The 144,179-nt window shown below is 34.8% G+C and overlaps 2 protein-coding genes across 2 annotated transcripts; both read right to left on the bottom strand.

Annotated features, from left to right (window-relative positions):
* Nucleotides 1–27,257: 27,257 nt before the first annotated feature.
* Nucleotides 27,258–128,403, bottom strand: LOC149787040 (uncharacterized). The gene is made up of 16 exons (XM_089976024.1): nt 127,794–128,403; nt 125,714–125,974; nt 111,686–112,276; nt 110,244–110,392; nt 107,738–107,948; nt 105,796–106,055; nt 102,001–102,277; nt 97,182–97,255; nt 91,879–91,986; nt 73,764–74,024; nt 62,645–62,766; nt 58,357–58,556; nt 54,477–54,598; nt 36,193–36,699; nt 30,880–31,494; nt 27,258–28,872 (listed from the first exon to the last, which is right to left on the bottom strand). The coding sequence occupies exons 1-15, from the start codon at nt 128,251–128,253 to the stop codon at nt 30,913–30,915; spliced, it is 4,185 nt and encodes a 1,394-aa protein (XP_089832150.1). The 5' UTR covers nt 128,254–128,403; the 3' UTR covers nt 27,258–28,872; nt 30,880–30,912.
* LOC149787041 (uncharacterized) lies at nt 81,279–91,261 on the bottom strand. Its single transcript, XM_089977586.1, has 2 exons — nt 86,475–91,261; nt 81,279–86,085 (listed from the first exon to the last, which is right to left on the bottom strand). Exon 2 carries the CDS (start codon nt 85,606–85,608, stop codon nt 84,934–84,936), a length of 675 nt encoding a protein of 224 aa, XP_089833712.1. The 5' UTR covers nt 85,609–86,085; nt 86,475–91,261; the 3' UTR covers nt 81,279–84,933.
* Nucleotides 128,404–144,179: the final 15,776 nt, after the last annotated feature.

Here is a 144,179-nt window from a genome sequence, read left to right as displayed (position 1 = left end):
ATTTTCAGAATATTTCTTAGATTTTCCCTGTCATATCTCACAAACATTCATTTTATATTCTTAGATATTCCCTGTCATATCTAAGAAATATTTTTATATTTTCCCTGTCATATCTAACAAATATTTATTATATTCTTATATTATTTTATATTCTTAGATTTTCCGTCATATGTTACGAATATTATTTTTTATATTTACCCTGTCATATCAAACAAATATTTTATTTATATTTCTCAAGTTCTGATACCTCATAAGATGTCAGTAACACATCAAGGATCGTATTCGAACAGAAAATTCACAGACTTTTCTACTCTTTGATTCTCATAAAGTGCTCAGATAGTGTCGAATAAGACGTTCATATTTAATAATTTAGCTCTGACATTTCTCCCTATTGTGTCCTGCATTTTGTTACAGTAGATTATATGAACGTCCTTTGTAAAAGATGTCTCAAACACATTTCTTTTTTGTGAAAAGACTGTTAGATTTTGACGCTGTTATCGACCGTCATACAGTGACTCAACCAGCAAATCAGAAGTTTGCAAATTACAACACTGATAGCATGTAAAACGGTTTGCTAGAAATCTAAATACTACAGCGCATCAGAACTCAGTATACTCTAATAACAGTCAGCATGTGAAACATCAGGATTGGAAGAACCAGAGTGCAAAGCACTTCGAGTGCGATCTAGAAACATATTTCTTTCCTATCGTTGAGGATAAGGTACAGATGAATCAGGTATAGTGCAAGAAGATCAACACAATTATATAGCAGGAAAATCCCGGTATAATGTAAAATATCACCTCGTTATAAAGATAAAAGAGTTTTTTTTAAGTTTACGGTCACTGAATCAGATATTCTTGGAGTTCTTGAGCGCTTTTATGGACCGTGTACAGTTAGAAGTTTATGACCGTTGAAAAAATATAAAACTAGATTTTATGTTTCTTAAGATTTTAACTTGATGGGAGGGTGAGCACTAACAACAACACGAAGACAATATTTCATATCGTTGTGCATGCTAGTGAAATGTAAGTTTGTCATTTTGAAATGAGATAAGATTTAAAATGACAGATTGGATCGTTGGATCGATAGCAATCTGATTAATGATTTTTGATTTCACTAGTTATTATCCAACTATTAAAACGGCCAAGATAATCTCTCCATTTAACCAAACATTATTTTTACAATTTCTTGTTATCACTCGTTTGATGACGAATATATCCCGCTCCGTCTTTTGCAGTTTCTTTTCGTAGAAACTTCCAATAATTTCTTCTACTGATGAATCTTTCAGCTTATACGTCACAGGTATTGTCGTTAATATTGTATCCACAGCTAATACTTCCTCGGACCATTTTAAAGTTAATTTATTTTCAAACGTTTCCTTCGCTAATGTAATTCTAACTCAATCACCCACGCTAAACTTGTGTCTACGGTACATATTCTCGTTTGCTAACACATGGTTATTTACAGCTTCATATAGTGACATTCCAAGTGTTTTGTGTCTTGTGTTTTTGTAATATGATATAATCCTTGGCAGAGTTACCTGTTAGTGGTTTTGGCTCTAAGATTTTTGTACATCTTTTCTTTCAGCATACGATTAAGTCTCTCAACGAGGAAATATTTCCCTTCATTTCCGGTGATGTATTTGGTGATGTTATTTTGTTCCACAAGCAGATCAAATTGCTCATAAATAAGTCTGCTCCATTATCTGTCCATACCTTATTCGGTTTTCCAACTGTATTGACAAAAATATCTTTCAACGAGTCGGTTATGGTTGTATCTGTTTTATCTGTAATAGGCACATTAAGCTCGTATTTGCTAAAAATATCATCTACATTCATCAGGTACCTTTAATTCTCATTAAGCTTTCCAATGCCTGACATATCACCTAAATATATTGTCCATATATCATCAGCTCTGCGTTCCAACGCTCTGCGGTCCATCATCATAAATTAAGTTTGTGTCAAGCCCTAGTTTATATGTCGCTACAGTTATACCTTGGACTTGCTTACGATCAAGTCGCTCCCTTATTATATTCGGTCACATATCGCTTTGCTCATTATGCATATTAATGTCGCAACGAGATTTATCGTCTTCCTTGTCAAGGTAAGATATTTCATGGCGCGTTGCAATTTCATCGACTCGAGGGCTCCTCCCTAACGATGGGATTGTCATTTTCATCAAACTGCTTATCGAGCGGATTCAAAGGCACTGTATACCTGTGAAAAGGCAGGGCCCATCTATGTTTGTGTTTCGGTATTTTTCCAATTAACTTGTGAATATCTAAGCCATATCCGATTAGAGTTTATTAATTATGACTCTGGCAATAAGTAACTGTTTTATTCTGCTAAATACAGACATCGTAGTCAGCTTTTTATGTACACACTTTGCTTGGTAACTGACCTTGCATTTTTGCATACATTCTCTGATCTCCATGTGATAGTGAGTCACGTTTGAGACACATACTCTTTTTCCGACCACAGGTAAAACATAATTTTCAGCATTAGTCGGTTGTTTTTAGTAATCACCGTGGCTTAATTTGTATTTTCAGCTTTACTTCTTCATTGCATTCAATATGTAGTCATTTTTATATTTGCTTGTTAAATAAAATTGCAATTTTATTTTTTACAGACTTGGTTTAGGTGTGAATTGTACAAATATTTTAGAAAATCAACTGCATAATGCTTTACACTCGTGGACATATGTTTGATAAACATGACGCAGTAATATCCAAAAGCTGCAGTTCCTAATGGCTATAGTTGAATTTGACGAATAATCGATATTTTGTACTTTTAGGACGATTGCACGTACTGTTTGATAATATAATTTGGTGGTGGCCCAAACGAATCAAAATATTTGTTTTTATAAAGAGCTGCTCAATGCGTCCCAGATCCGTCGTTAAAATTTTGGATATTAATAACACAACTTCTCCCTCAAGATTGAAGTTATTGGACCGCTTGCGGTAGGATTCTTTGAAATCCGAGCTAATATGTAGAAAATACTCCTTGAAATCCGCTGGCATCTTTCAGCTTATCAAAGATCTCAAAGCTGCTCACCGTATGGATCGCAGAGCGATCTACCTCCTGCTACCAGGTAGTATTAGTCCCATCCAACGTTCTATACCCAAAAGCTTTGGAAGTAGACTTCCCACTATTCCTGCTAGCAACGGCCCAATGAATCCACCTTTGACTGCTTTCCTGTTCGTATTCTTTTTTAATTTGCTTTACGTTTCTTTGCCGTTTTACGTTTCTAAACATTGCTTGTTTTGGTCACTCTTTTATAATCATTAGACAAAAATGAAACGCTTTGCATTTTACACTAATTGTATGATACCGTCACCCGACACAGCCTTTTTTGTGGTCCCGGATATGGCATCCGAAGCAAAAGCTATCTCCAACGTTCCTAGCACTGGTAGTAATTTGTGTAGTACTGTTTTTTTGCTGCCAGTGCAAGTCCCATAAATCCTCCACGGATCGATTGCGATCTGGACATTGCAGTAACTTGCGCTGCTGATATGTTTAAACAAAAATGTTTTTGCAGTGGTATTTTTTTAATTGATGCTGTGTTAGCAGCAGTTTTACTAGCAAAACGCAAACACTCGAGGTTCCGAAATCTATTTTAAGGGAAACAGATTGTCTTTTAACAATAGCTTGTCCTAATTATTTAACTTTTCAAGGCCATAAATTCACATCATGCAAAATGTATTTCATTGTGTATTTATTTTCCTTCTGCTGGATAAATTTTTATTGCAATCAAACCGCCGCTTGTTACGGGATCAATATATTCCGTACGCTTGCTTGCTAAAATTGTAAAGTCTAAAGCATTTTAAGTGCAGAACACATGGTAGTTAGTCTAGCCAGAAAATCAATACTCTCCACCATATGCTTCTTTGATAAAGTTATAACCCAAGTGCAAAGTGCAAAACACTTAATATTTAGACTTGGATTGTCATTCTGCCCTTTCTAGAACTTATTTATAAGAATCTGTCAGATACAATTAGCGCGTAAGCATAATACATATTATCTTGAGTAGCTTGAGCCTATCTAAGTGACCACGTGACTTCGGTGTCAGAATTTGACCCGATAGCTTGCTCGCTATCCTTACTGACATCAAAGTGAAAGATCGGATAAAGTGTTCTAAACTCTTCGATTGAAATTTGAGATCCGCTATCAGTATCTTTATATTTTTGCATAGCTTTTATGATACACATGTAAGCTCGAGATAGTCTTTGTCAGCTAATTCTGCAACATCATCTGCGAAATTACACTAGATCGCTCGTTCTGGGTACTGTTTAGAATCTATTCTGACAAATATTCATCTAATATCAGGACTGTCATACACATAACTGTTTTGAAGCTGACTTGCACGTCTATTATGTCCATGAAACATAGTAAAATCATGCCTTGGTAACTGCTCACTTTGTGATGTTCTTATGCACCATGTGTTATTGATCGAATTCGGTATTGCGCTCTGATAAACTTTATGCTGCATAAAATGCGTCTTTCTGTGAATGCTGATAATATTGTCCCACTCTCTATTAATTTGTCGAATGATGGAACTACCCGTGGCATCCACAGCGCTAGTCGTGAAATTACAAATTGTGCATCATCACTTCCAGCTTGGTCAAGTATAAGTATATGTTTTATCCTACACAGTACCTTATTGTAGTCTCTGCGAAATCCGAATAGTGTGCTCTGCTGTGAATTATCTGCAAACGCTCTTCGTTGAAGATAGCCATCGTTGTAATATCAAGCCCTTTTTATTATTCCGTTTACAATTAACATCGATGCGGTTCCATTATCTGGGGCTCCAGGTGAAGTAATTTCAATGATATTACATACAGTAGTCAATAAAGTCCTTGTAGCACCTTCATCTATAGCTGCAGCAGGTGCAATAATTCCAACCTCGTCAGAGTTATCAATAAGAAAAGTTCTAACAAGAGTTAAATTAGCACTAACATTAGCTGTCTAATCTTTTACCGTAATAAATGAACAGCATCATCCACCTCTAGTACCTTAAAACAGCATAATATTTGATGCAACAGATCTCCAGTAGTCGAAGCTGAATGAAACTATGCTAAAAATAGTACCTGCGATTAGTAAGTGCATGGTATTCATTTCTACAGTTTGATTAGCTAGTTGATATCGCTTCTAAGCAAACTCCAACCGTTATTAACAAGTGTCACTTGTGTACCAGCATGTACTACTTCACAAGCTGCTTTTCTTATATTAACTCGTGCTTCAAGTACGGGCTTATGCGGAAACAGAAACACGTTCTCGTCTCTTGTATTAAATGTTTGAATACCAGTTTTGTTAGGTTTGTTTGAATTTTTAAGAAAATATTCCACATGTTCAAATTATGTTGTTGAGTTATCTGTTTGAATGTCCTCGGTCAGGTCAATGTCATATTTGATAGACATTCTTTATCTGGTATTGTTAGACAAAAATTAGATCGCCGAAATACCTGGTGGAATGCTAGCATTCCCATGTCTAGTTTAGCTACTAATTTTCTAATAATTTCTTCGTCTGTCGGAGATAGCAGTATTTTGTCGTTTTTATCAGCAAATTAGTAGTTTTTGATGATGATATTTCAGAGATTGCTTGTTTTATATCACTGTCACCCACGATATGTTAAATTTGTTGTCCACCCTTGATTGTATCAGCAGTCATCTGTCCAATAGCTGAACCTGGTGCAGAAGAGGCTCTTGTTGATTCGTTTAACGCGATAGGAACTATTGTTTGGAATTCCAGATACATTTTCAATTATTTCAGAGAATATATTTCCAAAGAAACCTCCTACGATATCTCTGAGATAAATTCTTAAGTTATTTCATTTTGTTATGCAAAACTGTCTAATAAAGATGATTGTAGTCCGCGCAGCTGTGTTGAGCAAGCTCACTGCCGGCCAGATTGATCAGTCTGTGTCATCGTGATAAAATATATTTGATTTTCAACACTAACAGGATAGTATATTATTTGTCTTGGATATATTTGCATGAAATAACCAAATGGTACGTCGGAAGATAAAGAATAAATAGTTTGAACTTGACTATCACGTGATATACTGCCCGCTGGCAACAGAACAGTTTATTAAAATCGAATTTACTTCTGTTATGTTCATGGGTGACTCGCCAGTTTATAAAACTGAGGCAATTTGCGATTTGTGTTGTTTTCGAGCAAATCCTAATAAGGACCAGATGCTATTGGTGGTACTGATATCAACACTAATATTGTTTCTCAAAGTTATTCTGGGGGCCCCGAGTGGCCGAGTGGTCTAAAGCGCTCTTCTTACGGATCACTGCCATCTCACCTCTGTCTGCGGCGGTTCGAGTCTAAGATTCAGCCAATGTGGGCATGTGAGAAAGCTTGCCAGTAGCTTCTCGTGGGTCGGTGGTTCTTTCCGGGGTTTTCCGGGTTCTTCCTCCACCATTAATACTGGCCGCCATGTATAGCCTATCGTGCTGAAAAATGGCGTTAAACCCCACAACAAAGTTATTCTGGCACGCATTGTGTTGTAGTTTGAAATGAGCTGAAAATTATCTAATGCAGAAGAAACTTTGGTTGTAATTATTAACTTTATAGTTGTATTAGATTCTAATACGTTATATGCGCACTGCGGCATCTTGGCAGAAATCCAAGCCGGCCAGCTAGCTGGATCGAGTGAAATGTGGAATCGTCATCAACATTAGTTCTTATATTTGCCATTGAGTGCCAAGCAATAGCTGAAACTATAACTATTTCATATTGCGTCGGAGATGTTTGCGTCCCTGGGCCAAGTTCGATTGCTGAATTATAAATGACAGAGCAGTTTGCGCTGTCCGCCATAGTCTGTGATGAATCAAGCAGTAACGTTGTTGATAAGATTCTTAGTTTCTCTGATAGAAAAAAAACTGAACTACTATCAGTTTGTGCTTCGCTGTAAGCAAATCAGATCGCGACGATATGGTCATTGTTTAAAATATAAAATTCGTCTGACGTTAGATAATTGTTGTATCTCAGATTGCCTAAAACATTTAACAATTTTGAGGTAAATTTATGTGCTCGTATTTTCATCATTCTTTGGTGATATTAATATAAGCAGTCTATCAATTACATATGTGATTGAATTTTTAACGCCTCTACCTTCCTTTCCACGTTTCTCCTCTAGAGAACATTTTTTACGCCTTTTATCAGGATCTTTAAAGAGCTGATAAAATGATTTTTTAAATGAAAATTATTTTAGTTCTATACTTGTCATCATTTTTCGACATAACACGAATGATAAATCTAGGTCGTATTTATGATGCAAATCTAAGAAGTCCGCTTCACCTTCTGCTTAGCGATTATTTTCTTTAGCTTTCAATCCATCATCGGGAATATCTTTCAGAATTTCAATAAAATCGTTGTATTTATCTTCCGGCAAGTTGTGAATCTGATAAACGTTACGTTGTTCTCTAGGAATATGATCTATCAAAAAATGCTGCAATCTTCTAGTGATATTGTTTCTCTCGCATTTTTCTATAAAACCTAATTTGATCATCTTTTGACAGTTTTGTGACCTTGATATCAGAAAGAGCTTTTGGGTTGTTTGATAATATTTGCTGATGCTGAATTTATTCAGTAATTAAATTTTTACCTATTCCTGTAGCGCTAAAGATTCTCCTACTCATTCAAAAACTTTCTTCCGTCTCTCTTCAAGTATACCAAGTGGTCCTTTTTCCAACAATCTTTTAAGATCTTCATGAGATACCGTTAAAATATATCTCCGTTTGCCAAGTACGGCCACGGTTACTGACTTAAAAAGTCTAGGAGTTTTTTTACCGTCCGGTATATATATATATATATATATATATATATATATATATATATATATATATATGTGTGTGTGTGTGTGTGTGTGTGTGTGTGTGTGTTTATATATAATCCCCAAGATAGTTCATTAACTCATATTTTTCTATATCATCAACAGTGGATAAAGTAGTTTCAACGGTATCTATGAAAATAATATTCTAAACAAGTATTTTATCTCCTCCCAAAACGTGTCTAAACGATTATTTCTTTTCAAAACGTTTAACTTTATGTTACAATGAAAGGGATCCCCTCTCGTTTTTATGCTGAAGGTACACTGTCCATCTCGAGAAAAAAGATTCAAAAACTTTGTGTTCCCTGTTTCTTAAAAGCGAAGCTAGAAACAATGGCCATCTCACTGACGTATATATTAGATCAATAAAGGTCTTTGTTCTGACCAAAGCTTATCCTAAAACGTTCATGGTATTTAAGCTGACAAGAACGGTATGGTCAAGTAATACTGGTTTTTGTTCTCACCCAATGGGTATGGTAAAGCAATAATGATGTTTATTCTCACCAACCGGGTAAGGTAAATCAGTAATGTTTTTAATGATCCAAAGAAACAATATATACATATAATGATAGAATGATATATACATGTATAGATGTGTGTGTATATATATATATATATATATATATATATATATATATATAACGTTCATGACGAAACGATGCGAATATAAAACACATATAAAACGTTCATGACGAAACGATGCGACCATAAAGCACATATAAAACAACAACTCCTCTCTCTCTCTCTCTCTCTCTCTCTGGTAACATGGTCTGTACATTATAAGTATAATATCAATAAAAGCGATACTGCCAAAGGGTAACCAGATCGTAAATGAATGTAACAAGGTCAGTATACTGGGGACAAATGTTTATAGAGAACAGCCTTATATATTGTCCGGGTGGTTCTGTTATGTCTTTGAATAAAATGAACTGCAGATAAAATGTGTTGCACAATTTCAGTCCTCTTTGCAAATAAAGCAATATTGTTTATGTTGTTAGCATTAATCATTTAATCACAAAAAGTGGTCTAAAATCGGAACTGCTCTGCCAAAGAATGTAGAGAGCTTAACTTGTGTGTCCATTAGCCTTGGAGTCCTACCAAATCCAGATTTGAATTATGTTATTTAATGTAGCTTCGTTAGTTAAGACTACATAGTCTTTTACAAATGAGTATATTCATGATTTGGTGCATCAGATTGTAACCTGTAATCTGATGACCTGGGTCGTATAATACCCTGTACTCTGATTTTATGACAAAATATCATTCCGTGTACTTTAATGTCCTAAGATATATTATATCCTGTACTCTGATTTATTGGTAATATATCATATTCTATTATGTTCTCTGATTTCCTGGAAGTGTCAGTAATGTACGAAAATCCTATATCAGAGTACTTCCGTAACTTTTCAAGTTTCACATTTTCTGTGTTAAAGTAATTTCGTAAAATGTTCCTTATTTCATATATGGTTTCAGTTGAATGTTGTTTATTTCGTAATCATATACCTTTACAAAGAGAATGTGATTTTCTTACGTGTTCTACAAATATGGCGGCAACTATTGTAAGACAACGTTGTCATTTCTAATCATTCTTCTAAACCAGTTTACAGAAGCGATACTTAGCAACAATATACACTATTTTGTTCATAAACTGTCTTGCAAATTTGACATGTATATATCTAGACGACTAATTTACTTATAGATTTATGCACTAATCATAATAATGAATAATCGAACGTCATGTTCAGACGTGTGTGCTTTAAAGGGGTCATCAAATAATATTTCAAAATAAATCGGATTCGCGAGTTTTACAGAACGTTTCAACATAAAAATAAAAAAGTAGAAGAAATGGGTTTCCTCGCGTATCGAAAGTTTGACCTCTCGTTTGGTAGACTGTAGTCATAAAGGAAAGTAGATACAAAATTAGAAAAGTAAAAGAAAAACATAAAAAATGCAATGCCCTATTTTTTAACAAAAAGTAAACAAATAAAAAATAAAATATAAGATAATGACATGACGCGTCTTTCGAACTCGATATCTCTTGTTGGGAAGTCGGAGTCATCAAAGAACATTTCAACATAGGAAGTTAAAACTAGCTTATAAAATGATTTTAAAAATGGGATGACGCGAGTTTCGAACTCGCCACCACTTCTTTGGCATACGGGTATCATAAAGAAAGTTTGAGGATACAAATAAAAAGTGTAAAAAAAAAAAAAAAAAGTTGGGACGGCGAGTTCAAAATAATTTAATGAATTATGATGCGTGATCACAAGAATGTTTGGCAAGCATAAGGCACAAAAAGACATATATATATATATATATATATATATATATATATATATATATATATATATATATATATAGTGTTACGTGTTTATGCTCGAATAAACAGTAACACAGAAAGGGTGAAAACAACAAGCCTTTTAAAATTTAACAAATAATTTATTTCCCTGGAAAAATTTCTGTAGAAATGAAAAAAAAATAAGAAATTACGGTTTCTATAATCAAATCCAAAATTAATCCAAGAATATTCCACGAATTAAATTGCAAAAGTCCTAATAAAAACAATGTTCTACTGAATTCAAGTTCGAGTTCCGACGAGAAATCCAAGATGGATGGCGATGACGTAAGCCGTACCCTATACAATGTTGTCGTTTACAGTTCCTTGTAAATAACACTACCGTGTTGGAAATCAGAATAACATTTGTAGGAAATGTCTGCCCAAAATATTATATATGAGCACACTTCAAAATATTTCAAGAGAAAAAAAGAATTAACCCTTTTAAGATCCAAATTATCTGAAGATAATTAACTTAAAAATTTGGCTACAACAAAGAAAATAACTTGATATAAAATGTAAAAGCCCAAAATCTGAGAAATCTCTCTCTACACATCACTATTAAAACTGAAAAATGCGTAGTTATGGAAATAACATAATTGCGAAATCAAAGAGGTGGTCACGCGATCGTGTTTATGTCACATACACCAAACATGACCCTGACGAAAACTAATGATTTTCTCTAAGAAATAAAATGTTGTTTACATCTTAAACCCAAAGCCCCATCATGAAGTTGACAACAACCAATCATTTTAAAACAAAGATATAACTTTGTTACCTAATTCTGAATCAAGGTCAGCATCCAGGCCAACACCTGGTGTTTATGAAAGAATGATTCAGTTCAACCAATTTCTGGAAAAAATATCATCTCCAGTGAATAAATTTACATTGCAATAACATGTAAGAAAAACGAAAAACTGACAAGCTAACAATTAAATATATATATATATATATATATATATATATATATATATATATATATATATATATATATATATATATATATATATTCTCTGAGGATAATTGGATGCCCATGAAATGGTCATAAAAATGTAATTTAATCACCAGAATCACTTAAAAAAATGCACCAAGTAACATAGTCATCGAATGTTTTAAAAATATTTCTTATCATGCACAGACTCCACATTTGTATGTAATATTTTGCAAAGTACACCTCTTGCTCCATTTACAATCATAAGGAACATGCCATAATCTGTTTCAAATTAAAGTTTTACACCTAATATATCCATAACCTTGCATCATCTAATAATAAGGAAAACTTTGAATAACCTAACTGTATGAATACATGCATATTAGTATAGAAATTACATGTAACCATATGCAATCAACTTCATTAGGAAAAATGCTATGTTTAATTAGTATTAAAAAATTTACTTATCTTACAAATTTCCGGATAAACCGAAATAATAATTAAAATAAAGTTCAATACCTTGACATATGATGAAATAAGAGGATGTGACACTTAATTAGGATAACTGTTACTAATTTAAGCTTAGATTTACATTCCATTATGCGTCATTATCCTCCAATCAAAGTACATGAGTTGGTCCTGATCTTAGATTAAAGGCTTGTAATTGGTTATCTTGGATTCATCACCTCTAATTTGTAATCTAATTAAATTAAATCAAACAATTTTGACAAGAGGTAACACATCGGACCTGGATCCAGTTGTTTTCACATTACTATTACTAATATTATTAATACTTTGTCTTTAGAGGGTGACACATTTAGATGAAACTAATTTTCCCTTAAGGTCCTCTAAAAAGTATAACCATATACATCATACAAAAACTTAACAGTAATGTCTCCAGAATAATAAATTCGATTACAAAATCACCTCTTTTTAAATGCTTACATTTTCTGCAGCTTTTACAGACAATGAAAGCTTTTTCCACAGACCTATACCAGAGTATTGGAAACTTTTTTTAAAATTGCTAAATTCTTGATTTTGATGGATGAAGGTTTCATATGGGATGTTGATTTCAACTGGTATTAAGTGTTGAATAACAGTTTAATAAATTCCGTAGGTACTCTGGAGCAGCTCCATTTAGACATTATACACAATATATGTCTTGTGCAAATCAATCCGTACGTATATTGTAAGCCATTTCAGTACTGTAAATAAGGTTTTAGTCTAGATATATTTCGTTTTATAACTCTGTAGTTCGATATTACAAGTTCTGTAACACAGCAAGTAAAGGGTTAGAATCAATGCCAGTGGTTTATAATGTTTTCCTCTTCTTGACGATACAAACAATGTAAATTTATCTGAATATAAGGCAGATGAAATTTAGTTATAATGACTGTCACAGAATTAGGCAAAGTAATAACTTGGTTGTGCCTTAGAACTATTCGACTATTTCTCGTTGTACATGCGTACAACATTATCTAGGGTGAATACGTGTTTTTCCAGGTAAGCGACTGTATTAACATGTACCTCGCCAGAAATTACTTGTGACGAAGTAACATTACTAACATGATATGCACGGGTATTTTACCCTGACTATGGATTTAAGTAAGATCAATTTCTAAAACCGACACTGGTCGTTTTAGATCACGTCAAGGAGCATACGCTCTCCATCGTTCCCCAGCCATAGGGGTAAGTGTCAAATTTACATTTTCATTTGATATGCGAAGCTTACTCGGTTTGCAATGTCTTATCGCGTAATAATGCATTTCTTACAACGTAGATTTGAACTTTGAATTACAAGTCACTATTAGAGGTCAAAGCATTATCATATATCTAGAGGTTATACCGAAACTATTATCATGACCAATTTGGTTTTATTGTAGCTGATTGTGTCTGTCGCTGTGATTATGTCTGTCTGCGCTGTTAATGTGACTGTCACTGTGGTTGTGACTGTGGCTAAGACTAGAGCTGACTAGAGCTGTCTGAAGCTGTCTAAAGTTGTTTAGAGCTGTCTGGAGGTTCCAGAGTATTTAAGGCTGCGTGCTGTCGATACGTATGTATGTATGTACGTATGTCTGTGCCACGGACGTAGGCGTAGCCAATTCAAAAGGGTGCAGTATGCTGTCTGTACTTGTATAGGTGTTTAATTTTGTGGTTTAGTGAAAAATTAAATTTTCACGGATACCTAATCTTGTGAACTGGGTAAATTACATTTTCATGGATACTGAATTTTGTATAAAAGGTAAGGGATCCAATAGTTTTCACAAAATAAAAAGCCTCTAGCTGCAAATAGAGTTAAAACATGCAAATTAAAACTAAATGGTGAGTGTGAGAAGGCAGATGTGTATCTGTTATTAGTGTGTAGGACTGCTTTTACATAGCGAAATATATTATATAAGCCACAAAACATTTACCAAGTTTGGTGATACTAGCATGAACCATGCTAGAGGTAAGAGGCTCATGTGAGTCTGAGATCACTCATCCGGCTGATAAAATAATTAGGGTACAAGGTTAACTTGCGGTAACTTTGAATAATATTCAATAACTCGAGGAAGGGGTGATACAACTATAAAACAAGGTTTCAGTACAGTTTTGAGGCATGCAATGGCTAAAAAATATAGTAAATTTGGTAGCTCAATGTCTAATAGGTGTGCACTTTTGTCACAGTAATATTAAGCATAACATGGTCACTACCACTGCAACACACCTCAAAATTTTGGGGATTGTACAAATAAATGACAATTCAAAAAGATAAACAAGAGCCTTTTGAATGAATTGATGCTGTTCTGACCGAAAATAATTTTCAGGACATTAATATAAGAGCTTTGTTTCTTTTTAACCAATAACCAGTGTTCAAACCATTGCTGATATTCTTGAACAATAACAAGATTTTTACCTTAGCTGTTGTGACAGCCATATTTGGCTCAAGAGTGTTACCGTTTTCATTTTGGACCAACTAGATGTTATATTAAGTCATTTGGTGAAAGCCCCATGCCAACATAACCATCCTTTCAGCAGGAGTAGCTATAACAAGATTGCCAATAAGGACGTCATATCAGCCATATTGGATATAAGATTAACATCATTTTCATTTAGTAATATATTGTAATAAGTCTCTTAGAAAAAACCACATGTTGATATGGCCATCAATTCAAAAGGAGTGGAGATAACATTTTTAAGGTGGTCATTTTGGTAGCCATATCGGTATTATTTTCATTTAGGACCTACTAGACATCATCAGAGATCTTCTACTAAAAACTCCATGTTGATATTACTATCCATTTAAGAGAAGAAGCAATAAAATGATTTTCGAGATGGTCTCTGTCTCAAGTTTCATGTCAATCCTCCAAGTAGTTTATGAGGAGTAACGATAATAAACTTGCGCTCACAGATGGACGATGGACAACAGGCCACCCCATAAAACCTTCTGTTTCATGACCAGCAGAGCTAAATATCAGAGGCATTACAAAACCCATGGAATAAATATGCATGTACATCATCATTGTTGTTAACTAGATCAGTATAAATCCTTGGAATCAGATAGGTAAATCAGATAGATACCCACATTAGCCGAAAAGTACATACATTACTGTCATTCAACCTCCCATCTGAGTCTTAAAGTTTGTCCGAGTGCACTCTATCAACTTTACTGGAAAACACTAAATACAAACACTGCACAAAATTAATTTGCATATGAACATAGGCTCACTGTATCGCAAATATATTAAAAGTTATTTGGTCGGACTAATATTTCCTAGTAAGGCTGGACAGCATAGGTAGCATACTGAACCTTCAACAACCACAACTAAGTGTTTTCCCCTTCTTTCTTCATATAAGAGAAATAAAGAGAAAAAATCCTCATTATTTCTTTAAAAGCAAACCTCGAGGAATTTTGTTATCATTGAACAGAAATATTTAACGAAAATCTTTTTACTCAAATGAAACCTATGGATCATACTCAAAGTACTTGGAACTCACAAGATTTTATGAAGAATCAAAATTTAACTGACTAGTGCTTTCAAACTTCATAATATGGCGAGAATAAATAAAGTAAAATGTCTCTGACATTCTTTATAATATATATATATATATATATATATATATATATATATATATATATATATATATATATATATATATATATATACCATGAAGTCTCCTGCAGGTGAAAATTCTGATTTCTGCCCGTACTGAATTGCAACATGCCACACGTTTACTCCAGTGTGAAAAAAAAACATGAAAGTCCTACACTCCGTATTTTTCTGCATAAGATAATGGCCAAGTTCAGTGTTATGTTTTCCATATGAAAAACAAGAGTTCCTCACGGACTGACATTCTACTGGCCAAACATTCATCGAGGAATACAAGATAAGAACATTTCATAATAGTTTTAACTGCTGGATATTGAAACCATCTCTAATATTCTTCAGCAATAACACGATTTGCAAATTAGCTGTTGTGGTGGAATTACTATTTGTCATATTTGCACCATTTTGATTTAGGGAAACAAGGCAGGAAAAGACGTCTTCTGGTGGAAACCTTAAGCTGCACTGTCTTTCTATTCTTTTCGAATAATTATATCACGATTTTCAAGATGGCTGCCATAATGGCCACATTGTATATCAAATTGGCACCAATTCCATTTAGGACACGTTATACATCATACTAAATATTGTGGTGAACGTACAATATAGATTTGACTAGCCATCTAGAAGCAGCAACAAGATTGTCAAGATGATCATTATGATGGACATATTGGAAGATATTTCAGCCAACTTGTCATGGTAAGACATCGTCCAGTAAAATCCCAATGTCAATATGACCAGGCATTCAGGAGAAGTAGTGATAACAAGATTTTTAAGATGGTACCTTCAACAGCCATAGAGGATCTCTGAGCAGCAGCATTTTCATTTAGGTCCAAATGGATATTACAAGAAGTCATTTAGTAAACACAAACATGCTAATACGACCATCCATTCAGGAATATCTGCGATAAGATTTCAAGGTGGCCACTACAGTGGATACATTAGATGTGCAAGTTACACCATTTTAATTTAGGACCAACTAGAAGACTTCTAGAGAAAACTCCATAGTAATCCTACCTTTTTAGTCAGAAGGAGTAGCGATATAAAGATGTTCAAGATGGTTGCTGTGTTGGTCATATCGGACTTCAGCTCGGCACCATTTTCATTTAGGTCCATCTAGGCATCATAAGAAGTTTTATAGTGAAAATCCGTTTATCCATTCAGTAGGATTAGCGATAAGAGCTTTAAGATGGCCACTGTGGTAGCCATGCTTGATGTCCAAATGGCACCATTTTCATTTAGGACCAAATATCATCTGGGATGAAAGGGTGTTTCAAGTTTCATGGCAATCATGAATTAGTTTAGGATTCGTAGCGATGACTAGCTTGTTCTCATGGTTGGACTGATGACATTACACCAAATAAGCAAATGGAGAAAATGTGGAAATCCATACTGTGTATGTACATCTGCGCTACGGGCAAGTACAAAAATACAAGCTAGGACATTCACTGGAATCCAAGGTCAATTATATCTGGTAAAGACATAATTGTTTTCATATCTTTACCATATTTACATTATATGTAGCCAACATTCACAGTGATGTATCAAACACTGCAGGACTAGTGGCATGCACAAGCAACTGTCACATACATACATACATACATACACACACACACATATATATGTGTGTGTGTGTGTGTGTGTGTGTGTGTGTGTGTGTGACCATTTGCCTGAACTTGTTGTGTGTGTGTGATTTGGATTTTTAACGTAGCTTTATCAAATGTTCAGTCATATTGCTACGATGTATGCAGTGTGACAGTTTATAGTGATGTAGCATGATGTCCCACCCAATCACATTATCCTGACACCAGGCCGACCAGTCCTAACACTAACCTCTTAATGCTGAACGCCAAGCGAGGCAGCTGTTAGTACCATTTTTGTAAGTCTTTAGTATGACTCGGCCGGGATGGAACCCAAGACCTTCCGCTTCCGAGGCGGACTCTCTAATCACGAGGCCACCGGAAGGGTCACATGAAAGGTGTACCTCATATTCAGAACGAAAGATAATTAACATAACATAACGAACAAGTTAACACAGGCATCTATGTACATTCTTGTGTGAAAAATCCCGCACACATAATAAAAATAATTGTGCTATGTGCTTGGTAAACAAAATCACCTAAAATATCTCTATAGCCAAATTACTCTGCAATTTATCCATTCAGCGAGACAAGGCGGTGCGTATGATACTCCATTCGTTCTTTCTGTAGGGGATTATTTTAAATTAACCTTCAAACAATGTCTTTAAAGAATCTATTACGCAAAGAATGACAACCAAGGTTCACAGCTAACGTAAAGCAATACCACATCATTCAGTCTGTCAAGTTTCATTTTGTTCAGAACTATTATTACGTGTACTAAAATGTCGACTACTTAGAAATAAACAATGGACTAATCACAGGTTATGATCTAGCAAGATTTTTTGTCATGCAAAATGATCATTTATATTCGTTGCATGACATTCTAGTGGGGAACGTTGAGTATTTTAGGTCTTGAACCGACTCACTTCGCTAAAATAATAGTTACATTTACCTATCTTTAGGCGTGTGAGTAGGCATTCATATTTGTATGGTATGTTAAAACATGCTGATCATCTATTAAAAAAAAATCAAATACATTTTCAGTATTGTTAACAAATATTTACTTGTATGAGGTGTCTGGTACATATATATATCTATATACACATATGTATGTATGTATGTATGTATCTATGTATGTATGTATGTATGTATGTATGTATGTGTATATGTATGCAGGTACAGTAGAAATTCGATTAGCTGTAACCCGATTAACCGTCAGTCTCTGTTAACCGTCAAGGCATTGCACGTCAAAATATGAAAAATAGGTACATTTACATATGTAGATATTATGATTTTTTCATGACTCGGTCTGTTGTTTAATGCTTTTAATGTTATAAATTATATTATCGGTTTATTCTCATATTCGTCATGATCTCGGTCCTGCTCCAAGACGGATAATTGAGGTTCTACTGTATGTATGTATGTATGTATGTATGTATGTTTGTATGCAGGTAGAGTAGAAATTCGATTAGCTGTAACCCGATTAACCGTCAGTCTATGTTAACCGTCAAGGCATTGCACGTCAAAATATGAAAAACTGGTACATTTACATATGTAGATATTATGATTTTTTCATGACTCGGTCTGTTGTTTAATGCTTTTAATGTTATAAATTATATTATCGGTGTATTCTCATATTCGTCATGATCTCTGTCTTGCTCCAAGACGGATAATTGAAGTTCTACTGTATGTATGTATGTATGTATGTATGTATGTATGTATGTATGTATGTATGTGTGTATGTATGTATGTATGTGTGTATGTATGCATGTATGTATTTTATGTATGTATGTATGTATGTATGTATGGAGTTAATGTTGTTAATTGTAATATTTGTTCCTTTATCAATGTATTTGTTTTCTTATGAGATTGTTAACAAGAGAAAATAATCATTTACAAGTATGACATAATGAAACGTTTGTGACATAAGTGCAACAATAATTGCTTTACATAATGATAACATGCATGAGTATATCAACTAGCAGCCACAATGTACGCTTGTCGTGAACTGTGAGGTAGTCCGTGTGGTGCTATCTATGAACGAGGAATAATAATAATAGTGATAATAATAACGGTTCTACTACTACTATTACTGCTACTACTACTACTATACTACTACCGCTAATAATAATAATAATAGTAATAATAATAATGATAATAATAAGTTTTTATATTTACTACTGACCGTGGAGGAATCAACATTTTGGGTTTGTAAATTAATCAATGAATCGAGTGATATGGCAAGTGTCCATCTTGAACCTACATTTGTTCTATCGTCTTAAACACTTATCAATACCTGTTTCAACTTCAGCATGGACTGCATGTGTTTCTTTATTGTTTATGATTGTACTTGCACTATGTGAAACCACGGTGTAGTTGTTTTAAATTCATCTTTGTCACTTGCGTTGTAACACTAATGGGATCCCACGAATCACATTTGTTACGTTTTAGAGATTAGTTGGCTGATTTGAATGTGTGTGGGATATTTGCCACGTGATTTTCTAATTGACCACCACGCTTATGAAGTTTAAACTCATGTACCGGTGATTGATGTGCTTTATCACGCAGATACTCAGCAACTTCTGTTTCAGTAACAGATGCAAAATGTTTTGGTTCATCCATAGGAAGGTCTTATTCTTCCTAGGACACACCTAATGTCGTACGTATATCAACTTTTCCTGCTCGTATTTTATTAACATATTACGCGCAGTGCAAATTGTTTCAGTTGTTGTAATGTTGCTGCATTAGCAATCGCTGTTTTATGATCAACCACTGTTTACATAGTATCCCATGATGGATTGTCGTGGAGAGCAAGTTGATCCAGAACATCTAGTGGTCTCAATATTTCACGTATGTCAGCTTTTCGAATACTGCCTGGCATTTGTATGTTTATGCGTGTTTTTTATTTGCTGAAGTACAGTTGGCATACATGTTTATAAAAGACGAAATCCTTCTCGAATGCAGAAACCCGTAAATAGTATAATTTAGTGTTCGTATTATAACATAGTCAGAAACTGCAATCCGTACAATCCTAGGTATACTTTCATTTATTTATATATCGGTTTCGGGTGTTTGCGAAATCACAGGTGTTTGTGCAGTCACAAGCGTCTGTGAATATACATGTGCTTGGTCCAAGATACGTTTACGCGCGTGATAATATACACGAACAGATCCACATGACCCACAAGGTTCATTCCGTGATTTGACCACAATACCACATTAACCTCATGGTTAGTACATAACACCAGCAACTGTTTATTTTTTCATTATTCATATTGACATATTCTGCCGCAAAGTTCTTGCATTAAAAGACATACACCTTTGAACTGATTACGTCCTAATGCCAATGACCGTTTGATCGGGCAAACCACTACTACTTTTTATATTATTAAGTGCGTGGTTGAGCATACATTCGGTTATTATGACTACCGGTCGCCGCTATTGTATCTCCTCCACTGAGTCAGGTGATACGTTGATATTGAGGCGAGGTTGATAAAAAAAAAAACCTTTACAGACTCAATTACGCGACTTTATGATAATTCGAAATTTTAAATAATTTTTTTAATCGATACACAATGTTACAAATGTAGAAGGAAATTATTCAGCAAACCTGCATAACGTACATTCCAACTTAACCCATATACAGCCAGACGGTTCTAAATTGTATCCAATAGCATCGAATGACTTAGTGCGTTTTAAATTTCGTTGCTTTTATAACATCTTCTGAAAGTTGTGTAAGTTGCTTAGATCGCTTATTTTTAGTGGTCGACCTGCTGCAGAGCAAAAATCGATAACTGTTTTCGGTAGGATATGTGCAAAGTTATTTTAACACATTGAATGGCGCAGATGCCAGTGTAATATTTGCAATTTTAAATTGAAGTATGCAGTTTTTGTTCAGGTTATATTCGTGGCATATTTAAGGATATTAATTAAGTGGCTCTGACTTTTATGATTGATTATTAATGAGTTTCTGTCTCACAAATATGTCATGAGCAGCTGGACAGAGGTGAATATTGGGCTATGCTTATCGAACTTTCAAGGGGAAAGTCATAGAGGACCATCCATGTAGTCGTTAAAATATGTGTCATAAGTTTAACCTTTGCAGAGATCGGTATTAAAGGCAGCGGGGAATTATAATATTCCCAGATCCTAGTGGCGTATGTTAGTAATGTCCGTTACATAAACCTAAGAACTGATTGGGTACTTTAGTGTTTTGGATATGTTTTCCAGACGAAGACTCGTATTTTATAAAAGACTAGTTAGATGTAAATTTCTTCATTCCAGGGTTGTGTGATACCCCTGTAAAGATTGTCTAAGGCACTTACGGTTATGACGGTGTTAGGATACAATTTCGCAAGATCTAAAACAGAGCGAACCTGCTTCCCAATACCCAAATAACATAAGGCCTTCACATTAAAACACATTTAATAATATACAAAATACATATTAATATTTACGGACGTTACTGAACACGATACAGATCTGAACATCTTTTGGCAATTGATTACTCATTAAAACACCTCTGAAGTTTTTGATGTTTAATTTCTCAGTAATATCAAGTCAATCAAAATTGGACACGATTAAAACGCCTCCAAAATCATTTTTTAAAGATGTCGGCGGCTTTCAAAGCACTCCCGTCTGGTATTCAACGTTTCCAACATAGACAATAACTGATCCGCCAGTATGTGAACGTAAAGTACTCGCTGTGCTCCAACACTCTGTGAAGGTCCCTAACGCCACCTCATAATGTTGGGCACGAGTTTACAAGTGGTCGTTTAAACAGGTCCTAGTTTAATTTACATTGGTAGATATTTATGGAAGATATGCTCGTGGCCAGCATCAGGGTGACCAATCCAAATTTGCAACCTTTTGACGAAGTCAAGGATGACTTCTCTGATAATTGGTGCTAGATTCACTCGTCGCACATTTTGTAGATGATATCCACATAATTCATTTTCACAGGCCTTATTACGGGGAGCTGTAGGTCTAATCAGTAACCACTTGCACATATTCTTTGCTTGAATCATTGTATATTATAAATTAAAGTTTAATTAAAATATATATTTGACTTAACTATATGATATATTAATTTACAAGATCACCGGCGATTATATCTTCTCTGATTGATTTGACGAATTAGACTCTATTTAATAGTACTCGTGGCGCCAATAAAGAGTTTCGCAACGTTGGTGCGGCTTATGTGTGGTCAGCATTCACAGTCATGCAAGATGTTGATGCTACAATGAATGGCCAACGAGCTATGACAATCATTCATTATCTTGACGAAATAACCTTTATTAGAATAAAGTTTATTGCGGAAGTAGACGATACTTGGATTATACGTTACAAACGCGACCCTGTTCGAGAATCACATCACGATGCGATGTTGTAACGACAAATAAAAATTCCAAACCAGGAACGTTGACTGATATTGTTTTGGAGATTTATATGAACACAGAACTCATAAATTCAACCACACATTAGACTGTATGTACATTTTTATCCTTTTATACAAGATATTGTAGAATTCAACTGCACATCAGACTGTCTGTCAGATGGATGCAGAACATGTAGAATTCAGCATCACAGCAGACTGCCTGTTACTTGGCTGTAAAACATATATTTCAACCACACATCAGACTGCCTGTCATTCCGACATTCAGCGAATTCGACTACACATCAGACAGCCTGTTATTTATACATAACTCAAAGAATTCATTCTTATAAAATGCACTACATATGGTACATTCATGTATAGTGACAGAATGCAACCTGGTGGCTAAGATTGTGCGTATGTCATTCATCTCACTATCAGTGTTGCTAAACATCATTAAAATGAGAGTTAGATCTGAGCAATCAAAAGCATACGAAGAGATATTACAGCTGACAAATGAAGATACTAAATATAAGCCATGAAGGGAAGTTGTTCATTGTCACTATCCTTGCAGCTTTTGCTGGCTTTTAGAAAGTCACATTTATTTAGTTGCAGTCCCCCTTCTCTCTCTCAAAGGCATGGATAAAAGATTAATTATAGAAGAAACATACAAACCTAAGGCTAATGTACACACCCAGAAAGCACATTCTAAAGGGAATGGTTTACAAATTTTGTATAGAGGCTCAAAGGAATGAATCGCAGAATGATTGTAAACATGATGCAAGATACTTTCTTTGAAATTTGTTATGGTAGATAGCGATATATTTGTTAAAATCTCATAAGCTCGTTAACAGTAATAACAATGCTTTTTAGATGCTTAAGTCCTATTATTGAAATATTCAGTTCATACAAGGACAAACTTAACTTTCAGCGTATAGCTGGATCAGAATAATTTACTCACGGTCACTGAAGATTATATACATCAAACATCAGGCAACAGATAAAGATGTTGAGAGAATGGATGAAAGATGTGTTTGATCACAGCAACGTATCATACTTTCTTTAAGTAAACTTAGTACAAATGAGAGTGTTTATGTTTTAAATGAAAAATCACTGGTTGATGTAGAAATGTGTTTCCCTGCATTGAATGTTGAAGCTGAATATGAGACCAAGCCAAGGCCAATATTACGATGCTGATGTTGACTTTAATATGCATTTGATATTATATCTGAATAGGGGATTAGTCGTGGCCACATGTGATAATGTTAACTGTCATGATAATATTGAACACGTATCTACTCTCTTAGAATGTAAATGGTCTTAAAATGTTGGATCTATCATTTGTGAAAAGTATTAAAAGAACATGTAAATGATCTTAACATTAAGGCCCGAGACACATCATTTGTAAATATTTTAAAAGAAAAAAAACCCATGGAAATACTAATAACGAATTCAAAGACTTACTAGATCAACAGTTTAATTGGAAAATCTCTTTTTGAATCTAATTATATATTTGTTGAATAAAACCTGAAACTGAGAGAAACCTGAATGGAAAATGCGCATATGTTTTAATAGATTAATTACGTTGAAATGACGGTATATTGCTAATCAAGCAAAGACTGGCATACCATTTAAACAAATCTGAGGATGATTGTATTTTCAGGCAGTGTAAATAACAGGGTAGGCCCTTTAAATAACACAATGTCCAACAAGAAAAATATATTTTACTCACTGCACATGAATATTTAAACATTTGACGTTTTAAAACAGTTTAGGTTATATGCAGACACAGTTGTCAATTCTGAAAACTCTCTTGTGCTTGTAACAGGTTATACAGTGTAGGTGCATATGGAAGAAATATATTTCACATTAAGGATGGCAAACGTGTTATAGATCACATGTTACAACATCGCATTTATTTGATAGAACTCTAGGTGCTATGCTTTTGAGTAACCTCCCCTAGAGCACAATCTTAAATAACTACTAGTGCAATGTCATGCTGTACATGGATATCAGAACATGCAGAAGATTTAATAGTGAATACGTTGAATTACCTCCCCTATAACAAAACTACTATAATAACTACTAGCGCACGTTCATGATGTAAATGAATGTAACACTATCCAGATGATTTCATGGTGAATATATTTCACTGTTTGAAGAACTGATTATTTTTAGAAATAAAAATATTGAAGAAAATAGTGATATATGTCTACGGTATAATATTGACCTTAGTCACCTGTCGCTCTAGAAGAGATTAATCAAGTCAGCAACTCATTTAAATGAATATAGTACATGAACTAGACGGTATTATAATTGGACTTGATGGCATTTACTTGGACTTTGTGCTGTTGTTACTGGACTAATTGGGACTGTACTAGAACTAGATGGCAGTTTACTTGGATTAACTGGCACTGTACTTGGACTAGATGGCAGTTAACTTCGATAAGATGGTATTGTATTTGGACCAGATGGTACTATACTTGCGCTAGATGGCACTGTGCTTGGAATAGATGGTATTGTAATTGGACTAGAAAGGGTATTGTAATTCGACTAGTTGGTATTGTAATTAGACTGGATAGCATTTGACTTGGACTAGATGTTATTGTACATGGACTATATGGGATATAATAATTCGGCTAGTCGGTATTGTACTTAGACTGGATTGCATTTTACTTGAATTCGATGATGTTGTACTTGGTTTAGATGGTATTGTACCTGAGCAAGATGGTATTGATATGGGACTAGATGTAATAGTAATTTGACTAAATGGTATTGTACTTTGACTGGATGGTATCAAGATGGTAATTTTTTTGCTAGATGGTATAGTACTTGAACTAGATTGTATTGTATTTTGGACTTGATGATAGTGTAATTGAAGTTATAGGTGTGAGAAAATTATTACATGAGGATGATAAAGGATCTACACAGTTATCATGGAATAACTCATTTCAATGTTACAGGACAAGTTTCACAAGGTATATCAATGGTAAAATAAAATAATGTAGATATTATCATGGATTAAGACAAGTTGATAAAAAATATTCGTTGATAAAAATAACATGGTTTAGAAATTATCACAGATTTCCCACTCCAGTCTAACAAGACAAAAATTAAAGATTATCAATGACAGAATAACACATCGCAAATATTATCAACAATTGTTTTGGAAAGAAAGATACAGAAATGATATAGAAGTGATACAGAAATGATTATACAAACAATGCTAAAAATTGCTATACATGTGTTAAAATATGTGTCGGAGGAACAATGGTGTTGATATTGTGTTTTGTTTACGTTTTAAAAGCTTTTGATTGTATAATATAATTTATTATATTCCCTCACAAGGTGGAGCATATTACGTTATAATCGTGTTTCTCTCTCTTTTGTGTGTTACATAATTTAGTTTCTGCACAATACAGTGAGTTGCCACAATCTATATTTACAAAACTGTGCGAATGACATACACTACAATTTCCAAACTTCAATAATAACCTTTGCTTCAGCTACATTTATCAAGTCTTTTGAATGAGTAGTACTACGGTTGATAAACTGTGTGAATGACTTACACTGCAGTCACCAAAATTTGTGACTGGCTTCCACTCCACAGCAAGCTTGTGTATGGCCTGCACTACAGGTACTAACTTTTTGAATGGCTCGATTTTGGGAAGAAAAGCTCTTACTATCCAGGTGGTATATTTTCTCATGACAAGTATTTTTCGTATATATATATATATATATATATATATATATATATATATACACACACAATCTGAAATATATATATATATATTGTAGGAGCATTTTTTCATAGTAAGTTTTCTATGATGACAGTACCTCATATATATGGGGCCCCGGACAGCCGAGTGGTCTAAAGCGCTCTCCATTACGGATCACTGCCATCTCACCTCTGTTTGCGGCGGCTCGAGTCTCAGATTCAGCCAATGTGGGTATGTGAGAAAGCTTGACTGTAGCTTCTCGTGGGTCGGTGGTTCTTTCCGGGGTTTTCCCAGGTTCTTCCTCCACCATTAATACTTTCCGCTATGTATAGCCTATCGTGTGCTGAAAAATGGCGTTAAACCCCAAAACAACAACAACCACCTCATGTATGTTATGTTATATCATGTAGTGCATGGGACTCAAACTCAAATGACAATTAGGTCCACATGAGTACTTTTTGGATGACCAAGGGACAGCATCTACTTTGTACGTTTTCATGACACCTTGTGACGTCCATCACTTTGCGAGCCACAGGATACAGTTTGGCGGGTCGCGTGATTGAGACCCCTAAATATAGTGTATTCTGTCTATGAGTCTAGCTCAGCTAACCATAGTGTATGTTTTACAATCTGTATAAATTAGCTTTGTTTCTAAATTTAAGCTTTTATGTACGTTATTTGAATCCTCAATTTACTTTGATAATTATTTGCATGTGCATCATCTTTATATAATTAAATATTTATAAAATTTAGAACTATTATAAATATGATCAAATCCTTCCCAGTATCACTCTGAGTGCATCTTGTTTTGGCAATATTTAATTTATTCATAAAACCTTCGGCAATTGTCTGTATTATTTGTTCACATTATCCGAAGATCACAAGTGTTTATAACAGAGAATGCTTGTATAATAGAGTATAGGTATGTTTATAACAGAGAATGCTTGTATAATAGAGTATATATATATATATATATATATATATATATATATATATATATATATATATATATATATATACTCTATTATACAAGCATTCTCTGTTATAAACATACCTATACTCTATTATACAAGCATTCTCTGTTATAAACATACCTATACTCCATTAGACAAATATAAACAGAGCCTATTACATAAAATCTGACAAAACAAAACCATATGTGTACACCTACTTTTAATTAGGCATGTTTGAAACCAAGTAATTGTAATTTTACATTGGGCCAGTTTGAGGGGTTTAGCTCTGTCTATCATAGTATATTTCTAGGGTACAGGGTCTCAATTATATGGACTTTTAGGTTACCAAGTTTCTGAAGGATGTTATAGGGCAAATAAAATAAATATATGGATAAAAACCTAATATTAAATCAAATCAATCACATCAAAATACAAATCAGAACATCTTAAAAACAACAATTTAACCAGATATTATGAGAAAAAAGTTCCTATAATAGATCGATGCTCTACATTACAAAAGGAATTAAAAATTACATACAGGTCAGCTTATTCACTTTTAACTGCTGGATATTAACAGTATTTATCTTATTCATCTGAAAACTGATGAATCAACATTGGTAACAAAACCAATTTTGTAAGAGCTAACATCTTCAAAAGACACCTCTCTAATTGCCGCCATTTTCATTTGGGACCAAATATAAGTATTTCATTTATAACCTCATGTTACTATGACTATATATTTACCAAAAGCAGCCACTGAATGGACCAAATATATATCATAAAATGTAATGAAATTGTCCAATATGCAATACTTTATACTTTGAATGGTAGTATTTCTGCTGCCCTCAGTGAAAGCACCACTATTATTCACTATTTCTCAAAAATAGCACAAACCGTCTTAATGTGTTGTCCTAAGTGAGTGCACCACCATAAGTCAGTATTTCTAAAAAATAACATGAACAACATGAACAACCTTATGGTGTTGTCCTCAGTGAATGCACCACTATAATTCACTATTTCTCAAAAATAGCAGGAACAGTCTTATTGTGTTGTCCTCAGTGAAAGCACCACAATAATTCACTATTTCTCAAAAATACCAGGAACAGTCTTAATGTGTTGTCCTCAGTGAGTGCACCACCATAATTCACTATTTCTAAAAAACAACATGAATAGTCTTTTGTCCACAGTGAAAGCGCAACTGTAATTCAGTATTTCTCAAAAATACCAGGAAAAGTCTTAATTTGTAGTCCTCAGTGAATGCACCATAATAATTCACTATTTCTCAAAAATATCAGGAACATTCCTAATATGTTGTCTTCAGTGAGTGCACCACCAGCATTCACTATTTCCCAAAAAATACCAGGAAAAGTCTTAATTTGTAGTCCTCAGTGAATGCACCATAATAATTCACTATTTCTCAAAAATATCAGGAACATTCCTAATATGTTGTCTTCAGTGAGTGCACCACCAGCATTCACTATTTCCCAAAAAGTAACAGGAACAGTCTTAATGTGTTGTCCTCAGTGAAATCACCACCATTACTCACTATTTCTCAGAAAAATAACAGTAAGTCACATAGACAACACTATAATTGTTTTGTCTTTTTGCTCACCAATTGCCTATCCAAATGACAAATCACTTCTTACACATCCAATCAAACAGTCACTAAACAATATAACATTTCTCAGTGAACTTGATAGCTCCTCTATCAGAACGCTGGACCCTCATTATTACTACATACAGTAGTATTATTAGAGATGGAATCATGCACAATGCTGGGTCTGAATTATGGCCACATTAATAGACATGGGATTATACAACATGTTTGTTTCTAATTATGGCCACACACAGAAGTATATCTTGGCATGGAATCGTGCATGTTGCTTGGCCCTTAACCACACACAACAGTGTCACTGGATTGTGGATAATGCTGGATCCTAAATATAGCCACATACTGAAGTGACTTTTAGCATAGGAATGTGTATCCCGAGTTCATTTTGCTGGTGCCTGGGATCAAACATTCTGCTTCCACATCTGTAGTGATTCTTATAGGACAAATCTGAAAAAAAGCATACAGATCTTGTCACAGATACCTCTAAATAAAAACAATGGAATGCCTGAACTTAAGAAACAAAATAGATTGAATTTTCCACATCAACTAAACACTATACCTTTAATACAGTGTATCTTACAAGTAAGTAAGTTAAACAAAAAACTATAAATTTATATGATTTTATTAAAAATACAAGTTGTTTTTCTTCATCAATGTTCAATAAAATATGCAAACAGTATCATTATTTACACAGTCTCTTTAAACTGTTATTTTGTCCATCCCCCCAAAACACTCATCATAGACTCTTAAAATTCATTTACAGATACCTTAATACCATCTGACATAATCGACTCTTCTACAGCCATTAGAAAGTATTGTAGATGTCATTACCAGTTGACATAATATTGACTTCCACAGACATCAAACTATTGTACATGTCAGTGTACCATTTGGTAAAACACCCACTTCCACAGACATCAATATAATGTACATGTCATTGTACCATCTGTCAAAGCATACACTTCTAAACATCATAATTATATAGATAATACAAGCATATATCATCGGAAAAGCCTCAATGGCCAAGAATATCTCTTGGTAAGAGATGCTGATGTTCCCTACACAAAATAGCAAATCTTATATCAATTACTGAAAATAAAAATGGGTACAAAGATTGCATAACATTAAAAAAATGTTCTTGTAACAATAATATCATCAGATGCTCTAAGTCAGGTAAAATTAGCAAATTTAATTTAAATATTCACTCTCTAACAATAAAATTGATGAAAGCTTCTATCATACAGTAGAATAGATTAGGATTACCGCTTGATACAAATGTGATGCAATATTATGTGCATAAGATGACATTGTATTTAGATTTTTAAATATATGGGGATATTCTTCTTACTGACAACAAATAAGGTTACAAGTGTTACACCCATTATTCATATTACTATATTAAATACTCCCATTAAGTATCCATGGGTTTCACACTCAATATTTATTTTCCACTTTTATATACACCCAATAAGCATCCAGAAAAGCTTTACATTTTAAACCTCATATTAACATGACAGTTAAGTTGAAACCAACCTTTGAACCCCACTTATCATAAGTTGTATTCATACTTTGTACCTGTTGCTTCCATAACATGCACTCTGTACTTACACTTTGTATCTGTTGCTGTCATAACATGCACGCTGTACTTACACTATGTACCTGTTGCTGCCATAACATGCATGTTGTACGTATAATTTGTATCTGTTGCTGCCATAACATGCATGATGTACTGACACTTTGTACCTGTTGCTGCCATAACATGCACGCTGTACTTATACTTTGTATCTTTTGCTGCCATAACATGCATGATGTACTACCTGTTGCTGGCGTATCATGTGCGATCAGCTTATAATTTTTACCTGTCGCTGCCATAACATGCACACTGTACTTACAAGTTGTACCTGTTGCTGCCAAATCATGCACACTGTACTCTAACTCTTTACCTATTGCTGCCATAACATGCATGCTGTACTTATACTTTGTACCTGTTGCTGTAATATCATGATCACTGTACTCTTACTTTGTACCTGTTGCTGCCATAACATGCACACTGTACTTATACGTTGTATCTGTTGCTGTGAATTCATGCACACTGTGCTCTTACTTTGTACATGTTGCTGCCATAACATGCATGCTGTACTTATACTTTGTACCTGTTGCTGCCATATCATGCCCACTGTACTTTTACTTTGTACCTGTTGCTGTCATAACATGCACACTGTACTTACACTTTGTACCTGTTGTTGACTTCATATCACACACACTGTACTTAGAGTTTTTACTTACTGCCATCATATTACACACACTGTACTTATACTTTGTACCTCTTGTTGCTATCATATTAGAAACACTTTACTTATACTTTGTGCCTGCTGCTGCCATCTTATCACATACACTTATACATTGTTGCTGTTGCTGCCATCATATCATGCACACTGCACTTATACTTTGTACCTGTTGGTCTGTCTTCATGATGTTCATTTGTAGCTAACATGCTTCATAGATGGATATCACCTGACTCTTTTGCTTCTCCAACTCTTGGCTGTACACTGGCTGTCCACCAATTACAGCTTCTATGTCATGAAGCACAGCTTCAAACTTGTTCCAGTAATCCTCCAAAGCTTTATGACTCATCTTTCCATCTGGGGAATGACCACTGATATGATTTCTATATGAGCGAATTCGCTCCACACTAGCTCCTAGAGATCTGTCCCTTGGCTGATCTAGCGGGTCATTTCCCCAGCCGGTTAATGGAGCCGTGACTGAGCTGACATTTCTGATTAGAGTATATAACAAGGAAAGATCGAACTGGTCTAATGTTCCTGTCTTTTTCCCCTGGGGATCTGGAAACACCAGCTGACTTTGATCAGGGTTAAGAAGCGGTCTTCCTTGTCTCCTGGTCAGGTTGACTCTATTGGCCAGGATTGCCTGGTAGATGTCTGTGTGTGGTGCAGGAACTTGGGTACGGAGGACTTGTCTCATGGCATCTCCACAAACAGTTGCAAGAGCAATACAGAGGCGAGAATGATTCATGTGCTCTGGTGTTATGGGTGTATCAGGATCATGCCCCTAAAGAATGAGAAAGGTCAATGTTACTAAAAGATTCAATCAATGACCAAACATACACTAACAAAGACAATTCTGATGATCATAAAACTAATGTAAAATCAGTACACGAAAATGTTGGTTCTAATTTATCAAGATGGAATGAAAGAATGGGGTTTCTCTTTGACTGCATACATTGAGTGCTTGATGTTAGGAAATGTCTGCAAATCATATCAGATCTGCTTATTTTTCAGTAGTGATATACAAAAATAGCATCACAATGGGCTTTCAAGGTGTATCAGGATAGATATTTATGGGATCTCAATGCTAATATCGAAGAATATATTTGCAGCAAAGATTCATGATGCTAGGTTGACAGGAATATATATATATATATATATATATATATATATATATATATATATATATATATATATATATATATATAAACTATTGTTTACTTACAATGAGGATGGACTTTTCCAAAAGACAAACCACTCTTAAACTAGAGTCAGATGTCTTTCATGATATGTCCTCCACTTTTCACCTACCATTTGAAATATGGAGAATCAGCTTTTGTAGTGGCAAGAAATACAATGAGAAAGTGATTTTTTTAAAAAAACTTTCACTTTATATGAGATCAACCTACTAGACTCATTGTAAGAAAGGTATCCTAACACTCCCATTATTACATAGTATGAACAAACACACACACACCAAACTGAAAGGATAGTCTCTGGATTGCAAATCATGGATTTAACAATATGATTAAATGCTATGAATATGATCAAACAGAGTAGAGTCATAAATCATTACAAGTGGTAATGTGAACGCATTATTTTTCCTGCAAGAATATGAACCAAATGGAATTGAGGTAATGGCAAAATGCCATTTCTTATCTGCAATAGTGTATTTATGTATGTGTGTATTTATGCATGCATATATGTATGTATGTGATAGAGTTTGTGTACACATGTATCTGTGCATGTGACAGTGTAAGTATGTGTCAGATAGTGCTTGTAAATGTATGTGTGTATTGATAAAATACTATTTCTTAGCTGTGATTTTGTATGCATCTAGTTTTTCTATGTGCGTGATGTGTCTTTATTTGCATTATAGTGAATGTGTGTGACAGTGTGTAATATTCTTTATGTAACTGTTTTTGTCTGTATCTATGTATGCATCAAAGTATGTGTGTGATAGTGTATGCGTGTGATAGTGTAAAATATAGTGTATGTAATTATCTGTTTGTGTGTGTGTGTGTGTGATTTGGATTTTTAACGTAGCTTTAACAATTGTTCAGTCCTAGCGCTACGATGTCTGCAGTGTGGCAATTTATAGTGATGTCTAACACTGGGGCATCATGTCTCAGACATGTAGCGTGATGTCCCTCCCAGTCACATTATCCTGACACCAGCCCAACCAGTCCTAACACTAACCTCGTAATGCTGAGCACCAAGCGAGGAAGCTATTAGTACCATTTTTGTAAGTCATTGGTATGACTCGGCTGGGGATCGAACCCATGACCTCCCACTTCCAAGGCAAATGCTCTATCCACTAGGCCACCAGAGCAGTAATTATATGTTTGTATGTATGTGAAAGTGTATGTGTCTGATAGTATAAAATACAGTGTATGTAAATGTCTGTTTTTATGTATTTATGTATGTTTTTGATAGTGTATGTGTGTGATATTTTCTGTAAGTGTAAGACAGTTGAAGTTATTGTGTGTTTGTGCAGATACAATATATATATATATATATATATATATATATATATATATATATATATATATATATATATATATATATATATATATATATATATAGGGACTATGGTCACCTCATTGATATCTGTAGATCTTTGCACATCCTAGAGCTCACGTAAAAGCTTACCAAGTAAAAGCAAAGCTGAATCAGAAACATGGCCTTCTGAGTGGTAACAAGCTCAACCAATCAGATCAAGGCCATTTTCATTTAGTGTACAACTAGATACAACTGGAAGACTTTTAATGATGGATTTGTGATATTAAGATTTTTAAGATGACTAACAATGTGGATATACCGGATGTTGGATTGGAACCATTTTCACTTTAAGACCAACTGGATAACCTAAGAAATCTATTAACAACACCACATGACAAGATGGTCACTATGGAAGCCATTGCTTCCTGTGGATCTGTGATTGTTACCAAGGTTTTCCATGGTTCCTCCTCAACCAAAGACATAAATATATCAGTTGCCATGAATAGCCTATCATGTGCTTAAACATGGCATTAAGCGCAAATCACCATGGTTGCTATAGAGGATGTCAGATAACTCAGTGACAATTTCATTAAGGACCAAATCGACATCAGGATATCATAATACATCTTTAAGTGAAAACCTGAACATTATTTTCAAGATGGCCATCATAGCAACCATATTTGCATCATTTATATTAACGACCTACTAGACACTGAAAATGATCTTTCAGAGTCTATCTGGTATAACGGTACCAATTGCGCAAGTCTAGGTGGGCGGAGCTTAAGGTGTATGGAACATTGTATTCAGAATTAATGAACAACACTGGCTGTGATTGGTGCATTATGTAAGAGTTGTACTTTCTGTTTGGCTTTAAAAAAAGTTGAGCCTCTTGGCAACATGTGAGTTTGTGTTAATTTCTATCTAGATCATATTTTGTATTTTTTATGATTTTTTTAAAATATGGCACACATGGCTGAAAATGTGCTTGTTGTGACTAGATAACTCTTACCCCTGTCTAGTTCCAGTAGAGTTATCTCTCTTAAATGCAATGGATTACCTGGTTATGTCATTGTCAAATTGACAATCTAGCATTGTTCTATATGACAGTGTGTGACATGCATGCCCAAGTAGGACAGAAAGTATATTTATTTCACAAAACATTAGCATTGAGGTATATGGAAAAACAATTGGTACCGTGATATCATACGGCCATTTATTTGGTTGTAGTAAATTGCTGTGGCAGACACATAAGATATCAGAAGGGTACAATATTCATTTCGCATCAACCAGACATCATACAAAGTCATTTAGTAAAATTAAATGTTAATATGACTCATCCATTAGATGCAATAACAACAATCAAAATAGCTGTCCAAGGGCTACCATTTTCATTTAGGACCAAACAGACCCTTTGACCAATATGTCTGTAAGTTTAGTGGCAATCCTTTTACAAGTTTAGGACAAGCGGCAGTGCCAATCATGTGCTAAAGTACACCAGATGAAGAACACAATATTAAAGCATATGCCACTGAAGATAAATTACATTAACTTGGATATTGCTTCCATTTTATGCTAATGTTATTTAATGACTGCATTACTACACTGATAAAAAGAAGTAAATACAATTTTTGGTAATTGTGGAGAGTGACATTTTATAAATTTATCTCCGGTATATAAAGTTACAAATTACAGGTTTGAGCTAGCTTATTCAGAATAAGACAATACAGTGAGTGGCAAATTTCCCTGGCCTTGAACTAACATCAAAACACCATTTAAGTTATTTCTCCACAAACTGGAAATTGAAGAATAAAATCCATTCATAGCTGATATAAAGGTATGCACCAATGTGGTGACCATATTGCGTTTTAATCGATAACCAATTAGATATCATAAGAAGTCTTTTATTGAAAACCTATATTAATATGACCAACTGATATGACCACCTGTGCTGTAGGAAAAGTAGCAACAACACATTTTTGAAGACAGCTGCTATGATGACCACACTTGATGTTCAAGCAGCACCAATTTCATTTAAGATCACCTAGACCATGGGACAAATGTGTATGAAAATTTTCATGGCAATCTTTCAAGTAATTTACAATGAGGATTAGCCACAAAATGTGGATATTTCAAAACCTTCTGATTGCTGAAATATCAATGTCATAAAGTGAAACTGGACAATATTATTAAATTAAAGAAGATAAACATACCTCAGCCTTTGAGGTAAATTTGCTAAACAAGTTACAGTTAAGGTCAAATGATATATTCTAGGATATAGCTGGGGTTTAAAATTTTTCTCTCATTACATTTAAAGTACATAATTTAAACAAAAACACGTTCTAACTATCGTTTTTATGTTAAATGAATGCAGTCGGCTAATGGAAATATATACCAATATTTTATTAAAATATACATTAAAAATTAATAAAATGTACCCCAAAATTGTTACTTTCATGACCAACTTTATGTTTTTATTATGAATAACTGATTCACTTTACATTTATCTTCAAAGCATTGTAACTGATTTGTCTTAAGGTAGACAACATAGTCCATTATCTAGTTAAGAGACAGCGTACCAAATTTTAGGTCAATTCATGTTAAAAGATTTTTAAGGTCATTAAAACATTAAGTAGAATTCCCATGTTGAGGTCCAAAAACAGGAATGAATTTCATTACATTAAATATTTCCCGTACACTCTATGTTAAGTCCTAAACAATGGTTATTACACCTGCTCAAGTCATAAGACAAATATCACATGATATCATATTACATCACATAATGTTTAAGTTCTATTACTATATTTTCCAACTGAATTTTTTCTCCTACAGTGTGATCTGGTGAGGTAATGAAACTGCACATATGACATGAGCACATGTACACTGACCAACGAGACAAAACTAAACTAGAGCAGTACATTAGGAGAAGGCAATAATAAAATAGTATGTTCCTTATATTTAGTAATATTGAAGAACAACTCACCTCATCTGCAAACCAAACAGGCGGGGAAAAACAAATCATGCCATCTTCAGAGATACCTTGAGATAGTGGGTACTGTACACGTAACTCGAATTGTAAGTTCTGACCAAGGTAAGACGTAATCTTGGAGAGATTCAGAGTTATGAACTTTCTAACTCTGGTACACAACTTTGCATCAGGAGTCTTGACTGCATCGATCACCATCCTCGTTATTCTTGCAAAAACAATATGGTTTCTACAGTGTAAGGTTAATCTGTGGAAAAGGCCAATGTCAAAAACGCAGCAACCACAGAAAATTAGACTTTGTGATGTCTCCTTCTTCTTGGCGACCGGCCAGCGAGCTACACAGGCAGCAATAAGCCTGTGAAAGATGGGAGGTGGTAGATACTTCCCCTGAAAGACACAGCACAAGACTGGTGTGCTCACCATGCGTGGATCTTGTTCAGGAGAGATAACGTCTCTGGGAGATTCCTGACGAAGCATACAAGGGGTAAGGAAATAGTTCTCCACCTAAAATTATATATATATATATATATAGCATAAGTCTCAAATATTATGTAGGTAATTAGTCTCTTTTTGATGTACACAGGTTGTACCATGTGATCTGTTTTAATGTTTGTATCCATGGTTTGTATTTTCATTTCTTGTACAACTTATACACTAGTCCTTTAATACTGCACATATTACAGCTTATGTTAATGTCACAGAATTAACCTGAATGTAAATTTTACTCAACTGTACTTTTCACCATTTAATTGTAAACCGAAATCAATACAATTCAATTGTCTCCTTGGGTTCAGCATTTAATTATCTTGTTTTTAACTGGATTTCAAGAACCATTATTCAATAAATTGGTAAACTGGTATGCTAGTAATTCCATGCAATTTTTTTGCCTACATCTTATGGTGATTCAAAAGTACCATAGAATATGGGGATGTCAATCCAATCAACATCCCTACCCAAAGAAATCAATTTTTAAATTCCAACATGATTAGTTGGTAGCATTAATTTTTAAATTCGAACATGATTAGTTGGAAGAGTGGAGTCTGAGGAGGGGTATCAACACGTATACTATCCCTGTACTGCTAATGCGACTCCCACTGACGAGGACTTTTACTTGTGTTATTCCATCCTAGGACGGGATCCTGGAACAAACCCCAGCAGGACCTGACTGCATCAGACCAACCATCAGGGATCCAAGGGGTCTTGTACATTTTCTCAAAAGAAAGAGATCTCATAAATTCCTAGGAACAATGAGCTTTCTTTCACTGAACTCCTAAGGGCTAGGAGAAGGATCCCCCCACTCCTGACATCGAGTACTCTTCTTTTTTATTAGACTCGAGAAAATCAGAGAAAGATCCCAGTGGATTCCAGAGGAGAAAGATCCTTTCATTCTCCCTATATGAGTTGAATCTTGGTGAACTTGTAAACCTAATCACACTTAAGGCAACATATTTGTCACCTATTTATGCATGCTCAATATGTACATAAAATGCAGGTGGTGTGTGTTTATTATGGCGACTTTTTATGCACCCAATTTCCCCTATCAACCATTCTCCATCATGGTATTATTCCTGCAGCAGAATAATTCATGAAAAGGAAATCAGTACAAAATATACCATAATTATTTTATACATATTTTTTTTTTGGCGGGGGGATCTGGTTTAAGACATCAGAGCCAAGAAACATATTAAAATGAGTGGTGTGAGGTCCCTAGAGGGCATCTTATAGATTTATATCCAATATTCTTTATTCCACCATCATGTTACATTGTCAAAATATATAAATATGTTGATGGGAGGCCTTGAAAATTTCAGGACGTGAATTGAAAGGCAAAACTGACCCTAAAATTTCAGCAACATCCACAAATAATCAGGAGGGTAACATGATTCCTATAGGAATAGCTATTACCACCCTTACACTGCCAGAAGGGTAAAATAATTCCACTATGAATAGCTAATACCTACCCTTACACTGCCAGAATAGTAGCAAGATTCCAATAGGAATATCTATTAAATATTTTACTCTGCCTGAAGAGTAACATAATTCCAGTATGAATAGCTATTATCTATCACAACACTGCTAGAGGGGTAACATGATTGCAATATGAATAGCTATTACCTACCCTTAACACAGCCAGTATGCTAACATGATTGCAATATGAAGATCTATTACCTACCCTTACCCTGCCAGAAATGTCACATGATTCCTGTATGAATAGGTCGAATCAGGTCACGATTAGTACTTCCAGTTCAGTACCCACAGTTCTAGTCTATTTTTGGAACATTTTTTCCTCTCTCATTTTGGTGGTGTTAAAGAGTTTTATTTATGCATTTCTGGATGGGATTTAAAGGTAATTGTTTATTCTTGAGAATATGAGCTCAGGGTGTGGTTGTCCGTGTGTATTTCGGCGACAGTGCACAGTGAATAATAAGGCCTTGCTGATGATCCGGAAGCAAAATCTGTGTTCTGTTTACATGCTGCTCTGTTGACAGTCTAGCATCTCAAAAAGGAGCAGCTCAACCTTTGACAAGAACTTCACCGTGAAGTCATCTTTGAAGGTAATTTAGATTAACATATGATTTGTATTAATTGTCACACACTGCAAAGGTTTCTTTGGGTCATTTAGATATACTGTCAACACAGGCATGTGTTCAAAGAGATTTAGTTAGATGTGTATTTTGAAACAGAGTGTTCTATATTGGCAAGAGTGTCATCACCTCATTATAAGCATGTGGCTAAACAATGTAAGCTTCTCAACCCTTTCTCAAATCATGAGAGCTTATCTCTTACATAAATAACTTAGTCCAACTTATAAAAGTGATATAAGCTCTATCAGACTTTTAGGTCCCTTATAAGTTACTTTTACTTTGCATAATTAAATATAATAAATATCACTCGATATAAACACAGTACAAGTGAAAGCAATATTATTTTATGCTTCACGTACATTTCATTTACAAGTGATCAACAGGACATTTATAGATGGTGAGTAAATAAACTGTATGATCAGGGACATTTGTCATTGTCTGACAAAATGTGTAATGAAAATACAGCCCAAGTCCAATTTTTACTCAAAAATACAGTCCATGTCCAAAGATAGGCACATTTAATTTTTTGTCAGAACAATAATGACTTCTCACCATATTTATCAGTTACGGTGAAAGTTGTATGAAAAAAAAAGAATTTCAAAATGTTAATTGATATTTGTTTTAAGATTTAACACCCTCCCTAAAAATTTAAATAAGCGTTCCAACGCTTATGGATCTTAAAAGTGTCAAAACGGGAATAAAGCAATGTGTGTGTGTGTGTGTGTGTGTGGCAACATGGGAAAATGAGTGAGCATGTTACCATCTCCAACTGAAATACAACTTCCAGCTTTGATGGATTTTAAGTGTCAAAACTATAATAATGTATGTGTATGGATAGCAAAATGGAGGCACGAATGATCATGCCCCCAACCAACCTCTAACTTTGATGGACCTTAAGAGTCAAAAGTAGATCGAGTGTGGATGGCAAAATGGATATGAGTGAGCATACAAATCTACACGCTGTGGTCACATCTTAAAGCTAAGACTCTTTCTATATCCAGCAATAAATTCTTCTGCACTCAAACAATATCATTCAACATTAAATGTTCTATTTGTATGCTCTAATGAAAAATCATACCAACAATATAACATTGGATGCTGATAACTATTTGACAAATGAGAAGTGTTTGAATGGCACGAATCTTGAGCCTGAAACATTACAAAGCCAAGCATTATCATAACATCACAAGGCTAATCACTAACATAACATTACAAGGCCAAGCATTAGCATAATATTACAAGGCCAAGCATGATCATAACATTACAAGGCCAAGTAGTATCATAACATTAAATGCCAAACATTATCATAACATTACAAGGCGAAGCACTATCATTACATTACAAGGCCAAGTAGTATCATAACACTACAAGGAAAAGCACAAACATAACATTACAAGGCCAAGCATTATCATAACATCATAAGGCTAAAAACTAACAGAACATTGCAAAGCCAAACACTAACATAACATTACAAGGCCAAGCACTAACATAAAATTACAAGGCCAAGCACTAACATAAAATTACAAGGCCAAGCACTATCATGACATTACAAGGCCAAGCATTATCATGACATTACAAGGCCAAGCACTATCATAACTTAGATCTCACCATGCATTTTATCCATTTTCTGCTATTTATTTAATGTTTTATGCAACTATTTAATCATGTTACACCACCTTGTTCCAAGTGGTGTTTATGTTTTGTTTTGATTGCTCTTTGAGCTTTCCAGCATTATGCAGCATTCACAAAAATCTTAGTTCACTCTTGGTGCTTTCCAGCATCATGCATTAAACACAGATATCATAGTTCACACTATGTGCTTTCCACCATCAACTAGTATACATGGATATCCTGGTTCACTATTTGTGCTTTCCAGCATCATACAGTGTACAGATATCCTAGTTCAGTTTATCCTATTTCACTCTCTCTCTGCTTTCCAGCATCATGAAATAGACACATATATCCTGGTTCACTCTGTGCTGTTTTCCAACACATCATGCAGTGTACATAGATATTGTAGTTCACTCTCTGTGCCTTCCAGCATCATGCACTATACACAGATATCATAGTTCACTCTTTGTGCTTGCTAACATCATGCATTATACAGATATCCTAGTTCACTCTTTGTGCCTTCCTGCATCATGCACTATACACAGATATCCTAGTTCACTCTATGTGCTTTCTAGCATCATGTGGTGTATAGATATTATAGTTCACTCTGTGCCTTCCAGCATCATGCACTATACACATATATCCTAGTTCACTCTATGTGCTTTCTAGCATCATGTGGTGTACAGATATCCTGGTTCACACACTGTGCTTTCCAACACCATGCACTATACCCAGATATCCTGGGATTCACTTGCTGATAACACAATAAGGACAGTATTTACTTGTCAGCTATCTGGTCATATCCTGATTAGATATATGACTGATGGAGTGTTCACAAATTCAGCCAATCAGAAACACTATCACCTCATTAATAGACGAAGTGCCAATAACTAACATCGAAGGTCTTGATCGTTTAGGCTTACATATCAAATCTGACCAGAAATGAAACCTCTATTGCATTCACAAGCAAGTATTGCTTAACAGACAGTGCAAGACGGATATCATACAAAAGACCATATGCTGTATGCTCACTTAGTTTTGCTTGTATAAACTAAAATCACAAGGAAAATGGGAACATTCAGTGCTGGAATGATTTAATATAGAAATAAGGAAGGATTTAAAATGTAATGCATGTATTTTGCAAATTCAGTTTATTTTTTTAATCTTATGTCATAAAACTTACAATGAATCGCCACACAAATGTGCCCCGTGAAAAAGACCCTCAAAGAATTACAAGGCAACATTTAATCCAATCAGTAACTTACAAAATATATACACAGGGTCAAGACAGGATAAACCATAATTCAAGCAGGTGTCATTACAAATATTTAAGTTACTAGCATATATGATAAATTTAAGTAATATAAACAAGATGCCCTGCAAATCTGGAACCGCTTCATTACAAAATGCAACTTTTATATTGGGCCTGATATTGTAGGATACTTTCTGTGAATTTTGTTTATATTGTATGGTGCAGTTTTAAGGAGATATATTTAGTGAAAATATCAGCACAGTGGCTATATCTGATGGCAGAGGCATCTTTGTATAAACATGAAAACCCTTAATGACGGAATGACACCAAATTTTGCCAGCTATTTAGGCTTCTGAAGAGAATCTTCTTCATTATTTTTTATTACTTCGTCCACATTTAATGCAAAAACATGTGCAATCTCTTCCTGCCTGAATACTCTGTCTACTTGTTTGGAAGTCTTTTCTAATGCTTTCATGAAGACGTTTTTCAAGGTGTTTATATTAACAACTGCCATAGTTATTAACATGTTGGCATTAATCTGTAGCATAAACACCTATGTGGGCCTGAGGCTCCTCACATGGCAGACATCTACAAATGAGCCAAATACAAGACCAGTTGGCCAATAAATTGGGATAAGAGGACACATTTGGTGTAAATTTCTTTCAATGTTATATTTTGATAGCAGACTCGCAGAATCTTATAAAAATTTAAATATTATTCAAATCAAAATATTTTCTCTAAAATTTGGTCAAGTTTTGTTACTTTTAAAAAACAGATTTCATTAAAAACATCTCCATTTCCTGTAATAGTGACAATATCTGGCATCTTTTAACACGGAAAGCACTCTCTAAAGTGAAGCTTTTGGTAATATTTATTTAAGTTCTGCTATAAAGAAATAATTTAATAATTATATATTTTAAGAATGGCAGCTATGTTTAATGGTGCATAAGCCAATGCCCCATTCTCCACCTTTTTCAGAAGAACGTTCCTTTTAAACTTCCAATACGCCATACTCAAAAGATCCCAAGAAATAAATATAAATGGTTGTTAATGTTTATATTAGATTCAACTAAATACATCCTAAGCTAATGAATAGTGTTTCTTCATTGTGATCTGTTTCACTAATGATAGAAATGGCTAACTAATTTTGATTAGCCTTGTCACACACTTGTAACACAGGTTTGATGATCCTTGACAGAAAATATCAAGAAGACAATGTGAAATCTTCAGTGAAAATACTGTTGTATTTATTTCCAAGTTAGGTTACTAGGAAGAAAAAAATACAGACCCAATCTTCCAATATCACTTCTTTATAAATGGGAATGGTTTTTCAGGCATGAAGAAAATTGAATCGAAGTATGGAAGGCACAAGACAGGAAGTAATAATGATAACAGGTGCCAGCATTATCGATGTATTAATATATACAACTTATGATAATTTTCCGTCATTATATACCTTTAACTGATGATTGTGAGTGAGACTATTGCATTATTTACAACGACTATAACAGTGGACATGGCAAAAAACAATGTTAACTCACAAAGACCAAATTCATATAATGCTCGAAAATGGAATATTTCTTGCAATGAGGAATATAACCCATGCAGTTAATGGTATTTTTTGACAATTTGTTTCTAAATGACTTCACATTCCAAATAGCAGGGACATTTGAACACAATGTTTCCATTTGTGCAATGAACTCTGGTACAGGCTTTGCTATGTCTGGTAACATTGGAATATATGGAAGCTGACTGACATCCACTGTGGAAACTACAATGGTCAAATCCGATCATACAAACTATGTTTTGCAGTTTTTGAAGCTTTAGAAAAAAAATCTTTATAAATGGCAGTTATATTTGATAACAGACTGGCATAACCTGTATAAATATGAAGACCCTTCATTCCAGGATGCTCTGTAGCAAAGTAGGTAAAAAATGGTCTGATGGTTTTTGACAAGTTTGAAAGATCAATTGTTAACATACAGATCAAACACCATGGACAAATGGATGTTGTTAAGCCATACCATAAAGATCATGAGACCTTATGACCAGGTGAACTAAACTCATAAAAGTACTATTTCATTCTTTCTGTCAAGAATGGTTAAAATGTCTGAAGTGTTTTTGAGACATCTTAAATTTTAAAACTCTTTATAAATGCCAGCCACTTCTGATGTCAGATTTGTATCTTTTTGTGAACTAATAAAAAGTCAAATATGCCAAGTTATTTTTAATGTTGACATTCTGTATTTTTTTTTCTAAGAACTTCTGGCTGTTGCATTACATAGCCAATCTTCATTTTGATTGGATATCATAATCAATGGGATGTCATAATCAATGGGATATCATAATCAATGTTATCTGAATGCTCTTGCTCTTCAAGGTCGAGAGTTTGCTATACATTCTGACCAAGTTATTTCTGTATATTTTGAGAAATCAATTTGCTTTACTATCTTCTTGCTGATGTTGTTGTGGGGTTTAACGCCATTTTTCAGCACAAGATAGGCTATACATAGCGGCCAGTATTAATGGTGGAGGAAGAACCCGAGAAAACTCCGGAAAGAACCACCGACCCACGAGAAACTACTGGCAAGCTTTCTCACATACCCACATAGGCCGAACCAAGGACTCAAACCCACACAGACAGAGGTGAGATGGCAGTGATCCGAGGGTATGCAGTAATGGCGGCTATAGGTGGAAGCTAGTAAAGTGGGCTCTGTAGATTTTGGCAGTTATAAGTGGTTATTTTTACAGTGAAATGGTTCATACTTGTTGGGATTATGTGTGTATATTCAAGGAATGCAGGACATACAACATTATTGGTAGATCTTAATCAGTTTTGAAAAAAATATGTTTTTCCATTCAAAATTCAAATATGATGGAATAGAGATGGAAGTTTAGTGGTGCAGTTTTGAGACATTCCCTACCTGATCTGTTTGACTCATTTACTTACTTCAGTGTAGTTTGCCTTCAATTGTAAGAATTGTTTGGTACATGGTGAGTAATAAATGTCAGTGTCACAACTGAGTAGTGAGAAAAAATTAGTCCAAACAAGATTATCTACAAGTATGAGTGGAAAGAAAGATCAAGGCAAGCAACAAATAAAAACCAGATTACAGAGTGGCACCCTAATGGAGACATCTGACACAAGTATGAGTGAATCAACCTTGAGTACAATTCAGCTGGACTTGGATGAAATAAAGCAAAGTCTCAGAGGGAGCATTTCAAAAGCAGATTTTACATCTGCTATTGCTGACTTGGTGAAAAAGGATGACCTAGCAGAAATTGTTACAACTATTGTGAGGAAACTGTTAGAGAATGTGAAGGAAGATCTGAGAAAGGAGATAGTAGCAGAAAGTGAGAGGGTAATAAAGGAGAGGACAGGAGAGTTGATGGACAGGGTGGATTCACTGGAATTTGAAAACCACCAACTGTTAGAAAAATTACAAGAAGTAAAGAAGGAAAATGATAAAATGAGGATTGATATGAAAGATTATGAGAGGAGATCAGAACAAGCAAGTGCAGCTTCAAACCAGTTAGAACAATATTCAAGGAAGCTGAACATAAAAGTTTTAGGGCTGGAGGAGGAGGAAAATGAAAATCTGAGAGAAAGAATTCCGAAGTTGGTGAAGGAAGTTACAAAAATTAATTTAGATAACAGGGACATAGTGGCTGTGCATAGGATTCCAGGTCGACAGGGACAACCAAGGCCAGTGATTGTCAAATTCTGGAGTCTGGATTGTAAACTGCCAATTATCAAGAAGCGGAAGGATTTTCTGCAGTACAAAGGAATTAGACTGGTAGAGGATGTAACCAGGCTGAATACTGAACTTATAAATAAATTATCTAGGCATCAAGAAATTGACAGGGCATGGTACTTTAATGGATCTGTGTATGGTAAAACCAAATCAGGAAAAAGGATAAAATTTGACATCTATGATGAAATTGATGAGAAAATTAGATTATAAGTGTAATAAGCAATTCTGTGAACTTATGAAATTGACCGAATAGGTATGTGAACTTTCGTTTTTCTACTCCTTTTTCTACTCTAGCTTGTTTTAATATTTTGTTTATAAGACACTTCTTTCCCTCACAATTTTATCCATAATTTATATGTCTGATGATTCACTGGTCCACTGGTCCACTGTTATATCTCTCCCTAATAAATTCTCTCACTAGTTTATAAATCATCTTTCACTCTTATACTCTCATATACACATTTACTAAGTTGTTTACTCACTTTTCTCAACATTACTCTTCCATGATAAATCTCTCAGTCTCACATTTTTTGCTCATACATTCAATCACCCACCACTTCCTTGTATGCGCTCTTTCACTCTTTCTTTTTCTTCCCTTTTACCCCTTTTTTTCATTCATTAAGTTGTAATTTATATCCTTTTTAATCTGTGCCGTTTGGTTTACAAAACTATCTCTAGCTCCATAAAGGTCTGTCAGAGGTGCATAAGAGTTATCACAAATGGAGTTGTTTCACTTGTTGTCCATAGTATACTGTATCAATGTCAAATGCAGCCAAAGCTACAGCCTTTACTGTAACACCATGGATGATTTTATTATGGATGTTTGTATTCTGTGTGAGTGTGAGTGTGAAAGCCATGCATATGATAAACTCAAGGTGATAATTACTTCATACATTCCTGTACAAGAATATGTATGTGTAAAATTTCTGCTGTTTTCATGGATAATAAAATAAAAATTATATCTATTAATGTTAGAGGCCTGCAAGGTTCAGTCTTAAAACGAAGGGATATTTTTCACTGGGTAAAACAAAAGAATGTATCTATAATATGCTTGCAAGAAACTCATAGTACAAAGAACGATGAAATATATTGGGCAGCTGAATGGGGATACAAATGTATATTTAGCCACTGCTCTAGTAAGAGTGCTGGGGTTGCAATATTTTTTAGAAATACTTTTGAATTTATAATTCATAGAGAAAGATGTGACAGTCAAGGGAGATTTATTATTTTAGATATTACAATTAATGGCAACAGAATAACCCTCGTGAATTTGTATGGTTATAATGATGATAATCCTAGCTTTTTTAGAAAGTTAAAGGAGGAGACTTTATGTTTTGAGAACTCATCAATTATAATGTGCGGAGACTGGAATACTGTTCAAGACTTAGATTTGGATACTTATAATATTTTACATGACAAACACCAACAGTCTAGGGCAGCGATTCAAGACCTGAAAAACGAATTGGAATTAATTGATCCCTGGCGAAATTCCAACCAAGACTTAAAGATGTATACCTGGAGGCAAAAATCTCCCTTGAAACAAAGTAGACTAGATTACTTTCTTGTATCAGATGACATTCATATGAATACAGCAGATGCATGTATCTTACCAGGGTACAAGACTGATCATTCAGCTATTGTTTTGAGTGTGGCGTTTTCAACGTTTCCAAGGGGAAAAGGATATTGGAAATTTAATAACCAACTGTTGAGGAACATTGAGTATACTGATTTGGTCAAAAAGTGTATAACTGACACTTTAAATGAATATTATGTAGGGGGAAATAAAGATGACTCTCTCCATGTTTCTCTTTCCTGTAACGACCAAATGTTCTTTGAAATTTTGAAAATGAAAATAAGATCTGAAACTATAGGTTATTCTATTAGGAAATCAAAAGAGAAACGGGAAAAATTAAAGAAAATTGAGCAGGAAATAATAGAAATTCAGGGGGGACTGTCGAATAACATAAATGGGGAAATTCTGGAAAATTTAGAGAGAAAAAAAGCAGAATTAGAGGAATCTAGGAAAAAATACATAGAAGGTGTTATATTAAGATCTAAAGCTAGATGGTATGAATTTGGGGAAAAAAGCACAAAGTACTTTTTAAATCTTGAAAAAAGAAACTATGTTAATAAGACCATAAAGGAAATTATTTTAGATGATGGGACAAATATATCTGACCAAATAGATATTTTAGAAGCACAAAAACAGTTTTATATGGAATTGTTCAAAAGTAGAATTGCTCAGCTTGATGATGAGGCTATTCATGAAACTCGAAATAGATTTTTTAATCACAATATTAAACTTAGTCGAGAGGAAAGAGAATCATGCGAGGGTCTGCTTACAATTAATGAATTTGGTATGTCTCTAAAACGGATGGAAAATGGAAAAAGTCCTGGCTCGGATGGATTCACTGTAGAGTTCTATAAATTCTTTTGGAAGTCTCTGGGGGGATTTATATGTAGATCAATAAATTACGGATATACTGTAGGAAAACTTTCAGATTTTCAGACTCAAGGAGTCATCACCTGTCTACCAAAGGAGGAAAAAGACAGAAGATATTTTAAAAACTGGAGACCTATATCACTTTTAAATACTGATTATAAGATTGCTTCGGGAGCAATTGCAGCTAGGATTAAAAAGGTTCTTCCATCAATAATCAGCGATACTCAGAAAGGATATATGAAGGGTAGATTCATTGGAGAAAACACCAGACTATTATATGATATCATGGACCAACTTGAGAATGAAAACAGATATGGTTTATTATTGTTAATAGATTTCGAAAAAGCCTTTGACTCAATTAACTGGATCTTTGTAGAAGAAGCTCTACAATCTTTTAATTTTGGTGATTCCGTTTGTAAGTGGTTTAAACTGTTTTGTAATGACTCTAATAGTTGTGTTATAAATAATGGACATATGTCATCTTTTTTCAGACTTGAAAGAGGATGTCGTCAAGGAGATCCCCTTGCACCTTATTTGTTTATCATTGGAGTTGAGATTTTAGCTATAACTTTAAAGCAAAACGTGGATGTACGGGGAGTAATCTTTGACGCCAGTGAATATAAATTGGGTCAGTATGCCGATGACGCTTTTATTCTTCTTGATGGATCTAGTTTTTCTCTTGAAGCAACTATGAATATCTTGCAAGGTTTTTCTCTATTATCGGGACTTAAATGTAACATAACAAAAACAAAAGCTATTTGGATTGGAAACAGGAAATTTTCTAATGAAAGAATATGTCCCGAAATGGGCCTAATTTGGTCCTCTTCTAACTTTACACTCCTTGGCATAGAATTTTCTCCAGATTTACAACAGATGGTGGAAATCAATTATATGAAGAAACTAACAAAGGCAAAACGAATACTGGCAAGCTGGAGTCAAAGACATCTATCAATAGTTGGTAAAGTAATTGTTGTAAAGACTCTTGTTCTGCCCATATTCATACATCTTTTTTCAGCACTTCCTAACCCATCAGCAAAAGTTGAAGCAGAACTAAATCGCATGTTATTTAAATTTGTATGGGGTGGAAAAGTAGAGAGAATAAAACGTGATATACTAGTTTCCCCAGAAAACGAGGGAGGACTAAATATGATACACATATTTTCATTCATTAGGTATATTAAGATAAGATGGGTTAAAAGATTGCTGGAAAAGGAAAATGGAACGTGGCAGAACTTAGTCAATACAACTATACTCAGAAATAAAAAGGATATTTGGAATTTAGGGAGAAGGAAATTAGAAGAATTTTGTAAGTTCATTAAAAACAGTTTTTGGAGAGATGTAATTTTGGCAGTATCTAAATGGAAAGAAGAACCGCAAAATCCTAACGAGTATCTATCCATGAGTATTTTAAATTTTGTCCCCCCTAAAATGATCTATCAATACAAATCCTGGACAGAAGCTGGTTTTGAAATTCTGAACGATCTAGTAGATGTTCACGGTAATTTAATACCTTTTGAGATAATAAAACAAAAAACTGGAAGCGATGATTTCTTGAAATACTTCTCCTTAATATCCAGAATTCCTAAAGCATGGAAAGATGCCATAAAAAACCACCTAGTACATAATAATTTTGATAAGCAGGAGGATAAAATAACGAACTTGCGAAAACAAGATTCACTCAAGTTTATTTACAAAGATCTTTTACAGGAAGCTAAAAGGCATCACACTGCGAAGCAAGAAACTTGGATGCAAGTATTAAATAAAAATATAAGTAGTGAGGAGTGGTCTGATATATATAGCCGGGCAAAATGCTGTACCAAGGATACCAAGTTGATCTCTTTTAACTTTAAATTAATCCATAGAATAATCGCTACTAATGATTTTCTTAAAAGAATTAACATATTTGATGACAACAAATGTACTTTCTGTAAGAGTGAAACTGAAAGTATTGAGCATCTCTTTTATGACTGCAGTATTACTTCACAGTTTTGGTACCGTTTTATTGAAGTTTTTGCACCTTTTTGCCCAAATATTGTACATCTGTCCAAAAAAGAAACATTTTTAGGAAGTGAACAACTGGACAGTTTGGGTAATTTTCTGCTTATTTTGGCAAAATATTATATTTATACTTGCAGATTCAATATGAAAAATCCTTCTATTTTTGCTTTTAAGCAAATAGTTGCAATGCATAAGAACATTGAAAATTACACTGCCAAGGTAAATAAAAAAGAGGACCAATTTCTTCAAAAATGGACCTCAACAATGAACATTTAACTTGTCTCTGACTTGAGGGTAAACAGGAACAAAATACTGTAATATCACAAAAGCCATGTCACCTAGATTTTGTGCCATATGCATGTGTATATGCGTGTGTGTGTGTGTGTGTTTTTCTTTTTTACTTTCTCTGTAGATTATATTTATTATCCCTAGATTATCTGATAACCAGAAATGTTTGATTGTAAGGTGATCCTGGGATGGTTCCCCGACCCAGTGGTCAACCTATTACGGGGTTAATAAAAAAAAAAAAAAAAAAAAAAAAAAAAAAGAGATGGCAGTGATCCGTAATGGTGTTTACTATCTTGTAATAGTTTTCAAACTGCCAGAAGAAGAATAAGCATTTTTAACACAAAAGATCATAGATATATATGAACACATTTACAACAATGGACTGTGTCCAGCATTGTTAAGAATGATCAGCATCACTGACATAAATTATATGATTCTGCATGCCAGACTGCTTTTTATTGTTGTTGTAGGGTTTAACGCCATTTTTCAGCACAAGATAGGCTATACATGGCGGCCAGTATTAATGGTGGAGGAAGAACCCAGGAAATCCCCGGAAAGAACCACCGACCCTTGAGAAGCTACTGGCAAGCTTTCTCACATACCCACATAGGTCGAACCAAGGACTCAAACCCACGCAGACAGAGGTGAGATGGCAGTGATCCGTAATGGTGTTTACTATCTTGTAATAGTTTTCAAACTGCCAGAAGAAGAATAAGTATTTTTAACATAAAAGATCATAGATATATACAAACACATCTACAACAATGGACTGTGTCCAGCATTGTTAAGAATGATCAGCATCATTGTTATAAATTATAAGATTCTGTATGCCAGACTGCTTTTTGTCAAATTTGGTCTAATTCCACGGAGTGATGTATCAGAAGAATTCACTGAAACCTGAAATCTGATAATGATTTTAGACATTTCAATCATTTAATGTCAGTGTTGTTCTGTCATTTATTTATCACTGGTGAGAGGTTTATTGTACCTGCTGACATTCAGTTTTGTCTCCATCCATGCTATTATTTTTATCATTTGATTGATTGTGACAGTCATCTTTACATATTCTATTAATGACTAAACATCGGTGCCAATAATATTAAACAGCATCAATAACAGAATATCCAGGAACATGTATTTTTCATTATACAGTACAGACTGACTGTAGGGTTAAGGTACACACAACCGATGGGATGAAAATCTATTGATTTATATTGATAATCATGCTTTGGTGAATGTGTAACTGTATAGCAATATTCATATTCAATAATGTATGTAACTTTTCAATTCCATATGCAAAACAATGGTGAAAGCTAACTTTTAGTTCTCGTCATCAGTAGACTGATGTGATCTCTACTGACTGTCAACATTGCTCGACACAAACACTGTGAGAAACTACGGTGGCACGATAAAAATTGCGTTTTATTGTAAACCTACACAAACTGACCAGTACATTAGACAAGAAACTTGGGGTGGCCAGAACATTACATCACAGTGCCAAAGTTGCCATATCTGATCCAACAGATTTAAAACAAAAACTAGACCATGTCAATGCTGCCCTCAAGAGGTCAAAAAATAGGACAAAGTAACAATATTCTAAATGACATTTCCATGGAAAGAAGACCAACTGGAATAATAGTTTCGAAAGGCAATACTGTCCTACCATACGTGAAAGGGACTTCTAAATTCCTGAAGCACATGTTCCAATAACACAAAATTAATGTACGTTTCAGACCATACCAAGCCCTAAGACAGATGTTAGTTTACCATAAGGATAAGTCTGTGTGTGTGATTAGGATTTTTAACATAGCTTTAACAATTTTTCAGTCATATTGCTACAATAACTGCAGTGTGGTAGTTTATAGTAATGTCTAGCACTGGGGCATCATGCTGCAGACATGTAGCATGATGTCCCACCCAGTCACATTATCCTGACACCAGGCCGATCAGTCCTAACACTAACCTCTTAATGCTGAGCATCTAGCGAGGCAGCTGTTAGTACCATTTTTGTAAGTCTTTGGTATGACTCGGCCGGTGTTCGAACCCACAACCTCCTGCTTCCAAGGCGGACGCTCTAACCACTAGGCAACGGAGCGGTCAGGATAAGTCTGATAAGAGAGATATTTGTGGACCTATCTATTATATTAAGTGAAAAATAAGAGGGTGAAAGTCAGTGCCATCACGACTATATTGGGAATACAGAAAGAATAAGCTGGCATGAGGTATCACGACATATCCACAATGTTTGCCCGTGGCCATACTATAAACTGGAACTCTGTATAAATCCTAGATCGAGAATAAGCATGGTTAGAGCTGGGGTTTAAAGAATTGATTTACATCTGTGCACACAAAATGACAATGAACAAGGACAGGAACAATCTGTTAACATCTCTCACCATTCCATCGAGCGATGTTGACAGTCAGTAGAGATCTCATCAGTCTGCTGAAGAAGTCCTTAGTGTAAGGATGAGAACTTCAGGTTAGCTTTCTCTATCTTTTGTTTATGTAATTGAAAAGTTAAATAAACTGTCAAATAATAATGTTCCTTTATTGACTACAAGAATAACAATGCACAGAATATTTCAGAAAGTATTTAACAAAACCCTCTTTTGAATACTATTTAGAAGTTAAAAATTTCATGAAAAGGGACAACTGCTTTAATCTACTCTCTGAATCACTAATTAGATGCTATCAAACTTATGAAGGGGGATAACTACTTAATATACTCTCATAATCAGATAGTGTTATTTCTTTATATATGTTTGCTGACATTACAAAGTCCAAAAGACCACATATACAATATATAAAAATTCCTATTATTAGACACAAACATTCTTCTCAGTAACACGTTGTGTACATCATGGCAAATGCAATAAGACATGAGATTCATATGAGTCAAACACTTTAGTCGATTAAACAAGAAAATAGGTCAAAGTAACAGCTTCTTCATTAAAATGTGTTGCATTTTCCAAGCTATATTAAATATCTACCAATATTATATATATATATATATATATATATATATATATATATATATATATATATATATATTGTAATAAAGTTGGAGTATGCATATTTGGTTATAGCGCCCCAGTTTAAGGAATTCTTAGATTTGTGTGACTAGTTGTGTGATTATTGGAATTCTGCGCAATGGAAATATCCTTAGCCAGAAATAATTAGCCAATTACTAGGAGCAAACGTCACAGAGTGAAGTGTTTGTGAGTTTCCATGATGCCATGGTTCACTAGTAGTGAATTCAGGTCCAAACCTAATGAATGATCCTAGAGTAACATAGTCCATATTAAAATCTAGTGGTGTACATCAGCAGATACTGTTTATGTCGCCATGGTGGCAAATGGGGTGCAGTTATATTGGCAAAATGTTCCTGGAAATCATACATTGACTGGCCTAAGGTGGCGGAGTTAAAATATTTCCCACTTTTAGGGGATACTGTGTGTGTGTGATTTTCCATGTCTAGCATTAAATTTCACATCGGTACAATATTGGTTACGCAGTGTCACATACCATTTGAGTTCATAATATGTAAATATACAAATTTCAAAACAATTTAATCTTTTGCAAACAAAAGTAAACCTGAAGTCATACAAGATGAAACATAAAATGGAACGATATTAGCTGTAATTCTTTATATGAAGTAATAGATTTCATAAAATTGCTGCCAATGTCACCTAAGCAGAACAATAAGATAATGATGGCTTATTTTCAAATTACGTGTATTACACTTATACACATAAATGTATGGTTTGCCCATAGGCAAACTTGCAACACAGGCTAACTGTATCACAGAATATAATCTTTGGATGTAAGGTTGTATGGTGTGGAACAATGACAGATGCACAAAAGCATGGATGTATGGCAGTACAATGACAAGGAATAGCAGATGAATAGAAAAAATGGATTAAAAAAATAAAGATAAAAAAGAAATAGTTCAGACAGATGGATTGCAAATCATATATAGGCCTCTACCACACTAGAAGCAGAACTTTGGAAATGGTGAGCTTTGTAAAGAGATTACGGTAAATGCATCTATTAGTAGTTTTGGAAGATAAAATACAGGGCAGCAGAGGTTCAATAGTTACAAACACCCAGGCTCTGGATATACTGAAATAATATATTTTCATGTAATTTATGCATTTAACATTTGTTTACATGCTAACCACTTTTCAGCCATTTCATATTTTAAAGCTACTATTTAGAATGTTTATTCATACACATGCAATGTTTTCATTTGAATATGTCTTTCCATATTTAAAATTTAAGGTTCTAACAACATGGATATTGTGCAAATAAAACAAAAGAAGAAAACTGGAACATTGATATCAACTGACCTTCTCCCCAATCTCACTAAATGACCTCGGCTTGGCAATAATGTTAAACTGTTCCATTATCCGCAAGATGTGATGTTTGTTGGCATGTAGTTCTGGATGTTTCTCCTTTGTCCAGATGGCATCTGTGTTAAAACAAACAAAACTAATTGTAGATCCATCTGAGAAATAATAATAATAAATAGGGTGTGAGATATTTTTAAGAATACATTGATTTAAAACAGAGACATATAACTCCATGTGTTTTTTTTGTTACTGATCAAAGTTATGGCCTACTACTGAACCCATTCCCCATGACATTTTCCTTATATCATAAGCACATGCTTACGTGATATTGTTAACAACAGGCACCCATGCAAAAGGAGACCCAGATAGGATGGAAGATTTTGACCAAGATCAGTAATGACAAAAACCTCTGTTGTAACACTACTGGTATACATGTATTTAAGACTGTGGTATGACAAATACGATTACAAATCTATCCACTTTTGCACTGATAAACATTTATGCATTTTTACTGCCTGCAAATCCACTATCCCCCATTTTTTGTGTTTGGAGTTGCTGGTGGTTTTCGATATCTGCCAACACATTCTCAAACTAAACCATGTTAAATATTTTATCCTCAATAAACACCGAGCACAACTGTACTCAAACGTCTTTGTGCTGCTGCCAGAAATTCTGAAAAAACCCACATATTTGCAAACAAGCCATGACAATATGATTTTACAGCACTGCCAATCACACCTGTTGGTTACTACTGATACAGTTCCAGCAACAATTCCAGTTGGTGTACCTAAAACATTTGCAGCTCTCCTCTGTCGACATCAGCAACAGTGCAGGTGTTAAACCTGGTCCAATATCTTCAGATCTATATCAACACCATGTCAGGCTGTGTAATAACCATACATATTATAACAGTCATTTTGTATGATATTAAGTGTAGATTCTAAGTAACAATGCCAAATCAACAAGGGCAAGAGCAGCTGGTGAATGATCAAGTGCATGCAATGCTTCATAAAGATCATCACATAATGACTTGTCCAACTGAGCTTGTATCATTGGATTTGTATGAAACAGTCAATGCAACCCATTGCCTAGGGTTAAGTAATCAACAACTTAAAATAGTGGTGCAAGCCTGTAAGAGTCAAAATACAAAAGATGTTGAGGCATTATCATGTACGCAACCAAATGAATTCACGGTCCTGTTGATTCCTGATGAATAATGCCAAATACCAAGTTGCAAATGAATCATTCCTTGAGAACCTTTAGCTCCAAATTCATCCAGCATAAAGACAAATTGGACATGTTCGACTGATGTTTGATGAGTAAATCGAGACTGATTAATGTTGTGGTCTATTGAAAATAATACAGCATAAACAAGACATCTATCTGAGGTTAGTTGTTCCAGGTAATAGAAAAGCTCCTCTCAAAATGCTGCCAATCGCTTTTCTGAGGGCCAGCCCAGATGTTAAAATGACAACTCTTAACGTAACTATTTATGCAAAAGTAGGAGCCCCAGCTGCTAACAATGCCTAAATCACTGTGAAGAATGGAAATATTTTACTGATTGTTTCCAGTTTAGTCACCTCTAATTTCGATAGAATTATTGTCACCAAGGTGCTCTTTTGTCTGGCCACACGAAGATGATTGTGTTTGTCTACCACACGGAGATATTTCCAGTTAATGTGGCCCACACTAGTTCTGTGTTAAGATTTTGATTTTATAATTTACTCTGGGCTAAGGCAAACCTTAATTTTGTGATAAGACATTATTTTTTGAAAATGTGGCAAGTAAAAATCCAAGTTTGATAAAATTATATGAATTTTCCACAGGCGCATCATGGATTTTATTCAGTCACTTGAGCCCTCCAACAATGGAAACTCATTGGGAAGGAATACAGCAATACATCTTCAAAAAAAAATGAGTCAAAACTCTGACCTACAACAGTAGTCAACTCAGCCGCTATTATAACCTGAATACACACCTTTCAGACTGGAATGTGAATAGTCACAAATGTATCCTCAAATGCACAAACACTGGCAAACATTTACCTGATTATTACTGGCTGTAAATTTACTATGCCCACTTCTGTACCTGCGCTCAGAGCTGATTGTGTTTTCCATTTCTGTCAACAGCCTTAATCTCCATCATGTTAATTATTTTATTGGCAATAAACATCAACCACAGTTTGCTAATTGTAATGAAACTTCTTTGTACTGTTGTAAGACCTAAATAGACAGGTTTTTATGAAAGCATCCATAATGAGATGCCTTTACCACTGCCGTCAGTCACACTGGCTATTACTGATGTTGTTCCTGCATTGGTTTACTCTTATTAGTTGACACAGTGATGATTTATACTACAATCAAAACAACAGTGGCTGCTGCAACTCTGCAAATATCTTCTGGGACCACACACATGCATTTGTATTTCCTGAGTAGTGTGGTTCTCTTTGAGATTTCATCTTGGATTTGTTGGTCAGTTTCAGTTATTTTCCCACATTGGTAATATTGAGAGTCCATTATAATTTTTATAATAATAATGTAATCAAATAGTATTAATGTTTGACAAGCCAAACCTGATCAGGTGCAACACACACACACACACACTCTTCCAACCAAATGCTCATTATTACTGGTACGATCATAGATAATATATATTTGGGAAATATTTACATTTCTGACAAATGTGCCTTCTTGTGGTGTGGCATTAGAATCATGTAAAACTATACTAATTACAACATTGAATAATGTCTGAAATTATCATTCTTGTCTTTGCCCAAGAACTGTAATACAGACAAGTGCATCTTTGTTAATGCTGCTAAATGCAATCATGGGTTCAGAGATGAATTCCACTTCTTCTTTGCAGAAATGATCTCCAAGTGTTGTTATGCAAGATGATGCAGTCAGTCAACATGTTAATGCAATAACATTTATGAAATAATTAATCTAATCTCCAGAGATGGTTAAGTGAACTCCATATAGTGTATTCCTTAATTTCATTCAGTAAGTAATGACACTTATATTGCATACATGTCAAAGATGTTTAAAATTTCTTAACACATTCACTGGTATGTAATATATATGCTAGTAAAACAGAATATTTATTTACTAATATTTGTATCAGACCTCAACCACGATGAAATGAATAAATATGATATAGGCTCATGCACATTTAAGATATTTAGCTTTATCAATAATATGCATAGGATTTGAAATACCTCAGAGACTACTGTCTGCACTTCTAGGGCTGTATCATGAAGGAAAACGTTTATGTTGCCAACTCACTCTTTAAAATTTGTTGGCAGATTCGGTATGCTCTAGTAACCATTTCCTCGTTAAACCTGCAGTGATATATTTCTTACTTGACAAGCTCCTTACCCTAGTCACTGTTGAAAATTACCTATTTGTGATGTGGTCTTTAAATCAATTTTATTCAGTGATATATTGCTTACGTGACAAACTCCTTACCCAAGTCATCTGTTGAAAATTACCTATTTGTGATGTGGTCTTTAAATCTATTTTATTCAGTGATATATTTCTTATGTGACAAGCTCCTTACCCTAGTCATCTGTTGAAAATTACCTATTTGTGATGTGGTCTTTAAATCTATTTTAATTTAAGTATTCTGAAATGAGGCCAGGGAGACATTAAGTGATACCGCTCGAACCAAACTATCACATCGTTAATTTTGTATACCTTTTAGTATGGCTGACTTGCACATACAAGTTAAATGAATATATGTGAAATATAATTTGTAACACTGAGAATGAACAAATAAATGAAACATAATGACATATCCCTCTCACAGTTTCATTGGTGAGGAGATAACAATGAGACACATAGTTTTAAAAGAGACCACAAACAGTAACAAATGGACAAACCAACAAGCTCTGGGGTAAGAATTCCTTTGTCCTTGAAGTCAGACCATTTCTGTGTGATGGCAATGTCAGCTGGGCTGTTTGACTGAGGGCTATTTTCAGCATGGCTTTCTGGTAGGTTAGGATGAGCATTGATGAGGAGTTTCAGGGCATCAATCAACCACTTTGGATCCAACACAATGTTGTCTCTCAATACTTCAATGCTGAAAAATAGTATTTCATATGATGTGGAATTAAGTAATGATTCTTCTCTATATACAAGTTATAATTCACTTGATTAGGAATTAAGTAATGACTATTCTGTTAGTTAAAAACAGCAGTATTTCACAGGATTTGGAATTAAGGAATGACCCTTTTCTATATTGTATACAACAAATTAGCAGCATGTCATATGATTTGGAATTAAGGAACGACTCTTTCTTATTGTATACAACAAATTTGCAGCATGTCATATGATTTGGAATTAAGGAATGACTCTTTTCTATTGTATACAACAAATTAGCAGCATGTCATATGATATCTTTTCTATTGTATACAACAAATTATTACCATGTCATATGATATGGAATTAAGAAATGACTCTTTCATGTGATATAACCTAACTTTCATGCTTAAGTCACCACTAAGTCAAATGAGCTGATCTTTGTTTTACCCTTCTGTTTCTGACTTCAATTTTCCAAAAAGAAAATAACAATTAATACTTATACCTACCTACCTACCGACCAATCTTCCTTCCTACCTGCCCACCTACCTACCTACCTACATACATTATGTTCACTGTGGATCAATTAAATGCATTTATTTAAGTTCTCTTTCTGATACATAAATCAGAATAAATTATTCAAAACTTTACATGCTTTAACAACATTATGATCTGAGTAAATACAAATTTCAATTCATGGCCTCTCTTATTACTCTGTATCATCATTTATTAAACTAAATGCCATTCAAAAGCATATTTTCTGTCATATGCAGATAACATTTGCATTCCTAGAATTTAATATTCTTCTATATGTTCATAACTAACTGCATCTTTTGTGAAGACATTTGATACTTGACCTTCTGAACCACCATTTGCCATCAACGTCAATTATTATAGGTTTCTTCCTTATGCCAAGTCAAAGTCAGTCTGAAAGTCTGGTAACTAACATGGAGAACTAAAGTTTCTGTGCAGAACCAATATCTTCTGCATTCACAGTGACACTTATTTTGTGTGACATATGTCCAGCTGTGAATGGAAATTCACAAATGTAATGAAACAGTGCAGGAAGAATGGAAAGATTGGAACACAATGCTGCTACATTGTCTATTATTGTCGTCATCATTAATGTATATATATATATATATATATATATATATATATATGATTACTTTCGCTGCATAAAAGAGACAATGTATGCAACCAGGTGACTTGATTTATTAACTTTAAAGAATATACACCTACATTATATTCCAGAGCTCTTCCTGCCCCTGGTGATAATTTAAACACTTTGACACTATTCATAGTCACGCCCTTAAAGTGTATATATCTACGTTATATTTTGATCTATTCCTGTCCCTGGAGAGAAGTTCTCAACTCATACACTTCGACAATGTTATTAGCCACACCCATAACATATATGTACCCACATCATATTTTGTATTCCGGTTCGTGGTGATTAGGGCCTGAGTTGTAGACTTGTCTTAATCAAACTTTTAAAACTAAACAACTACATTATATTACAAGCAGAGCTAATCTTTGCAGTTACCATGGATCCATGATCCATCCAGTTCCCCACCCTTGGGCCCAGTTCAGACACTTATAATTGAGTAACTGTGGAAACCACTGCGATCCCTTCAAAGGGAGCAGCAGTAGATCAGTGGGTAAGACAAGGGACTTCTGCTTGTAACATTGTTATTGTAAGTCCCAAACTTTCATCGGCCTTAATCAGGTAGCCGATGTTCCTGGATCATGTGTGATTAATAACCATCTTAGGTATGAGTGAAACAACATAGTCAGGGCACAAATTTAAGAAAATCCTTTAAACATTGTTAATTTTGTACTTATTTGAATATGTATAGCTTCTATTTATTCTAATAAGAATTAAAGATTGATACAGAATGAACAAGTATGGTTAGGTTTAACTTAATTTGTTGTTACATTTTCATACACTTGTTATGTGATGCATTATTTTTCAGCTTGATTACTAGGGATTGTTCAATTCCCTTAGAAGTTTTATTTTGCTAATTTATATCTTTTTCATTGCAATTTATGACTCATATATGAGAACACTATATTTTTCTTTTTTATGCAAGAGGGATAATTTAGCAAAAATTCTGCAATTCATAACAGACCTCATCAAAAAATACTTATCTGCTTTTAAAAGAAAAATAGGTAATTAATGTATGTTTTTTATCAAGTATGGTCAAATTAAATTCAATGACATTCAGCAAGAAATTGTTACAAGATTGTCTATTTATTATAATGATGTATTTCATAAATAGAAGGTATCCATGCCAGGATGCTTTTTGTCAGATATTGTCCATTTCTGCACAGGAGTTTTTCAGCAGTTGTTGAAAGGTATCAGTGTTTCTTTCTTTGCATCAGTGAACATGTTTTCACTCAACGGTTGGAGCACTGTATTCATTATTTTGGGAGAAGATGTCATTTGTTTTTGGTATTTTTGGTTGCTTTTTTCATTCCTAAGGTGTTTTCATTCAAGGTTGGTTCTGATCAGCAGATTAAAAAAAAAATCATTTAATTTTTTTGTTGGGGTTTATAGTAGCAATTACCATATATGATGATATGTGTGCAAAGCTTGACTAAAATGACTTCAACAGTTTGAAGACTTATACTCTGAAAACACCTCCACCTGCCAGTTAATCATACAGATATAATATAAAGTGTGCAGCCCTCATTAGAATGGGATATAAAGTGTGCAGCCCTCATTAGGATGGGACATAAAATGTGTAAACCTCATTAGGATGGGACATAAAATGTGGAACCCTCATTAGATTGGGATACAAAGTGTGCAGCCCTCATTAGAATGGGATATAAAGTATACAACCCTCTTTGTACAAACCTGATTTGAATGGGATGCAATGTGAGTGACCCTCATTAGAATGGTATCTAAAGTCTGCAACCTTCATAATGATGCTGCTTTTGTTTGAAATTTCAGGTTGATTAAGTGAAATTTAAAGTCCTGATCTTGAGAACTTAACTGGTGTTGATAGGTTGAGCTTTGGGAGTCTATGATAATTATAAAGCTTTAACCAGTATTGATGGGTTGAGCTTTGGCAGTCTATGATAATTATAAAGCTTTCATTTGAATGTATTTGCTTAAAGGGGATCAACTCTAATTCTATTTATATATAAAGTTGTGAGTACTGCATAGTAGCTTGATCTGTGTTCAAGGTCTCAATTATTGATCACAGGTATTGACATTAACTTATTCAAGCATCATAACCATACATATCAAAGTCCATCAAATTAATGTTTGTGAAGGACAAGGAGATCTGAATGCTCATGTATACAATATGTTGCAAGCATGCCACCCATCCTCACCCCAACTGTTAACCACACTCTAAAACCCGCTAACCTGTGCTTACCTATGCTGCAGCATATGCTTATGTACCCTTCATATATTAGCTACTGATGGAGTGTTGGAGCTTGGTAACTTTGATTTTACTGTATCTAGGACAACAGTAGTTTCTGATGCCCTAATTTTCATCCTAAAGCAAATCATCTCGTTTTTTAGTCAAGTTTTCATTGCAAACTACTAAATTTTAGTAAGACTTGCTTATTGTTTCTTCTGATATTTTGAAGTCTAAATATTTTGGAAGAGCTAGCTTATCTCACTGATTCCAATCCTCTTTCTCTCAGTATGGATAAAAAAAGATTACTATCTACTCATATGCCAAAGTTTTTCTTCATTTTAATGGCAGTTTTTATTGGCTGCATCATGTTGAAGAAATTAAAGCTAAATATTTTTCCCATGGGTACACTGAGGCAGATTAATTAAGCTGACGTGGTTAGGTTTTCAACCCATGCATCCAGAACTCTGAGTCCAAAGCTTTATGTGCACTGATGAAGGGAACTAGAATAAATACTTGTGAAAATATTTTGTTCTTGTTTACAGCTTTGGCAAGTGTTTAGGTTTCATAAATGTGCTCCACAATTTTAATAAAGTGCGAAGAAAATACCTGTATCAGTGACTTTGCATCCTGTTTGGAAATGATGGCTTAAACTACTAATAAGAAAATTTACTGCAAACATACCATTATTATACCGATACCTGACTTATAATCTTACTTGAAGTAGATGATTGTTCCTGTTTCATGTAGATATTTAAGAAACAGATCCAATTCTTCACTTTCTTTTATTTGGACAGCACCTCCCTTGTTTAACTCTTCCACATTGCTGTGAGAAATCACCTGCAATTGCAAGTTGACAACGCACTTGTTTAGTATGCATAATTTATGAATAAAATATTCAACTGCTTTACAAATGTCATTTTGTGACAATGTTATTACATTATATAACCACCAATTAACAAGATAATGGATGATAATTGACCTTGTCAATATTTACATTGATATATGCATTCTAATTTGATCTTGCCAATATTCAGTTAGATACGGGTATTTTAATTTGACCTTACCAATACTCAGATATATGTCGGTATCTTCATTGAACATTGCCTATTTGTTACTTAGCTTACAGTTTAGCTGGATCACATCAGTAATGAGTTCTGCACTCATCAGCAAATGAATGTGTATGCAGGAGGTTACATTAATGACCTTGCCAGTATCCAAGTGAACTTATTACATGGCATGATCACATAAGTGAGGTGTTGTACTTCCTGCATCCATCAGCCACTGCATGTGTATACCACAGGGTACACTGATGATGCTGACAGTATTCGAGGAATTTACAACCAGGCTTAATCAGCTCAGTTGTCCATTCTGTATCCATCAACAGCTGGACATATATGTCACAAGCTACACAGATTAGTAAACCAACATTCGTCAACAAATGGATGCATATACCAGATCCAACACATATGACTTTGCCAATATCCAAACAAACTTATAGTTTGGGTTGATCATCTCAGTTATATGTAATGTATACTGCATGGATCCTACAGTCTACATTGTCCGACATCAACAGCAGCATGTGTGTGTTAGATAATATAGCATCAGACATCCATCAGAAACCGCATGTGTATGCTACAAGGTACAGTTTCAGACATCAAAATATCCATCAACAAAAGCATGTGTATGCTGCAGGCTACAATGTCATACATCCATCAACAACAACACATGAATGCTACATGTTACAGTGTCAGACATCAAACATCCATCAACAAAAGCATGTGTATGCTACAGGCTACAATGCCATTCATCCATCAATAACAGCACATGTATGCTACATGTTACAGTGTCAGGCATCATACATCCATCAACAAAAGCATGTGTATGCTACAGGCTACAATGCCATACATCCATCAATAACAGCACGTGTATGCTACATGTTACAGTGTCAGGCATCAAACATCCATCAACAAAATAATGTGTATGCTACAGGCTACAATCGGTACCTCCATCAATAACATCACATGTATGCTACAGGCTACAATGCCAGATATCAGAAATACATAAATAACATAAATAACAGCATGTGTATGCTACAGACAAGAGTGTCAGACATCAGACATCCAACAACAACTGTATCATACAATCTACAGCGTCAGACATAATTATTTCATCAAGAAGAGCTTGTGTACACCTACAGGCTACAGTGTCAAACATCAGGCAGGCATCAACAGCAAAACATAATATAAAATACCAAGAAGAAGAAATTTGTTTTGTTCTAGATACAGCTGACAGAAGCAAAGTGATAAATGGCCTAATGAAGATTTTGCTCAATTATCATTACTTTCACGCCCCTTATCAGCAAACTACACATTATATGCCCAACTAATTTGTGAAAGATAATCATAATGATGATGATAAATCATGGGATTGTGACTGATATACACGATGCTCTGTGCAACATTTGTTACAAACTGTAATAGCATCTGCAATTCTAGTTTAAAGCATCCAACTTTTCATAGGTCATTTAATTCTTAATCGTAAAATATGAAGTTTGGAAGCAGAAAGCACATTATTTTGAATCATCTCATTTCTTTCTTTCAAAAGCTATAAATACAAAATAAATTTTTATTAATTTGGAACTAATGGCAGTGAATATGTGAAATGTCATACATTAATGCATTTACATGGAAGAACATGTTGCTTTAATTAGAAAAAAGGTGCAACTAACTGAGCTCAAGATCAGGTTTACTCACTGGAGAACTTGGGATGAGATATATAGTGATCATATTAACTGGAGTACATAGAGGTGGTGCTCCATTCACAAATATCTTTCAGCTGATGCCACTAAAACACTTGTGTGTTTATTAGTACTTTCAAGACTGGACTATTGTAACTCAATTATGTCTGGTTCATCTCAAGATCTACTCCAGAAACTTAAAAACGTTCAAAAAACAGCTGCTCGGATTATACTTAGAGTACCACGATCAGAGAACAACTCCCCACTGCTCTGTACCCTACACTAGCTATCCATTCGATCCAGAATCAAACACAAAATTTGTTCTCCATGCTACATTTCACTGATGGACTCCAGTCCAACATACCTATCCGACCTCACCCATGTGTACACACTAGCAAGATACTTTCGCTCCTCTTCTGACAATTATATACTCATTATTCCCACTATGAAAACAAAGTCATATGGACAACATTCTTTTGCATACCGGGGCCCAGCAATGTGGGATGAATTGCCCACTGAACTTAGACACAAAGACACATTGATCCCATTCGAGAGTGCTCTTAAAACTCACTTATTTCGACTGCAATAACAAACTTAAAGACCTAATAATGCTTCCTACCTTAAATACTTTCAGCATGTTTTTTGTTTTATAATTTCATGGTGTTTGTCTTTGCAATCATATCATTATATATTTTTTATGTTATAGGTGCTGTCAAATGTTGTAAAGCGCTTAGAGCTTCTAAAGATTAGGCGCTATACAAAGTCCTCATTATTCTTATATATTGCTATATATTTTTCATATATATATATGTGTGTGTGTGTGTGTAAAAGTGAATCTGTCAATGTCGTGGATAATGCATAGAAAATATAGTTAATGAAACAGAAGGTCAGAAAAATATCCATGATTTATTCCTTCAAGCGCTTTCGCATCATCATTATGGATGATATTCAGGTGAAATATATATATATATATATATATATATATATATATACAGTAAAACCTGTCATGAGCGACCTCTGCTATGAGCGACCACCTGTCATTTCCAACCACAATCGTAATGCACGGATCAATTTTACTAAATAAACGCTCTGTTATGAACGACCACCTGCTGAACGCGACCAGTGACTGTGACTTCTTGGCAAAATATGCATTTTGACACTGCTATGAACGACCGCATCACCAAACAAACAAAACAGATTGACACCAATGACCTTAACTTAATCCTTTGTAAATACTAGAGCTCGGGATAAATATAGTATGCAAACAAAGTGCACATTAAATAACACGATAGTTGAACCACCATATATCGAGATAAACACCTCTAACCACCATTTAGTCCTTTGTAACAAAGACTGCATAAATAGTAAAGATTGCTCTAATAAAGTATTTAAAAAGAATTTGTCTTGCTACAGTACCAGTTTTGTGAAATTTACAACTCCAGTGTAAACTGCAGTAAACCACGCTAAAGTACATGTCACTAACTGCCATTGTAGTGCCGAAGTCATGAGAATAGCCAGTAAGAGTAACATCAAAGGGAGTAATGATGGATATATGCAGTCAATTTAGAGGTTTGTATTTTTTCTTTATCTTTATGAAAACTCGCAAAACGCCGGTAGTCCTTATGTCCCAGTGAGAAATCATTTGAAAGGGCTTCAGTGTAGGTTTGAGTACATCGTTTGTCTTTCCAGTTAACCCATAAAGCCTGGAGGGTGAATGAGCTCATTGTTTTTAATACTAGTAAGTGAGAATCATTTCTGGATTTTTTAAAATTATTTTTTATTTCTTTTGTTAGTGTTTCACCAAGCCATAATCTGTTTACCTGGGTGCAGATGGTTGCAACCTTTGTTTATCGAACTATAACGCCGTTGATTTAAACTTCGTCTCAGAATAAATGTATTGTTTCTTGATGAGTTAATTATGTCGTTTGGTTTCATTCATTGGTACATAATATATATTTATTCCACATTTCTCCAAAACCTGATCAAAACCGATAGTCTTTATAACATCAACACTAATAACAATGGCAGAACCTCTGCTGAAAAAAAGAAAAATTTTAACACTGGAAGAAAGGATTAATGTCATTGAAAGAAATGAAAAAGGGGAGATCGGTCGCAAAACAGCAGTCAGCTTAAGCGTCGATAAAACACAAGTTCAAAATGTAGTCAAAGACAAGGAGTCCAGTAGAAACGAATGGCAGAGAGGTGCACAAGCACAGAGGAAATATGCCACGGCATGACAGACAGTTTACGGAGATCTGAATGAGCGAGTATTTGAGTGGTTTTGGGATCACCATGTTGTAAAGCATATTCTTTAATCTCTTTTAAATCTTCTATGACTGTAGAATGTGAAATAGCCTGAGGCATAATTTCACCAACAGATGACTCATTGTCATTTAAAAGATATTAAAGAATATGATTTACAACATGGTGATCCCAAAATGTTGCTTCTTTGCTCAGAAATGGAGATACCTGTTCAGACCAAACAGCTGAGTAAAACATGTCAACAAAGAAGTATAATGGATTTCTTAAAAAACAAGTGAATAAGTGTATAGAATAAGATATATATATCTAACTGTTCATTTTTTGTACATATTAATGTGATGTTGAAATATAAATTTTATTCTCGTTGTTTGATAGATGTATATCTTTATTATATAAAGATATCTTGAGAGGAATGCATGCAATATTTAACAAGATTTATGAATAAAAGATATGATACATGTACAGTGAGTATGGGTATTATTTATTTTTCAACAATGCTAACTACTGACCCTGAAAACCAGTCCATTTTCACACACCTCTTATGAGAGACCACCTGTCTTGAGACACTGCTTTTGGTTGGCAGAAGGGGCAGTCTCTCATAACAGGTTATACCACATATATATATATATATATATATATATATATATATATATATATATATATATATTGATTAAATGAAATGATTGTCATGACGGACATGATTTGATTGTAGGACATGATATATTGAGCAGACAGACTGATTGAATCACATGAAGGGATGCAAATTGATCAGATGGATATATTGGTGTAATAGGATGGATATAATTTGATCAGCTGAATCGACTGGAGCGCTTGGTGGTATGTAGATTGATCAGACTGATTGATTGGAGTACCTGGTGGGATATAAAATAATCAAATGGATTGATTGAAATTCATGGATGGATATAAAATAGTCCAATGAATTAACTGGAGTTCCTCGAGGGATAAACAATAGTCCATTGGATAGAATGGAGTACCTGGAGGGATATAAAATAGTCAAATGGATTGAATGAAGTACCTGGAGGGATATAAATTGATGTAATGGATTGATTCAAGAACCTGGAAGGATATAAGTTGATCACATGGACTGATTGGAGTCATTGGAAGGATATAATCAGATTGATTGGTCTGATTACTCAGAAAGGTTTACTGAGTGATCAGATAGATTGATTGAAATACTTAAAGTATATATTTTGATTGATTTGATTAATTATAGGGATATAAAGTGATCAGAGACAAGTATTTTGTGTTAAGGACATGTGAATGACTGCAATGGCTAATTTAGTATCAATCATTTGGTTGTGTGAAGGTATGTTATTTATGACGACAGACACATTCATCTGTATGGGCCTCATTAATATTTACTTTATCATAACCATCGTTGTAAGTTGTACAAGTGTTAAGATCAACTTGATCATTTTCTTTTAAAAGGGCTCCTAAAGACTCAGAACAATTAGGTTGTGATCTTTACAATGGAGACGTATTTTGCCAATTCTACTGTATTACAGTGTCAGGTAAACATAATTTATGGTGGTGACAATAAAGTGAATCAAGTATTTCTAGCCTGAGATTCGGCCACCTGTAATCATATTCAACATACTGAAAAATCTGACTCCAGAAAGAATTCCTGTAAAAACTACATTCGAACTACGGTATATTTAAAGAGATATTTAGAAAGACTTTGCAAATATTTTTGTTAGTCAATCTGTAGATTTAAGAGAAGTATCAGTTTTGATGACTATGTGCATACACTACAAGTATGCATGAATATATCCATACTCCACACAATCTTCATGACTATATCCATACTCCACGTAATATGCATGAATAAATGTTTATTCCACACAATCTGCGTGACAATTTCTGTACTCCATTCACTCTACATGACTAAAAATTATGCAATTCATTAAAGTATTCCCAAAACAATGTTTGCATTAAAGCATATGAGTGGCACATTAAGGATAAAAATCACACACAAATTATCAAAATTAGACTAAAATATTTAATACAATCTCAGTCTAGCAGGATGAACGTCATGATAGTTAATCTGACATGGAATGATATCGCATCACAACATATCCTTGTAATGTTCAATTAGTGTAACAACTGTATGGAATTTCTCTAAGGTGCTTGTCTGTGAAGTATTGAACAGCACAAAAAATCTGAAAAATGTTTCCGTGAATGAAATTGTTGAACAAGACATCCCTGAAAGGGACCGAGGTCTACCGTATGAGAATTTACAGAATTCAAGATAAGACCATTTCTTCTTTTTAACTGATATTCTTGAGCAACAAGATTTTCAAATAAGCAACTGTGATGGCCATACTGGATGCAAGATATGCACCATTTTCATTTAGGACAAACTAAACATCATTACAAGACATCTTTTGGAAGCCTCATGCCAGTAACACCTTCCATTTACAATACCCTAAAACTCACTTAAAAAGAAAAGGAGTAGCAACAAATTTTCAAGATGGCTGCTCTAAGGGCCATAATTGATGTAAGATGAATATCACTTCTTTTATGATCAACAAGGCATCACAAGAGGACATTCAGTTAAAACCCTATGCTAATAGGACTACTGATTCAAAAGGAATTGCAATTATATAATTTTAGATGGCATATGTGGTGATCACAATGGGTGTCAATGCAGCAACATTTTCACTGTAGGAACAACATGATATCATATGAAGTTTTCTTGTGAAAACTCCATGTTGATATCACTTTCCATATAGTAGAAGTACTAACAATATGTTCAAAATGGTTGTTATGGTGGCTATATTGCTTGTTACATAAACATGATTTATATTCAAGACCAACTAGGCTTATTAGGCTGATATGACCCTAACTACTATTTTGGAAAAGTAACACCAAGATTTTCAATATGGCCACTGACCTGGCCATTTTGGATGAGTAAATGCCCGGATTTTTCATATACAGACAGCAAGAAATGGTAAGAAATCTTCTGGTGAAACCCCCCTAGGATAATACAAACATCGATTCAGCCACAGTGATAATATTTTCAAGATGTCGGCTGTGGTGGCCATACTGGATGTCCAACCATTAGCATTTTCATATAGGGCCAACTAAACCTTTGAATGAATGTGTAAGTATAGTTTCAAAGCAACCCTCATCTGGATACTTAAACAACTGATGAAAAGTAAATTATGTGGTGGTTCAAGAGACAGTAAACAGTCTAAAATATTCAAAACTAAAGTGAAACACAAAATAAATACTGAAAGAGCTTTTCTGTTTACAAATTTGAACAATTTCAGAATCAGGAATCTGTTATAGAATGTCACACACACACACACAAGCATCTCAAAACACAATGATACAGTTGAAGATAATTGCAATTTTGAGTATATACACCAGTAAAAAAGTTCATGGGAAAAGTTGGAAAAAACACAATACCAAAATGTGGACAGAGTGTCTAAGGGGGTGAATCTCCCCCAGAAGCAAACGAATGAGCAATTTTGCCACTATACATTTGCATGAAAATTGTAACTGATGAATAAAAATCCTCATATTTTAGTATGATGCACACATCCATTGAATCATTATAAAATACTTTAAATTCTCACTGTAAACTTTGAAGACAAAACAATGTGCTTCCTTTATCTCAAGACAATTATATCATTATTATTCTGAAATGTGAAAATTCAGGACATCAAAATAAAATCCAAATGGAAATGTTTGATACGTTATAGATCAGGAACTAACAAATTAGAATTTACTTCCATCATTATATCTATCTATCTATCTAGACACACACACACACACACACACACACACTGGACCTAAAATAGAACGTAACACACAAACATGGCAATAGTTCTATGAAACATTTTGTTTAATGCATGAATCCTCAAGTCTCTTTCAGTTAGCAAAAAACAACAATTGATTATTCTAAAAGACTCACATTCAATTTAAATTTCATTTATTTAATGAATAAACATGTCAAAGTTTTAGAAAATGTCAGCCATGTAAATGTACTGAATGGCTACCCAGGTTCCCGATCAAAGGGAAGTTATATTAAATGTGAACCTGAACTGCCTTTGAGAGGTATAAGCATAATTATTGCTAATATATGTGTCCAAAAAGCGCAATCAGAGCGTAAAAGAGTAATCTATATACTACATGCCATAAATAAAGGAACCTGTATCAAAAACGTACATTTATTGCTTTTACTGACCTGGCTCTGCAGTCAGTTAAAACTCATTGTCATAAATCAGCTTGGTCCAAATATTATGAGAATACAGACACAAAACAAAATGATAAATTATGTATCGATAACATTCACATTAGCTAGTCTACAACGCATGTTTAACTTTTGCTGAAAGGTCATTAAGTCAAGTCCACAAATACCGAATGCTGCATTTCATCACTGTCGAATTCGTCTTTAAAAATTTGGAAAGCACTACTGATACTACATCTTCTTTAACAAAATACCTCTTGTTTAACATATTTTACAAATATAACATCCACAGGTCACAGCAATAAAGTCTGTTTCACTTAATATTTGGAGCCATTGTTTTTTAATATTAGACTGGTCTGCTATTTACGGGTGTATAAAACTATAATTAATATGTGGCACATGATTTCAAATTCAAGAAACCCGTCTGTTTCTTGGAATCATGTACAGTTACTATAAACAGAAAATAAGGAGACCGTTTGACATACATAGCCAAATGGTCGCAGACGTCAAAAATACAAGATCAGACGAGGAGGTCTATGATGGATCATTGTCACACGATATAAGCATTTAACCATACTCGTTATTCTGTGTCTCACTCGCTTCTGACACGACTAGTTTTTTGTTGTTTTTTTTACATGGACTAAACAGGTATCCTATAGCTAATATTATTACCTAGGTAATTACGAATGGGCGGGTACCTAAGTACCCGGGTACCTGTTGATACCTTTATCAACAAATAATACATTCTCAGCTTAAAATCTGTGAGCAAGAACTGCTTTTGTATGCTTACTGCCTTTGATGTTTCAAATACATTATGTTCTCACCAAGAAAATTGATCAGTATACATACAGTGTAAAAAGCTACTACAACAGACAACGCATTTTTCTCCATACAGAACCAGCAGTCGGGAGAAGCAGACGGTTACGCTTTGATGCTTCAAATCAGGAAAATGGAGTGTGCAGTTATTTTACCCATTTATACATTTGCAACTGTTCTGAAGTGCAGAGAAGAAAAAATAAATGCAGTTCTTGTCTATGAATTTAGCATGGGCAAAATTCCAATCGCCTTGACCAACAACTAACAAGCCAAGTTAATATAATAAATTATCTTTTTAAAAACTTTCTTTGAAGCAAAGGAGGTGGTGACTTATAGAGAAGTCAATGGTATAATGATATACATGAAGAACTAGAACCGTCCGAGGTGTCTCACTTGAATAATTCAGTGCCTTCAATCCACTAATTTCTTATAAGGCAAATGTAGGAATCAAATATCAGTGGAATATAAGGTTTATGTAGAGGGCACTGAATTATAGAGTGAAGTATGAACCCTTTTATAATTCATCAGAAGACAATCCAGCAGCCTCAAGTGAACTGAATACCACATGAAAACATATATTTGCTTGCTCTACAGTAAATAATAAATTAAAAAATTTTGTATCCCTAAGGATTTATGTTTTTCCTACTAAATACTTTCCAACCATTTTAACCTATACCCCTAGCCTGCAAAAAATCTCAATGGACTGTACTATTTAGAAGATCAATCTGTTGGAACATTATGAAGATGTTATTTCCATCATATTAGTGTGAAATATCCCCCATAACAAATTACAACATTTTACCTTTGGCTTACACATGAAGATATCATTCCAGTTCCATACATTTCCGTTAAAATTTGTTATTAATAGAGACTTTAATAAAACTGGATCATTTTTAATCAAAATCAGCTTTTCTGAATTCTGCTAATAGGCTTATGTGAAATTTGTGTGTGTGTGTTTGTGTGATATGGATTTTTAATGTAGCTTTAACAATTTTTCAGTCATACCGCTATGATGTTTGCATTGTGGCAGTTTATAGTGATATCTAGCACTGGGGCATCAGACCACAGACATTTAGTAGTCATGTTATCCTGACACCTGACTGACCAGTCCTAACACTAACATCTTAATGCTGAGCGCCTAGCGAGGCAACTGTTAGTACCATTTTTAAAAAGTCTTTGGTATGACTTGGTCAGTGTTCGAAGCCATGACCTCCTGCATTGAGACAGACTCTCTAACCACTAGGCCACTGGAGCAGTTGCCTAATGTTATAAAAACTATACGTCAAACAGATTTCAGAAAAACCATATAACTAAATGGAAACTTGGAAAATACTCTTCTCAATAAGAAAAATTCTATAAATTCAAAATAAATTATCAATTACTGGTTGAATAGTGATAATATTTATCAAAAGATTTTGTTGGACATTTTAATTTATGCATGTACAAGGGTGGACACTGACTTCTAGAAATGCTTGTCAATTCAGACACATTAAAACTGACCTAGCCCAAGAGTATTGCTATCACTTGTCTGAATAAATTGGCAAGAATTTTGTTGTTGTTCTTGGTTATAGCCAAGTTGAACAGCATTGGAAAAGCTGAAGCTATGGACACATTAACACGAGTAAGGTTTATGTTTGGAGAATTGCAAGCCACTTTGGACTGAAAGGATACGAAGTATATGGGTCCAAAATGATACGTTGTTCTGAACAATATGACAACTCAAAATCAGCCATTAAGGACTAGTAGTCCAAGGATATCATGGAGACAGCATTAATGTTGGTAATCAAATATTTAAATGTGTACCTTAACTCCAGTATCCCTAAGCTTCATCAGTTGCTGTTCCAGGAGAAACCACCGAGTGGGTATCTGCTCTCCCCAATATGGCTGCTGTGAAGCCACCTCTATAATTTTCATTTTCAACTTCTCCAATTCACTGTCATCAACTGTGTTGTCAATGGCAAAGTCCTTGTCAACCAAGTGAGCGATGGTTGGTTTGTCACTCAGATAAGAGCGGATTTCTGTTAAGTATTTCTGACCAAGTTTACGACGACTACGACGACGTTTCTACGAATGAAAATACAATCCATATTAAGTAAGAGACAATAAATTTCCTTTATAAGAATTGCAAGAAGCATTATTTATATACTTTATATATACAATGATAAACTCATAGTTAGTGAAAAGCCATTTTGTCAAAATATTTGCAACTGTTGTCTGATGATTAACACACTCATTAAATTTTGGACCAATTGGTTGTCTTCCTTAGAAATTATCAAACATTGCTCACTCATTTCCTAAACATAGATTTTTCATTATAATGATGATTTTCCGTGTCAACATTCTTTAATAATCCATCTGAGTTTCACTGATTTAGTCTCATTACTTTGTCTGGACAATTATACTGTCAGCCCATTCACAAAAGACCCATAATGTGCAAGGCTGAATTCATTGCCATGGCCACACAGTATAAACCTGATATCATGGATAGAACATGAATACTATTTTCTCAGACAATATCAAGATACATGTAAAAACATGTAGGTGAAGGAACATTTTATTTTGAGGTGGACTTGCATTACATAATTAAAAACCATTAGTTTAATGAACTATTATCAACAATTCTGTATGAATTAAGTGAATTAATCGGAAATGTAATTTTATAAGTACTTATAAATTTTTGTTTGCTAAGGTGAAAACACACCCTTACAATCCTATCCCCTAAGTCAAAAGTTCCCCTAATCAAATAAGTGATGATGAATCAATTTACACTTTACACATACAAGCAGTATTCACAAATAAATGTGCAATGGCTGGCCAATACTCACTTGATACCTAGCGCCATCAACTAATCCCTACCCCCAAACATACTGATAAATCAATTACATGAATATATTCTACTTTACAATTAGATGCAGTGTTACAATATACATTCATAATGGCTGGACAAAACTTAATTAAGATACCCCAAATTCTACCAGCCACCTCCAATTCATAATTTCTGTTATAAAATAAAGGCCAAGAAAGTTATTTATGTGAATACATTCAACTATGCACTGGCTGTCTTCTGCACTGCACTCTTTGCCAATTTGAAAGCCCTAATCCTAACTTTGGGTTTATCTTGTTCTTTAGGCAGGCAGTATTCCTTGCTTTCAACACTGGCACCATTTTGTTTGAATTGGTCACAAACCAGTCTTTATATTTTGTCACATTTTTACAAACGTTGGTGATAGCTGACCCATACATGACTGACCTCAGTGCACTCCAGGCTTATTCAGTGTTCACTTTAAGGCTTTCTTGTAGTATAATCTGCTCAATGGTTTGAGAACTACAATTTTCTTTCATGCTAAATATTCACGTGTGATAAGCCTTTATGCTTGAATTTACTTACCGTTCTGGGCTACACTCCAAGTCTGCTGGTAAGTGGGTGGCTGGTGTCACAGTCTGCACTATGATAGGGGTGAGTGTGAAATAAACAGACTAGATTGTGTCTTCTGGCAATACTTTGGCCAAGTTGATGCCAATGACTGGATTTTGGATGATGCCTATTACACAATGCAAATATTTGCACACACCACACCACACACCCACCAGAGAATATGGTGGTGATGGAAAACTGCTTATGTAGGCACCATTCAAGTAACCTTTAGCCATTCTCATTAATCGTGCTGACACCAGGGTGTCCAAGACATCATGATCATGATTTGTAGTCTGATTCAACTCTTGCATTGAAGACACAAAGGAGAATACGCTTATCTGTAGTGCATCCTAAAGGATATCAGGTAAAATGTCACAGAAGCAGTTGCTGTTGTCAGGTGATGTGTACAAGATTGTGAGGCAGGCGTACCATGTTGGTTCTTAAAACTAGTTGGAGTTACGTTATCGATCTTTCATATGTTGGACATTTTGAAAATAAATGAAATCTATACAGAATAACAAACAGTTTCATCAGAAAAAGCACTTTATTGAAAATTATTCTCAACACGATTATAAAACAAGGATTTAGTCATTAAACAGCCCAGTTCCCCCTCACCCCACAGTTCTCATGTCTAGTGGATTTTGTTTAGGTCCTTTGGTAACGCACCCTTGCTTATAGTCAGTCTATATTTGTGGACCCCAATGAGCAGAGTTAGTGAGGGAGAGGTGTATATAGTCTGGGATTGGTTGATGATTGTCAGGGCTTGTCCACATGCTGGTGAGCCTGCTGCACATTGCATCTCTGGGGGTCACACTCCTCTAATATCCTTGCTATTTTAGCCTTGGACCACATGGACCCATCTTCTATTGTTCACCTGAGGAGGAACTACATGTGTCTTGAACTGTACAGAGGCAATATACTGGCTGGAAAGGCTAGCACTACAGGTGTCCTGACTGCACATAGACCATGTACTAGCTGGAGAGGCTTACACTACAGGTGTCATGACTGAGTAGAGGCTGATTATTGGCTAGAGAGGCTTACAGCATGGGTGTCACGACTGCATAGATACTATGTTCTTTTTGGGAAAGTTGACAATACAGTTGTCTTCACTACATAGAGTTTATGTACTTGCAGGAATGGCTTATGCATGCCTCTCTCATTTTGTAATGAACTAGCCATTGGGAGCTGAAACTACTATCATGAGTAATACTGGAATCAAACTATAATTTTTTGTTTTATATATAAATGATTGTCCGTGCTGGTTTAGGCGTTGTACAGTACTCGTGTGTACAGACAATAAATCACAATGCGTTTATGATGTATGCATCAGTGGGTGCAAACTAAATGAAAATTTACAATGTGCCATGAAATAGATGTAGGACTTAAATTTACAATGAATGTTGACAATGTTTATCCACTCAATGCAACCAACAGCCCCATGGAAAGAATTTTCCTCAGAATTAAATAGTACAGAACATTTAAATTGTTAATGTGCCCGATGCTTAGGTATCTTAACTGAAAATATTTCATTCTGCTTCAACAAATTCTAAATTATCAAAGAGACAATGAATTATTGAAAGGGATAAAATTTGCATGCTGTATTGGAAAATTTGGCTGGTTTTCCATAATTTGATCTTCTGCATGTATGTACTGTGTACATATGTACAATTCTTCTTATATATACTCTTTTCAGCAAATATACAGGTGAATTAAGTAATATGTTAGTTTCAGAAAAAGAACTTTTCATATTCAAGGTCATAACAAACTTAGCGCCAGATTATCTCACTGGTTTAATGTTTGTAAGGAAATCAGCACAAAGTGTACATGGTCAAGTGAAAGCAATAATGTTAAGTTATAGCATTTTAAGAGATTTTTGCAACAGTACAGTTAAATGGCACAGTGCAGTATGATGTCAAAGAAGCACCTAATGTTTCACGCTTCTATGCAATCATAACACTGCAAATATTTTAATGGGCAATCCTTTCTCAATGACCACAAACATTTGCATCTGTAGCTGTGATAAGAGTCTCACATATATCTGAAAAGGCTAGTTAAACTTCTAGAACATTAATTAACTTTTGTTATATCTATATTGATTTATCCAGTTCATGTTAACATTGAACACTTGTTACTACTGGAATGTGTAGATTTTTTAATTGCAAGGTCACAGTATAAATTACATGTAAGGCAATGATGTCACCCTCAATAAATAAAGGATATTAATTTTTATAATAATAATAATAATAAATAATATCTTCATTGAGAGAAATTCATTATCCAAACTAGCTACATATCAAGATAAAAAAAAATGATATATTATCGATATTGTTTGAAATGACCTAACTTTCTATTTCATAAGTTATAAAATATATCTCACAAAATTAAGTTTTGTCTATCTGAAATGTTACTGGATCTTTGACTAGAATTGTTTTAATCAACTAAAAGAACAGTCTATGCGATGAAGATATATTAAAGTTGTACAAAAAAGAAAGGTATTATCACTCCTTAAAATATATTGCTTACACAAAACAAAACTCAACAAATTAACAGAACTTGCACTATTCTTCTGATAATCTGGTTTGGATCATACCTACATAAAGATGAGAAGAAAAACCCATGCCGATCTGAGCCTTGCATCAACCCCAGAATCAATCCGCTGGATATCCCTTGGTTAAAAAAAAAAAAAAAACAGGGAAGGCTAAACTGATCCTATTTGAGTGTTTTTAAAGGTCATTTCTAGCATCAATGCCTTAAAAGAAAATGTTGATTTCTCAGTTGCCAAAAGCAGAACCAAGCCGTGTATGAAAGCGTGGTTAGCAAGATTTCGAATGTTTCCATGATAATTTTAGCAGGGCAGTATAAATTATACAGAGAGAAAATGGCATTACAATGTACCGGTATAGTTCAGAGGTAAGCAAAATACAGCACATTATTATACTTACTATGAAGATAATCTTTAGCATCTTTTAGTGTGACCCATGGTTTATTTTATCATATTATTGTTTCAGCACTCAATATTTTCTCCCCCTACAAGAAATACATGGTTCAGAGATTCCTCTGACACTCATCCTGCATTTTACACATGATTTTGGCCCGAAACTACATCGCCAGACACTATCTAAATAATATCCACAATAACTGACCCCATCATATGCCACTTGTCACTATATTTTGCTCATGATATTATATAATATTCCTGCATAATGTTCAAGTAGAGAAAATCTTGCCTTAATTAGAAAAGGGGTGGATGGACTGAAGCAAAACAATTGTGAGAACAGTAAAATAATCTCACCAGTGTTAGACTAACCTTTCCAAACTCAAATATTGCCTAAGACAAGTTGCAAAATCAGATTAAATTTTTAGAAATTATGAGAGAAGCGGTTGCACAATTAGCTGTGATTAAGCCAGCAGTGGTCATGACCACTACAAGGTATGAATTTGACAGTGTAGCCGATAAGACAAAATGCCCACCATTTGATTTACAATTACATGAATATATCAGAATGGTTAAGGACGGGTTTAGGCACGATAGTGCAGCTCATGTTTGGTCAACGTTCCAGATAGACCATGACAGCATTTTCATTGACGTTACAATGAATGACCAAAGGGCACGGATGATTTTTGATCATCCAGTGGATGGCAAAAAGTATTTATTTAGAATTAAATTTATTGTCTAAGACGATGGTGAGGATGACCAAATGTGGATTATATGGTACAATCTTGTGTTGTTACCGTGGACAAAAATTCTAAACTTGGAACGCTGACTGGTATTGACTGGCCATATTATGAGTGAGCATATACTGTAACTTCTGCTGTTTACTCACTTTATCCATTAAACTGCCTGACATTAGTGCGCTTCAACCAATATGAATTAGGATCATAAATTGTGTGGCTCAGTGGGTCACAGAACATTTTATGAATGCTCAACGAGGAAAAGGACTGAAAGAACTGCCAGAGAGGGAAACAGACATGGGAAGAGCATATTAGAGCAAATGGAGCTAAAATAGAAGTCAGCGCAGTGCTGGAAACGTGATTAAAGTTTCCAATAGTAGTACAAATATTAACTAACAAGGTCTTATACAATTTCGGCAACTATCATAGTAAAGTCACCCCTGTAGTAATAGATTGCCACAAGGTGCATGCATGGATGGCAAGTGTAACAAAATTTCAGCTGAAGAAAACTACCAGATTTTAGCTCGGTAATATTTTTAACGAAAATTTATAATATTAGTAAAACAATCCAATCTCAATCTGACTTTCAGAGTGATCTTGGATCGGATGGTGGATTCATCAGCTGATTCCGATTTGATCAATCTATGCTATCACTGGGCAAACTTTATTGCAATGAATCTCTCCATGATAAGATGAAAAAAGTAGTGCTAAAATACAGCATCATCAATTTAAAAATCGACATTGATGACCTCATAAATAATTGTTTTACAATCCTGTATATGGCTGCTCAAGTCACCCTGCAAAAAAGCTCATGGTGTCCAAGACCAAGGGACATTACTGAGGATGGTTAATGCTCGTGTATTGAATTAGAATACGGTGGCCTTTCAAACACAAAATACAATCACTTTGATGTAATTTATGGTGATATGGTGACTCGTCAGCCACTAGTTTTCTTGGAGAAGGTGAATGTGAGCCAAATTTCTCAACATTTGGTCATCCAACACATGAAATGACCAGAGTTGCAATAAATTGTCTGATAAACTGGATATGCCATGATTGAAACATCTGAGTTTACCAAACATATGCCTGATGCGGGGATATTGACACAGTTGACAGTGAATGAGGTAATAATTTCACAAGGCCACAAAAACAAGTCTGGCTACCAAACTTAATGAGTGGTGATGAAAATGATATATTTTGAAAAATTATTGGCAAATTCACCCATAGTGCTTCATCTGATAACAAGTGCCGCTGTACACAGTTAATTATGGACCAAGTAGAGCTTGATTTTATAGTCACAGATACAGCAGCAAAAGCACCTGGGAGCATGTAAACCTACCAAATGGAACCATGATCAGTGCCATCATCAGCTGTTACGATGGTTCTTTGCCCCAATTTACTCATCTCAGATCCTCAATCCATGCATATGCAATATGCATCAATAAACTTGTTATCGATGATTAGTTATTTTCCAATTTTTTCAATTTACATACAGCACAGTTACGTGCAATTTTCAGAACCCCACGCTACATGGTAGGGGACATAATCCCCTAACACAACGATGGCATATCCACCATATAGAAGCTGATCAACATAATTGACATTAACAACCAATTAAAGAAGACTACTAATGAAAAGACCGATGCGCCATGAGTGATTAACAACTAAATACCATTCACCAATCAGTGATTTTTATTTCAGTCATATATATGGACAATATAAATAAATTTTAAAAAACTTGTATTTTTTGTGATGCGCTGACCATACGAGGGACCCATGTGGTTGAGCTTCTCTTGAACAACCACTCCAGTGGTCTAGTGGTTAGAGTGTGTGCCTCGGATGCGGAAGGTCATGGGTTTGAACCCCGGCCGAGACATACCAAGCACTTACAAAAATGGTACTAACAGCTGCCTTGCTTGGCGCTCAGCGTTAAGAAGTTAGTGTTAGGACCAGTCGGCCTGGTGTCAGGATAATGTCACTGGGTGGGACATCATGTTACATGTCTGTGGCACGATGACCCCGTGCTAGACATCACTTGAAACTGTCACACTACAGACATCGTAGCAATATGATTGAAAAATTGTTAATGCTATGTTAAAAATCCAAATCACACACACACACACAGACTCTCTTGAACAGTGTAAAATTTATCTTACTGTTGAAATATAGACAATTAAATTCCACACAGCAGTAGCCTCTGTTTAAAAAACACAAACAACACAAAAAAAACATTGAATTTACACTTCAATGGGAACTACATGTTTATTCCTTAAGCAGTAATGGCCGTATTACAAGATTGAATATACATGTTTACAACAATAAACCAGTTCAGATCTGAATGCAAATGTACTGTATGAGACCGGCCAAATTCATTTGATGGAGCTTAATTATTATTTCCTACTGTCATTATTTTTTTATTATTTCATTTGTCACAAGATGAGTTTATTCCAATTAAAGCAAGGAATGGCATAGTGTTCTTTTTTATACCACAAATCTGAACATGCATTTATCCTGCCCACTTTGAAACTTAAAGGATCTATAATAAATACTAGGCTTCAGCAGATATTCAGCAGAAACCAAGGCAGTGACCATTGTAAACACGGTTATAAAATGTTAGCACCCAAAGATGTCAATTTCATCTTGGGAATGGCATGTTTCTATCCTATTATATGAATGACTTGGCGTGTCTCACGTATGCATGTAGGTCAAATTATGGTTCAGCCAATATCAACTGAAGTTTTGCTGATTGAAATCTGAATAGTCAAAGGAAGATGACTATCCATAGAAAGACCAAAAAGTCATACATGATTTATTATCAGATACCACTGTCACAAGATGGGATTATTCCAATTAAAGCAAGGAATGGCATAGTGTAACATTTTATACCATTGTCTAGGCCTTAGAGGATTTTTTTCTCTCATAAACAGTAAGATAAATTTAGGTTGTTCAAGAATCAAATGATATTAATGTCTATAAAAAAATAAAAATGTCTTGTCATATAGAAATGGTTGATCATCTTATTTTGCAACACATTTACACTTTTACTTTCTTTAGAGAAATCTGAACCAACTTACGCATCAACTTGACGTGAGGCACACTGTATTGATATTTTCTTGAATAACCTAAATTTATCTTACTGTTCATGAAGAAAAAAATCCTCTAAGGCCTAGACAATTAAATTCTGGATAACAGCCACATTTTTCTATAAAAAAAAAAAAACAGACAAAACACAACAACAAAAATGAGCAAATTCTCAATTACAATCACGTTATGGCACAGTCACGAGGATAAATATCTAAATACATCTACTTCTTCAGTTTTAACTGGGTACACATGTACTGCAAGGGAATGAAGGTCATTTAAAATGTATGGGGCTAGAATGTTCTTTCCGATCGGGATTTTTTTGTGTGACAAGATATATTTATTTCAAATAAGAAACCAATATTTCCTAGTAAAATATCTTTCTTTGAAAATATCATAATTCCTTAGGAGAACTACCACTACCTCACATATCCAGCCTGCCCAGATACTGCTTTTAGCTAAAGGGAGTTCTGTCCTGGATGGACAGAGTAATCTCCCCTTACATACAAGACTTGGTGGCAACGTGTATGGATATCCAAGTTATTACAAGAGTGGTAGGCCCGCTCTGTAACTACTAGGAGGGTTTATGTGTATTGTGATTGGGTGAATATTTTCCAAGAAACATATTTTACTAGGAAAAATGGGTTTATTCTTCGAATACATCACAAAATCTTAATACCTTAGGGGAACAGGTAAGAGATGGAGGAAGGTGCATCTTACACACAAGATAAATCTCTGGTCCCCTAAGATATAAGAGACATCTTCTAGGTAACCCAGCTGGAGGGGACTCCATCTGACGAGGCGCAGCATCAGAAGGAAAAAACAAAATCCCCCCCTCACAAATCCAGCAGAAGTCGTGAAGCCATATCTTAAGAAGCTGTCGATTGACCCGGGCATTTGACCTTTTGAGCTGCGGATATAGGTCCTACCAGATAAAATTAGGCCCTTTGGGAAGACAGACCTCGAAGACAACAGCTAGAGAATGTGGACTTCAATCTCCATCCCACAACCTGAATGATGTCAGTTAGAGAACAGTTCCAGTCAGATGCTAGGCTGGTGGAAAGTGCCCTAACCTCATGATCTGAGATGCGTATTAAGTTTACTTGAGCCGAGGTTATTTCCTGAGATAGTCTGAGCTGATATATTGTCTTGTCCAGACTTAAACGGTAGAAGAAGGCGCGATCTTCCTTGACCAACCGGCTCCGTTCATTAAGGTACCACTTCAAAGATCTGGCTGGGTCTGAGTGATACTGCATAGGATTTCCAAGACCAGATACGTTTTCACCAGGATAACTGGGCATACTGCCCTGAATATCTTAGGAAATGCTTAAAGATTTTTTGTAATTCCCTCTATTACATTGAATGTTTGATGAGAGTAATTTGGGTTATAGAGCATACAGCTTTGCCTTACTTCAGATATTCACATATTAAAAGACGTCTAACTCTGTTGTATCATTTTCACTTCCTGGACTTCAGAGGTCAATTGAAAACTAAACAATATATTACTTCTTTAGCATTATTATATTTTGTCATTCATTCATTGCACTTTAAAAAACTGGTATTGTCTAGTCTGGCAAAATTAATTTTCCTTATTTCAATAACTACAAAAGACTGTATTTTAGACTAATTCAGATCAAAGTTTTCAGAACATGGGAGAAATAGTGCTTAGATCTTACACATATTCCAAAAATGAACAATATCTAAAGAAATTTCCTCCAAAGTACATAAAAGTGACACAGGTGAGCCAACATTCTCTCCACAGTGGATGTCTGTAGACCATGACCATATTAAGTTACACGGTACTGAAAAGATTAGTTGCAACAAGATATGTCTAGCACTGTGTTCAGACACAAATGAAATGGAAAATAACTATTCCAAATGATATTATTATTCATTGCTCTGACTGGCAATAATAAGCATATCAATATCATTTTGACTGAAGAAAATTGATATTACAAAGCCACCAGCTGCAAAGATAATTTACAAAAGCAGTCAGTTCCAATAAGCAAACGATCTCTCATTGGTTTTAGTATTGTATTTCTCAGGAATATTGCTAATTCGGATCATAACATTGCAACTAAATCAAGAATACAAGCAATGTATGGAACAAATTACAAATAACATTTTGTACAAGGATGAAAGGTATAAAGTCAAATATGCCAGAAGAAATAATTAACTTGTCCGAAACATACTATTTTTGTGATGTACCATGATGGATGTATCAAGTTTTATACAAGACTTTTACTATGAAATTTATAAACATTTTAGAAACTTTTAAAAATCTTCAACACAATTTTATAAACCTTTCATAAACATTCAATATTTAATTAAGGGAAAATTGTAGAGTAATTCAGTGACTTTTCAAACTGACATGCAATGGACAACTCCAAAATGCACACATGCAACAATAATATAATTTTGATATTTGTATTTATTATCATGATAAGTTGGCTGCAGGAAACATCATGATTCACTAGTCAAGTTCTGGGAAAAAAATCAGGAACATCATGATCAATCACAGAATCACTTTTAAGTCAACAACATACATCATAACTTAAACAGAATAAAAATCAAAAGTTCTTGAGCAAAACAGGCAGGTCTAAAAATGTTGAATAGATGATGTCACTGAGTCTTGATCATTTTTCTTTCTCTTCTGTGAGCTGGTCCAGCTCCTTCAAGGCAATCATCTTGTCCTTGATACCTCTCAACAGCGCATTTGAATCTGCCAACAATCGAAGGCCACCATATTTTTCTTCACCAAGAGCCTTTTCATCTGCAGACCTCTTCATGGTTGCAATGTCAGATTCAAGTCTGCAATGGTTTGCGTTTAGCTCCTCTAAGTCTTTGTCTTCTACATTTCTCTTGTTTTTCTGCTTCTTTGTTTTTTTGTTTTTTTTTAATTTCTTCCGGGTGCTGCTTGTATTTATTTCTGGTAGTAGATGCATAAGCAAGTAGTGCCATGGTCACAGGAGGACAGGCAGGCTTGCCTGCATTTCTAACTGCCTGGATAATGTTGCCTCTGGCCACCAAGCCTTCCTTCTGCAAATTTTCAGTAGTTGTCTGCTTGTTCAAACTGAATCTTTGCTCTACTGTTGTGTGGCCAGGGGATATAAGTAGAAGCTGCTTCATCAAATCCCACAGTTCAGCATACTTTTTCTCATCATGCGTTCTCTTGTAGTAGATCTGGTCAATCTGGTTTGTAACTGGATCAAAATCCTTAAACTCTCTATCATTTGGAAAAGACTCACAGAATTCTTCAAACTGTTTTGTAAGCCTGTCCCCAGTTTCTTTGTTAATCCTATCTGAATCTGAGAGGATGGACAGATTTTTCTTAAATTGTCTTGTCAAGGCACTTTTCCAACTGCAGTTTTCCTTCTCATTGCCAGGATTTTTGGCCATGTGCCTTGGATCCGTCCACTGAAGACTCCTTGTCAAGAGGAAGGAAGTAGGCAACTTCTCAAGAATCTTTAGCATGTCCATAAGAAAGTCTCTACACTGTGTCCTAAATATGTATCTGTCTCTGTCAGATATCCCTTCTTTGGTGCACAGAAATGTAGGAGATGCAGCAAATTCAATATCCACTTTTCCTCAATCGACTTGTTTGCTTTGGTCTGCATAGTCAGAGCTTCATATTCCTACCACTGATGTTGCTGGTTTCAAGATAGATTCTTCCATGATTCTTGACAGGAAATTTTTAAACATTTTGGTAATGTCTTTCGCCAAAAATGGAATCATTGGTTGGTCAGTTTGGTAAAGTGTAAGGAATGGTTTGATCTCCTGTACAATCATGACAAAAAACTGCAGTTTGCCTTTTATTAATGGATCCCCAATCATCTTCGTCAAATATCTGAAAGATCTGCAGCATGGTATAGACTTTTCCTGCTGAGAAAACAAAAGGCCTCCAAGTATGGAAGAAGATGGATGACCATTTCTGCTAGCTCGACATTCTCCAGCCATCTGCAATATAAATTAGTTTCTAATAGACAAAATTGTACATTCACCATGGTGCTGGCTTTGACTATTATGGTCATGTACTTTGCTTTTTAACAAAAATACAGGTTTGTTTCAGTTGTAACACATTAGGGAGACCACAGAATGGCACCAGGGTAAGACATTATTCAATTTGTGTCTTAGGAAAAGGTGTTCTGCAATGTTTAAATCTTATCAATGTCAGTTTGTAACCTTTGCATTCTTTATTCTGATTTAAAATTACAAATACTGAGGACATATATCATATTTAACACTGAACATTAAAATACTGCCTTATGCTAATATGCCAATCTGTCACGGTTTTCAAATTTCAGCCAGTTTAATTCTGAGAATAACATAATTTTTGAAGTAATTACCTGTGAGAGCAAAACTTAAGTGGGAATGGTGGTGCCTCACAAACATCCATAAACTCTTCCCTTATGGCAGCAGAGTTGTGAAATAGGTGATAGACTGCAGACATAAAAAGTTTATACGTCCCATGAGGCAGCTGAAAACCCACTTCTAAAAGCATCGTGTTACACATGCAGGCCACATGTAACAGTCTGCAACAATTTCATCCCTCCAACTGATTTTCCAACTTCATCTTGCAATAATCGTTGCACCTTCAACTTAACATTGGGTCCATCCATTTACATCTGAATAAGGTGTCTGTGGCCTAGAGTTGTGACAACTGGACTAAGCTGTGCAATGTCCTCTCTTTTGCATGGCCAAGGAAGAGGGAGTTGTAATAAAATATCTTGAATCAATCTGAATCCCATATTAGGGTATATACATCCATTTGTTTTTCCTGAAGGTCAGCATTAAGATTTTCATGAAAGAGTAATGATTATGGCTTGAAATGGATATTCTTCCTGAGCTCATTAGCAAATAGGGATATAGTCCAAAGGTGCACAAATAAGTTGTTTTCTTATCAGCACCAGTGAAGGAAGAAGCAATCTCACTGCCTGTAAATATAGGTTTAAATATCTGACCAAAGTCTGAACGTGAATTCATGCTGTAGTGACTGTTAATGCACTTAATTGCCCAGATCACCTCTGCTTTCCGAACATCATGTTTTGTTACATGTCTGCTGAGATCACTTGATGTCAACTTCGACAATGATACCGATGCTGTAGGTTAAGCTGGCACACTATTCTAAGTCCATAATATGGAGATTTACTCATGGTTACCTGCCATATATTAAAACACATGACCCTAGTATTTTAGCAAAATTTTATAGGTGAAACATTCATAAATAAAATTAGGCAGACAACATATGGGTGTAACAGCCAGTTTTATATTTAAGTTTGTAATAATAATAATAATAATAATAATAATACAGATACAAATAAATTTAAATACATTTGCCCTTTCTGGGCTCAGACAACAGTATGAACAGGAGAAGTTGTTCATTCTCCTCAGACGCAGGACTGGCGAGCATTATGTTAAAAAGAAATCTTTATATGTGTACATTGTAAAGAAATTTGTCTCACCCGTTACAATTTTATTCTAACAAGCTTTGTTAGATTTGAACTTATACGGTTGCGTTCCTTGATCTGTGGCATATCTGATAGAGACTAAAAATAGAAGTAATATCAGCAGTCAAGAGATCATGAATTCACTTACCTTTTGCATGAGGTGCTACAGCTGCTTCTCACAGGCTTGAAACATCAAGATTCCTCTTGTACAGTGTGCCTAATGCCTTTTGTTTATAGCCTGGATCCTTCCTGAGCCATTTACTATATTCAGAATTTTACATCCATTGATCATCGAAGCACTCGGCATCTTGTTGCACACAATGAAAACTTTTAAACAGAAAGCTCAGATGAAAGGGAGACAAAACTTCCAGTCACACTGTGCTCATTAGCCATCTCCACTTGTGGCTGGTATGTCGCCAATAAGTTATTTATTATTTTTTTTATATTTTTTTAATTTATAAATGACATTCCCATAATTTGCACACTTTTACAAATCTAGGTTAATTTTTACAAGATTTAAAAGACCTTTAAACGCCATGCAAACCCTGTGTATACACAAGTATGGATGGACCAGGATAACACCTTAGGACCCATACACAGAACATATCTAAGATACAAAAATAAAAGTTAGGATGAACTTAACATTTGTGCTTCGACATCATACTGGATGGGATTTATTAGACCAAGTCTGTTATTTACAGGAAAAGTAGGCATGACCATGTAATCTCCATAATTATCATACAAAACCATCAGGTTGTAGAAATGAAAGGAATAGTTGAATGGTGTGCAGTTCATTCAGACAAGTATATCCTTCCTCACCAGCATCTTAATACTAACCATACGAGGATACAAGTCAGTGTATAGTTAAAAGCATTACTCTTCCAAACTATACTGTATAATCAAGATGCATATCTTCTGATGATAGCAATAATATTCATTAACTTTCATATCCATCTAGTAAAAATATGACACATAGATAACAATAATATGCATCGACTTTCATCTGCTAAAAATATGACATGATGATAACCATAGCATGTATTAACTTATTACTCTTTTAAGAATCACACAATGACATTGCCATTGTTTACACAGTCTTATTGAACCAAAATGTTAATGTAAAAAAAAAAAAAAACACTATTCATTATTCGCTTAACCCTAAGTAGGCAGAAAGGCGGACCCAGCAAAGTGATGTGGAGCGCTAAGAGCATGGCAAGACACATAGGACGCCTTGGTCATCCACTGCATCTAGTCTCCATTCCAGCCATCTTGACTATGTCTTGCAACTGGACAAAGTGAAGCCTGGACAAGAGAGTAAGGCTGATGCAGCGCAACTCTTCCTCACTTTAATCCAATTCACGCACAAGTCATTTATGTCATCACCCGTGCCCAAGTCCTGCAGCAATGGGTGAGCTGCGACGCAGCAGGTGTGGATGCACTGGCAGCTGTAGTGGTGGACGTGGACACAGGCGGCTCGGGCCATATGGTCGTATTACATTGATCTGAAGCAGAAATGGATGTCGGCAGCCGTCTGAGCGACTAGGCAGACCTATTCCGGATAGCGCTGCTTACCTCCATAGCCTAAGGAAGGAGCTAGAAAAGGTGCCCTAAAAAAAGCCTGCTTCATCTACCCCCACCAGCTTACCACGGCTGGAGGGAATCCCATTCTTGCAGTCAAAACACAAAGAAAACCCAAAAGATTCCACTCACTCTTGGTTCGGGGAACATACGCACTCTATTGGATCATGCAGAGGCTGACAGACCAGAGAACAGACCAGAGAGAAGAACTGCCCTGATTGTGAGAGAACTTGCTCGCTACATGATAGAGATAGTACCCCTAAGTGAAACTCGCTTGGCTGACAAGGGACACCTGACTGAAGTTGGAGCTGGTTACACCTTTTTCTGGAGTGGACATGGCACCGATAAATGTCAGGAGTCTGGAGTTGGATTGGCTGTCAAGTCAAGTTTGGTGAATAAGCTCTCCATCTTGCCAAAGTGAATTAATGACCGGCTTTTAATGCTGAAGCTACCTTTACATGGAAAAAAGCAAGCCACACTCATTAGTGCTTATGCACCAACCATGACCTACTCGGAGGAAGCCAGAGAAGACATATATAATAGTTTACTTTATTTAGAGAACCACGAATTGGTACATATACGTGAATACTGTTTATATATAGATGTCTGATGTATAGCATGAATAGTATCCACACTGTGTACTCACCCTAGAACCTGATCATATACATTGAATCCACGATACAAGTGATTCCATCGAAATATGCACACACACAAAGCTTTAAAATGTTCAATAATTTTGTCACAGGTCATATTGCTCTGAATTCAGTGGAAAAATAAAGCACAATCATGTAACGAATGACGAAGAACATTTACTTTTCAGTACGTCTCAAGTCGGTAAAAGTTAGTTTGCATTTTAAGCTGCCGTTGGTAGCGTTTGTAAGCATCAACTTTTTCCCTACAAAAATAAAATTTTCACGGCACAGCTAATGTGTTCCAGTCACATTGGAAAATGCAAAAATCCATCAGATTCCATCACTTTTTTAAGTTTGGTACTGACTTCCCTTGATGAAAAGTTCTTTGTTTTTATTGAAAGATTGTAGTTGGCTTTCTTTGATTAAGGGTGCATGCGTTATTGAAGTCACCGCTAAAGGACAGCCTTGGAGAACCAAACAAATACCCATTTCTTAATGCAGCCACAACATCAAATAATTGTACTGCATGATTGAGACTGGTTATTTTTTCCATTTGCTGAGTACTTTTTCATAGCAATCGGTGCTTCAAAGGTAAACTGTTTCCTTTGAAATTTCAGCAAACTATTTCATCTGGGTACATTTTTAAAAAGGAATTGGCCATCATTTGGACTATTCTAGTTACTGTCCCTCCATGCCTATTGAACAAATCAATAAGTAAGATGCATTTTTTTTTACATTTGTGGTAACACTGTGATGCTGCCTTCCACACATGCATCTGAAAATTAGCAAAGGGTCAACGGACGATAGGGATGCAGGTGTTCTGGTTTGATGACAGGGATTTTTACAGAAAATGTGAGTGTTCTGAAGGATTTAATTCTGAGTGTAAAGAAGAGGAATTTTACTTACCATCCACAAATAAATGTCAGTCTTTGGAAATGTATTAATTACTAGCGAGCGGCTGAAAATCCGATGAAAGATAGATGATGAGATAATACCTCGTCTGGTTGATCTCCGTTACCAGAAATGTCAACAACAAAAAAGCGGATATTTCACAACATACAGTACTCATGCTAGATGTCATGATAAGCGGATTATAATATAACAGTGCACTATTTAGATGGTTTGACAATATGGACAAAGAATTTGTTTATGTAACAATATATAAATTTCAGTGCCTTTTATATCCAGTTTGTGGCTTCCTTTCATGGGGCCTCTGAATTTCTGCACTCCAAACCAATGGTTGTATATAAAAGTTTGAACAGTCAACAACATCACCAATAAGAAAAAATCACCACATGGTATTTTTTGCCGCCATTAAGGAAACTTTATCCAAGTTTGCGACATTAGTGAAGACCTATGTGATCCCAGAATAAACTTTTTATGCGTTATTTCTCGTACTTTTAAGAAGAAAACAACTACTTTTTCATGTACAAGAAAAATACATACAAAATTTAAGGAGCCACGCCAGGATCATCTTGAATTACTTATACACGATCTCTTCTCCAAAATGATAATAATGTTTTTACGTTTTTTTCATAGTTTTAAGAAAGAATTTTTTTTGTGTACAAGAAAAATACATGCATATGACATTTCGGGAGCCACACCATGACCGTGTTATATCCGAATTTGTGTTATAACGGAGCACGCTATAGCAGGGTCACACTGTACATTGCAAGAGTCAAATCCTTGATGGGGTCATTCTCAGTACTAATTTTCTTCCTTTTCCTTCTGCATCTCCTTAGTAAAAGACACAAGCTGCAGTGTTTCTTGGAAAGGAATACTGCAGACTATGATCATGTAAAATACATAAATAGCTTCTTTTGTGCAATGACATTTTGCAAATGAAAAAGTCAATCTGTTAGCACGGAAAGGACTGGCACAAAAATTAAAAATGATCAGGCAAGCATAAATTAGAATGGCACAAGGAAAGTGTGTTACAGCAATTTCCCAGCCTTAATGACTTGTAGAAAACACAAGTTTGTGATATACAATACAAATGTCTGCGCTTATATATGTGTGGACAAAGATATTCACCTAGGTCACACTCATAGAATATGGCCATGGTACAAAAATAAAAGCAAGAACAAACATACCATTTGCACACCATACTGCATGGGATTTCTTACATCAGGATTGTTAGCAACAGGAGCACTGGGCATCACAGTGTGGCCTCTATAATTACCCAACACATTCATCTGGTTCTAAAAATATAAAGACCAAATGGAGTGGTGAGCAATTTGATCATATAAATATACATCTCCAGCATTCTACCACATACAATAAGATGATGATATGTCTATAATCAAATCATTATTACTCATCTGAAATATAGTGTTAATACACTGCCTTGTCAACATGTATATCTGATGATGATGACCATAATATTCACAATGATTTGCATCTGTCTACTATCATGTATAACCAGCATTTATCGGGAATTCAGACTATTCTGTCAGATACTATATCCAGCTGTAAGTCAGAAAATACATTAAGTCCTCCAAAGTCATGGACAAAAAAGATTAAACACTTTCTGCAATTTTAAATCATGACCATGATACATAACAATTTTCACATTTACTGATAAAAACTGTAAAATAAGGGTAATCTTTCAAAATACTCCCTCGCATGCTACCGACAGAAAAGAGCAATAACTAGGTCACTCTAATAAAAATCACTAGAGCAAGGTGATGTGTTGAAAAATGCACACTCAGCTAATGACCATGTAACCCATTTCATAGTGATCCATGACAAATTATGAGACTAGCTATACTAGTGAGAATGAGACTGACATTACATTTTTAGCTGCAATATGAATGATACAACAACTGTAACAAGAGACCCAAGAGGGTCTTATATTGCTCACTTGGCTTATATAACACGACAGCTGATCACGTCAATATGCAGACTTATCAGCTATTGTCAGGACACAATAATAGTATAGGCTTCTTTACCAAGGTGGAGTAAAATCAAACTAGAATTTGGTTTCCAAAATGGTAACCAGCTCAGCCAAAGTGTTTACATGATTACCACTTTAATGTGTTTATAACTTGGATCAACATATAACACTTCCAAGATCTTGATAATGAATGATACAACAACTGTAACAAAAACCCAAGAAGGTCTTAAATTGCTAACCTGATTTACTTAACATGACAGCTGATGATGTCAATATGTAGACTTATCTGCTATTGTCAGGACACAAAATATAAACTCTCTCTCAAACTTTGCATCAGTTTGATTTTACACAATGTACTAATATAACTACACCTTCGCTACAAAAAACTCATTTACCACCTTTGAGTAAGCAGGATCGGGAATTTCCATAGACAGAGAATGGTAACTAGCCCAGCCATTCAGTTGCCATGTATCTCACTAATATGCACATACTTCACTTGTTATAGGATCTATCATGAACAATACTAATATAGGCTTCTTTACCAAACTCCATGACCTTGATAATAAGAGTTTACATGATTACTGCTTTAATATGTTCATATCTTGGATCAACATAAAACAGTTACAAGATCTTCATGATACAGAATTACTCACAATCATACTCAATCAAGATCTTGGTCACATAAACATATTTTCTAAGTTTGGTCAAAATCATATAAAAAAATACAAAGTCTTGCATGGTATAAATCTCACCTGATCTGGTTCTGGATTGGGTTAAAGTTGGTTTAAAATAAGCTAATAGTGTCTTAACTGGTAACAAGCCAATCAAATGCAAAATTATCTTTATTAACATGTGCAGATCTTACCCATTATTAATTTTATTCATGATCCAGAATCGATAAATTTTATCAAAGTTCATCCTGTATTATGACTGTCAGTGTGGTAACAAGGTGAGGCAATCAGATGAAATATAAACTCATTAATACTTATTATTTTCACTATTTATTTAAATTAAGCTCTTGATGATATAAGCACATATTTCAAAACTGATAATAACTGACTTAATGGCAATAAGCTCAGCCAATCAGATGTAAGAATACCTCATTACTAAGGATGTCTTATTCATTAGTGAACTCATCCAAGCTCTTGTTGATACAAACCTATATATCAAAGCAGATCAAAAGTGTTCATAATTATGGTTTCCTTGGTGTAAGCATAATCAGGAAATTATTCAGAATATCTTCATTATTATGCCTGCTTCCGGCTTATTATCAAATATGAGTAAGATATAAGCATGTATTTAAAGAAACCTGAAAACAAATTCACACCAAACATATGTTTTCTAGCACAGTTATAAAGCTAGCCATTTCACTGCAAAGTAACTCTATTATCATGCAACTGAATTTCACTGGTTTCCAAAACCTATTTAAATCTTGATCACACAAGTCAAATTTAAAGTCTAGTCAAAATTATGTCATTTAAGAAAGAGCATTCCAGAGGTTAGTGAATGAGACACAATATTACAACATTATTATGTGTGTATCTCATTAGTAAACTCTTCTCAGATTTTGATATATTGTAAGTTTCATTAAAATCGGATTAGACTATACTATGGTTCCCAGAACAGTAACAATCTCAGCCAGTTAATTACAAGACTAACTTATTAGGACGGATACAGTTTGGCCATTATTACACATGTCTGAAATTTTTTATGTATAAGCGTATATTTCAAGTCTGATCAAATCTGGTCTTCAGAGTGGTTACACTGTTAGCCAATGTGATGACCTTATTAATATATGTGGTTCATGTTTATTATCAAATTGACCGCTCCGGTGGCCTAGATGGTTACAGTGTCAGCTTCGGATGTGGGAGATCATGACATTAAAAGCCATATAATTTCTCTCCCAAACTGAGAACCCCTGCCATTTTTCATGTGTGTAACTTAATCTGATGTTGATCAGTGACATCCACAAGTCAACTGATCTCAGTTGATTACAAGATTTCATGATGTCACCATTTTAAGTATAGGAAGCCCACACCATGCTATACAGTAGTTCGGTAGCTGATTCTTATGTGATATGCTATCCTCATTTTGCATCTGATATGATGCTGTCCTCAGCCTAACACTGATGAGTATTTTTCTTAAAAAGCATAACTGATATACATTAATTTTTAAATGTCTATGACCGATTCTTACCAATTAATATAGGAATCTGCAACAGATGTGTCTGTCTTCAACCTAAGCTCATCCTTCAACATATTCCAGCGATCAAACTGATCACCAATATTCAACCGAGTCCTATTTTTATCTAACATATACTTTATTCTCAGACCTGCTTAAAAAAGCCTGACTGCCTCTCTTCATTCACACTCAGATCAATTTGCATGCCAACTGTGTGAATGCTGTTATTAGATTAGTTGCTAAAAAAATTTGCTGAATGTATAACATCACTACTTTTGAAGTACATTCCAAAAAAAAATGGAATTACGAACGACTTCATTGACTGAACTAAGGAGTGGCAACTCTTAATCCTAAATATTTTATCGTCATTTAAACATAACATCTTGATTATTTCAAACAACACTTTGTTAGATAACAACATTCTAATAACAGGCACGTCAAAGTTAAATATACCGCCACCCCTCTACTACCCAATATCACCTGTCCTAACCAAACTGCTATGAACTGTCTTAAACATTCTAGTTGCATGCACATCCACGTTAGTCATACCCACTCCCCCTCAACCACCCAATGTCAACTGTTCTTCCAACAGAAATCCTATCAACATTCAAATAACAAGCACATCCAAGTTATTCATAACCACTCCCCTTCCGCTAACCATCATAAACCAGTCTTTCCAACAAAATGTGTATCAACATTTTAATAACATGTACATCCAAGTTGTTCACAACCACTCCCCATCCACTACCCACCATCAACTATTTCTTCAGGGGCCAAGGGTGGCCAAGTGCTGTAAAGCACTTGCCTTTACATATCGCTGACATCTTAACTCTGCTGGTTTGGGTTTGGAGTCTCAGGCACAGCATGTATAGTCATGTGAAACAGCTTGCCAGAAGCTTCCAGTAGGATAGTAGTTCTGCCCTAACAATGAACCTAAACTCAAAACAACAACAGCTAGTTCTTCTCCTTGGAAGTGTATCAACATTATAATAACATGCACATCCAATTTATTCATATCCACAACCCCTCCACATAATAATTCCTAAACAAACACCAGATCTCTAGGAATGTAAAAAAAAAAACAGTGGATTGTTAGAGGCTGTTGCACTATGTGTGCTCTGCAGAGCAACAAAGCTAAAAGCTGATGACACCTGGTGGCATCAAGTGGAGGTAATGGGCAAGAGTTACTGCTCTTTGTCTCTTTCAAAATAGACAAGACAAAATGTTTTCATCTTTTAGTAGGGCTGGATCCATGACATAGCTGGCTAATATTCATAATGTAATGTGATTGGGGATTACATTCAAAGGAGAAACTATATTCAAGATTATTTTAGGAAGCAAATCCAAAATCATTCCATATAATATCACAAGGAGTCCATTATCACAAGGAGTCCATATAATATCACAATGAGTCCATTATTAATAAGAATGATAAATTATGCAATGTCCATAATACCATAATGCCAGCAAGTAGCTAATGATACCTTGATTCTCACAATATAAACATTTTTCTCTCAACAACATTCTAATAACAGAACTCTAACTTATTCTTACCCACTATGCTGTCCTTTTCCTTGTAAGTGTATCAACATTCTACCAGTATGTACATCCATGTTATTCATAGTCACTCCCCTTCCACTAATCAAAAACAACTATTACTACCCCTTGGAAAAATATCAACACTTTAATAACTTGCACATCCAAGTTATTCATACACAATCCATATCACATTAATAAGAAAGATCAGTAAATTAATGTCCATAGTGCCAGCAAGTAGCTAATACTACAATAACTTTGACTCCCACAACATAAACATCTTACATTCAACAACAGGGAAACACTGCAGAGTCAAAGAAGACAATGTTCCTAATTCTAAATGTCTATATTTTGTTCCATAAAGTTGCATATTTAAGTTCAAATTTATACATATGTATACCATGGGGAATAACAACATTACATATATATATACCAAGAGGAATAGCAACATTACATATGTATATCAAGAGGAATAGCAACATTACATATGTATACCATGGGGAATAGCAACATTACATATGCATACCATGGGGAATAGCAACATTACATATGTATACCATGGGAAATAGCAACATTACATATGTATACCATGGGGAATAGCAACATTACATATGTATACCATGGGGAATAGCAACATTACATATGTATACCATGGGAAATAACAACATTACATATGTATACCATGGGAAATAGCAACATTACATATGTATACCATGGGGAATAGCAACATTACATATGTATACCAAGAGGAACAGCAATATTACAATGTTTTCTAAAACAAACCTTTGTGTCATTTTCATCAAATTCCATCTTTACCACAGCTTGCCTATGACCTTTCACCTTGAGGCCGGACGAGTCTGAAAAATACAATATAAGCAGGCATTAACAAACAAAGCATTTGTTAGAATAATATTATAATAATTTTAAAACTTTCTTTAAAGAGATTTACTCATATAGTCAGAGTACATTCTTCCTTGAATCTTGAGAATATGGAACATATTACATCATACAAAGTAAAAATAATTACAATTTAGTTATACATTATTTCATTATCATTAATACTAAATTCTATTATATGTATGATCACTTAAGAATGCCTTTTCCTTAAATACATAGTTTTCTTTATTGAGGTGGAGAATGGTGGCTGCTGTGTAAGACTGATTTTAATAATGTAATACTTACCTGTCACTGCTGAATTGCTTACCTGTTCCAGGACACATGTCCCACAGTCCAAGTCCTTACTTCAAACCTCCCATTACATGCAACATACTAAACATATTACAGTTTGATCTCCACATTGTAGGTTCATGAAGGATACTCCTCATGAATCTGAATTGTACCCACACTAAGGTCAGATCATTAAAGTGAGCTGTTAGCCGTGAATTTTATAATAATGGCTGGCAAATGCTATATAATTAAAATTACTTTTACCATCCACCCCCAGAAAACTAAATTGTATTAGGAGCATTAAAATTACTGCAAGGATTCTTATAATAATGAAGATGGATGCCATACATGAACACTTCAGAACTTGAGGAGTGAAAGGTTCCAAATCGTCATGTGACTATGGGGAATATTCTTACATTTCACTGATCTCAAAGTGCAACTGTACCATCGAAGAAGAGCCAATACATGGCATTGAGGTTTATATGGGGGAAGAAGTGTTTTTCATCATCTGTTTATAAGTGTGCTGACTCATGGCCACGTCCCAAACAGAGTTTGTCTATAACTTTAAAATAGACTGTTCATACCCACTTGGTACAAGACAAACATATGGGATGAGTCATTTGTGCAACATTATGAACACACATTTCCTCCAGTCTTATATAATTATTGTAATCCAACAATTATAATCAAGCTGGCAAAGCAAGTGTTTATTACTTATTCAGTTTCCACAACTGATGCACCAGAAGGGAGGTGGGTGGTGGGAATTATGTTGTTGTTGTTGTTGTTATAGGGTTTAACGCCATTTTGCAGCACAATATAGGCTATACATGGCGGCCAGTATTAATGGTGGAGGAAAACCCCCAGAAAGAACCACCGCTCTCACATACCCACTTTGGCCGAATCCGAGACTCAAACCGGCGCAGACAGAGGTGAGATGGCAGTGATCCGTGATGGAGACCACTCGACCACTCGGGTCCCCGGTGGAAATTATGATTGAACAATGGGACTTAATGTTCAAGAAGAGGCGAGCAAGGCAATCGAGGCTGATCATGAATTGCTGATATTAAAATTAATTTTCTACAGATTGTGTATGCAATGGAACCCCTCTGGTGGAATAAGTGGTTGGAGTGTCTGCCTTGGATGTGGGAGGCTGTGGGTTCAAACCCCAGCCGAGTCACACCAAAGACTTCTAAAAATGGTACTAACAGGTGCCTTGCTTGGCGCTTAGGATTAAGAGGTTAGTGTTAGGACTGTTAGGCCTGGTGTCAGGATAATGTGACTGGGTGAAACATGATACTACATATCTGTGGCATGATGTTCCAGTGTTTTCCAGTGCTAGGCATAACTGTAAACTGTTACACTGCAGATAGCATAGCGATATGACTGAAGAATTGATAAAGCTACGTTAAAAATCCCAATCATACACACAGGCATGCAATGGAAGAATAGTTCAAAGAACTGTATCAGAGAAACTATAACGTGTTAAACTACACTGTTCTTTGTTTTTAATAGTGTAAGTCCTATGAAACATTTCTACCATGTATGATCAGAAGAAACAGTTAAAAATATTTACCTAATGGCTGCTATAGAAGCTATGCCACTGATACTAGTGCCATAACATACACTATTGCACCAAAGCATCTACTGTGATACATTCCCTGTAAGTGTTAATCAAAGTTATTAGTTATTAAGGGGAGTTTAAAATTGGATTTCCAAATGATACATGTGGAAGTTACACCACAGACACTGGAGATGCCTTACATACAATTTTGATAGAGCATGTCCTAAGAATAATCATGACTATTATCACAAATGGCTCAGCCATTCTTGAAAAGTTGAAAAAATATATTTTTATATAACTATCTGGACCAGTGAGATTAATAGTCCAGAAAGCTACCTGGACCAATGAGACTTGTACAAAAAGTTGCATATGAAATTCTCCTTTCATGGGACCATCCACTGAGGAGTAGTGATAACAAGATTTGTGAGAAGGCCAATGAGGTAGCCATAGTGGATTTTCTGGCAAAGATGATTTTTGAGCAACTTATAATTCCTGCCTCAAAGTTAGGAAAAGATTTCAGACCTTTTCCAGACCAAAATATAAAAATTTCCAGACTTAACCATGTGACAAGTTTATTGACCTTATGATAGCAACAAGGGATGCATTTTCCAGAATTTTCGGAATAAATAAAAATGGATAGTTTTCTGCATAATTCAAGTGTGCCGAGTCTAAACTTGAATGTATCTTCATAATATCTTTCCAGATAAATTCTCAAGAAGCATTGAAACACATGCGCCGTCCATTTTTAATATTGGTCATGGTCACCTTTTGCAAAATCTTGACCTCATGTTATTTCAAGACGATATCTGCATATTTCTTACATACGGGTATATAGAAATGTAGGGTGACCATTTTTCTTTAAGAATAAATAGACTTTTCCTGTGTTCCAGATACTTCGGGAGCCTTTCTGTACATTTTTATCATGTGACCTCCCCCCATGTTTGTAAGAAATAGTATATTCTTGAGTCATTCACATGTTGAAGTTATAAGTTGCTCTAAAATATAATGTTTTATGCATAATTTTTATAAAAAGAATTCAAAATTGAAACCACCTTTATGATACTGTTTCAAATAAATTCACAACATGCATCCAAACACATCCACCAATTTAATATTGGTCTTTTGTCATTATTTGCAAAAGCTTCACCACTTGTTATTTCAAGCTGAAATTTGCATATTACTTGCATATGGTAATACAGAAATATTTTTTGAACATTCAGCTTTAATAATAAATGTACTTCTTCAATGTTTCTGGTACTTCTTAAAGCCTTTCTGTGCCTTGTTTTAGTGACCTCCCACAATCATTTTTTCATAAAATACCGAAATGACAAGTCATACACAAGTTGACATTATATCTTACTCTTAAAACATAGCATAATCATTACAATATTCTTGTACATACATGTATTGATCTGAAATGACAATTTAGTAAACAGAAATTGACACTTTTGATTATATTACGATAAGACAGTATTGGTCAAGTTTTATATTTTAAAATTAATGACAAAAAATAAGCAAACAAAAATAATTCACATTGAATACTCCCACAATTCTACAAAGTATGTCAGTCACATGGACAAATTCCTCATTCACTCTTTCATACTGTTCAGGTTTTCCACTAATTTATTATTACAGTAAATCTGCATTTATATGGTGTATATTGTGAATGTTGCAATATAAAACTTTGGATGTCAATATTTTGTTCTTAATAATTCTGATCAATTTTGAGAAATACCATATAGTTGATGAAGCAGTATTCAATTGTGAAATCAGAGAGTGTGAGAGAAGGATCTGGCATTGTATTCTGATGAAATATTTATGATTGTTTTATTTGTTAAATAAAATGGTATGTACAGATCGAGTGTTTGTTCTTTATAATTTCAATATTCAGAATAGATTGATACTCACAATAAATGCCATGAATTGGTTTTCTTTTCTTCAAAATAATTTAAATTGTATCTCTTTTTGCCTATACTAAACATGACAATTTTAAATTAAATAAGCCCACCAGTTCATTTAGATCTCAGCCATCATTTGTAAATACAAGTCTGAATCAAACCTTAAAAATAAATTACACAAAAAACTGTACAAAAAAGTTTTAATACATTTAATATAAAAATGAAAACAGATGTGTATCATATGATTCCTTGGTATAAATGTTCTCTTTGTCATAAAATGGGTTTATGTGTGTTTCTGAACTCAATTTATGCTGTATTGTTGCAATTACTTACATTTTTACGGACCCAGGAAGAGTTACTCTTCAGTCTAATGTGCTGAGGTGCCAATATTTGATGACTCACCATGTCTTTAGATGAAATCACAGTATTTCCAAAATAGCTACTAAATCCTAAAGTCTGAGCACATTGTAATGCAAATAATAATAGAAATAAATAAACCAGGTCCTGTCAACTGAATTGAACACAATTATTTGTCACCAAAATGACTAATGTTCATTCAAGGAAAAAATAATTTTCAGTTAAAATTCCTTATATGAAAAACTAAGATGCAGTTTCAGAACCAGAATGAGGGTCAAATAATCATTTTGAAATCACTCTTTGTCAACAAGGTCAAGTACTTTAGCAGCTAGCCAATCAGAAATAAGGTTAGTTTTTTCTGTAAAAAAAAAACAAAAAAAACAAGACCGGTACTTGTATCTCATCAACATGTTGACTTCTATACATAAACTAAGCAATGTGTTTGCCTATGATGACCAATTCGTAATGTACAAACTCATAAAGAAAGTTAGTATTTAATGTTATTTACTAAATGAGCCTACACTCTATAATCATGAAAATGAACACATGTAATATATGTGTGTGTGTACACATACACACACACACTGGCATATATATATATGCTTATTAATAAACTTACCAATTGGTTCTAGTGACTCATAATGGTGTTCCCAGATGTGTCCAAGGAGAATTGGATCTCCCTGAAAATTATCCTGGCCAACAACCCACGCAATATTGTCATCACTGCCTGAGGAAGGTGAGCTTGTCACAATCATAATATCTCTCTGTAATGTCCTAGCCATTGCAACCACCAATACATGGTCTGCCCATTCACCATTCTTTGCCATTCTTGCACAGTACTCCTCAAAACTCTCATTGTACATGAATTCAGCAAAGTTTATGTTGCCACCAGATACCTGTGTAGTTAAAAAAAGATTTCTTATTCTGATCCATGATATTCATATCAACATTCTTAACAACTCTAGAAGTTATACCATCCAACAATGATTTGTGTCTGTTATTTTCATTTAATCTTATCGGTTCATTCCAATCTACTGATGTCCACATTCATAATGAACATTGAAGTTATAACATCCAACATCGACTCGTATCTGGTATTTTCATTAGCCAGATCAAATTCTGATACCCCGTCAGTTGGAAACAAATACCAGGTCAGAGTGATGTCAGGATTAATGTGATATTGTCATTAGTCAGACGTAAACCTGATACCTGGTCAGTTGGAAACAAATTACCATGTCAGTTGGAAACAAATACCAGGTCAGTGTGATGTCAGGATTAATGTGATGTTGTCATTAGATGAAAACCTGATACCTGATCAGTTGCATACAAATACCAGGTCAGCATGATGTCAAGATTAATGTAATATTGTCACGAAGTTGCTCAATATGTCTTGAATTTGACTCCACATGAAAATTGTACAAAAATAATGATAAAAGAGAATGTTTGGGACAAGATGTGGAATATCTATTGCATGGTTTTGTGTGCTTGATGTAAACATCTGAGTCAGCAAGTTTCTTATCAACACATTATTATTCCATTCCAATTCTTTCTATGTGAATTTTATATGAAAAAGGAATACTGTGGTATGTTTTATTTTTGTGGATCTCAATTTTGATGGTTTTGTAAAGTAACACATTTTGAGGGAACTTAAATTCATGGTTTTGCCTCCAGGAACTTAAATTTCGTGATTTTGCCTATTAAAGTTTGCATGTTTATAGGCAATTAATTTTTTGGATTAACCTCTAAAAATTCCCCCAAAAAGAGTACAAAGAATAAAACTATGTTGACAAGAAACAGTGGTTGTTTCAATGATTAAAACAAAACTACCACAATATGAACACCTGTCAAGATCAATCCCTCATATTCAAAATCAAAGGGAGACAATGCAGCAACACGTTAATCAGTTAGTAAAGCACCTGTGCATGGTCTCTTATTTTAAACCACCGTATATAAAGGTGCAACATCAATTAATTTCTGATGACCATGGCATTATCACATTGGTTCAAGAGTGGTAAAATTCAACACAAATTCCAGTTTGCATGGATGTCATCATCCCATATCTGAACCAAACACAAGACCATCTGACCCTTGCACCATAGAGTTAGAACATCTGATATATTCTGAGCTCATGATTAGACCTGACTGAATGTGGCTCTAAGAATGTTGAACTTGTTTGTTTTTTTCTTTTCTTCAGCGACTATAGAATTATTTACATAACAAACGTGTGAATTAGGAGATTTTGAATCATATGTTCAGTCTTATACAAGTAGCATTTATTATTCTTCTACTAATAACATTCATTCTTATTTCTTTCATTTTCGTTAATACTAGTGTTAGAATACCTTGCGATTTTCTTGATTGCCTCTATTTTTACTTATGCCATCACATCCTGATTTAAGGAATACAATACAGATCTCTCCGCAGCCAGAAACTGGTGGTCAGGTGCTTCTTTACCATGTGTGGCTAATTTTTAGCTGTGTCTTTAATTTCATAGCATGGGAAGTCTGCTTATTCCAAAAAGATTTTCCCTTGCAGAAAACATGAAGACATGTTTGTTTTTGGAGTTTTAGTGCAACAAATATGTATATAAAGCATATGAAGCTCAATTGCATAATGGTAAATATTTGTGAATTTCATTCTTTGATACAAAAGAAAAATCAGTACTCCAATCAAGCTTTCATGCTTTTCAAATTAAGAAAAATTCATCATTGTCTGCACCCATCTGGTCAAGTATCCTACTAGTTCAGCATCAAAAGGAAACAGCAAACATAGGGAATGAAGTCTGAATGCACGCACACACGTGTATATATATATATATGTGTGTGTGTGTGTCAGACCTGCAAACCCTGACAAGATCATATCAGTAGTGCACTTGCTTTTATTCTGTCTGAAAGTTTTACCAGTTGTCAGTAAAGTATAGCAAAATATCATAAACTTCTGAAAGTTTAAAAGTATGGTATTCGAATCCTGTAGTGACAGTAAACATTATGTTCAACTGAAAAGTATGTAAAGTACACACACACCTTGTTTACTACCGGTACAGCTGCACAAACTTCAGTTCCATACCCTATGCAGCTCAATGACTTGTTGCTATCTCTCAACTCAATGCAATCATATCTCCCTTCAAGAGACACTCAAATTGACACATGATGTCCAATAAACAAAACTATGTCCCTTGCTGCTTTTCTTCACAAGAATCTCAATATTCCTTTTTATACTTCTGTGCTTATTAACACTTTTTAAGAGGCTTATTTTCCCCTTGTCTTCAGGACACATGGTAATAATTATATGGAAAAATGTGAATCAGCCTGGAAATGGGTGAACATAAAATAGAGTATATATGGGGTTGGCTGTCCAGGATTGGTTACCGGTAATAATTTATGTTTTAGGAAAAAGAATCGTTTGAGAGCGTAACCTATTTGTAAGTGAGAAGAAAAAAAACTAGAGACAGTTTTACTGATGGAATTTCAGTCCTTTAACAGTCTTGAGTTTGGAACACTCATTGCTAAAATTAGCACCTGACTCTTTGGTATAGAACTGAATCAGAAAGCACATGTTTCAAACACATACAGGTCCAGTTATTGAATTTCTAATATCATAGTGTTTGCATAGGTTTACTAAGGGAACTGAATTAGTACTGTGAGTCCTTCAACATGCATCACTTGCTGGACGCCATTTTTAAAATAATCAATAATCAACAGTTTGATCATGCAGACGCTTTGAATGAAAAGTATATGCAGCTTAGAGCGTCTGAGGTACTGTTGTATACTTAGTCTGGTTCTCTGACTAATTCCACTAATTTGACTAATCTGGATCCATATCAAACACAGATGAACCAATTATCTTTCAGAGGTCTCAGAAATGCTTAATTACACATATCTGGATGCCAAATTTTTTTATATCTGGAACGTAGAAAATCACTGAAGTGGGAGTCCTCCTTATGCATGTAATAGGTGTGCAGCAAATTTCAAAGATTTGCAGCCCTGCTTCAGCCACCTGCTTTGTGGGAAAATGTGTTGATCAATTAGCTGTGTTGATATTTACAATGACAGAATTCAGTGACTGAAAGACCCCTTGATGTACATACATATTCCCATTATAAGAGTACATAAAAAGAACATGATGCAATAGCTGGGTAGCAAGTTCAAAGGCTTTAACTGGCGGCCACGTCGGAAAATGTAATGATATTTACAATGATTGAATTCTTGAATATTTAAGGGCCATTTTAGTAACTCTTATGGCACAATCATAAGGGTTGGCAGGTCTATCTATCTATCTATATATATGTATCCTTTCACCTAATTTTATTTTCTAATTTAATCTAGATACTAATTTACATATGGAAATGATTTTTAAAAAATAATGACTTTCAAATTCCAGCTTCGTGGTACAGACAGTATAGAATTGTTCTTACCTCCAGAACTCGATTAGCTTTCAAGAAGGCAACAGCGTCCTGGCGTAATTGTTGTGGAGATATTTGTACTGGACAGTTTAGTCGCTGAAGCTGACTAGACACAGCCTCAAAGAAGCAGTTCCCATTACCAGGAGTTTCTCTATGAAATTGCAGACCCACAGTTTGACAGTTTCTTTCCAAAGTAGACCGGCTTGAAAAGGCACCTTGTGTTGATTTATGTAGAACCTGGTACAACAATTTAGGATCTGCACAAGTCACTCCTGCAAACAGAAAATGCTTGCATTCTTACTGATGACCATAAATAAATCCATACACAGACTCAAACGTCTTTACAAGTTTTCTAAACTTCACTAAGTGATTGAGTAAATATGTCCATGCAGTAATTAACATCTAGCCAAATTATATTAGTCTAAAGCTGGATATATGTCTTACTGTACTACTTTAACAGCACATCAAAAGGAGTGAAGCACATTACCATCCCCAGTCAGCAGTTAACATTTAACGTATGAAGCAACTAACTCGGGTGCAGTAGTGAGAACAATATTTTCAAAATGTCCATCAATTCAGCCCTTCTGAATGTCAGATTGGCACCATTTTCATTTAGGGCCCACTAGACATTATAAAAGTGTTTCAGTAAAATTCCTAAGTTAAGACCATTGTCCTTTATGCAGGTGCCTCAACATTTTAAATATGGGTGCCTTCGTAGCCATATTTTTAAAATGGCCACCATGCTGTCTGTCAGATCTGCAACCACTTTCATTTACAACCAACCAGACATCCTAAGATCTTTTCAAAGTGAAACCCCAATATTCATATGACTGTTACTTTAGGAACATGAACGATAAGAAAGTTAACAAAAAATAACTACTGTGATAGCCATATTGAATGTCTAAGTATTTCCATCATTTTCACAGGGCCCGGAATGGCCAATTAGTCTAAAGCGCTCACCATTATGGATCACTGCCATCTCACCTCTGTCAGCGTGGGTTAGAGTCTCAGATTCAGCCAATGTGGGTATGTGAAAAAGCTTTCCAGTAGCTTCTTGTGGGTGGGTGGTTATTTCCAGGGTTTTCCCGGGTTCTTCCTCCACCATTTATACTGGCCACCATATATAGCCTATATTGTGCTGAAACATGGCGCTAAACCCTATAACAACATAACAATAACCATCATTTTCACTGAAAACTCATTAGGCCATGCATGCACAGGGTAAAGTCAATATAAGCAATGTTTTTAAAGCCACACCGTATGATGTAAATTAAAAGGTAACATCAATTCATGCCCACAGGCCATATTTTGCCCACCCTGAACCAGACAATATCATGAATGTATCTGTACAGCTTGGATACAATCCCACCAACAGTTTAGGAATAGTAATAGCAAACTTGTTCTAACACAAAATGGAACTTGGATTAAAAACCAATGAATAATCTTTTCTGGTTGATGACAAATGGAGCTAAAAATAAAGGCTCTCAAATACCAAAAAAAAAATCCTATAGAGGAATGGTTAATATGATGCTCAACATGAATTTAAAACCCAATACAACTGTCGAGGCTTACAAAAACATCTGTGTGATCTGTGAATTGTGAGCTCCTTGTTTCTTTGGTTTATTTCATACAAGAGAAGTTAGAAAATACAAACACATAGACATGCATAGAAAATAACTATAAAAATGATTTAAAAAATCAGACTTATTAGTTTGTAACAATGTGTTGGCATGATAAGTAAACAAGAATTGGTAAAGCTATAATGTGACCTGATTTTTAAGTGTTACCAATTACAATCCATAATCCTAGTACAAGCAGTACTTAAGACAATTTTGCATAATCCATATACAGGTTAATTCAGTAAAATCTATTGACATATAGGTTTTAAAATAGGTACCCAACAAAGAGGTTCTGTGTACCTGTCTGATGATACATTTAAAACTATTCTGCATACCTTTCTGAATGGAATTGGAGAAGATCTGGTCTGTTGCTCTTCTTTCTCTTTGTAGCCTTTCAGTAGATGTTTGAAAAGACTCTTGGCTGATGGACAATGTTGGCTGTTGTCCAGAATGGGTAGGTTTGGATGTAGTGGTTGCAGTGACCATTTGTGCTTGCATTATATGGGGGTGTTTATATTCCTCACTGCACCTAATGGCTGATTGTCTCTGATACAAACTATTATAATATTTAGTAACTGATATTCCCTGACATGAAATTCAATAATAATAATAATTTAGATAATTGCTGAATGAAAAACAAACAATGGGATGGTCCAAATATCAATTGTGACATCTCTGTTAAATGATGATGCAGACTAAACACTGCAAACTCCAATTCATCAACATCACGTTGCATAGTTTCTTATCAACTGAGTTAAAATACAGAAAGGTTGCTACAAGGCCTACGGAGGAAATAAGGCACAGAAAGAAATGTTGGCGGGACAATATAAGCTATGCAATTTATATGAAATTCAATCATAATTAAGGGAATGCAAATAAGCTGGTCTGTCACTCAAGGGCTGAAAGACTGCTGTAAACTGGAACATTGTTTTCATTTTCTGCCAAGGTCTCAGAGAAGTCAAGCTGCATAACAGATTTTGCACTGTGCAGAAAAGGGCCTAAAGAAAATTGATCAGTGACCTTAACTGTGATAACAAGAGTCCCTCAAATGGAATGACAATGAACTGGACAAAAAGAATGGCTATGTACAAATTCAAGACAAGACTATTTCCTATATTTCACCACTTAGTGTTGAAATCATCTCTGAAAATCTTCATCGATGACAAGATTCTGTGTTAGCTGATCTGGTACACATATTAGATATCAGCTTGGCACCATTTTTATTTGCTACAGAGTAGTCTTTGTTAACAATCTTTTGGTGCAAATGTCATGTGATAACAAACATCCATTACCTGGGAGCAGTGACATAAAGATTTTTAAGGTAGTCATTGTGGAAGCCATACTCTATGTACAACAGTCACCTTTTCATGTACGACCATCAAGGAATCATGAAAAGTATATTGCTGAAAACTCTGTGTTGATATAGCAAACTATTTTGAGGGGAGCAGACACATGACAAGCTTGCCAGTAGCTTTCCATGAGTTGGTGGTTCTTCGTCCACAAATTATACTGGCCACAGTGTATATACAATATGCTGGCCACCATATATAACCAATCACGCACTGGAAAATGGCATTAAACCTTAAACAACAACAAGAACCACAACTGAAGCAGCACTAACAAGATTTACAAGAACACAGCTGTGGTAGCCATAATGGACATCAGATAAGCACCATTTTACTTTGAGACTAACTAGATCAACCAAGAAGTCTTGCAACGAACACCCCTTGCTAATATCAGTTTCTAGTCAAGCAGAGTTGTGATAACAAGATGTTTATGATGGCTACCATGGCAGCCATATTGGATATCAGATCAGCACTATTTGTTTAGGATCAGCTAGATATCATAAGAAGTCTTTAAATAAAACCATATGGTGATAAGACCATCCATTCAGTATGAATAATGATACTAAGATTTTCAAAACGGCTGCTATTGAGGCTAAATTGGATATCAAACCAGTACCATTTTCATTCTGTGCCAGCTAGACATCCTAAGAAATCTTCTGGTAAAACCCACATTGATCTTACCATCCCATTCAAAAATAGTGATAACAAGACCTTAGGTTGGCATAGTTTCACCTAGGACCAACCAGAAATCATAAGAAGTCTCTCAGTGAAAACCCGATGCTGACATGACCATCCCATCCATTACGAAGTAGAAATAACAACATATTTATGACAAGTGATGTCATGGCTGTATTGGAAACTGATTGGTGCCAATTTTATTCAGGGCCAACAAGACTTTATGTAATGTCCTTAAGTAAACACCCCATGCTATGACCATCCACTCAGATATAATAGTAACAGCAATACTATCAAGATGGTTATTATGATAGCCATATTGGATATCTGAGTGGCATCTTTTTCATCTAGTTCCATCTAGACCATAAGACAAGCATGTATGTGAAGTTTCAAGGCAATCCCCCCCCACAAGTAGTTCAGAGGGAGTAGCAAAAGGTATGTGGGTTTGCATTGGCAAGCAAATGATGTTACTCTAGTTACATATGAGCTCTGTCAATGGGTGTGGTCATGGGTCTTATTAGTGTATGTGTAGATATCCATATTTGTTAATCTACTATTTAACTTTGAAACCTTGCATGGATTTAGGCTATGGCTTTAATAAAGAAACATCAATATTTATTCTTCTAATTGATTACTTCAAAACTTGCATGTATTAAACAATCAGAACAATTTTGCAAGCTTCCTCTAATTCTAGCTGCAGGTTTTAATGACTTGTGACAATCACTAGCCATGGGAATGAAATGACTGTCACATTCCTGACTCTCATAAAATTGCAGTTTGTAACATTCAGTAGCTACGTGTTATTGGCCAAACTAAATACCTGTGAAATTTGATCAACATGTGTCCCCACTAAAATCACAGGTGGTGGGATGACTGTGTAAGATGTTGTTGAGGAATGTGCAGAATTCATGTTTTCTGTATCAGGTGGTGCACAGGAATGTACGGAATTCAGCCAGATCTCAACTAGCTCTAAAACAAGTCAGGAAACAAAATATAGCATTAACATTATAAGCATTGAAAGAATAATGTACATCTACTGGCTGACAAAATATTTACTAAACAATACTGACTTAGTTTTTGACAGATTTAATTGAATGTGTATCAGAATGAAATGACTTGAAACCAAAGAACCTGAAGTTCCTGCTTTTGCCAGACATTTCCAGTGGATCAAAGAATGTGACCTACAAAATCTGTTCAATTGGATATCGATCATGAGAGTTTTGAAATATCTCATATATCAATTAGTCTTTGATTCGTCCGTTTAACTGCCAAATAAACGTCTTAATGAAGTAAAATGCAAAAGTCACTAAGTCAAGTTTAAAAATTATTTCTTTAGCAGGCAATCAATATAGGTGTTGCCAACTAAACTTACCTAAGATTCAAATGTATGTATTGTTTTCTGTTTGTCTGGCAATTAATCATGGTGTCACTGGCCAAGCTAGTCTGGTGATTGTGTTTTCGCAGTTTATTTAAAGGCTCTATAGCCACAAAATGCAAGACAAATAGAGGTCTTACTGGTTATCTCCTGACCATATTAAAATCAATATAGTTCAATGACTGCCCTAGGTCCTGTACTATAGACATTATATCAGTCCCTCACACCATGTTGTTTGTGTTCCTGTGCGTCAGCTCAGTTTAAAATAAATTTTGAGAAGCCTAAACTCAAATTAAGGAAAGACAGGTACTTGCGTGAATAGCTGACTTTACAGGAAATGACTGTTAATTAAGTGTTTTAAGTAGTAAGTCTGCTGATTGTTAGCAGTTACGACTGAAAAACAGTGGAGTGACATAAAAATACTATTGTTGGGAAAAATCCTCAAGTCCTTATTTCTGAATGAAAATAATATGAAGAAATAATTAGTTCATGAGGAAATTAGTTAATTACATTAAGATATTACTATCATTAAAGTAGCATCAAATCTGGTGCCAAAAATGACACATTTGATGGTGCAATTAATAATTAACTCTATCAATCATTTCTTTCTTGGCATGTCATGTTTTATCTCCTTTAAATGCCTTTATGCTGCAACTGACAAAAATATGGTTATTATATTAATTTTTCAAGACCAGCCATATGGAATCAATCCTTTAGTACTCTCAATATTCTCTTCTGAATATAACTGAGTTCTTACAATCTTAACCAAGAAATGGTTACAGTTGTACAAACGAATGCGATTATTTTTTGTATATTGAAAAATATCTTTTATCTGCATCAAATACAAGATAAATGAATTTACAGATGAGATGAAGCCCAGCACGTACCATGAACTTTGCATTTCACTTTCCCTTCAGTGTCAAAGTAACACTCATCTTCTACAATATCAGTAATTTGTCCACTGACATCTGAAACTAACACGTAAATGGCACGTCTTGTCAGGAACATCTGGTGTGTTGTGTAAAAGGCATACTGCCCTGCAAAGTCCCACATTGTTAAACGTGCATACTTTCTTACATCCTGCTTTGTTTTGTCTGGATTTTCTTTCAACAGTTTTAACATTTCCCTCAATGGATCCGTCTTATGACTTTCAGTGGCATTACTTTCTCCAGGCTCTCTTCCAGACATTATGTTATTTTCAGACTGGGTGAGATTACTCTGACCTACAGTGGAAGGTGATTCTTCTTGAAGACTAGCCGTAGATGAAAGATTCTGGCCAATATTCTGTTGAAGAGCCCGTTGATATATTACCTCTGTATCAGTGTCATCATCAGCAACAATGCCAGTTGGACTGTGGTCAGCTCTCTCCTCTTGAGGAGAGCTTGCAACCTGTTCCCGATCTGCAGTGCTATCACTTGTTTTGTAATTCTCATTTAGAACTTTAACAAGGCGCTGTAGTTTATAATCCTGTTCTGAATCTGAAATCAGAAGGAACAGACAGTACAGCTGAATACTGCTTTGCAACAAAAAATCAATCTGGAAATGAAAAATGAAAATACAACTTCAATGATCTTTTGTTTCTCCATTACATGTGGTGGGCCAGATAAGTCACTCCATGCTACTGCAAGTTTAAATAATGTGGTGGTGGTGGTGGGGTAGATACCAAGCAACTCAACACCAATAATCTTTTGGTGCATGTGTACATCCACCACATAGGGGTTGACAGGGAGTGACTGACAGTAAAATAGTCAATGCAAGAAGACTACCACTGGAATGTATGTATGTATGTATGTATGTATGTATGTATGTGTGTGTGTATCTGTGTGTGTTTGTATGTGTGTGTGTTTGTGTGTGTGTTTGTGTGTGTGTGTGTGCATGTATGTAAACAGCATCTCAGCACAATAACAGCTACATGGCACCAATAAAAAGCAAAATTAAAAAATGTAAAAATGAGGATTGTACAAGAACTTAGAAAAAATAAACCCTCTCAAACAAATGTAAACACTGCTAGAAAATAAAATCTAAAAATGATGCTCTAATTTTATAAAATGCATACATAGAAACTGGTTGTAAACAATAACTGCCCTTGAAAAGACTATGAAATCAGCGATTAGTAATCATATAGCAAATGACAATTCATCATTAAGCTGATTACAAGTTTAACAAATGCAAATATAATCTCAACAGCAATTAAGCATTCAATGCATGTTTGTTTTGAAAACATTGCCTAATTAATTCCTTTTCCTATTCATCCCATCTTTAGATGGTGCATCACTTTGGTGTATAATACACACTTCCTTATACTTTGCAATTTATATGCTGTAGTAGCCTTCAAATAAAAAAATGGACATGACAAGGCAAAACGTTTAAAAGGCACATCCAAAAAATGCAAGAATGTCACTTGTTTCTTTATTCTACAGTACACACATCCGTATCACATCTTTGTGTTGGTCTATTAATTTCATATGAAGCTAAAGCAGTGGATCTTGGTTAATAAAGCCTTATTTCCCATAAAGCAGAGCTATTGATCTTGACTGGTTTAATGCAACATGATAATGGCATCGCTGTACCAAGCAGCAACAATCTTTATAAAAGGCTTATATTAGAAAAATATGACTACATTCATTTGTAAAAGGGACTCAGCTGTTAAGATTATTATTTGTGGTTAAGAATACAATGTATATGTACCAGTAGGAAACAAAATCACCATAATCCTTGGGATGTTTTACTGAAAGTATCTGTTCATGTTTGGAACATCAAATAGACAGTCACGTTGATTTCTACTCAACAACTTGTAACTAGGTATTTTTACTTGATGTTTATTTGTCAATCTGTTTTCTGCTCAGTCATGATGGTTTAATCGTTTCCAAGATAATCTGATAAATACTGTAGTGATTTTGCAATGTGACATTTAATAATCAGCTCTAGCCTCAGTTTTGGTACTTGCAAAAATGTTCAATAATCACAAAGCTTTCAGTGGTAAATCAGAGTGGATGGTAGTACTAATATACAGTAATGGAGATGAAAATACGGCAATGTAAAAGAAATTTTAAAAATGCAGTAAATTAACAATGCATATCTTGGTATGGTTTGTTGTTATCCACTGACATTAATATTAACATGGATGGTGCTTATGTTGTTGTTGTTGTTGAAGGGCTTAATGCCATTTTTCAGCACACGATAGGCTATACATGGCAGCCAGTACTAATGGTGGAGGAAGAATCTGGGAAAACCCCGGAAAGAACCACCGACCCACGAGAAGCTGCTGGCAAGCTTTCTCACATACCCACATTAACCGAATCCAAGACTCGAACCCACGCAGACAGGTGAGATGGCAGTGATCTGTAACGGAGAGCGCTTTAGACCACTCGGCCACTCAGTGCCCTGGTGCTTATATAAAGTAACAGATTTTAAACTTGTATATATAGTAAGGTTTACTATACTATGATAAATACAAAATACAACAAGATTTTGAACTAAGCATAATTATATTTATTTGTTTATTTGTCCAGTTTGGTAAGAACTTACTCTTTTTATATTCTGTGTTTTGTTATAGAATATTTAGTTACTGTAATGCAGAGGAAATGCAGTAATAGACACACAGTTCACATTAATTGCAAAGATAATCCAATTAGTAGAACAGGCGGTGTCATGTATGACCAAACATAATTATCCTTTAATGGCATACTTCTAGATGCAACTTTCATTCTTCATGTAAATAATTGGACTCGAGGTGAAAAGAATGAGTTAGCTCATATATATACAATGGTATAGGGGTCAATGATTACAGGCACAACAATGGGTGCAGTTTACCAGCAAACTTGGGTTCAAATCTTATGTAAAGAGCGAAATAAAATTCTGTAACCTGTATGGTGAAGTTATTTATTCATATTTATAGAAATCTGCTAGTATTATGAAGCATTCTGCTGTAGAAACCTGGGATAGAACTTTCCATTCTGTATGGTACATTGATCAATTTTATATTCAGTGTCCATTACTTAATTTCTTTCGAATTACAGTGTTTTATCGCATTACTGAAAGTAACTAAGTTTAATCATAGGAAATCATGGATAGTATTAATAATAATAATAATAATAATAATAATAAGTACAAGCTTGATTAGGAAGCCATTGAATGTTTCTCAAGGTTTTATTCATAAATGTCTTATTTTGTAATGCTATTATAATGGGCAGGATATCTAGCCTCTAAAAATTTTATACGTTTCAAATTAAGTTCATTAATCGTAAAACTCTCTGTGCTACAGTAGGGTGAATGGTAGTACCAAAACTACTAGACCTAGTACCTCTACTTCGCTGACCGGGTTCGCCATCATACCTAGGTGGGTGGGTGGGTGTCGTCAATATTGACAGTCAACATTAATTTATCAATTAATACCTACCGTTATTCAATACTAAAATGATGATCGGCATGATTCTGGGGTGTATTTCCTATTCGCATATACACTGACCATAAATCATTCCTTGAATTCTTTCATTCCATGGTGGTGTTATGTGTCACTAGCCGAAATGTTGGTCTCGTTTCCAGATTTGGCACATTTGGAACACTTCTGTTGTTTATATAGCTTAGGTGGCGCTCTATAGTTTCGTATTTTCCATAGGTTTGGATTTTAAAGAAAAAGAATTTCCCTGGCTTTGCTCACTGGTTAAACTGGCTATTTAAAAAAGACCTTGTATATTTTAGGTATAATGCAAAGAACCTTTAATTCCCTTTATTTTGGTGTATGATTGATGGGTGTACTATGGGTTATAGAGTATACAGCTTGGCCTTACTTCAGATGTGCATCTTTCAGAAAAGTGCTAGCTCTACTTGGTCATTTTCACTTCCTGAACTTAAGAGGTAAATTGTATAAAAAAGAGCTGATAACTTTTTTGCATTTTATATATTTGGTAATTCATTCATTGCACTTTCAGAAGCTGGTATTATCTAGTCTGGCAAAATTCATTTTCCCTGTTTTAATAGCTGCTATGTATAGTGTACCTTAGACTAATTCAGGCTGATCTTTTAACACAAGGGAGCAGTCATTTTAGTTAGCAGTGTGCTGAAATCATGTAAAGTTTCCAAAAGAAAATATCCAAAAGAAATATCATCCACATTACATTAATGTAGCATAGAGGTATGCCAACAACTCTCCAATGTGCACGTTTTAAATGCGAACTACTTCACCTTGCATACGTCACTCTCTCAAAAGTACATATTGGTGAGTGCCCCATTAATGGTTAGTGGTCGCTTACGGCATCAACCATTTTAAATTGAACATTTTTGTATCGAAAATTTTGACCATTCAAAAGTACATTCGTTGTGTGCACACTTAGCTAATACTCTGTGTTATATAGGATTCTAATTACATTTATTAATTAGTGTGTAGTTCTTCTGCTATCAGTAACAAAGTTTGGTTGCCCCTGAAAGCAAGCGCTCGCCGATTTTTTACCTGCGGTTGCTACCCAGTGAACGTTAAAAGTTTACGTGCCAAATGCAGAATCCTGCAGAATTCCACAGGAGGTATAAAAGGTTTGTAACCGTCTGTGTTGGGACCTCATCGGTTTTTCGAGGGTCGTGATATCAGCTCAAAACTTGTAGAACGTGCGTAGGAAAATATTTTACAATTTTTTTTTGTACTATAAAGGTCATATAAGGCAGTGCGCAAAGAAAAGATAACTCTTTTGTTGATTATTTTCCGCGAATGAGAATTCATAGTTATTTCACGACTTCGACATAAATAAATGCAAAAATAAAGTTTTTATAATACATTTGGAACAGGACAGACTAAATTTTGAGATCTGCTTCTATATAACTAAAATCCTTTGTTCAATTTTTTTATTTTTTTTAAATCAGCAGCTTTAGCTTAAATATCTACTTAATCTGTTAAATTGTTATCAGACAGTAATTGTCATGATCCTGTGAGGCCAAGTCAAGTGTTCCTTGCCGACCTTGTTCAAATAATCTTTATTACAATTTAATAGAAATGCGACATCAAATAAAAATAATAATAATAATAATCAGTGCAAGTTTGAGTATAGAGCAGATGAGTGTTTCCCAATGCTCTTCCAATAGTTATTTGTTAATATTGTAAAGCTATTGAGTGTTTCTCAAGGTTTTGTATAGATGCTGTTAGTTATTATTGTTATGGCCATCGGGTGTTTATCTAGGCACTGTTTGAAGTTAACCCATATGAATGTAATGAAATGTTAGCCAATCTTTCTAGTCCATCCAAAAAGAATAATTTTAATATAAACTCTGAACATTATACTTTGATATTTGTAATTGTTTATATCAACTTCTGTCATAAAAACTGTTGCTTATACGTTAAAGGTTATGGGCTCCCAACTTGTTTGGGATGGCAGTCTATATTTTATGTCGGTGTTAATATCTATTAAAGAAAAAAAATGTCTTTGTCTTCATGCTTGCCATAGCCTTAGAATTTAACACTTCGGAAAATGAAAAGTTGGAGAAATGTACTTGTCTTGATGAATCTTCACAAGTTCTTTCCACAAACAATGTTGGATGCATATTAATATTAACTAGGAATTCAACCATTGAAATTTTGAAATGCAATAGCCCGAGAAATTTCACTGGCCTTGGGTAAGTGGACTACTGTTAAATGTGAGCCATCATTAAGATGATAAATCAAATACACACATGTACACATGCAAATAAAACTGTGCAAGCCTTCTAACCTAAACCCCCAGGTGGCCTGGTTAATGGCTTATATGGTGTTATTATATATACCACTCACCATGTAGTTATGTTACAAAGCAGGTTAGCATGCAACAGAGGGTGACTAAAAGCCAAAGGGTGCATACAGGGTGCAAACAGCATATGCACTTGTGCAAACACATAGAGAAGGAAAAAGAACTTGAAAAATATGATACACATAACGATATATACTGTGCTAACATATTACATACTTGTAGTTAAAGGTTAATATGACGGCTTAAAAATTCATCCTTGTCTGCACATATTTAGAACATGTGGTTAAAGAATAACATGTCACTTCTAGTTGCTCTTTCAACCTGGTGAGCAGCATTTTAAGCAAATTCAGTATTACCGGTATGTCCTTTCTAAAATGCGTAAAATTGATTCATGACATGGACAATTTCCAAACTACTTGCATACAACAGCTGACTGAAAGCATTAGGTCAAAGTTCAATAAGAACATTACTGTTCTTATCACCAATTTGTTCTGATGTACAATTTAAAAGTCTGTATGGATTATATTCTTTGTGCATGGACATAAATCTGTTCACTGTTCATCCAGCACCTGTCCAATGGTCATCCAGAATCTAAACTTTCTATCCATTCTTGTACCTGAAAATGTTTATGCCTGTATCATATTTGCCTGCCACATTTGTTTTAAAAGTGACAGGTGGGAAATAACAAATCTCTCTAGAATTTAGTTAAAATAATCTTGTAATCAACCTCAACATCATTGAAAATATAGAAAACCTTATTGTCATGTGTATTACATATCAGCCAATGTGGGTATGAAAACACTTGCTAGTATCTTCACTGGGTCAGTAGTTACTCATGATATTATACAGTTTCTTCCTCAACCAAATAAGCAGACTGTTATGCATTATTATGTTACTTGTTTAGGCTCGAATAAAAAGTAACGAAAGAGTGAAAACAACAACCTTTGAAAAATGTAACAAATGATTTATTTCCCTGGAAAAAACTGTAACAATTGAAGAAAATAACATATGGTTTTAAGAATCAAATCCAAAAATAATACAAGAATAATCCACGAATTAAATTTTAGAAGTCCTAATAATGAAATGTTTTACTGAATTCAAGTTCGAGTCCCAACGAATAATCCAAAATGGAAGGCGATGACGTATACTGTAGTCAGTATGGTGCTGTATCGTCTACAGTTCTTTTTATCCCACAGTCAATAATATTCTGGTGTTTGAATTTCATAATAAAATTTAAATAAATGTCTTTGTCCAAGAATTCTGCATGAGCACTCAAATATTTCAAGGAAAAGAATTAATCTTTAAGAATCCAAATAATTTGAATAAAAATAATAACTCCAAACTGACACAACAGACACTTTCCAGTGTAAAAAAAAGCCGCAACTGAGAAATATCTCCATAAACAAAGATTATACTATAGGATTAAATGATCATGGTTGGGTATTTATCGATGTGTAAATTTTACATAATCACTCACAAAGTAAATAAAATCCTTATAATTCCAATTTCATCCTTTCTACTGTCAAATCAACTTATTCCATCAATAATGCATTCCAATTTAAGTAGCGCATACTTTCTTTTCATTCGCCGCTTCACATCGCCCCATAATACATAACCTGTACAGAATCACAGGAACATATTGACTACTGTCAAAGTTACGTTTATTCAGAAAATCCACACTTTACATTTTAAGCAGTGACTACCAGTGGTTTCCACACATTTCATTTATTTACAACATTCTTGTTCAATTTTAGTCAGTCCCATCTGGTACGTCAGATGACCATGACCTTACACAATAACAGCTGATACAAACTGAACAAGTGTGCTAAATTAAATTTCCAATATAACATGAAAATTTAAATCATTATGGAATTTGTCAATGAGTAACGTGGATGCTATCCCTTACTAAAATAAAGGTAAAAATGTAATAAATTTTATACAGGAATAACATTTTATGTCATTCTAAACAGCGTTATTACTTAACAAGATCCATGTCATGATCTAATGTAAAATGAAATGTGACTACTACCATAGTTACGTTTATTCAGAAACTCCGTACTTTACATATTAAGCAATGGCTACCAGTGGTTTTAACATATTTCATTTATTTACAACATTCTTGTTTAATTTTAGCCAGTCCTATCTGCTACGTCAGATGACAATGACCTTTCGTGATAACAACTGATAGGGATAGAACAAGTGTGCTAAATGAAATTTCCAAACGGACCATAAATCATTATTAATTTTATCAATGAACAACATAGAAATATGAACAAGATGATATTACCCTTACCAAAATAAAGGTAATAATTAAATAAATTTTATACAGGAGTAACATTTTATATCATTTTCAAAAGCGTTAATACTTGACAAGACCCTTTCATTTATCTGATGTGAAATTAAATGTGCAGTTGTTAAATGTAGAGTTGCTCGCAAAACCAGCCATATGTTTTCTTTGGTTGCATAGTTGAGTGTTGGAGTGCTGGAAGGACTGAGCGCTTAGAGTGTTCGAAATTCTAACTGGAGACTTTATCGATGGTTGCTGACTTTGATCTGAAGTGAAAGGTGGGTTCGTGTTTGGGTCTGATACAGACAGAGCTTGACCACCATTAGCTATATTTTCCAAAACTGAACTAATTAGTTGTTTTTGTTCAGTGCTAGGTCTTTAGAGACTCCTCATGTTTGTGGTCTGTCATAAACAAAATATTTCTGGTTGCAAACCCAGCATCACTCATAGCCTGAATTGCTGTTGCACGGAGTGAGTGACCAGTATAGCGTTGCACTCCTGCATTCTTGCAGATGTCTGGCATGAATGAGAATTGCTTTGGTTTGACCGGTTCACAAGTATACCATTTGTCAGTGAATTCAGGAGATCTTAGTGATTCTTCACTGCATTGTGTAAATAATGCCTTTGCTGCTTTGTCACATTTCCGAAGGAAATTTTTACAGATTTCACTGGACAAGTGTTTGTGCCAGTTGCATACATTCTTTTGTCTGATGTTTCTTCAAGCTTTGCATCAACACCACCTTGGTGGTTTTTTTGAAGTGTTTCATGATTTAGAGTCATATACTCCATTCCAGATTCATCCTTTTCAAATTTTAAGGAAGTTGGGGTCAGTTGATGGTGAAATTCTATACATCTGGTCACAAAATGAATAGCCAGCAGATACCAACTTTTGAATCGAAGGGCAACAGGGTCAAATTTTTGAATATATACATTGATTTTTCCTAATTCTTCCAGTGAAATTACTTGGTAATGCTGGGTTGGCCTTGACATACCTGATTTTAAATTCAATTTCAGTTTTGCATTTAACATTGAATTAGCATTTTTGAATTCTTTGTTTTTGACAATGTCAGTATCTTTTCCATTATCCTTCAAGTATCTGTTAATGGCTGCACGGACATTTTTCAAGGAATTCTTGTGATATTCTTGCGCCTTATTGGCTGGCATTTTTGTGACCCTGGATGATAAAAATTTTGTTTGGGCCTCAGCACAGAATCTTCTTAAGTGGCCATTCAGTTCGTCTGGTCTGACTGTGTTGAAGTCAAGTTTGTATCCATTAATTTCAATACACCAAGCTTAAGTAAATATAAACATATTCATAGCAATACAATTCTTACACTTGGCAATATTATTTTTAAATACACATAAAGACAACATGTCCTGCAATTTGTGTATATTTTGTCTACTTATGGTTGGGATTTATGTATGTAATATGGTGACATTATTAATTTTATCCTTCAACATTAAAGTCTTTCAAATTTATACAGAAGATTTATTTCTTGAGAGAAAGAATAGTAACGCAAAAAGTTATGCAATTTCTTTTTCATCGAAATTAATGACTTCACATCCAAAATTATTTAACTTAGCAAAACAATCACTTTATGAATCATAATATACATTTTTCAATGGTAGTTAGTCACGTTGTTGGAGATATCATGCAAACATTGTCATCTCAACAAACTATGCGATATGTTATTATATATGTTCAAAATCTATCCATCAAAGATATTTCATGTAAATAATCTGATTATTTTATTATTGTAGTTTTAACATTTATAAACTTTATCCAGTCTTTTGAATAATGGTCTCATAAATATTTGTTTTTATTTTTGTATAAGTGGTCATATTCACACCATGCCACCAACACCCACACACGTTTGAAAATTAGCAAACAAAAATATACAGAAAATTTAAAAATGTACCATTAAAAACGCCAATGCCCCATTTTATGTTTCGTTTAGTAGCCTCTGAGTATTGATTTATTTCAATAGGTTTTAAGTCCTCCTCAGATAATTTCTTCAATCTTGGTGTATCTCAATCAGCGGCCTCAAAATCAACTGTCCCAGTTCCCATGCTATTAGTGTTGTTGTTATGTATGGCTAGGGTGACGGCGGTCATGGGGTGCTCTGTGAGGGAATTTGTCAATCTCTGTTCGATTTCATTTTCAGCGTTTGTACCATCCATCGCAATATCATCAAATCCATCTCCATCTGCTTCAGTCGCTGCTATTATTTCTTTTAATTCCTTGTCATCTAATTGTTCAAAAAACTCAGCAGAAAATTGCAGTGAAAAATCACCTTAGTCTGCCATTTTGCTTGGCTGTGTAGCAGACGAATGCTAAATTGTATAGTCAACTATGAATATCAATCAAATAATATTGGAAAATGTATAAAAAAGGGTAGAAGTTATATTTATTTACTGAATTAAAAATTTAACAGACTAAACAATTGTTTCACAGTGATGTGTCTGCAATGTTTATTTATACTTGCAAACCGAAAGTAGTCCCAGAATGTATCGAAGTGTAAAAAATTCCAGATCAGTATCACGTGACCATTTACACAATTTACATCCAATCATATTGTAGAAAATCCATTACATTCATAACAATTGGAATTATAGTAACTTGAAACTCAAAACATTCCCGGACTAGGGTCAACTATTAAGAATTTTTTAGAAGTATTTACGTCTAAAAGGACGTAGTCCCATTATGACCTTGACAAAAACCAATCATTTTACTCAAAGAATAAGATAAAAATAAAAAGTTGTTTACTTGTCGCAGTGATCTCTGAATCAAGGTCGGGAACTAGGTCAGCATAAGATATAAAGTTCAGTGTTTACGATTAACTCTAAGGTGAAACTAATTTCTGGAAAATATAAATTTCCTAGTTTAAAAAAATTACATTATTTTGACATATAATGAAATTTAAAATAATTTTTAAAAAATCTTACAATTAAATTAAATCAGATATAAATTAAATCAAATATACATAACAGCATAGTATATCATACACTGAAACATGGCGCTAAACCACAAACAACAACCAATTAACATTAATTACTTTCATACTCATTAAACTAGAACAGAGAAATAAATTGTCTCCACAATTACATAAATTGCAGCAGTTGATTTAATAAAAATTGTTACACTGACCAGCAAGGTCTTCTCACAAATATATCAATCAACCCTGCAGAAAATCTCTTTTGGGAGAAGTAATATATGTTTAAGAGGACTGTTTCAACTGTCATAAAGCTGTAGTTTGTACTTCACGATATCCCTTGTAGCAAGTTTAAACTAATGTTCTGAACAGCCTTCTCCAAAATGTTATGGGCAACATAACCTTCCAAGTTATATTTTGACAACTCATGATTTGTGCCCTAGCATGACACAGTTTACCATCATCTATTGTTTCTTGTTGTTTTTTTTGTATACCTGAACGAAATTATCTACACCATTTAAATTGAGAAGTGCAGATCATTCCTTCAAGAGTGGTAGTGACTTACATAAGACAATAATGTTTCAGGTTGGCCGACCATCCCTATCTTTCATTGCTGACCCTAGCACCACCACCACCACCCAGTAAAAAAAAATTTTTATATTATTTTAGTCTTGGAAATTGAAAATTCATAGCAAATAAGAAAATAATAGCGGGGGGGGGGGGAGGGGGAGGCTCTGAAACAATATCAAATAATTTGGCCAAAGGTAACCATTTCATGGAAAGCTGTCAAAAACACAGATAAACAATTAGGATGAAATCAAAGGATGTTTCATAAAAAGTTAGATTACCATGTCAGAGATGAAAAGTTATCTGATAGTTTCTATAACAATTCATAATCCCAAATGGAATAGTCTCATTCCTGATATTTGCATTTTTATGTGAAAAATTATGTACCCCCCCTTGCAGCCTCTGGCATTGGAAATTTGAAGATCTGCCTTTACATATGCAAAAACAGTTACATCTGCAAACAAAAATGTTAATGCCAAGGTGGTATGTAACTGCTCTTTATAGACATGAACAAAATGAGACTAGGATTATTGTGCCCATTTTCACAAAGAGAACCACGTTAACATCACAGAAGGAAAAATCAGAGAACCTGAAATAACAGGAGGATCAAAAATTGTATATTATATGCTTGCCAGGTTGTAAATACTATTAAAATCTCTAGATATAAGCCTTTTACATTAGTCTCATATATTATATGTCTGCCAGGTGGTAAACACTATCATAATCTTCAGATGTAAAGCACTCGTACATAAGATGCATACAGCTTAAACATATTCAATTTGAAATCAATATACGTCTTCCTCTTCTTATAAAAGAAAAATTGTCTTCTATATCACAAGACATACATTCCCTATGGTCAACGTCTTTGACACAAAAAGTCAAAAAACTATTTTAAATTTTTTGGTTCTAATGGACCTATATCAGATGTCTTAATGGGATGGCATGTTGTCCTTTATTCATCCATCCATTAACACAAGCTTCTGATCACAATTTGCTTTAACTACTTGGCAAATGGACATGAAACTTTAAGCATGCCTTCACCCTATGACTGACTTGGTTCTGAATAAAAATCTTGTGCTGCTACCTTGAAATTCATATCGCTGTTCCAGAATGGTTGGCCATATCACCATAGGTTTTGCACTAAGGCGCTTGATAATGACTAGTTGGTCCTAAATGGAAATGATACTGATCAGATCTCTAGTATGCATAGCTGCCAACCCTCGTGGCAATTAGTGAAAATAGGGATACAAATTAGTGAAGTTTGACATGAATTCATGAAGCGATCTTCGAGAACGGGAATGTTTGTCGGAACAAATGCTTAGCATGGTCTCCAGCTGATAAAGGTAGATTGTGTTCAACAAGAAAACTCACAAACAATGCTTCAGCATTGGTAGCTTGCAGGTCTTCCATCGAGAGCTGAAATCTTCTGCGTGTTTTTTGTGCTTTTGGCTACCAATGTGCTTCCTCGTATCGTCTCTGCCACCATGCCTAATGCTAAAATTTGTGGCACGCTGCGTGCAAAAAAGCATGATGTATGTCAGTGTTTGATGTCTGAATGCACAGCCAATTTTTGGTGTATTTCAAACTAAACTTCACTTTTTGTATAATACATTTCTTTTTCCTTGTTTGTGGAGACATTTTCAAGATGTGTTTTCAAGATGTGGTGACAAATGGTAATTCAAATCAGTGTTTGCAGCACATGTGCAGAGCAAAATTCTGGTTAGGCCCCAGTTTCTTTCAAAAGCATTTGTAAAACTACACTTATAAATCCAGATTAAAATCCACTAAAATGATTGCTACCGGGCCAACTGTATCAATTTGCCATAGTTCCACTAATACCGCAGTACCAGACCGTTTCGTCAACTGCTGATATCATGACTATCGCTTAGCTGGAAATTGGTTATTTTATTAAAGATTTAAAATAATTGAGAATTGGGGAAGTCGTGATTTTTTTGCATGTGGCGTGAATTCATGAATCACTAGAAAAATCATGAAATTCACGCCAAAACCTTGAGGGTTGGCAGCTATGAGTATAGGACTTTTGATAATGATCAGTTAGTCCTAAATGAAAATGGTACAGATCAGATTTCTAGCATAGTCATCGTGGTGACCATCTTGAAAATCTGTCATTGCTAATTGTGTGGGAAATTCCCTTCTTTTAGTCGCTGTGACCTTCAACTCTAGACTCTGATGCTACATCTTTTTCATCCTGAAATTAAAACATGTAGGTTACTTCCTTGCCCCAAATGCAAACTACTTACAATCTGTGGCAATGTTAGATTGTAGAAAACTTAGGTTATTGTGCCAAAACAAAACAGAGATGAATGGACAGATATCAGCACAGCACAATACATTTCACCTCCTGGTATGTGAGTAAATAGAGAAATGTATATATTTTATATTTGTATGCCCACATACCTTTTTCTCGCCTCATCCATTCACAGGTCGATAAAGAAACATCACAGCAGTTGACATAGACATCTATGCCCTCTGTACTACATCTCTCAGAAATGTTCACTTCCTCTCCAAGAAGACGCTTGACAAGGGTTGTCTTCCCTACACCCATATGTCCAACAACCATGAGTCTTATGTTGTATATAGTTTCCTTTCCATCTTTTAGAGCATCTTCAAAAAGTTGGATGGATCTCTCATCCATTTTCTGAATTTCTACTGGAACACCTGTGCATGTAATGGATTATTTTTACTGTTAACATTGAGGCAAATCGAAAAATAATGACTACCCAAAACATCAGACAGTCAATCCTCTAGAGGTGCAAGATTGAGTCAAAAATCACCTTGGTGTCAAAACTGGGGGTCTTACTGAGTAAAAAACAAACTTTGGTACCAAAAATGGGGGTAAAATAAAAACTTTGGGGGTCTCTGAAGCACAAATGAGGACAAAGGGAAACACTGATCAGAGAGTGTAATTTCAATGTACGCCATCAAAGTTATTCATGTTAATACACTGGAGACTTGTGCAACATTCACAAATCTATTGTCATAAAAGCTCACCACAGTTTATTGGTGTTCAATTTAGTAAACACATAAAAATAATAATCCAAACATTTAAATCTACAATCTGATTAAAACTGTGATATATTTATAAAATGTAAACCTGGCAGCACCAGTAAGAGTCTGCTCTACAATTATTAAATACTTCTAAAAATGTAACTGGTACATGTGAACATGTTTGCATTTGCAACATGTATAATGTACAGCATGCTGGCATGCATTCATGAACTGTGAATATATTTACATGTGTTAATTATGGAAATCATGCATCATATAAAGCAACAGCTGAACAAAATGACTGATTCATTTCATCCAAAAAAAGGCTTAAATTAATTAAAAGTGACCTAACTTAAGCACTTTTAAAATTGACAGGGGAATATTGCCAGAGTAGGGAATACCTGCATATAAACATGTATTTAAAAAATTATAAAATATAAAACAATTGTATAAAGAATACAAGTTGTCAGCATGTTTTTATGTTTGCTTTTTTGTTTTGTTTGGTCTTGATTTAACTTTTAAAATCATGGAAGTTCCAAGAGGAAGTGAAAATAACCAAGAGCGATCAGTCTTTCAATAGATGCACATCTGAAGCAAAGCCAAGCTGTCAAGTGTCCAAACCAAATTAAACTCATCAATCGAACATTAAATTGAAGGGGTTCGTTTAATTATTCCTATATCATCCGGAATATGAATGCGCCATTCATATTCAGCTTCGGCATGACAAGATGGAGATTTCTATAAATAATCGTTGAGGAAAAGTAGATATCTGATACGTCTTCTATTGGTCAATAAGTTTCTTATTTATTTTCACAAAAAGAAAACATTATTAAAAGAATTTGTTAGAAACGAAAGGCAGATTGTGCAAGTGTCTATGTAAAACGGAAATATCCAACACCGCGAGATTATGCAACCTGCAAGAACATGAGAAACGCGGAATTTTAGACGCTGTAACCCAAGAGTGCTTTCCGGTGTAACCCAGATTGACCGTCGCGTGCAAATGGCTTCTCAATGAAAGCGCCCCCTACTGGACAAAAACAAACTGTGTATTGCCCCGCACTGGTAATGATCAACGCTAGCTAGCCAGCCGCCATTGCGACAGTCCACAGAGAATTAAAATTTTTATATGAAATTGGATAGTAAGAACTAAAATGCAGATAGCTTAGCAATCATGAATAAATTGAATTTGGTACAACTATATTGGCATTAAATTTTAAAATAACAACTATTATTATAATTGCAGTCAAAATCAATAAAAATGATTATGCTTGACGAACGTCACTTCGAGTTTACACACTGGAGAATAAAAAAATATATATTTATTACACTTTAATTTCATTTTATATATTTTAAACTGTTTGTCTTTACAATTAGGTTCTAATTGTAATATGTATAACTTACATTTATTATCCAAATGTGAATTAGGAATTGTAAATAAATAAAATATTTAGTTTTCGTTATCGTGTGATATAAAATAAAATGGAATTACCTGATTGATGTGAATATTCCAGTCTGTAGACAGTAATCACATTACTATCCTCCATTGTGGTGTAAAGAACTCCATGCTGGTCATCATAGAATATTTCATAGGGACTTGATGACCCTCTGTGTATGGTCACTAGTTGACCGCTGTCTGTCAGCTGATGAATGCTGTTAGTGTACCTGTCACACACGTAAATAAAATTCCTCCTATCAACCATTATTGAGTACGGTATAAATTCATCATGTTGATACAGAAACTTTGGTGTGTGTGGATTAAAAATATCATATGCATACACACCATCAGTATTGTAGTAATCAGTCCAACACGAGATGTAGACAGTGTTGTCTTTTACGGCCAAGTGACTAACACTAATACCAATGGCCACTTGACCGACCTTGTGAATTGAGTCTACACGTCCATCTGTAAGGTTTACAACACACCAGTACAACATCCAGTAGTCGTCCATTTTCCAACCGCTGACAACGAGTTTGTCTGAATTCCAGTTTGCCACTGAATGACAGTAATGAAATCCTGTCCTTACATTTAATGTTTTGACCCGTTTTACGTCATGTATAGATTTCAATGACAGGATTACAATCGTACTGTCCAACAGACACACAGCAACTTCCGTCTTGCCAATAAGTAGGGACGGCAATGGTTTTTTAACAGTTTGTTATAAGCAGCTTGAAAACAGATGTTATGGTAATAGCATCTTTGAGATGAATAATAAAGTTTATTTGAAAAGAATATCTGTAAAATTGATTGAGTTATGTCGTTTTTTATACCGGTACCCTCCGACATTTTTACGTACTCAAATTACAGAAAAACGTCAGAAGGACACTATTTAAAAAAAAATTTGTATACATTATAAATTTAAACTGGTTGTCTTACTGATAGGTTTAAACTATGAACTGATGAGTATAGCCCATTTAAATGTTGTTTTCCTGTTCCTATAGATCATATCAGTGTGGTTTTTTTACGTACAAAATGACGTACACATAATTTTTGAAGTGCAAAAAGGAAAAGATAACTCGCTTCTTACAATATGAGTAAAAGACTAAAAAATATACAATTGCTTTCATTGCAAACTACTAAAACACTTCCAAGTCCTTTGAAAGCCATTTGTGCAAGAGCACATGCATTGTCATCAATGCCATCACAGGGCTGAACAAGTTTGGCATAAATTTCGTCTTTTTCAATTAGACTACTTTCAAATGGGTGGTCATTACCATTAATGAAATCTGTAGATTCTTGACTAGCTCTGTCAAAGAAGGCTAGCAGTGCATGATAACTGTTATTCATGTCTAAAACATGAACATTACTTTCAATCAATCTCCATAAAGGGGCTGTTATTAACTTTGATATGAGCCCCAGAACCTTACAGCTGGCAATTATGTATGGCTTGTTCACAAGCGATAACGTCAGTTTTTGAAGTCTGTTACATGTTCTATGTACCGTTTCAAAAAACTGCTTGATCCTCTGATGGTGGTAAAAGGCTATTTGACCCATTAAAAATATAACATTAAATCTATTTCCTCGAAAATTAACAACATGCTCTTCCCATTTTGAGACTGACAAAATGTTCTAAATGCACTATAGCAACCACTTTTCTCGTCCACACCACGAGCAAAGCATTTTCCACAGAAACGTAGAAAAGAGATTGTTTTAGCATCAGAGCTAAACAGTTCACCAGATGATGTCTCTTCCTCATCTAAAGTGTCTGATGAAGATGTATCCTGCTCCTCTATTTTCTCAAACAGGGAGAGAATAGGAGAAAGGCATTCAGCAAAATTTACAAGTAAATGTAGTCCACAGAAAAAATTATTAACTTTAACTGTGGCTGTCTGTTCGCCCTCTGTCATGTCATTCCAATTACTTGAAAACGTAAGCATGACATCTCTCCTATATTGCTCTAACATTTCTGTAAAAGCTAAATTTGTTTGGGCTCTGTCAGACATAAAATCTCTTATGTTGCATAGAATACTATTCCCAAGGGTTGTATTATTATTGGTTCTGTATGATTCACACATATCAGAAATGTCATCTAATATGTTCCTAAAAATGTCCAGTGTAGTTCTGGCTGATTTGTCAGACATATCTCTCAGACCCAAAAAATACAAATTTTTGTTTTCATCACTTAACAAAAATGTTTGTTACGTCTGCCCAAATTTTCTTGTTTCATCACCATACAAGCATGTATTTTGTGCTGTACCAACAGTAGCTCCAAGCTGCTTTTGTCCAATAGCAAGTTTTTCAGCTATTATATTATCCACAGTTCTCCTCGATGGAACTTCATTAGGAGTTCTGTTAGCAAGCTTTAAAACTTCTGTTATTACTGGACCTACATTAGCTGATGCAACATTATAACTGGTAATGTTCATAATGCATTGTCTTGTATTGGGTGTGTAACATTTCGTTACAGGATCATATAGGTCAATTGCAGCATTATCTTGTAGAAGAGCTTGCAAATAATCTCTGTCCTCTGTTATGTTTTGCAAGTCTTTCTTCAGCTGACTATTCTCTTTACTTTCAATATCACTTGCATTTTTTGATGCTGTCAACTTTTCATTTAACATTCTCACGTTCTCTTGCTCATGTTGTAACTGAATAGTTAATCTGATGTTGCTGAGCCTTAAATTTTCATTGTCAGTTTTCAACATTGAAAGCTTTTGCTTCTGGCGAATTATTGTTTTTTGCAATGCTCTGTTGTTTGCAACAGAAGCTCTCTTAATGGCATATCGTGATAGGGTTCTCCTCAGTAGAGTGTTTTCATAACGAGCATCTCGTTTCTCTTTAGCAATGAAATTGAATTTCTGAAGCATTTTTTCTTTATCATTTATTAACTTTTTCATTCGAGAGGATAGTTGCAGGGTCTTTGATTTGAATTTCTTTGATTGAGTTTTTAATTCTTGAGAATGAGATCTTTTAAGACTTAAAATCTCATGCTGATGTTTTTCTATAGTCTCTCTAATTTCAACAGTTTTTTGTTCCTTCAATGACTCTGTTTGTTGTTCTGACTGTTGTTTGAACTGTGACAATTCAGTTGCTAAACTTATACATGCTTGCTTGCAAGATGAAAGTTCCTCTTCATAAAGTTTTCCACTTGTAACTTTAGGTGCTGTCACAGTGTTAACTGGAACTGAAAATGCTTCATTTTCAAATTCATTCTTTGCCAACCCTCGCTTCCCTTTAAGTTTATTCTTGTATCGATACAGCTTTGCAGTTAGAGCTTGTTTATTAATAGATGATGGATCAAGGTTAGCTATTTCTGCAAATTTGTTTATTATATAATGTTCATCAGTTGTCTCTGATGTACTTTTATGAAAGATGTCAATAGCTGTCCGAACATTTAAAGTTCTAATGTCTTTATTGGACTCCATCATCAAGGATATACATACACCAGCATGCAAAACACAAAAAAATAAAAGAAACTCCGTACAAGATTTGTTAAATGTCTGATAAGTAATATCTATGAAACACAATTTTGCTTACTACCAAGATAATTTATCCCGGATTAAAATTGAAGAAGACAAATTAATACTACTAATTGGCACGAATTGACGTGTGAGTGACCTTCTTATATATTTAAAGCAGGCCAAATAAAACAGTTCAACAGAAGATAAACAAAAAACTAATTGTTCTAAATCAATTCTTTATTCATTATTATTGATAAAATAACTGACTATCATATTTTGTGTACAGTGATTTTCAGCTTCTAATATTTGCATCTTCACATCGATCCATATACATGGTGAAATGAAAACGAGGCTGAACAATTACATCGAACAGGGTCATACAAAAATGAATAATTGCACTTCATTACGTGGACGATTGCAGCAGTTTTGTCTCTATTCAGTATAAGAAATGAAAATTATTTATTAATATCTTGAATAGAACTGCGTAATCGGCCCATAAATTATTTTCATTAATATTTCTTCTCTTCTACGGTCATTTGTATTATCCGCACTGCGCGCTTTTTAGAAAAAAGTATCATTACGCATGCTTCAGAGACTTTAGAAAATATTCGGCACCTTTCGGAATCATGAAAATATGTGGCCGTTAGTAAAATTGCCGTAGAGTGTACCCACCCATTCGGATTTTCACACATTTCCATACCGAAAAGTTCCGTACATATTTTGGTATGTCTGCTTTGGTTACCTCCCCTACCCTTTGCCGTCCCTACAATAAGACAGACACCCGTGGGAATGGACTCCAGTTCGTGTGATGTAAACAGTTTACCGTCATGTCGATTGTAAATCTGGAGATTCCTCGCATTCTTGTCTATGACCAGCAACGTGTCTTCTGTCACCACAAAGCCATTGTAGTCGGGTCCAAGGACGGCTGTGGATAAAAGAGAGACACACATCAGCATACGAAATAAAGAAAATACAGACATATATACTTTTAGTAAACAATGCAAAATAAACATGTACACATTGGTATATCTATTTCTGACCTAAAACATTGGCCCAGTGTCGTAAATTTAGCCACCACCACCATTATCGTAATAGTCGTATTATTTATATTATTACTATATTATACTAATTGCACAATACCGTTTGTTTTTATCACCTGGCAATATTTTGAAAAGGAGCATGAAGGATAAATCATCCTCAAAAAAGTAATTGTTTTCGTATTTTAGCCACCACCATCATTGTCGCAATAGTTGTATTATTTGTATTATTATTATTACTATTAGTTTAGTTGCTAAATTGTAATGCTCTGCAACTACAACTAATGCTATTGAAGCTATGACATGCTTTAACATAAATGCCCTGATATCAAATATATAGAGGGAAGGGTCACAGGAAACTAGGATTACTGTAGCCATTACGTTTTAGCATAAAAATAAAAATACCTTGCCCCGAGTATGGTAGGGCTAAAGGGGTAGAGGTGATTTTACATAAATTTCAAGTAACTCCTGAAAATTGCCATATGTGATCAATCAATAGAAACCACTTGAGGAGATAACACGGAGTCAGTCTATCCCCACCCTCAAGAAAACGTATCCCCTTGGTCAATATAATAGAAACTATTGCGATTTCTTTGGCGACGCCCATAATGCACACTTACTCGGCATTAAATATAAATTTGCACATCAGTTTGCACGGAGGGTCAATACCTACCTTTGTATCACAATTGTACAACTTTTGAGGCTAGCACCATACAACCATGTGTACAAGAGTTGGGGATGAAAATTATGATTAATGCATGCAACTTATTTTGACCACAGAAGCCAGCCTACTCTTATGAAATGTTTGACCCTGCACCATAACTTGGAAACTAATGAGATCCCCACCATATAGCCATACATACGCCTACAGTACATGAAAAGACAAATTAATATTTTGAAACCGAAATAAGCCCTGGTGTTCATTTTTAGCTGGATTTAGCCCATGGGCTATAGATTGGAAATGATCGAAGTCCCCACCTTATAACAACGTATACCTGATATACTTGCTGGGTGGATATGAAAAGACAAATTCACGGACACATGATATTTGCCTCAAAGGCAAACCTTGTCAAAAGAACTGCCCTAATTATGATTCAAGCACTCAGTCAAAACCGGAAGACACTGAGATACGTGTTTTACATACACATAATTCAAGCTGTAGTTGTTGTCAGGTAAAATAATTAAACCAAATCATGTGCAGGTAAAACAGTAAATTTAAATTCGACTTTATTTTTTAAGGACGAACCTATTTTGTGTAAAAAGAGAAGAAAAACAATAAACGTCTTGTCAGCATTTTCTTTTAAAAATGTAAAGTATTTAAAAAGTTACATTAACGTTCCGACTCAAACGACACAAACGAGGCGGGGGGGGGGGGGGAAGAAAAAAGTATATATGATCTGCATTCGGTACAGGCACTCGTTTCTCTCAGCAAAATTGGAAGTTAATGACAACACCAACTCCTCTTCTACAAATTAGTGGGAGTGGGTGTTTTCAATAGTTTGAAATTTTACGACGGAAACAAGCATTCCTACAGTACCTGTGGCATTTAAAGCAATATTTTTAGAAAATAAGATTAAATGATAATGAAATATCTTATTTTCAGAAATTTGCACCTGATACTTAATATTACATGTATATACTACCCTGACTATTTCAATGAAAGTTCCTGCCTCCATGAAAACTTCTGCACTCTCCAATTCTTGTCGTCTGCTCCTGAGCCAACAAAATTCGGCTCACATTCCTCATTCGGAATACAGTACAGCAGCTTCGCGCATTAATACATATCCACGTTCTTTGCATGCAACATCCGATACCGCTGTTCTATAAGATATATAGCCAAGAACCAGACTATTTGGCGGCTTAGCATGGTTCCCGGTTCCTTTCAATATAATTAAATTTCAACGGCAGAGAACCAGTATAATATGGCTCTCTTTAGTACTGTGAAAAGTGTTTTGAGCACAAGTTTGTGCATTTTTTAAGAATAAAATGTAAATTGCCTAATTTCAAATTAAGAATTATAAAATCTACGCATAAATTTCATACACAGAATGCATATAATGGACAAACAGTGTAAAGTGGACAGAAACTTATGTGACAAGATTGCATCATTTACCATCGATTTCAGGTTTTCTTACTGTGTAGACAGGGTTAGATTTATATAACCTTTGAATTTGTTTTGCATGTTTTAAATGCCTTTAGCAGTTTAGTGACTAGGTTGAGCGCACCTACTGCAATATCTTTAAAAGCCACGTTTTTTAGACAAATACACCAGCCACTGCAGCGAAATGGTATCTACACCCTTACTACAAATACTGTACTGTGAATTCGTTAGGTTTAGTTCCAGGAAGCTATCCACTCTTGCCTGAATGAAAGCATTTAAAGTGGGGTTTTTTTTAATGCTTAAGTGCAGAGTTTTAAGTTGTAATCATTGCCAACTTATGGACAGCACATGATTGCCATTTTTCCCCACCCACTTGAACTGATTTGTGAAATCGTTTAGCATTCAACCTTATTTTTCCAGTTGCCCGTATTCCACACATTTATGCCCAATTCATTTTTTTAAATCACACCAATCGGCTACTTATTTCATACCTATGACATCAACCTTTACTTAATGACTTGTTTGATAACATCACATTATATTCAAAATAACCTCTATATGACCTCTCAGTACTTTGAGATCACAATGTATTCTATTCAATACAGTCATGCCAGATGATACTTAGTAAAACTTCTGTTATGTTTTATCCTATATATGCATGCTGTGATCAGCTTGCGCAAGTGGGCAGCACCATCATTAGGCATTGCAAATTTGTGCCTTTGATTTTCAAATATAGATTCAAACCAATTAAAGTGATATTTTCATAAGAAAGTTACTTGCATTTTGCTGATTCTCATGTACAGATTGATAATGTATGATAGAAAAGTATGTGTCAGTAACACTTTAAATGATAGAAGAGTAGGTGTTGGTAACACCTTAAAAGATGGAAAAGTAGGTGTTGGTAACACTTTAAAAGATAGAAAAGTATGTGTCAGTAACACTTTAAATGATAGAAAAGTATGTGTCAGTAACACTTGAAATGATAGAAGAGTAGGTGTTGGTAACACTTTAAAAGATGGAAAAGTAGGTGTTGGTAACACTTTAAAAGATGGAAAAGTAGGTGTCAGTAACACTTGAAATGATAGAAGAGTAGGTGTTGGTAACACTTTAAAAGATGGAAAAATAGGTGTCGGTAACACTTTAATAGATGGAAAAGTATGTGTCTGTAACACATTAAATGATATTAATACTTCTACTGTTGCATGTTATAATTTTGAATTACTTGTATGTGTTGTGATGACAAGGCATACATTAACTAAACATGATTATCTCTGATTGATCTTAAGAAAAATCATTTCTCATTATTTCTTTCATTACCAGTATGATGAATTATGTTCAGATTTTGCAGATGAGCCATACATTGTATCAGTTTAAAACATCGTAATCATTTTGTACCCTAATTTCCATCTATTATTGTAGTGGACCAGTCAATGCAATGCTGTCTCCCAGAGGGAGGGGCCAATGTGGCTGAAGTGGTCTAAGCACTTGCTATTATCAATCACTGCCATCTCATCTCTCTCCACAAGGGTTCCAGTCTCAGTCTTGACCAATGTGGATCTGTGAGAAAGCATGCTAATAGCTTCCGTAAGTCAGTGGTTCTTAACGGAGCTTTCCTGGGTTCTTTCCTCTCCAGTTATAATGGCCACTATGTAAAGCTTATTATGTATTGAAAAATGACATTAAACTCATAATATCTTAATGGAGGAAATTTAAGGATCTGTCATTTTATTTATGCATTGTACTAAATTTCCACAAATTTTAGCTTTAAAGGAGAGCACCTTCTAAGGAACTCCCACCCCACCCCACCCAATCTGCAGTCCATACTGTTCTTAAAACACCTAAAAGTTCCAGCTCTTAATACAATCTGAATGACAGCTATGATCTTTTTCACTTTTTTATTCTTGAACAAGAGAATAGAATGTTTTTTCCACTTATGTTAATCCAAACAAAGGTTTTTTCACCATATTATAATTTACCATCACCACCCTCCCATTCCAGGTAATTATAATCAAAGAGAGATAACTATTTGGGGGGCCCCGAGTGGCCGAGTGGTCTAAAGTGCTCTCACACGGATCACTGTCATCTCACCTCTGTCTGCGTGGGTTCAAGTCTCGGATTCGGCCAATGTGGGTATGTGAGAAAGCTTGCCAGTAACTTCTCGAGGGTCGGTGGTTCTTTCTGGGGATTTCCCGGGTTCTTCCTCCACCATTAATACTGGCTGCCATGTATAGCCTATCGCGTGCTGAAAAATGGTGTTAAACCCTACAACAACAACGACAACAACAACTATTTCAGATTTGTATATGTTGACATTCTGGAACTGTGTATTTACATTTTGACAATAATGTATTTTCCCTAACATGAATGCATAATTTCACTCTGAATCAGCTCAGTAATATGGTAGCAGTCAGCTTAACAGTTAACACTTGTGGAGACCATTTGGTCTATGAAAGAACTTTAATCTTACAAAATCTTTAATTACCATATCAGACAATAGCATATCATTCATATGTGAATAAAGATTTTTTTTTTACCATATATGGTATTAATTGTAGTCAGTGCTTAGCAGTAAGAAAAGAAAGATGAGTGGACCATCTTAGGACATTTTATAGGTGGGACATACATTTTTTACTTGAAGTAAAAACAGGAGCCTCACAGTTCTTTGCCCCATGAAAATCAATTTATATCAAGAAACAGTGTACATTTTTAATATGGCCATCTGCAAGGAAATTGGTTGGGGTATTTGGACCACATATTTCATTCTGTTCACATACTTCATTCACAGTTACTCAATCAGATTTTATCTCTCCCATTCTAACTGAAGCCGTACTCAGTTTCTCATACAGCAAGATCATCAAGAGTAGTTGATTTTAAGGTTGAAATGTTTGTTGCAATATAATATGTACCTAAACATTGCATATAATGCACTCATATTTAGGTCTCTACTGAAGGAAAGATAGATCGATTGTCAGCTGTCCATTCATCACTCGTCCCCTCATATATAGGTCTCGACCCAAAGAGACATATTGGTTTTTGGCTGTCCATTCATCTGTCTGTCTGTCACTCATTTAAATAGGACAACACCAGACTGGACATTTATATGAGTTGAGTTTAAACACCAGACTGGACATTTGTATGAGTGAGTTTAAACACCAGACTGGACATTTATATGAGTGAGTTTAAACACCAGACTGGATGTTTATATGAGTGAGTTTAAACACCAGACTGCATATTTACATGAGTGAGTTTAAACACCAGACTGGATATTTATATTGTGGGTGGTTGCAAATACCAGAATTGATACTTATATATCATGGGTCGGTTCAATGACCAGATTGGATACTTTTATATCATGAGTCGGTTCAAACACCAGACTGGATTTGTATATATCAAGGATTCAAACACCAGACTGGATGTGTATATATCATGGATTCAAACAACAGACTGGATATTTTAATCATGGGTGGTTGCAAAGACCAGAATGAATACTTGTATATCATGAGTGGGTTCAATGACCAGATTGGATATTTTTATATTATGAATGGGTTCAAACACCAGACTGGATGTGTATATATCATGGATTCAAACACCTGACTGGATATTTATATCATGGATGGTTGCAAAGACCAGACTGGATATTTATATGAGTGAGTTTAAACACCAGACTGGGTATTTATAGCATGGGTGGTTGCAAAGACAAGAATGAATACTTATATATCATGAGTGGTTTCAATGGCCAGATTGGATGTATATATAGCATGGATTCAAACACCAGATTGGATATTAATATATCGTGGGTTCAGATACCAGACTATATACCAGGAGTAGGTTCAAAGACCAGATTGGATATTTATGTTGTGAGTTAGTTCAAACACCAGACTGGATTTTCAGATATCATGAGTGCGTTCAAAGACTTAGTTTGCTTTGGTAGCTGACATTATATTGTAATTATTTGTACACATTAATTACTTTTTTTGTATAACATTTTTACAAAAGCCTTGTATGCAACTTTAGAAAAAAGTCACTTCAGCTTGGCAAATATAATTTGAAAGGCATGGTTAAGTTCTATTGAAATAACCTGATTAGACTTTCATGCCCTTTTGCAATTTATCATCTTTTTGCACATTTAGGATTTGCAATTCTTTTTACATAAACTTTATAATGATCATCATACTGCAATCACTCAAAGTAGACTGGTGTTATTTATTAGCTATATCTGTAATATAAAGATGATTTGATTTTCAGGCCATTATAGTGGCTTGTTCATGTTTTAGCTTCATTTTGTTAGCTTTGTTGGGAAAATACAAAACAGCCTGGTACAATATTGATATGCATATTCAGATTACTTCATTCGATTGTAGGATATTATAGTAATATTTCATATATGAAGTATCATTGTAAGAAAAAGACGTTATCATAGTGGGAAGGGTGGAGATATCTTTGTCTTTCAAAATTAGATCCCATCAGTTACCAGAGTGCAAGTACTAAAATATCAGTATGCCCTGCCACATCAATGTATTGCAAAACATCCCATTCTAAAGTGTGGCTCATTTAAAAATCTTGGATTTACATACATAGATTTTTCTCTATCCAGCTGGCTTGTGCATGCATGTGCATCCACTCAAAGAAATACATTTATCCAGTAGCTTAAGTAGATCATAGCAACACCAGTTCATAAGTTTTCAATCATGTTTAAATATTTTGGTGGGAAACTCTTATACAAGACCATATTTTCAAACCTTGGCTTTGGTTTTGACTTTTCATGCCCATGTGACTATAATTATTTGGAATAGATTGCTTTGACTTTTCATGTCCATGTGACAATGCTCATTTGGAATCGATTGCTTTGACTTTTCATGTCCATGTGACAATGCATATTTGGAATAGATTTCTTTGACTTTTCGTGCCCATGTGACTATGCATATTTGGAATAGATTGCTTTGACTTTTCATGCCCATGTGACTATGATTATTTGGAATATATTGCTTTGACTTTTCATGCCCATGTGACCATGCATATTTGGAATAGATTGATTTGACTTTTCATGCCCATGTGACTATGATTATTTGGAATAGATTGCTTTGACTTTTCATGCCCATGTGACTATGTATATTTGGAATATATTGCTGATTTATTGTGCTCCACTTTTTTTAGGGAATATAACTGTACCATTATTAAGGTATAGATTTTATATGCCACAAGCTTGTCTATAGTTTGGTGTTAGCTGCACGTGATTGATGAATTTCAATGTCTGTTTACAGTCGGATACATCTATAAAAACCAATTAATCACTTGGACTGCCTTTTCCCAATTTGTGATTATACAAAGATTCCATATTTTTATAAGTTTAATTTTCAGATGATTTCTCTATTGGGGTATGAAATAAAATGTTTAATCTTTCATTTTGAAGTTAACTTCACAATAATTCATACAAATTACCTTAAATAACTTGCAGCATTAGAACTGTCCATTTTAGATCAATGAAGTGTGTATACAGAGGAAACTTGATGAATGATGCATCTAGTGGAGAATATATTATGTCTAGAATACGTCACAGTGACATACATTCCCCAATTGCTAGGATTATCAGTGTCAGTGTTCATATATCTGTCAATCAGCATAATTATACTGACACTTAATGTATGAAACTGAAATTAGAATATTGTTGTCTGTACCTCGGGCTTCCAAATGTTTTGTGTATTGGAATTGGTGGTGACCTTAGAATTGTGTTTGCATATAGTACTTTAGGTATAGGACTACATGACACAAATCTATATATAGGTATATAGGTCATAAATCTAGCTAATCCAATACTGTCATTAGGTATAGGTCTATTGAGCACAAATCTAGCAAATGCAATACTGTCTTTAGGTCTATAGGGCACAAATCTAGCAAATGCAATACTGTCTTTAGGTCTATAGGGCACAAATCTAGCAAAGCCAATACTGTCATTAGGTATATAGGGCACAGATCTAGCAAATGCAATACTGGTTTTAGGTATATAGAGCACAGATCTAGCAAATGCACTACTGTCTTTAGGTATATAGGCCACACATCTAGCAAATGCAATACTGTCTTTAGGTATATAGGCCACACATCTAGCAAATGCAATACTGGTTTTAGGTATATAGGGCACAGATCTAGGAAATGCACTACTGTCTTTAGGTATATAGGGCACAAATCTAGCAAATGCACTACTGTCTTTAGGTATAGGTCTACATGGCACAAATCTAGCAAATGCAATACTGTCTTTAGGTATATAGGGCACAAATCTAGCAAATGCAATACAGACTTTTCACTTCCATATGATTTTGTAAATGAACTGTATCAAGACTACATTGGATGATAAACTACGGTAATCATATACAACAACAAAATTCCTAAAGCATATATTCCTTTTTGCCTTTATCTTTTAGTGTCCTCATGATTGTGAACATTATACATGTCCGTTCGTAGTTCTATAATGTAATATGTCTACCCCGATATTCATGTTGTTTATGTCGACCCAAACAATGTAAATATCATGGTAGACGTATTACATTGTTGGACTAGGCCCATCGTATAAACTGATGCCTATTTGTTTTGCTTACAGATTGGGTAGGAGTGATCATGGATGCATACAACACAATAAAAATTAATGTCACGTAAAATAAGGTGTGTGCTAAAATAAAGAGTAGCTGCAATAAAGCACTTAAATGTGTGAACAAGGTATTGTCAGGCGATGTGTAACAACAACTATATTTACTTTATCCCGAACGCCACTTTTTCCAAAACTGCCTTTCCCTTTTAGCACATTTCCTTAGTAAAACGACTTAAATATAAAACGATGAGCTAAAGTTTCACTTATCATTTTCTACAATAATTTTATTTGATTTATATCAGGATAACTAAAAATTTTGGAATCATCCGCATATCGGCCTTTACATTTAAGTGCTGGTGACCATTTTATTCAAGAAAAGGTCAAGGCTGAAGAATGCTAGTAATTTTATGTTCAAGTACGACAGGAAGCCAGTCTACTTCTTGGCTCAGGGTCTCTTCATTGTGACGTCACCAATGCATAGTGACGTATGTAGCGTTCAGCCTTTTCACATCTCCAGAACTGTGTTCCATCGCCGCAAGGAAAGAATCCCTGGCCTATTTCACCCAAGTATTTCGAAAACTCTTCCCATTCTGCAATAAATTTACGTTAGGCACCAAATGCGATCTAAATAGAGTGTGCTGCATTATTAAAGGTGTGATTTTTCCATTGGCATTTTACTGTCTGATTTCCTGTACTGTGTGGTGTATGCCCGGTGCAGGGCCATGGGGTTATCAAGTGTAACGTATATTGTTTAGTCATCGGTTGGATTACAAACTTTAGCAAGAAAAAATAATTGGAACTTTAGATTTTAGAGTGGGTATCTAAATAATGGTAGAGGAACCATTTAAATAAATATTATCATCATCACTGGTATTATGGTCATGTTCGATCCTCGTATTGCTATTATTTTCGTGTTGTTGTGATGATGATGGCAATGATGAAGATTATTCCTATTGTTTTACTTGCTGATGGTTTTACTGTTATTGCTGCTGTTAATCCTATCCTTTATGTTGTTTCTGCTTTTTTTTTTTTTTTGGCTTTGGTTTGTTGCGGGGGTGGGGGGCTTTTCCTGTTAACTTAAACTTTATTATGGAGTTGGAAAGTGTTTTCAGTGGTGTTTTATGAGCAGAGTATATGATGTTTATTCTCTCCATTTTTTAAAATATAAGTATGTGTGAAAAGCAATGTCTTTTTTTCTCTTTTTCTTCGTTTCTATGTTAATCATATTTGTTAGTCACACAAAACATGAATTGGTTTGATTTGGTGTTGTAAGGTACAGCAAATGCAAGTAGGTCATTTAATGCTTTAACAATTGCGGTAAAGTGTCATCCCTAAGAACAAACCAGCAGATATTGTGATTGGTCTTCTTTTCCATCTGTCCGTCGTTCGTTTGTTCTTGTAACCTGACTTGCTACACAGATTAAGAGAGGATTATCATACCGGGTACCAAGTATCAAGAGGAGGAGTAGATGACAGGGAAAGTCTTGGATCCTGCATGCCGAGAATGGGGAGGCTGTATTGTGGAAGTGCTGGTAGTAAACCTGAATTCCATCTACACCGACTAATGGAGGTTTTTTAATACGGAGACAGCTGGTGTAAAGTTTCTTGCACACGAACCGATTATCAGATAAATGTAGTTGAAGGTGGTGGGGTAATCTGAATTCCAGAATGAACTGTTCCGTCCATATGTTAATCTCCAGAAAAAATAGCAGCATACCAAAATTTTATTTCTTAGACGTAAACAATCTTTTAAAGTGATATTTTTGTTCAACGCGAAAGAATTTCGTACGCATAAAACTTTTAAAAGTTTTATGCGTAAAACTGCGTTGCCTTGTGATATGGAGGAAAATGACCGAATTTATGTTGCAACAGAACTGATTAGGTTATACACATAGACCGCTCCGGTGACCTAGTGGTTAGAGCGTCCGCCTCGGATGCGGAAAGTCGCGGGTTCGAACCCCGGCTGAGTCTTACCAAAGACATACAAATGGTACTAGGAGCTGCCTCGCTTGACGCTCAGCATTAAGAGGTTACTGTTAGGACTGGTTGGCATGGTGTCAGGATAAAATGACTGGGTGGGACATGATGCCACATGTCTGCGGCATGATGACCAAATCACACACACACGCAGGTTATACACTGGGATACTGCACATATCAAGTTTCCATAACTGACCATTTTGGTCCTGAATGTTTATTATTTTGTCATTTTATATTCTTTCTTAACAGAACGTAAATTTTCATTCCTTATTTCTTTTTACTTCAGAAACCAAAAATTTTTTGCTCCATAATCCTTAAGATATCGTATAAAGATAGATCTAGAATGACGTCATCAGCAGCCATATTTGTGGTATGCTGGCAGATTGTATATAGTGTTTGGAAGTTGAAATAAATTAAATGAGTCTCCAGAAACTGTTACAAAACATATTCACATAAACCGAATGCAAATCAGGCTTTCGTTTGGTATCCATATTTGTAATTTATAAGTTTATTTTATCTCAGAGCACCATGTTCAAAATGGCCGATTTTGGAAGTTGCATATAGGAGAAACTACCAGGTTTCCCATCGTCCAGGTAAAATGGGCAGAAAATCGTCTGCTAGTGTGATCTTATCGGGAAACATCTATACTTGATTTGGTTTAATTATGTTTTGAATATTGATCGAGTCATTCCCTCGTGCAAGTTACAGTTTCTCTACCATTTTATTTAAACTTACCATTTATCTCGTATAATTGACTTTTTTTTGGCAACTACTTTAGCACTCCATGCCTATGTATAAGACCACATAAGAATTATTGATGTACGCAAAGTCTGTATAAATCTATAAATAAATATGCTATAGGTTCTCCTTATTTTCGTATGCGGCACGATCGTTAGAAAAATTATTTTATGATAATAATAATTAGGATGATTACTCCTGTTCATTGTCTTGCATATGTTTATATCGTTTTTGTTGTTGTTGTTATCATCCTCGTGGTTAATCTTATCCTTCCCATTTTGGGGGGATGGATGGGTCCTTTGACAGAACTTTGATTTATTATGTATTTGTAAAATGACCCCCAGCGATGGTTTGTAATTGATCTTCATTTCCGCCTGTCCGGCGGTCGTTTGTTCTTGTAACCTGGATTGTTACACAGATTAAGAGAGGATTATCAAACTGCGTATCATTTTTCAAGACGATGAGTCGGTGAATCGTGGATGACTGAGAATGCTGAAGGTGTAGTGTTGGGGGGTGGGGGAGGGGGTGAACGCCATTTTTC

The sequence above is a fragment of the Sinohyriopsis cumingii genome, chromosome 12 (genome assembly GCF_028554795.1).
Source record: "Sinohyriopsis cumingii isolate HCF-2022 chromosome 12, ASM2855479v2, whole genome shotgun sequence".
NCBI lineage: Eukaryota > Metazoa > Mollusca > Bivalvia > Unionida > Unionidae > Sinohyriopsis > Sinohyriopsis cumingii.
This window is presented reverse-complemented; position numbering and strand designations above follow the sequence as displayed.

Excerpts from the sequence above, each read along its gene's own strand:
- LOC149787041 (XM_089977586.1), bottom strand. The coding sequence starts at position 85,608 with ATGGACATGCTAAAGATTCTTGAGAAGTTGCCTACTTCCTTCCTCTTG.
- LOC149787040 (XM_089976024.1), bottom strand. The coding sequence starts at position 128,253 with ATGGACGACTACTGGATGTTGTACTGGTGTGTTGTAAACCTTACAGAT. Across the intron at positions 125,975-127,793 it reads GGAATATTCACATCAATCAG|GTGTTCCAGTAGAAATTCAG; the intron begins GTAATTCCATTT and ends TTACATGCACAG. Across the intron at positions 106,056-107,737 it reads CTCCAATTCCATTCAGAAAG|GAGTGACTTGTGCAGATCCT; the intron begins GTATGCAGAATA and ends TTCTGTTTGCAG.